At 41.6% G+C, this 144,179-nt stretch overlaps 11 protein-coding genes and 1 non-coding gene across 12 annotated transcripts in view; 6 read left to right on the forward strand and 6 right to left on the reverse strand.

Moving 5' to 3' along the window:
* Nucleotides 1-2,066: 2,066 nt before the first annotated feature.
* LOC145418731 (uncharacterized) lies at nt 2,067-6,400 on the reverse strand. Its single transcript, XM_080287067.1, has 4 exons — nt 6,330-6,400; nt 4,463-4,664; nt 3,991-4,078; nt 2,067-3,335 (listed from the first exon to the last, which is right to left on the reverse strand). Exons 2-4 carry the CDS (start codon nt 4,648-4,650, stop codon nt 2,214-2,216), a joined length of 1,398 nt encoding a protein of 465 aa, XP_080143193.1. The 5' UTR covers nt 4,651-4,664; nt 6,330-6,400; the 3' UTR covers nt 2,067-2,213.
* Nucleotides 6,401-10,936: 4,536 nt separating this feature from the next.
* LOC145418020 (uncharacterized) lies at nt 10,937-11,203 on the forward strand. Its single transcript, XM_080286558.1, has one exon. The coding sequence runs from the start codon at nt 10,937-10,939 to the stop codon at nt 11,201-11,203; it is 267 nt and encodes an 88-aa protein (XP_080142684.1).
* Nucleotides 11,204-25,246: 14,043 nt separating this feature from the next.
* LOC145418031 (uncharacterized) lies at nt 25,247-26,980 on the forward strand. The gene is made up of 3 exons (XM_080286568.1): nt 25,247-25,393; nt 25,910-26,094; nt 26,890-26,980. The coding sequence occupies exons 1-3, from the start codon at nt 25,247-25,249 to the stop codon at nt 26,978-26,980; spliced, it is 423 nt and encodes a 140-aa protein (XP_080142694.1).
* Nucleotides 26,981-41,605: 14,625 nt separating this feature from the next.
* Nucleotides 41,606-43,546, forward strand: LOC145418042 (uncharacterized). The gene is made up of 3 exons (XM_080286579.1): nt 41,606-41,657; nt 42,130-42,447; nt 43,429-43,546. The coding sequence occupies exons 2-3, from the start codon at nt 42,134-42,136 to the stop codon at nt 43,544-43,546; spliced, it is 432 nt and encodes a 143-aa protein (XP_080142705.1). The 5' UTR covers nt 41,606-41,657; nt 42,130-42,133.
* Nucleotides 43,547-55,019: 11,473 nt separating this feature from the next.
* On the reverse strand, nt 55,020-55,091 carry TRNAP-AGG (transfer RNA proline (anticodon AGG)). The gene has a single exon. It is a non-coding gene; the product is annotated as a tRNA-Pro (tRNA).
* A 7,965-nt stretch (nt 55,092-63,056) lies between these two features.
* Nucleotides 63,057-83,709, reverse strand: LOC145418738 (alanyl-tRNA editing protein Aarsd1). The gene is made up of 10 exons (XM_080287075.1): nt 83,579-83,709; nt 81,651-81,779; nt 80,521-80,698; nt 79,872-80,068; nt 78,029-78,225; nt 76,896-77,002; nt 76,391-76,493; nt 71,876-71,930; nt 67,558-67,652; nt 63,057-63,194 (listed from the first exon to the last, which is right to left on the reverse strand). Exons 1-10 carry the CDS (start codon nt 83,615-83,617, stop codon nt 63,062-63,064), a joined length of 1,233 nt encoding a protein of 410 aa, XP_080143201.1. The 5' UTR covers nt 83,618-83,709; the 3' UTR covers nt 63,057-63,061.
* A 1,234-nt stretch (nt 83,710-84,943) lies between these two features.
* On the forward strand, nt 84,944-89,797 carry Pex11ab (peroxisomal biogenesis factor 11ab). The gene is made up of 3 exons (XM_080287086.1): nt 84,944-85,037; nt 85,663-85,778; nt 89,244-89,797. Exons 1-3 carry the CDS (start codon nt 84,982-84,984, stop codon nt 89,795-89,797), a joined length of 726 nt encoding a protein of 241 aa, XP_080143212.1. The 5' UTR covers nt 84,944-84,981.
* Nucleotides 89,798-90,105: 308 nt separating this feature from the next.
* LOC145418053 (magnesium-dependent phosphatase 1-like) lies at nt 90,106-98,067 on the reverse strand. The gene is made up of 5 exons (XM_080286590.1): nt 98,019-98,067; nt 97,519-97,579; nt 95,264-95,482; nt 94,059-94,204; nt 90,106-90,194 (listed from the first exon to the last, which is right to left on the reverse strand). The coding sequence occupies exons 1-5, from the start codon at nt 98,065-98,067 to the stop codon at nt 90,106-90,108; spliced, it is 564 nt and encodes a 187-aa protein (XP_080142716.1).
* Nucleotides 98,068-101,211: 3,144 nt separating this feature from the next.
* LOC145418064 (uncharacterized) lies at nt 101,212-107,237 on the reverse strand. Its single transcript, XM_080286599.1, has 5 exons — nt 106,914-107,237; nt 105,848-106,051; nt 105,224-105,467; nt 103,689-103,862; nt 101,212-101,537 (listed from the first exon to the last, which is right to left on the reverse strand). The coding sequence occupies exons 1-5, from the start codon at nt 107,235-107,237 to the stop codon at nt 101,212-101,214; spliced, it is 1,272 nt and encodes a 423-aa protein (XP_080142725.1).
* A 14,946-nt stretch (nt 107,238-122,183) lies between these two features.
* On the forward strand, nt 122,184-125,155 carry LOC145418073 (fatty acid-binding protein-like). The gene is made up of 2 exons (XM_080286606.1): nt 122,184-122,253; nt 124,965-125,155. The coding sequence occupies exons 1-2, from the start codon at nt 122,184-122,186 to the stop codon at nt 125,153-125,155; spliced, it is 261 nt and encodes an 86-aa protein (XP_080142732.1).
* Nucleotides 125,156-129,658: 4,503 nt separating this feature from the next.
* Nucleotides 129,659-132,742, reverse strand: LOC145418082 (uncharacterized). The gene is made up of 4 exons (XM_080286612.1): nt 132,590-132,742; nt 131,828-132,001; nt 131,132-131,219; nt 129,659-130,819 (listed from the first exon to the last, which is right to left on the reverse strand). Exons 1-4 carry the CDS (start codon nt 132,706-132,708, stop codon nt 129,659-129,661), a joined length of 1,542 nt encoding a protein of 513 aa, XP_080142738.1. The 5' UTR covers nt 132,709-132,742.
* A 3,130-nt stretch (nt 132,743-135,872) lies between these two features.
* LOC145418092 (glutamate receptor ionotropic, delta-2-like) overlaps nt 135,873-144,179 on the forward strand; it is a 12,569-nt gene continuing 4,262 nt past the window's right edge. Inside the window, exons 1-6 of the mRNA XM_080286619.1 lie at nt 135,873-136,072; nt 139,793-139,959; nt 140,407-140,526; nt 140,802-140,967; nt 142,598-142,839; nt 143,277-143,461. Coding sequence (XP_080142745.1) covers nt 135,873-136,072; nt 139,793-139,959; nt 140,407-140,526; nt 140,802-140,967; nt 142,598-142,839; nt 143,277-143,461 — 1,080 coding nt within the window. The remainder of the gene's footprint in view (nt 136,073-139,792; nt 139,960-140,406; nt 140,527-140,801; nt 140,968-142,597; nt 142,840-143,276; nt 143,462-144,179) is intronic.

A 144,179-nucleotide genomic window follows, 5' to 3' on the forward strand; every position in this document is an offset into this window, starting at 1 on the left:
AGACGCTGAGAATGAGAGATGGTGGAGGATTTGGGAATGAGGACCACAGATGCTATGGTTTGCGCGTTCCATGATCACTCTGGACAATAAAGAAAGCAAGAGCAGGGACGAGAGCAGATCCCCGTTGGAAGACATTTATAACCTGAACTAATAGAATAGCAAACGACACAGGCAACCCCAGCTCAACAGATAGCAAGGACGAGCAGGGGTATTCAACTTGGGAGGAAGCTTTCAAACTGGGAGTCTTATATATATATCCTTCACTAAAATCTTCTCTATTATGAGTTTTTTGTATGAACTGCGTAAAATCATCTACAGACAGCGAAGATAAAACAGAAAACTACGTCCTTGTTTGAAGGAGTTAAGAGCAGAAAAGTGAGTATGTACGAGAAGATGGACAAAGTGGGTCCGCGACAATAGACAAAGTGAGTACGAGATAACAGACAAAGTGAGTACGAGATAACAGACAAAGAGTACGAGATAACAGACAAAGTGAATACGAGAAGATGGACAGCCAATGCAGCACCGTATATACTCTGACGGGTGCAGTTCAGATGTAGGAATCTCGAACTGAAACCCTCAAAACGCCATTTTTCTAACAATACCAGCATAAGAGAAAATACTATAGAAAGGATGGGGAAAAAGAATCACGACACATTCCTATTACTGCATTTTCATTCAGCTCATGAAGGACGTCTAGGAGCGAGGTAATTTAGATTTTCAATGAGATCTACGGGCTAAAACTGTTATAGTAGATTCATCTAAACTTGGCCCTGATTTTCGTCTTTTTGCAGCTAATTTCAGGTAGCTCAGTGGCCGAAAAAGACAGTGCTATGGCTCTAACTTACATCCTTGCCATAGCGCTTCTTCCTGACTACTGTAGCATCATATTCAATTGTTAATCTCGATACAACTCACTATTCAAAACAGAGAGACAGTAGTTTTAGGTAAAGTTAGAGAAAAAGGTATATAGTACAATCATCTATCCCGTGTATGTCAGTTCACCATTTTCCACGAGCTCTACCACAGACCGTAATTTATTTGAATGAGAAGGGAGCAAGAACGGAGAATCTGCATCTTCTGCAAAGTCTCAGTGCAAGTAATATGCAAGGAATATCTGTAAGCTAGATAACATGGCTAAGAAACCACATAAAAACTGCTGGATCATATATTTTATTGGAGGTATGACTGAGAAACAAAATACAGATACTGAAGTCTAACTTGGTATATTAATGGCATCAGAAGACAATTACACTCATATTTATTATTGTGCTATAAGAGTGTAACACCATCCTTTAACATTTTCCCCCAACTGAGTACACGTCATTTAGGGTTAGTAATTAGTAACAATGTAATTTATAAGAGGGTCCGTCCATAACAAAGCCAGGATACGGAAACATCTGTCGCTAATAAACAATCTTCATCCCAGTACTATTCTCAGTATTAACCTCTTTCGTACAATAACAGCCATTTTACTTTATTCTCGACAGAAAATGCTTGACACAACTACGAGGATGCCTCTTGTAATGACAGAGTTAATCAAAGCTATGAAAAAAAAAATATTGTTCGAAAATCTCTCGAGCTGAATAAGTAAATCAGGTAGTGGCAAAAACAGAACATAAAGACGTCATTAAAAGAATTAGAAACAGAGTGGGTAGGATCCACATACAGGAAACGGAAATTCAAAGAAGCAAAGAACTATCAGGAGAGTTCCCAGACAATTTGGACCACGCCTCCAATTGGTAAGTCATAATAAAAAGACTATACACGGCTAATTATTTATACGATAGCACCTTAATTCCTTGCAAACAATGACTTTTTGTTATCTCCAATTACGCTTTGTTTCAGGGTAACCTCTATGTGGTGATGAGGTAATGACACCTCCGAAATTTTAGTTTGAAAAGGTTCTCCTATGCTGAATGAAATCAAGAATACATACAAAAAAACGTTGCCTTACTGAAAGGCGTAATAAAAATAAAAAAAACAAAAGCATTCATCTGCGATTTACCAACTGAAGTACACTAAGCTATTATACTGTAGATCACAGATAGCATTAATGCTGCTGCTGTTGCTGTTGTTAACCCGGGTCCACTTGATCTGGCAGACTCGAGACCGCAGGTCAACTAATGAAGCTGGAGGCATAGGCCAGACTGAACATATAACGGTCCTGTAGATAAGGATGTAGATGCACACGATGGTATTACACTAAAGAATTATATATCACAGACATCAGACACAGTGCTCTTCATAAGTGCCAGGAGTTTCTGAACATTTTCCTTGCTAATGAAGCGGGAAGAGTAGGCCAGGCTAATCTTGAAGCGGCTCCTGTAAGTCAGGATGAAGAAGCACATGATGGTGGCATTGGCGCGGAGTGCCGAGAACCTGTCGATGTCTTGCACCTGCACACATTCACCTTTTCCAGGCACCAGGCGAGTCACGTCACCCAAGTTGGAGATAGCATAGTAGTACTCGGGAAGGTCACCAGAGCTTCTGAAGTAATCCTTAAAAATGTCTGACTTGGACTTCTCGATCAGCCTTAGCGCCACCGACTGCAAAGGTGCTCTATCTCGCAGCTCACCGTGGAACTCCTCGTGAAACCTCTTGACCACAGACCAGAATGTGGCTGAAATGTCTTTCGAGACTATGAAAGGGTACTTGAACGAAAATAATGGTAAATGAGCACCCAAAACCTGTGAAGTGTCCCCATCGTAGTAGCGTCGTAAGCTGAGATCATGACTGCACGAAAAATTGTACTGGTCTAGTCCCCGTCCAGTCTCTTCCATCAGACTCACCAGGGCGGCATTGATGACACCCGTAATACCACTGTGGAGCGTTACTCCTTCACTTTTACATTTTGCTTGGAATGCTTGGGTTGTTTTCTCATCCAGTTCAATCTTAGCAGACAAGGACCGCGCGTTGTCTTGTTCGGGGAGAGGGAAAACGTCAAACAGATGAGGGCGGGTTACAGTGGCATTCAGCAGCTGTTCCCGGCGCCTTCTTAGTAAGTCAGGGTCCTTCTGCAACTTTTCCCTCTCCTGCTGGCACAATTGTTCAGCCATCTGACCATCTACGTGTTGCCCAAGCTGCACCTCGTCGTCCACAGTTCGGCCAGCGACCAAATCATCCAGGATGGTGTGCAGGAGGTGGCAGATTCTGACGTTGGTGATGCCATCAGCGACAGAGTGGTGGATGCCCAAAAGGAGTATGTATTGGTGGCCCGACCCCTGGCCTGTCCCCGGTATCACCCTCACACAAAACAGAGGACCCTCGGCAATGTTGAAAGTGTGGTCTATCAGCTTTTCGTGTTCCTCCTCAAACACTCCATTATCCAACACCTGCACAACAGATAATATCGCGGTCATATATATCGCAGTCATGTATATATATATATATATATATATATATGTGTGTGTGTGTGTGTGTTTACATACTGTACATCAGCAAAACTGGTCATTCAGGTCGCATATTGCCCCAAAATTCTCTCTTTCTCTCTCTCTCTCTCTCCCAAGGTGTTTACATGTCATATTTGAGCACAAACTAATATCTAGTTTGGGTGACTAGAGTAGGATGGCTCTGACCCCTCACCGTGCATACATAAGCGCGCTGTTTAGAGATGTAATCTGCATCATGTGTCTTTCTGGGCACAAAGGAATGTACAGTACAGCATATCACTTCGATTAGCTCCCAGTGCTCACCAGTAGGCTAAGATAAATACACTGATAGCATTATAATGCAATTATTTTTGTGGTACATTACCAATCTCTTTCACTGAGTCAACACATCTAGGGGAAGTGGTGTTTACCACCTGGTCCTAAAGACCTATGGACACATGCTGAGTACCTCTAATATTCACCTTTAAGAAGTCATCCTTCCATTCTGATTTAAGCATCATTTTAGTATTATGGACAAATACATCACCAGGATGTGAATTACAATAAGCTACAATTGCAATAATAGTTTTTTCACTACTGGCAATAACAGAAAGTATACCTTAAGGTCCAAAATGCACTGACGCATCTTCTTGAACCAGAGCTGCCCCTCCTTCTGGCCCATACATACTCGCAACACCGGCACCTTTCTGAGTGTAACAACAACAGGGAATCAGGAGCTACTGTATAATACTTCTAGACAGATATATCGAAAAACAGACAGAGATAGACAAGTGGACAGACAGAAAGATAGGCAGACAGATAGATATACAGATACATATAGAAGAGACAGACATATTAATACATGGACAGAGGGAGTATGGATAGACATAGATACAGATATAGTTATAAGTATACAGTAAATATAGACAGATACACATATAGACTGCAAAATATAAAAATTTAAGCATCAATCCTAGCCATGCTGATTAAGAAAAAAAAAAAAGTAGCAGCATTATCCACAACTACTTTTAACAAATATACACAGCTGCAAAAACGCACTCAGTTAGGTTCTAAATGTCAGACACACCAACCTGTATAGATGGGTGAGTGCGTCGGTGAGCAGGTCTTGGTGGAGTGGCCTGCAGGAGGTGAGGTAGAGGATGTAGTGTGTCTGGGAGCAGTTAAGCTGGTGCCCCACTTCGAAGTACTCCTCCTTGTCCGACAGCGGCCGTATCCACACGTCCTCCTCATCACTGGTCTTGCTTACAGCCTCTTGCATTTCGCCCGGTGCACCTTCAGGACAATAACCTTTTCATTATATTCCTCCTACAACCAGTAAAGGGGTTATATACACTCAGAGACAAAATTTTCACCTACTGTCTCATAGCATCTACATCTCACTTATATCGGCCACTTCCTCTCTGATGCATCATACCGAAGACAGATGGGCAGAGAAGTAAACAGGCTTTCACAGCTGACAAATAATTAGCCAGCAGAACAAAGACAGTGAGAAGCAGCAGTGAAATATTATGCAAACTTTTGTCTCTGACAGTACAGTGTATGGATTTTCCACAAACACCCTCATTACGATTACCATTATTATTATCATTATTAATCCTGCGAAGCAAGATGGTATCATTTTCGGCAACGCATCCTATACTGTTGCTGAGTGTGTGTGTGTGTGTGTGTGTGTGTGTGTGTGTGTGTGTGTGTGTGTGCTTTAACTCCTCCAAGGCTATTTGATGGATTTGAATAAAGCTTCCCATGTGAGTTCCTCGGGTTCCTGGAATAGGTCTTCCACTATGTACAATTTTCCAAGCATTTTTTCTTTGGGGGGGGGAAGGGGGCGGGGGAGGAGTCACTTCCCCCAGCTAAATAAAAATTTCTCAAAAATAATCAAAGAAAGGCACATATGGCACTGATATCGGAATATGTTGTACAACAGACTCTTATCCGTCATACGATTGCGGAGCGTGACTCCCCCCCCCCATGATTCTTGGCGGGTCAATCCCCAACCCCAAAATTAAAATGATCAGAAATAAGGGATAACGAGCACAAGGATTTCTACGAAACTTCTCAGGTCTGCTCGTCTCGGTATGGGAGAAATGGAGTTCCCCCGAGCTAAGCCCTGTATTGGACTATATAGCCCCGCTAGGGTTACAGGAGGGAGCTACCCCTCCCGGCACGGCAGCCCGGGCGAGGCTCGAACTTGCAATCCCCCGATCCCAAGTCCAGCGCGCTACCACTGTGCTACCGCGCCCCCCCTGCTCGTCTCGGTATTTGATAACGTCCTCCACTACATAAACTTTCCACCATTATTTTAGTAAGGTCAGCCCCTCCAAAAATGATAAAGAGTATAACAGAGGAGAAGAACAGATATGACTTTGATATCTTAGTACATGTTGTACATTGGACTCTCATCCGTAATGCGATGATTGGGGGTGTGGCCCTCCCAGTGATTACTGAAGGTGTCAGCGCTCCTTCCAGAAATAAAAACGATCATAAATAGGGGAAAGTGAACACATGAATTTACACGAAATCAGCATACGTATCGCACGGTTGCGTATGCAGTTCCATGTTTTCTCTGAAACCACAGAAACTGTAGATCTACCTTATTGTATGTATACAGTACCTAATGTACAGTATAGCTCTTATTAGCTGAAGGAGCTGTGTGGGAACGACCCATAATCTTCGTCTGTTGTACATATTGAGACAACAATATAATCATGGTAATGCAATCCTGGATATGGGCAATCTGGGCAGCATGTGACAAAATTTTTCGTGTTGGCCATGAAAATGAACTGCTACGTTTTCTTTCGTTCTCATTTGTGAAGGTCAGGCTCAACTCCGCCAATACTGCAACTAACAACAACAAGCTTGAGAAGATTTAACATATCGACAGTCGCTTTTCTGACATTTAGCCCTTTTACATCCTTCTTTGTGATGTTAAGCTCTTACCTGTTCGACTGTGTGCGTAATCACGAATGAGGTTAGAAGCTCCACCGGGCACTGAAGAAGGCAACTGGAGCAGTAAATACTCTTCCTTGACGGACGCGTCCCCATTGACCAGTCACGTTAATGCAGTCAGCTGATGCCACAAGCAGTGCGGGAATTCTGAAGAAAGGGTATTCGCATATCAAATTCGTATATCTAATGTTTAAAAATAACATTTAACATATCTTCAATGTTTTTCTTGAGGCTTATTTTAATGTCAAAACAAACTGACAAAATGGAATGTTTGTGCAGTTACCAGTTAGTTTTTTTTTCGTTTACGAGCGTGTTGAGCATATATTATACTTGACGTATCAAGCACCAAAACAACGGAGTTATCATTATCTTCATCATTATCATAGTTAATACTATTTTATCATTATTATTATTATATTATTTTGACCTGTAATATTTACTGTTGTAAAAGGTATACAAAGCACTTATACAACAAAAGAAAGTGGTGTCTTCCCACAAACCTTCCGACTTCCACCAAGATAGGTATATGCAGTTTGTAGTTATAAAATCGTGGGTGTAGCCACACGTCCTTTGGTAAATGTTAGCTATAGTACATATTATAAAAAGTAGAGGAACTTGTATATTACATACAGGAGTGAGAAGCTTAGTATCGGGGTAGTATAGAAATGTATAACAGCATGAGCCCCAGCGTGATATATATATATATATATATATATATATATATATATATATATATATATATATATATATATATATATATTCGACCACACACCTTAACCCATTTGAGCTCAATATAGGACGGAACTGGGAATTTTCAAAAGTTAATAAGGTAGGGAACCCCCGGGTAGGGACCTATGAGCTTCGCGACTATGTGCCGATAGGCGGAGGGCGGTAAGGTTAGTACCTTGCCAGCACAATCCCTCGCCCAGGATCTCTGGAAGCCAATGGGTTAATCCCAGCAGCAATGGCCACATACATAATTATTGCCTTCGTGAAATCCGCTATCAGGTTGCTCTTCCTCCAGCTCACACCACCCGCATTCATATACCTCACAAAATTACATCACTTCCCATCCCACATCAAAGATAATCCATTCACAGCAGCTTTATATCCTTCAACATCTACCCTTCTCTCCTCCTTTCGGTTTCTCCTCTCCCCTCCCTACATCTCACAACTTCACTCTCCCCTCTTCCTCCCCTCCTACCTACACGATTCTGATCCAATTTAGGTTATTAGCACGACTATTTTCACATTAACACACACACACACACACACACACACACACACACACACACACACACACACACACAGGAGACCTAAATGAAAAAACAGCCAAGAAGGGTGCATAATAGTCTCTGCAACGAGAGGGGCCGTCTCCGATGCTCTGACGGTGCATGCTGATAAAGAATAGTCACCCTTCAGAAGGACAATTTGCTATAGGGGCCATATTATTGGACAAGGTGACCATCATTATTATCATCATCATCATCATCATCATCACCCTGCGTTATACCACTGCAAGTCAACCGGGTCCCTCACTACGATGCAGCTTATATAAACGAGTTTACTTGTTTGCTTCTTTGTTTACTTAATTGCTTGTTTTATATGACTTAATGAATATCACTTCATTACTTATATACTCTCACTTGTTTTGGCTACTTATCAAATTTTGCTAACGGTAGATCATTAACCCTTTCAATTGAATGACGTGTTTTTTCTACATTTATTCTTTTACAATGTTATGCAGGTCAGTGAGAACTTCGAGAGAGAGAGAGAGAGAGAGAGAGAGAGAGGGGGGGAAATCACTCAAGGTTACATCTAATCCCTCCATTTAGAAGTTGAATTAAATCGTCTGAAGGTAATTAGAACAAAATATAAATTACGCCATTGGACTGAAGGGATTAGTACATCGTTATAGCTCACGTAAAAAAATGGGAAAAATGGGATGGGGCAAGTTTAAGACAGGCTGAAGTGAATGGAGCATAGAATTTTGACACAATTTCCCGAGTGTAAAGGAACTACTGAGTGTACCGCCCTTCTCTCTCTCTCTCTCTCTCACACACACATAAACAGGCAACAGGCAACATTAACTCGCGATTTCACCCTCATTATTTCGCTTACCATAGCGAGGCCGTCATGGTCCACGCACCCCGAGTGACAACAGCAGAAAGGGGAGACGATGGGTACTCAGGCAGGATATGCCAAAGCGGGGGTTGGAGAGAGTTTGGTGTGAGGGGCGGTAGAAAGAGAGACAGACAAAGGGGCGGCAGAAACAGAGACAAATAAACGTTCAGGCTGTTGGACAGGCATTTAAACTGGCAGACAGACAAACAAACAAACACTGATGAAAAGATACACAAACAGACAGACAATTATATACAGACAGACATTATAAGCAATAACCCTGTTTATTCATGACTGTGATGATTCAGTAAGAATTGCTTCTACTGGATATCAACCATAGAGAAAATAAAAACTGTCATTATCATCATCATCATCACCATCATCATCATCATTATTATTAGCTAAACTTAACTTTATAAATACGATTATGTTTATTCTGTTTATTTCTAGCCACCGCCTGGCAATTTATATCTGCTTAGGCTAAAATTACCGCAGTGAAAAAGTATTGAACAATCTCATTTATTCCCCTCAGTACGATGGAGTACCTTTTATTACTTCTACCGCCAGACGATTTCATTCAGCTTGGGAAAGAGCCCCCGTGGTGAGTAAAAGAGAGCTGCTAACCCCGCTAACAACGGCATCAACAAGTCAAACAGTGATAGTGAGAAAGTAAGAAATTATAATAGTACACTCGTATCTATACCATTAGAAATAATATAAATTTATTCTCAAAACCTGAATAGCATAACTTTATCTTCAGATACACGGTTCCATTATTTATCCTCAAAATAAAACAGCATACCTTCAGCCTGAAGAAAAGTAGATTTTCTCAACAATACAGTATCATAATTTCATACACAAAATTTCACAGATAAAATCGCTAAATTTATCCTGAAATGCAAAGAGATAGTATAATTGATATTTCAGCAGATTTTTTAAACTGTGTAACTTCTTCATTACTGTCCCATTTCATATTACACATTTATATGGCATTAAAAGTCTGGACTATCAACATACTGCAGTTCACATATACAGCATACACAAGAATATCAAGAGATTATCAACACTTCATGTGCAGAAATATGCTTTAAGAAACAAAAAATACTACACAGACTCTTAAACCCACGTGTATACAGCTTTCGATCACATCCATCACTAACCTCTTTCCTAGCCATAGTCCTAACTACCTTGTCCAACCCACCGCTGGTTACTCTCAGTTCCAGAGGTCGCCAGGCGGGTAGGAGTCAGCCAACAGACCGTAGGCGAAATTTCACCCCCGCTAGTGTGTGTGTGTGTGTGTGTGTGTGTGTGTGTTAGGGCCAGATCCTCCTCAGCAGCCCAGTCTCATCCCGGTGTGTTAGTGAGGAAGTGGAGTTGGCGGTGAAAGACGCAGTGGTGTTGGTGTGGTGTAGCGGTGTGTGTGGCGTGGTGCGGCGGTGTTCTTGGACTCTAGTTACAACGGTGAGTCTACGAACCCTGTTACTTAGGAGATGCACTGCTTGTTTCATTTTCATGCCTGCTTGTAAAGGACGCGGTGTAGCAGTGTAGTGTAATGTGAAGAGGTGGCCAGGCTCTTTAGCAACTTATAACGGTGAGTGTATTAATAATCTTTTTTTCTAAATAACTGACACGCCAAGGCCAGCCCCGGTATCAGACAGTCATCTTGTTAAACTCAAGATAAAATTAAAGCGTGACCGACTTCCCTACCTTACTACTGCATGCGCTCTTTACAATGGTCTGCAGGCTCACCTCGATTAAGGTTTACAGTTGCCCCAGTGCTCCATAAATGAGTCAGACACTGGAGATTTGCTTACACCTCTTCCCACTCTGTCTCAAGTATACGACGAATACACCAACGATCGATAACTATTTTTACATTCATATGGCAGGGAGATAATGAATACTTGATAAGGAACAGGATAGTCAGAATGACCTTGAGTACGTATCTTCTAATGCTTTACTTGAACCCGTTTCAACGTCTACTTATTTATATGTGTATATTATGTATCTATCTATATACCTATCTATCTATCTACCTGTTTATCTATCCGTCTATCTATCTATATTGCTTGAGACACATGCATTTCAAGTACCTGCAACACAGCCACTGCAGGCGTATCTCAAAATCAGAAGGGGTGAAGTATAGAACCAGCTGAGCGACAATAGAGGCAATCAGAAAATACTTAACCATGTACTGTATGCTAGACAATATTATACAGTAACGATAGAGGCAGCCATCTTGGTATTATTTAATGACAGACGTAGTGTACTCCCTCAGCAACGATGACACTAATTATAATCTATTACGGGCCGAAACTCGTGTAACACTGATGGTGGACACAAAACTATGTGGGCATAATTCCTTTCTGTGAATATTACACGGTATTATAAGCCTACTTATCATTATCTTTTTATTTTTATGTATTATACTATTTATTTGTGGACCCATTTCTCTTCCCAAGACTCACGCAATAATGGACATGCTCAACTCAGCCAACTCCGTCATCCTCTCCTACAAGAACCGCATGGACAACTTCAGCAACGGATTGGACGACCTAGCGGACTCTGTAGGACTGGGACCCTTCCTGGCTCTCATGGCGGGGGTCCTGGTACTAGGGGCTGGACTGGGCGGACTCTCCGTCACCGGGATTGCCAGGATGGACGAGTACTTTGGATGGCCCCTGTGGTCCAGTATCTTTGCGGACTCGGGCGGACCGGCATATGTGCTGCGGAAGAGGTGATGGTATCGTTTTCTTTTCCCCTTTTCTTTTTCTCTTTTTTTTTCTTCTTTTCTCGTTTTTCTCCTCCTTCTTCTTTTCTCTTTTTTCCCTTATTGTTCATGTAGGAAAAGGAACTAAGCACACAAACCTGCAAAACGGGTCTCTCGGAAAACAAACAAAGTCTGAGGAGTGATTGGGTCTAGTGCTCCAATCCTACTCAGGGTCGGGCGAGGCTGGTCACCCTTGCCTTAAATATCGAAACCGAGTAACCTATCCCTGAGCCCCTACACTCTTAATGGGACAAAGAAAAAAAGTGATATATAAAAGCCGTGTTCCATTCTACACTTCAGCCTGCAGTCTACCGGGTTCAAGTGTTATCAGAGCTTATACGACACTCTTATCACCAGTACATCGCGTATCACAACCCACTGTTATCGTCACCTTGAGATAAGCAACAGTCACGCAGTACAAAACGCTTAAATTACTGTTATCATCATCGTTATTATTTTCGGCATCGTCATTTCATCATCATTAGTATCGTTATTGTCATTTCATCATCGTCGCCATCTACATAATCATCATAACATTCATCATCATCATCATCATCATCATGTTATTTTACACAATTTTAAATGGGGATGGGTATAGACAGAAACAGGAGACGGAATACACAAAAGCAGGAAACCTAACAAAAGGCTCAGTAAAATAGGCCATAAATCCATTCACTAAAATACACAAGCCTTCAAAACTCACAGCATCTCTAATCTGATGTGTACTCAGAACTCCAAAATAGTAGGCAATTATTACACTCCAAACACAGCTCATGATATTCACATTTCCTCGGTATTATCCCCTACACTGTGACTTTAAGCACCAAAATGGGTGAAATGGATGTGGCTGTCCCCGGAAATAAAACTCACAAACATTTAGACACACAAGTATGAACAGCTTTTTAATCACTATAAAACACACACACACACACACACACACACACACACACACACACACACACACACACACACACACCTCCTGCCTGAGTCTGTGTGGAGGTGGCAGGTAAAATACAGTAATCCGCCACACCACCCCGTCTCCCTGGCCGACTGACTGTATAAACACTGCCAGGTAACAGGGTCAGGGAAGGTGTCAGGGGAGGGAAGGAGGGAGTTGGGTAGGTGAGAGGAACAGTACGCGGCATCCTCTATAGCTATATGGCATCAGTAAATTATAATCGTTCACTTTAACTTGGCTGAAATTTTTCTTCCCGTAACTAGGTGTGACAATAAGACAATAATACCGCTCTACATCCTTTCCACAGCACTTCTCCGTGACTAGTACCATATTCTAGCGTTATTTTCTTTTTCTAGCTTAGCATTCAGGTTGGAAAGATGACAACCGTACGTCTAGTCAAAGCGAACTGAGGGTAGTCTGTGCATATGAAGTCAGTGTCTGAATTACGACAAAAGGAGATGCAATGGACAAAAAGAGGCATTACCATCAATATCATTAGCAGTTATCACCATGCACAGTCATCATCATCACCATCATTACATACGGGGATCTGGTGAGCGAAGTGACAGTAACATGGCACTGTACAGCCTCCATCACGCTTTACCCTAGGAAAGTAGGTAATGCCATCACCCCTAGGACGAGGGCGGAGATTCAGAGCTGGGCTGTTAATTAAACTGTTGGGTTGCAGGTAAGTTATCACCATGAGTCGCAGAAAAGTTATCACCGTTAGAGTCGCAGAAAAGTTATCACTGTATTATGTGTGTGTATAACTGTCAAAAGCTACAATACCTGACCCAAACAACGCACTCTTCTTTAATATGTTCTTAGTCCATTTAATGATGAATATACAAGAGCTAAAAGCTGGAAGACCTGACCAAAGCCTGTTTACCGCACTCTATTATATTCATGATCCGTTTACTCATGGTTTGCATACATTACATCGGGTTAAAATCTATATACCGGGGTCTGAAAATAAGCAATGCATTCGTTTTAACAGAAGCATGATAAAAATGAAGGAACTGGTATTACGAGACTGATAAAGTGGTTAACTGATTTCGTATTACACACAACACACGTACATACAAACACACATACACACACATACATACACCTAACTTTGCAAACATTATCAACTACACAGTTACACACAACCGCATAGCTTACATATACTTTCACACTCACATGAACAGGTCAATGTGCTTTCCATCTGGCTCATTTTTCCAGACCGCCACAGACTTGGCGTAACATAACGGGTCCACCGCGAGTTACCCCTTTAGTACCACGACGTCTTTTGTGTTTAATTATACCGAACATCCAAGAGGTTTACTGAAGCTTCGGAAAGCCCACCTTACTGTCGCGACAATCTCAGGTAGACACAATCCCAGTTTACCACTTCTGCCCGATGGTGTTTTTATTTATATTCTCTGCTACCGGCCGTTGATGTCATTCGGCTTAAATCACCCTCACATACAGTTCTTTCAGCCCGAGGATATTTTTTATTTACGCTATCTCCAGATTATTTATTCAGCTTAAAGGGAGTCTGTTCTAACTCCATCACTAAAAGAGGCTCTTCAGAAGTTTGAATAAAGTAGTCTGATGGCAACCTTGCTAAGACGGTTTAAAAATGGCATCTCAGTGAAGTGATAAATGGGGTCAGATATCCACGCTACACCTATTATCAAGACAATTCCATACCAGGATCCAACAGAGCAAGAAATAACAGTGGACTCGCCTCATTCCACTCTGCAGTCACGGTACAGTTAGCAAAATATTCAGTAAACAGATCTCACAGTACGGCCACTTTCTCCCCCACGTAATTGCCTTTTAAAGTAGAGCAGGGTATTCTAAGTCTGCTTCATCATGTTGTTGTTGATACTGTTGTGGAACATGGCTCGTCCGGACGTGAATCAAGGGCACTGTAGGAAATTGGCCACTTCAGACGGATGCTCCCAGAGACCTTTTGTTGAGGTTATGCTGAAGGAATATTTGTGTTGCGAGAGTGGGGTGCATGGGATGAGGTTAAAAGCTACTGAGAAATATTTAGGCACATACCAAACGATTTTTTTCTTACCCTGAGAGAAATACTGGAGGTGGGACGGTTAGGGAATAGTAAAGTAACTAGTTGGTCCCCCGTTATTACATCTGTTTGTCATCATCATAACATTTACACCCAGCACAACCACACCATATGCATACACGGTACACATTTATACCCACAGTTATATGCATACCCACCAATCTATGTATATCCACCACCATGTATACCCACCACACATGCATACCCACCCCATGCATACCCACCACACATGTATACCCACCCCATGCATAACCACTGCACATGTATACAAACAATCATGTAAACCTACCACCCCCGCCCCGCCGGTCTTAAAAAGTGGCTTCAGGTTCGTACTTTCTTGACCTCCGGGTGAATCTGCCCTGTGCCCTACATATTTCCAGTCTCATGCCCTCTCTCTCCTTCCTGTCCTCTTTCTTTCGCCACTCTTTTTTTCCCCCCTTTAGCTCTGGATCTCTCTTTCTTCGCTCTCTCTTTCTGTGTCTAATTTACTTACGTTTCTTCACTCTTTCTATCGTATTATTGTTATTTTACATCCATTATTATTTACATCATATCCTTCTGTCTCTGAATCTCAATTATCCAGCACATGTAGGTCGTTCTCTACTCTCTCTTTCTTTCACCCATTTTTTCTTTTCTCAACCTCCCTCCTCTTCCTAGCTCTCTCTCTAACTCTTCCTCTTTCTCACACTCCCTCTCTTTCTCTATATCATCTTTACTCACAGTCACTCTCCCTTCCCATCTCTCCTCCACTAAATCTCTAAACCTCTCTTTTGCACCAAACTTTTATCCAGGTCACTCTCTACTCTCTCCTTCACTCACCTTATTCTCTCTTCCTCACTCCCTCCCCGTCAACCCCCTCCCCCACACGGCTCCCCGCGGGCTCGTTAGCTTAACCTCGTCCCTAACGATGATTATATGCACAGGGTCCTTATTTGAATGTTTTATCTGGGACTCATGTTCTTGTACAGTTTACATTGTTATAAAGAAAGGCTAGTTTTCAGTCAGACTTCTCAGTAATAATCCTCTGTTGCTTCCCTACTCTTCCCTCCTGTTCTCCTTTTAACCAAACTTATAACTGGGTCACTCTCTCGTCTCCCTCTCCCTCTCACTTACCTGTTCTCCCTCTCACATCTCACACGCTTTCTCTTTCCTCTTCACCCCCTCTCCCCCGTCACTCTCCTCTCTTCCAGTCACTCTCACACTCTTTCTCCTGCTCTCCCTCTCTCCTCTCACACGCATTTTCTTTCCTCTTTACTCCCCATCCCTCAGTCACATCCTCTCTTCCGGCCACTCCTCAGCTCACTCTCCCCTCTCCCCTCTTCACTCAGCTAACGGGTCATCCGAATCAAAAGTGTGTTACTCTCTCTTAACCCCGGAGGACCACACCGCTTTGATACCCAGGCGTTGACAAGTATCTAATTCACTGAACACTGACGACTGTTTTCCTGTTTGGGGCTTTCCTCTTTGTAATTCTGAATCTCGGTCACCCCATTTAATTGTGGATAATAGTGATGTGATGATGATGATGATGATGATGATGATTTGTTTGCGGTAGTGGTCGTGGTGATGAAGCTGGCAAGTATACGAGATGTGCAAATATCTTAACCCCAATTTACTGGGAAATAGGTTCAGGCTGCTACTGATGACGACGACGATGATGATGATGATGATGATGATGATGACGATGATGATGATGATGAAAATTATGTGGGGGTGAACTAATATAAGACCAGCTCAGGGGAAGTAAAGTAACGACAACGACTGTAATAATAATGATGATGATGATGATGATGATGATAGTGGTGTTGATATATCCCCGTGCTGTGCCAACATCCCGATAGCAGAGGTAATCGACGTCGTGCCGTTCAACGCGTTAATGGATGACGCTGCTGTTTGCTTTGTCTCCACCTGGACAAAGCCGGGCGTGGCAAGTGTAATCAGTGGCGTTTGTGTGTGTCTTGGGGTCGCCTTCTCGCTGACACAGGGTCCGTATTTTGAGGCTTCGTAGCTCCTCTTCTTTAGCCATTCTTTTTGCGTTATTTTTTAATCCTATTGTACGTTACTGTGCAGACTACGTCGATATTAAAACTAGTATTCTCGTAAAAATAAGGTCCGTATTCTTGGTAGCACAGAAGGCTACGTAGCGCCCCTTCCTTAGTTGTTTATTTTGCAAATTACACCATTTTATTCTCTTGTACGTTACTTAAGCAAACTATGCCCATGTTAAAACAATACACGTAACATACAAGGCATTTTTGATGTGAAATATGAAAATAATTAACTAAGAAAAAGATGCTACGAATCCAAGTACTCCTCACCCTTACTTACTCCACCCATATATGAAATTTGTGTTATTTCAATATCGACAGATTGTATTAAGACATAAAGGGATATTAACGTGTCACACACACACAAAAATCAAATGGTCAGCAGGAGGTTCTGGAGAGTTGTCTTAAATGACGGGAATAAGCTATACGTTCCTGCATTCATCTCGGTCAAGGTTCATTAGCAGTCCATACTGACAATGATCGCATTTTACCATTTTTCTTGTAACGTTTTCAGTGCCTTGACGTCTACTTTTTCATCATAGCTACACGGGTAATTATATTCAGGTAAGACCCCTATCAATAAAGAGTTATCGTCATTGCAACTACGTGTGTGAGGGACGAGCTATGTCACGTGCTTCTGTTAGCTCTGTAAACACGCGCATAGATTTACCGTACTTTGCTTCTGTTTAACAAAGAATGTAATCATACTAATAAATATTTCTTTTCCAATAATCTACATACATTTAGTTTTGAAAAGCATTCTAGTATATTCAGACATTTTACGTCTGACGGAACGCCTGCATATTTTATCAATTTTGTCTTCATCTGTCACACCTTTGAGCGGCGTGGATGCTGGGATAGGGAAGACGTGAAATGGCTGGAGTCACGCACGCTCTCACGCTCATCCGGGACACTGACACACTTCGCCGTGCTCAGGACCCTTCCTTGCTCACTGCACGGAACCCATACACACGTACTCTCACTTCCAACACACGCCATAGGGAAAACAAAAACACATGGGCGCGCATAATTAATCAGGAGAAATTGGTGCGGAGGAGAAACATCCGTGTGTGTGTGTGGGGGGGGGGGAGGGGGCTCACTACGTAAAACACGTCTAAACAGGGCGGAGTCAAATGCTTTTTTCGCCTGCTCTCCTCTCACTGACTCACTTCAGTCCCTTTCTCTACGTCAAAGTGCTTTATCACTCCCTACACTATCGCTACAACACCTGACAAAGCTCTTATGAACTCTCTACCTGTGTACTACTCCCATTATGACATCTGCAGCACCCGTCCAACTACACATTCCTACCCTTTTTCTGTCCATATCTCAGTCTTCCACGTACTGTACTGGTCATCTCCATGTTTCCCTTTGTTTCCGATCAACAATCCTTCAGAATCAATGTGCAAATACCTTGTAATCGACGGATCTTTTTTTTTTCTTTTCCATTCTTTCTTTTTTTTTCAGTTTCATTCATCTACTGTGAGGGACTTTCGTAAACTTTGGTTCTATAGTTGCAGTAACCGCTTTACGACGATGATACCTGTATATTTAGCTTTTGCCGTCTTTGGACTAGTTTTTTTCTTTTCCAGCTTAAGAGCGACTTAGAACTGAAGGGGTTAGATGTCTTTCATTAACGCCGTCACTACCGAGGGCTCTTCTTTGTGATCGTCTGGCGGTGGCAAGACTAAAGTGCACATGTGTCGTCATACTGAAATGGTTAAAAAGAAAAACGAAAATGCAATACTATGGTACCTAATCAAACCCCACCAACGGCTGTACAGTCAGACATTACGCTGTACGGCCAGTGTGCATAAAAGTGGCTGGTGCTGTGGTTGTACGATCGGCAACCCCCTCCCCCCTTTCCACCAGCAGCTGTGCCAAACCCTGCCCGCATGAGTGATGATGTTCAGGGATGCAATACCAAGTGCTGCACCTGCTTCTCATCACTATTAACCCCTTCAGTACGATAACTCATATTCTATTACTGTTACCCCTAGGCGACTATATTCGGCTTCAGACAGACTTTTTGAAATGGAGAGATTAAATACAGCCTTCATTCATCCTTTCATTGTGACACGTCTCCTCGAAGATGATAAAAATTATCTGATACGAAGAAAAATACAAATAACATCCTCGGTCTGAAGGGTTAATATCAGTGGCCAGGCTACAAAACCCTCATAGAAAACGGTTGGGGGGACAAAGAGAAAGCGTTTCTCTAAAGGGAAAACTAATATAATTTACTGTGACCTGTGAAATCATCAGTTTTCTTTGTTTTCGCATTGGAATGAAACCATGTCTGAGAGTTCACAGTTGGGTGGCCAATAATGTAAGTAATAAGGCCTGAAAAAAAAAGAAAGAAAAAAAAAAGAAAGTCCCAGCCTGCGCCAGAAACACACGCGATATACACTGGTGACTGACATGGTGACTCTACTACCGATAATGAACTAACTCTCACTTGCAGGTAAATCACTAAACTCAGACATATTAAGAACTGAAAAACACTACGAACATGATCTCAGTCCTGTAATACACATATGCTCGTACAATTACAGACTGCCAACATTACTGATACATGGCAAGATGGCCTCCATACAGCTGCAGTTCACTAACATACTCATGCGCAAATTGTCATAATAATTATTTAAAAATACAAAAACATAAGATCCAAAAATTTGTGTCTATACGGTTTGACTTTCGATCCCATAAAACCCTTTAAAAGGCTTAAATAACAAAAATTAAAAGGCTGTCCGGGGGTATTTGCCCAAGAAACAACTGTACAAAAAACGAAATGAAGCAATGAAGGAACGGCACTGAACTAAAAAGTGTTTGAAAGTAAGAAAGAAAGAAAGAATAAAACAGTATGTCGGCTATTGATCACTGTGTGGAAGATGAAAGACACAACGCTAAAGAAGCAGCTGTGAGAATTTACAATATACCTGGCATGTTATTAAGAAATCTGGCGTGACGACATAATGGCATATTGATCCTTGCAATAATGGTTGTCTCTGTACCACTTACTCAACTACCTGCCACTGTAACAATGCAGTGACAACAAATGGTAAATCCTTTCTAATTCGACCTCCGTATCAAGTATATATCTGAACCAATGTTAGAATGGAAACTGGTGGTTTTGACAACCCTCTGCTGCTGCTTTCAAATAATGTACATAAAACTGACACACGGATCAGATTACAAATAATACAAAATGAAGAGATGCTCTAAAAAAAAAGAAATAAAAAGAAGGGGGGAGGGGGGAGGGAGGCCTGAGTTTCGCTTTACGTGTAAGGAATCTCAGGAGAAATTACGACTAAACAAAATATATTGACTTTTTAATTACTATGCAGAAATTATGTTGTCTTGTTGTTGTTTTTTTAAGATACCTCGCATTAATTTTACACCTTCCTCCGTAATTTTCTTGACTTTTCTACGTTTTCCAAAATCTCTTCATTCTAATTAGGAAGAATATATTGGCTATCCTGACATTATGCATATTATATTTACTTCTTTACAATAACTACAACAACCTTACCTATATCTGACTGCATATGTACTGACAATTTAACATCCAGCATGAGTTCCGAGATTCGCTCAAAGTTTTAAGTCAAGCTGAAAGTTAAAATGCGTCTAGGTATCATAGAAATTTGTGAACGTACAGCATCGTATTCTCGCTGTCTTATTTGGTTCCCTACCAAATACTCTTTACAAATTTATCTCCGCGCATGGTAGGTTAATATTCATCATAATAATTATGCAAAATGTGTCCATAAAAAAATATAAGACAATATTAATGCGTGTTAAACAATATAAATCGCAAAGGATGGCAGGTTAATATTTAGAAAGTTAATTAGGCAGACTATATTCATGTTTTTAAAAATATACAACGAACCTATAAGACAATGCTATGGGCCACAAAACAATATAAATTACTAGAGAAGATGTGTAAGAACGTGTTTAATGCTAGCGAATGTGTGGTCTATTTCGAAACTATACTGTCATTTACCTGGTCTAAAATTCCCTCTCTCCATCATGAATCCTGATTGTTACAGAGGATTTACAACACAATACTGTGCTAGTCATGAGGATGTGCCATTGAAAGGATGTGGAGTCGTAGTATTGTATTTTTCTCATCCTTCCCTCATCAATGCCAAGCTGTAGTAGGATTTACATTAGAATATGGTGCTAATCTTGAACGATGCAGTGCCACGGAAAGGATGCAAAGTCATGGTACTTGTTCTGTCAATAAGCTGCGAGAAACATGCTGCAGAAAGGACGAAAATCTGGACTAAGTTGAGAGAGAGAATAATCTATGTGTTTATTTCTCCCCTACAGGAGCCACGAGACGGGGGCCCATGTCCTAAGGCTACTGAAGGACGCCGTGGCCAAGTACTACACGCCGGCTGCATCCAGGGGCGCCATGCGATAAGAGAGAGAGAGAGAGAGAGAGAGAGAGAGAGAGAGAGTGTGTGTGTGTGTGTGTGTGTGTGTGTGTGTGTGTGTGTGTGTGTGTGTGTGTGTGTGATGGATACAGTTAACTAGGTAAATATACACAAAGAAATAAATGAACAGAGACAAAGTTTGTGTATGTATGTATGAGATGGTCAAAAAGAAAAAGCGTGCAGGGTAAATCTATATGTGTGTGTGTGTGTGTGTGTGTGTGTGTGTGTGTGTGTGTGTGTGTGTGTGTGTGTGTGTGTGTGTGTGTGTGTGTGTGTGTGTGTGTGTGTGTGCAGTGAAAGTAACCACACGAGTAATTGTTCCAGGAGAATAGTGACTGAAGGGGTGACTGAACTGGAAGGACCAAGTGATCGAGTGATAGAAAACGGATGGAGTGAGCAATGAGTCCTTAATCAAACAAAAGCATTAAAATTATCATGACCTATTTATGAACCCTATTTATTTATTAACCCCTATTTATTCATTAACCCTTTTTATTTATTAATGTGAATAATCATTTTACACTGAACTTTACGTCACTTATCTTGACCCTTTCAGTACGATGACAATTTATTCTATGTCTCTAGACGAATGTATTCAACTTCGGAAAGACTGCAAGTTGTGAAGGGGTTAATGAAGGCTTTATGTAACCCCCTCCAGCTCAAAACGTCTCTTGTAAGCTGAATAAAATCGTCTGATGTACCATAAATAGAGGAAATGAAGCCGTACTGAAGTGATTAAAGCTCTAATTAATGTTTTGTTGGGTTCTGAGCTGTTTTTGTTGAGCTGCTTCTGTTCTTTTCCGTAAGTATTTATATTGCTCTTTGTCTACTGTTACTATTCTTGATAATGTGTATTTTCCGTTATCGTTGTTTTTGTTATTATTATTATTATTATTATCATTATGATGATGATGATGATGATGTTCATTATCATATAAATAAAGTTATCATAATTACTGTTATCACCATAATTCGCATTAATCACATCACTAGCATACTCACTGTCAGTATCATTCTTAAGATTATCATACTGTTAGTAGTGTAATGCTGTTGCTCTTATTGCTGCTGTTTTTGCTGTTAAAATGATCTGTATTATGATTATTCAATTATTTATTATTTATTATTCACCTTTATTATATCATCCTTAATAGCACTGTCATCATAATCATCTTCAGCACATAATAATAAATAAAGTTGTACCTGTTTCCAGAAGATTTATTACCCTTTCTACATTTACCTGTACACTCGTCTCGTGGACCTGAGAGGCTCCCTAACAAATAAAAGCATAAGTACGGTCAGATACAAAAGCTTCATTCGTCTCTCATGCCTCTCCCATCATTGGTGACACAGGTGCTTAGAGGAGATGTACTGGACTGAGTTGCTTATAATAATTCGTTTGTGGATAATTAAAAGCACACCTGTCTCTTATGTCACATTTAGGGGTTTGAGAATTCAGCGACGAAACAGGAAACGGGAACGGACTTTTGTAGCTGACTGTACACTTGTTTTTACCGCTGCTTGTCTTGTTTTCTGATTTATTTATTTATCTATTTATTCATTTATTTTTGACGATGTGTTGTCTTACTTCCCACCTTCACAAGCGAAAGAGTTAATTATTTCAGCACGATGATTAAACACGCATTACGTTGTTTGTTATTACTGTACTACCGCCAAACAAACCTGATCAACCTATAATAAAAAATATATAAATAAAACTTATGTGGAAGGGTTAATAAAAGGTATATCTAAATCCCATAAGTCTGAAGGCTCACAAACTGAATAAAAGTCTGAATAAACCAAGGAAAATAAAGACGTCATCAGTGTGAAATGTTTAAATGCCCCTGTAGCTTCGAACTGTTAACTAATTCAGATCAGTGATGACTACATCTGACCTCTGTAGGTCAAAAAAAAAAAAAAGGAGATTCTAAGTTAAATAATAAGATTAAAAAAAAAAAAGAAATACGAAAGAGAAAACGAAAAGGAGAAGGAAAGAAGGAAGCTGAATCTAAGGCTTGAAAAGCATAAATAAAATGAACAGATAAATAACTGTAGCGAAGTTGTTAAGAAAAGCAAATGGAAGCTGAATATAAGTCTTGAAATGTCATGAATAAACCGAAGCGGTAAAGAAAATGAAAGAAAAATAAAAAGCAAAATATGCGTCTTGAAAGAAAAACTAAAATTAATATATATATATGTACTGAAGTAGCTAACTATATACTGTATATGTAATTGTATTGAAGCAGCTAAGCATAATATTGAGTCATGTACAGTGCCACGCGAATTCACTGAGTGTGAAGGTTATGGGTGGGGGTGTCATCGAGGCAGGCAGGTGAGGCAAGAGTAATTACCTGGGTCTATAACCTTGACTCTTAATACACACACCCTCTCGTTGCGAAAATTGGCCTCTTCTTTTCGAGATGGGAATTCCTGGGTCATATATAAAATGATGTTACAGACTCTTACTGGGAAAACTAACCCTCTTTCTATTTTTTACTGTGCTGAATAAAACCGCCTGGTGATGTCATGCATAAAATACGAACATATATTATCTTACTGTTAATGGACAGATTCCAAAAATTGTGTTATTATGGGCGGTTCCAGGTCTCACGAGGTTTTTGGAATACAGTATATTGTGGTTCCGTGATGTGTTGCAGGGCCGTGTTGCATTACCCTCTTCAGTTAGTGAACGTCTCTTTAATTTTGTTCTAGCTGGCGTCACACTGTTTTATTCGGATTATAAATCTTCCCTTCCCCTCCCCCCTCCGCAGTGAATAGGCCAATGAAGGTTATATATCACTCTTCCAGCAGGAGAGATCTCACCAAAGTTGGATACGATCGTCTGGATATTGCATGAATAAACTAAATATACCGTAGATATTGATGAAGAGGTTAACACAGGAGAGGATGGCATTGCGACTCCTGTCCCACTAGACAATAAAGGTCTATAAAATACATGTAGGAATAAATTAAGGATTTCCTCTACCAAAAACTGACTCATTGAAATGTGCATCCACAGCGATATAAATAATATCACTGTAATCTGATTTTTTTTGGAAAAATGTCGCCACTAACCTGATATATATTTGCAAGTAAATGAACTCACAATTTAAACAAAGTACTGTATATGGTGCGCAATACACTATGCTATACATTAGTACCATTAACGTGGTATAACCCAAATGTACATGACATTGGGTACACCATTCTTTCATTAACTTATTAACTTAATTATCTGCCATCAAAATGGCAATTATATGCCTATCCAAAAAGTCGTTAGTCGAATTTCAACCTCTTCACACCGACGATGTTTTTTATATTGTTGCTGCGTACCAGGCGATTTTATTTAGCTTTAAACAGACTTTTCGAATTGGAGGAGTTAGACACAGTATAGCTTTCATCATACCATTAAATACTAGAGATCTGCCCCAAGTTTAACAAAATAATCTGGTGGCAGCAAAGATAACACTGACAAATACGTCATCGGACCTCTGGGTTATGGGTCAATGCTCCCTCACATATCTGGCGACGGCACTGAACTGTTGATGTGGTGCCATCCCTCATCATCCCTCCCCTGGACCACTACTTTCCTCCAGTCTCCTCCCCTTCCCTTCCTTTCCCTTCCCTTCCCTTCCCTCCCCTCCCTCCTCTCCGCCTCCAATCCGCAAGACAGTTCGACAACCCTACTCAGAAATCCATGAAACCCTAAGCATTACCTCACACGGCATGACCTTGAGAACGGCACTAAATCACCACCATTCAATCCTAAACCATCCCTAAGTTCTCCAAAATCCACAACCTCTAAACTACCAAATAGTAGCATCTACATTGCCAAAACCCAGATTAAATTCCTGATCCTGGTGTTACGTGAAAGGAAACAAGAGGGAAGCCCCGGATTACTCAGCGCCACACACACAACATCCGGCGACTGGAGAATACTTTCACTTTCACTCTTGCGGGTGACGTCGGGTTGTGTGTGTGCTCCCCCCTCCACTCCCCTCCCAGTCAGTCTTTTTGTCTCTCCCTCCCCAGACAGACAGGCCGTGTGTGTGCCCGCGTCTGGTATAACACGTCTATAGGGGAAAGATTCTGTCAGTCTCTTAGATCTGAGGGAAGCGAAGGATGGTCACTGCAGTCTTCATTTGATCCTCTGATGAAGTGTATACGTTAGAAGCAATTACAGTGACATTTCCTGGACATGCAAATTAACTGGGGAATTAATGCCACATAACAGCTTCCAAATCAATCCTGGAACTAATCAAGGAACTTTTAGCTACGTGACAACATTTACGTTAATATATCAAGGAAATCAACATCACTCGGTAGGCACCTAAGTTAATCGCGTAAATTGAGAATATTTTATCTACGTGACAACATTTTCCGCACATGCAAATTAATTGGCTGGTGCGTGACTAAAGATATGAACAACACTGAATAAGAATCCAAGTTAATCGCAAAAGAAGAAGAAGAAAGAAAGAGAAAGGAACTTGTGATCATGCCAGCCAGTAACATCAGGCCAGTGTTAAGTAATCACGTAACATCTGACTCGGCCGAAGATGCTGCCGCTGCTACAACCTACGAACCGTCAGCCAGAGGAAGAAGCCTGGACGTCATCACCAAGCAGCTCACCCACGTAATTCAGGTAGATAAGATCCACGGAGACCGGTAAGCTTGCTCGGAAAAGGTGTTAGAGAATCGCTAACAAAAACACAGTTACACACACACACACACACACACACACACACACACACACACACACACACACACACACAAACTCTAGAAAATCGCACAGATAATATAAAACTGATAAAACTTGTTAGAGACCCGTAAAAGACTGCAAGAAATAAATATCTCTAAGTCTAGCTTTAGTAGTAGTAGCTGCAACCCCAGCCTCATTTGAACGTGAACCTGGTGGACTGCTGGTCAAAGCTACCCTTTTTCCGCAGGCCATGCACCATCTTTCTTCATGGTTATAGGGCATTAGCTGTGAGACGTTTGTATCATCAGGCAGTTGAGCCGACCAGTTATATCAGTGCCACCACATGTAGGCGGTCCACTTCTGCACCTATAGTGACCCGTGGAAGACTTGCTAAATGGAAATAAATATCGCTGGTTCTAAGTACAAAACCGCTATACTGACAACTCCAATAATTTCCAGGGTTTCGATGTGGCCACCGTGGGAAAGATGGTGGTGGTGGCGGTGGCTGCACTCCTGATCTACGACCTGCTGGTGTACATGCTGGCCTCCACCTCCAGCAGGAAGAGGCTGCTGGTGACCCCCTGGCTGGTGCAGGTCCTGGCTGACGCATGGGACAATCTCAGCGACAGAGGGTCATTAGCAAGGTGAGACATGGGACTGTGTTTTCGTCATTTACGCTCCCTAGAACCATTGGCATACTAGTTTCTTTTTGTTTAAGGGAAGAATGAAGCTATCTAAGTCTTGTTGAATGTAAAATACGGCCCATCAGAAGAAACAGCTGAATATCCTGGAGCACAGGATAAAAAAGGGAAAGGAGCAGAGAAGAAACTGGGAGAGGAATGAGGAAAAACAGGAGAAGGAGTATTTGTTACTCTGTTAGTGTCTTTTCTACTTCACCTACGGCACCTTAGACTTATAGCACATGCCAAGAGTCACAAAACATCTTCAACTTTCGCTTTCAGTCAGTCAGCTTCAAAGACAATGGGACCTTGGGTGAAGTGGAACGTTAGAGTGAACTGTACTGAGAACTGGAAATTTCATTGTGCTGCCGGAAACTACCACGCCTCACATTGACACACATTCTGACATATCACACATACCTCACATTACCGCACCACACTCTGCCATTCCTCACACTGAAGCACCTCTTACACACCTCACACTGTCACACTATACATTGCCACACCACACACTGCTTCACCTCACACAACCACGCCACGCATTTGTCAAATCACACACTGCTATGCCTCAGACAACCACACCTCACACACTTACACACATCTTTATTTTCGTTTTCGTGATTATTAAACTTGCAAGCACATTAAATACCACAGACATGAAGAGCATTAATATGCTATTTTTGTGTAATTATTATATTTTCCATCATTACTTTTTCCCAGGCCCGCACCTTGCTCTAACTCTCTTTCTCTCTCCTGCAGGTCGGACGATGCGGTGGGTCCTATACTGAAATCCCTTGCCTCTGCCGCTGCACAGTACGGATCCAAGTGGGAAAAGAGTCGCCTGCTTTAGAACTGCCATACACTACCTTCGCTTACAGTACCTACACCCTTTTCCAGTACCATAAAGCGCTAGTTTCCAGTGCTACATAATCTCCAGTACCGTTTCCAGCATCAATCCGTCTCCCGTCTCTAGTACTACACCACTTCCAGCACAGTAAAGCTTTCCCGTGCAGTAACATAAAGTTCCCGTTCCCAGTACCATCGAGCTCTATTTTCCAGTACTATTCCAGTCCCGTTATCTGAACCACACCACTTCCAGTTCTGTAAAGCTTTTGCCTGCAGCGGAAGACGACTTGCCTGCTTTAAGGCTACACTACCTTCACTTCTAGTACTACAGAGCTCCCGTTGCCAGTACCGCATAATTTCCAGCCCCGTTTTCAGTGACACCACCTCCCGCCAAGTTCCGGTCTAGCAAAACTCCAGGTTTCACTTCATATTTGGTCCCGCCTACATTACTACACCTAATTTTAAAGTAACACGAAGCTCAGGTCTACGGCAACACAACACTTCCACTACTACACATCTTCCAGTACCACACGTCTCCAGGACCAAAAAAAAGTTCGAGCATCAACCTACACCTCCTTGTCATCAGTCCCTCACTTCTCCCGCTTCCACTTGAGATCATATACTGCATATCGTTATTATAAGCGCAAGCAAGAAATGAACCAAAGATTGAAAGCCATTTGTAGTTGTTACTTTCAAAGCATGATAAACAAACGAAAATAAAAATTATTTCAATTCGAGATGCCTGGACACATTACTATATACTCGCAGTCACTCAATCCTTAAGATCTGTATGGCTGACTGATTTAATATTACTCGGCCATTCACGTACTTCACTCTAATATTCACGATAGTTCTGTGGGAGTTAAGCATAGCAGAATGGTGGAATTTGTCTAGTCTCTGTTTACTAATGGGTCTTTTGCTTACATGACATGTTCTTCGGTAACCCATCACACAGCAGATGTATATAGTCTATAGATGATTTTCTTTAATAAATATTCTTTTTTCTCTACCCACCCCCTCATCATTTCCGTACTGTAGTTTTAGCTGTTAGATATCCTTGGTATTTTATAATCTAACGTTTACAGTAACCCTTTTACTAAGATTATTTCCTTTTTTCTCGCTACCCACAGAAAAATTTAAACAACTTAGGCAACACCTCTCGTAGCGAAAGGGTTAGAAATAGTACCACTGAACTCCATTACTGCAACACATCCTTTCAAAAATACATACAATCACCTGGTGGTATCAGAATTCAAAACGCTTGAAGGGGTTACGGTTATATCTTCCACACTGTGTAATGACAATAAGGAGTTTATATCAATCACCATCCTAAAAATATTCTTAAAAACTAGGTAACAGGAATACACAGGAAAATAAACAAGTAAATATATAATACAATAAAAATTATCCGTGGTACCCTTACTGAACATTCAATCTCCTCATTAACATCATGTACAAGCAACTCAGGCCGGACAGAGAGGGGACCGGGGAAAGAGCACGGCAAGGTAAGAAAAAACAGAATGTGGAAATTACAAGGGGGAAAAAATGAGGGAAAAATGGGAGGACAAATAATAATAGCCAAAAAAGAGATACGATTTACACTGGAAGGATGGATGCCGACGGGGAAAAAATAAAAGAGGACAACAGATAATGGTGTGAGGGAGAAATACAGCACATATCCCACAGAGCCTATTGTTCAGTCATAGCTTTTAACTCCTTCGCCAGGCTGTTTTTTTCATTTCAATCCCACTACCACCAAACGCATTTAATGAACGAAGTTTACTTGACACTACTACTGAAGGGGCTGACGAAGCATGTAATTAACCCCGACAGTTCGATAAGACTCTCCTAATGCAAAACACACACACACACACACACACACACACACACACACACACACACACACACACACACAAAGTAACTGAATTTGAGGGGTTAACTTTAACTAGCTTTACAATTTATTTACTTGCAAGATAACTCGCAAGTCTCAATAACTTATAACCTAGCTCGGTATATATTATGGTACCGTATAACTTAAGGGAAAAATAACCGCTTCCCCTCTCTCACTTCTATTATTCTCATCTTCTCCATCACTCACCTCCATCTTCCCCCCCTTCCCCACCCTCCAGGATGACAACAACCCCTACCCCTCCTCTCTCCTCCTCCTCCTCATGTCCCCCAAGACCCCAGTTCCACCATGGGCCATCCCAGAGAGACGCGTGCACAGGTTCTCCTCCTCCTCCTCCCCTCCCCTCCCATTTCGTTCCCAATCTCTCCTCTCCCCTCTCCAACTCCTCCCCTCCCCCCCTTCCCTCCCCAGTTCCTCCCTCCCCTCCCCTATACCCCCGACCCCAGACACAATGGGAGGGGTTAGGAGATGTGAAATGCAGACAGCGGGACCTGGCGACAAGAGCACACCTATGACGTGACGTGATGCAACACACACAGGGTAGGCACAGGTCGGAGCCGTTCCCGGAACACACGAGAACTGAGATGCGCTATATATGGACTATCCTGTATATATAGTTATGCTTAAAGCGTTACCAGAGGAAACTGGTTACCAGGGAAGAAACTTAAGGCGATGGGCTCTATTCACCACAACGGTCGTATTCATAAAGGATCTTACCCAGTTCCTACGATGAAAAAAAAATCCATAGCAGTTATTCATTATCAAGAACCGTGTGTGTGTGTGTGTGTGTGTGTGTGTGTGTGTGTGTGTGATATTCTTCATCTTAGTATTTACTGTGCTTTGGCTGTGAAGTGTTTGGTATTGTACCTGTTTGAGTAAGTTTAAGATAAATACACAAACAATCTGATACACAGGGCAAGCTCAGGGGGGTTTAAGAATAGGTACCAGGATCCAGCAGCTTAGGCCTATACCAGCTAGTCCTAAGATCTTATTATCCTGGGCTTAGATGGCTCCCTGACACCTGTTGCCTGGTGATTTATATTGCCTACTGCTCTTTCGCCTCGCAGTGATGTGGGTTAAAAATATATATATACGAGATGGCTTTATGTTTACAATTTAGACAGCTGTATTACCACTAACCCTTCACTACCTTGATTTTTTTTTTTACTTTATTCTTGCAACCATCAGACGATTTTATTCAACTTCAGATCTGACTGAATGTTTACGATATTTGATCGTGACAGCGTAACAACAAAGATAACTGCCACAGTATAGCGTAAATAAAATAACAACAAAGGTAAAAATACAAGACTCACACATTAATCTTCACACACATACGTCGAAGATATACCGTAATACTACCACATGTAAATAAAACCACAGCTGACCGAGGATACCTTATTACGCCTTCCCTCTCAACGAAGGAGAAGGTGACCCACGAAAGGATCCTTAGAACTGAAGATGTTAAGGAACGCTATTTTTAACCCTTCCAGTATGTAAAGTCGCACCTTCGCTGAATAAAATCATCTGGTAATGTCAAAAGTAAAAATAAAATAAGAAGTCAGCCATCGTGTGAAAGGAGTTCAATATTAAATACAAAACAGTCTCCATTCACAAAAAATATCGATCATACGCCGAGCACAATCTGTACATGATCGGTATTCTGTATCTGTGGCAATCCGTACGAGATTCACTACAAGACCGGGCCTTCTTGTCGGAGGAGAGTGACAGCCAGAATTAAGCTTTCCCAATGCTGACCAAGTACAAATCACATTAAACTATTTGCAGTAAAAGCCCTGTATATGAAAGTCTGCGAGATGTTTTTGCTGCTTGTGTCCGAGTCTGTACTTGTCGTTGGATCATTATAAGCCGACATGGTGCCAATGTACCCTAGTGCGCCATTCAACCAGTACCCACCTGAACCCATTCAATTAGATAAGGTATTTTTTTCTAATTCCTGCTACTTCCAGACGATGTTATTCAATTGGTAGAGGCCTCCCATAAATGAAAATGAATTAATGAAGGCTGTATTTGCCCTCTCCAGTTCGAAATGTCTCTCCTATGCTGAAGAAAATCGTCTGGTGAGGGCAAGAACAAAATACTACAAAACCTCACCGTTCTGATAGGGTTAAATGTCGATCAAGCCCTGTATTTCCAACCCCAGACTCAAAGGAGATCAGGAGGCGTGCGCTGTACCCACTAACCCACTGATAAGCCAATGACGTCTTCTTGGAGCTGGACTACTGGATAGGACTAACGTATGGACATGTTAAAGGGATTCCCAACTCTATCTTCCCCACCTGACTCGATGCTCCGTGTTCTAGTAGCATTAGGAGCCTTAACGCTTCTTCCTTTGCTATTTATTTGTTTATTCATTTATTTATTTATTTGTATAGTATTTCTTCATATGTTAATTTCTTTTTACTGAATAATGTTCTTTCATTTACTAAAATATTCTCGTTCAACTATCGAAATCATGTGAATTAATAACATGTATGACAATATTACCTCCAGTGGGATGTCTTTCAAAATCTGTTCTTGCTAACTTCAGACGACTACATTTTCTTCTTGCTAACTTCACACAATTACATTCTACTTTTGCTAACTTCAGACGATTACATTCTATTTTTGCTAACTAGAGACTATTACATTCTACTCTTGCTAACTTCAGACGATTACATTCTACTCCCGCTAACTTCAGACGATTTAATTCATCTTCAGGAAAACCTCTCGCTGTAAATGGATAAACGTGTCACCTGTAAAATGATATACACGTAAATACGAGTCGCAAGGGAGCCTCCTAAAACCTACGAGAGAATAGGGGCCAAGGTCTCAATGGGTTTTACGATGTTTGTTCCTGCCGCTGTACGTGTTCTTCTAAGGGAAGGAATTTCTCTCACGCACCCTCTCACATCCTGCGGGAAATGGGGGGGGGGGGATAAATATTGGGGAGAAACGAAATTTGACCTTTAACCATTTCAGTGCCATGTAGTCAAATTGGGTCTATTGTTCATGACTTTTCCATAAATACCCGTCACTTTCACAGTCTTTTTTTAACAGAAGATGAAATGAGGAAGGAAAAACAAAAAAATTCGTAAACCAGATTACAAGTGTCCTCTGTTCAGTAAAAGAAAAAAAAAATGTTAACATTTGGACTTGAACTGCTGTAGGTTGACATTTACCAATACGGCTGTTCATCTCTCTCCATTCCACAGTCACCCCTCAAGAAAAATAATAAAAAACGCTTCATAATCAAAGGCCTCTATGAAACTAGTGTACCTTACGCACGTAATTTTAAGTCTCACGTACGTCAAATTCCTTTCTTTACTCTACTTATCTTCAGCTCACCGAATCAGTTTATGTCACAGTATTCTCTATTATTGTCAGCATCGAAACGAGCATTAGGTTAATTGCTGTTTGTTTCTTGCCTTCTATTTTTGTCCTCTGTATTTTTGTCGAACTTACGTATACCCTCTGACTTCATACGCATTCCTGTTTTTCTTAATAATATTTCGTACGTTATCTTACTTATGTCTTATGTATTGTGGTACTACATGTCAGTATATCTTATAAATGGCATAACTGAGTCACTGTCATGCTGTACTATAGTGTACCCCCTCCACAATATGTCTACCCCCGATGTATATATGTCGGGGGTAGACATATTGTGGAGGGGGTACAATGCTACATTAATACCACTGGTCCTGTATTATCTTCACTATTTTCTTCATTAGACGGTTTTTTATTGCTTTATTTTTCTAACACTTATCAAAAGTTCCGGCATGAATTGCGTCACGGGATTGCTTTCCTCCATGCGTGTGCTTGTACGTGTATGTCACTCCACTTTCACTCTTGCATCAAGTCCACTCTTTCTTATCCCCTCTCCTCCTCCTCCTCCTCCTCCACTCTCCCTTTCTCTCTCCTCCCTCTTTTACTTTCACTTCTCCCCCACCCCAGCTTTTTCTTTCTTCAGTTCCCCCCCTCCTCTCTCTCTTTCTGCTTCCACTTTCACTTCTCTCCCTCCATTTCTTTCTCTCCTTCCACTTTCACTTCTCTCTCTCTCTCTCTCAGTCTATTTTTTCCTCTTCCACTTTATCCTCTCCTTTCTCCTATTCCAGCTTCCCTCCCTCTCTTTCACCCTATCTCTTCCATCTTCCACTCTCCCTCCCCCCCTCCCCCCGCCTCTTCCAGTCCATCTTTATCTTTCTCACGCAACTACTTTTCCAACTTCTTATTTTTCTTGTTTTTCTTTTTTTGCTTTTTTTTCATCTTCCTTCGTGCTTTCACTTCATGTATTACCCGTTTTTTTTTTTTTTGTTTCACCTCCTTATTCGATGTCATCTTCTCACTGTTGTTTTTTTTTTTTTTGGGGGGCCATATTATCTCTATCGCCAATCCAGTTTTACTTTCTCTCTCTCTCTCTCTCTCTCTCTCTCTCTCTCTCTCTCTCTCTCTCTCTCTCTCTCTCTCATAGTCTTGCTTCTTTCAGTTTCATTTATTTACAACAGCCTCCTCCACTTCCCCATCACATAAACTTCTTCAATTATCCATCTATATCTCACATCCCTCTCTGTCATACGCCTTACCCTTCCTCAACTTCCACCTATCGCAACCTCATTTTCCACTCCATCATCCACTCTCTCCACCTAACGCCCTTCTCTTCTTCCACCCCTTACGTCTCATCCTTTTTTTCTCTCCTCCATCTGTCAAATCTCTCTCTCTCTCTCTCTCTCTCTCTCTTTCTCTCTCTCTCTCTCTGCCGTGCTTCATTCCTTTACTGGGTTTCCATCACTCGCAGGCCATCTTCAGCCTCATCTTCCACACGCTCCGCATTACGCCATTCCTCTCTTCCACTCACTAGGTCATCACCCTTCTTATCTTTTCTCCTTCAATTATCACCTCCCTCTGCAAACGCAATTCCCTAAAATTACAGTTTCTATAAGTCACACCCCTTCTTCTTGTGGTTCTCCTTCCATCCATTTCACCTTACACCACTCCCTTCTTTCACCCCTACGCCACACCATTCCTACTCCTCACACCATCAAATCCACCTCCACAGCTTATCTCATCCACAAATTAACCCACATACAGGCTCTTCTCTTACTTTATTTTTACCCTCTCCACCTTAACACCATTTTCTCCTTCCATTCCCTGTGTCGCATCTTTCCGTCCTGCCTTCCATTCCCTGTGTAGTATCTTTCCATCCTGCCTTCCATTCCCTGTGTCGTATCTTTCCATCCTGCCTTCCATTCCCTGTGTCGCATCTTTCCATCCTGCCTTCCATTCCCTGTGTCGTATCTTTCCATCCTGCCTTCCATTCCCTGTGTCGTATCTTTCCATCCTGCCTTCCATTCCCTGTGTCGTATCTTTCCATTCTGCCTTCCATTCCCTGTGTCGCATCTTTCCGTCCTGCCTTCCACTCTTCCCATCTCGTCTTCCACTTCCTTCACTACATACCTTCCCCTTCTCCTCTTAATATACTCACTATTCTTTGCACACACTCTTTTTCGTCACACACACACACACACACACACACACACACACACACACACACACACACACACACACACACACACCTCTTCTCTAGGGCACTTCCTTCTCTCTAGCTCCCCCCACGACGCCCCTTTCCTCCATCCATCATTATTCCTTTCTCTCCACCACCTTCCTCCTCTCCCCCATCATCAGCCCCCAGCCCACTTGCCGCCAGCAGAAGTGAGGTAAGGGTCAGTGAACACCCACATCCTCCTTTCAGATCCGTGAGTCTCTGTGCGTCCCTCTCTCCCTCTCACCCCCCTTCTCACTTCCTCCCTCTCCCATTCACTCCGTCCCCACCACTCACAACTTCCTCCTTTCACAGAATTCTCAACACAGTGGCGTAATTTTTGTATTTTTTTATTCTCATGGCTCATAATTTTACTTTCCACTTATCTTTCACATGCTCTCTCTCTCTCTCTCTCTCTCTCTCTCTATTTATCTGTCTACCTATTTCTTTATCTATCTCTAAAAATCAGATGTGCAGTGTTATTTATCCCGACCAAATTTAACCAAACATGAAAAACACAGTACAATACATTTTTATCTCTCAGTGGTCAAGTTCCACCGAAAACTTTACATTATCTCACTCCTGATGTCAAAAGAGACTGATAAAACCTGTAACACCACGACCATCCAAAGACAACAGACAATAAGGGGATCTGTTGCAAATGACACTTACGATATGGACGCTATTTTCATCACCATTATCTCGCAACGGCCCTGCAATCACACACCTAACAGTCTGCAATGTCTCTACAGTCACATAACTAATTGTCCGCTATAACTGTGGTATTATCAGGTCTCCCCATACACCCAACACAATACAATGGCTTTTAAGGAGGGCGTATTGTAAGCACTCTTTGACTAATGTAGGTAACCGTACGTGAGGAAGAGGAGGTAAGAGAAGGTCATTTGGGAATGGTGTACAGTACGTGCGCGAGTGTAGCAAAATGGAGGTCGAGTAGGGTGTATGTGCTTTAACATGGGTAGGAGGGAGAAGGGTAGGTGGGTAGGGCGCCTGTAATGAGTGTAGGTAGGTGAAAGAAGGTCAGGTGGGAAGGGTGTATGAGCTTCAGTGTGGGTACGAATGAACGGAAGTGTAGGTGTGTACAGGATGTTTGAAAATGATGCATGGAGTTCAATTATTTGGGCTGTGTATCGTTAAAAGCCATATTCTTAAAACAGACCACGAAGAAGATGACAAAACTCCAATTCTGTAAGTTAGTCATGGGATACAGGAATATAATGTATAGAGACCAGGCCCATACCTCGCTGCGGATTACTTTATGGTATGAGGCTTCGTTTTAGACTTTTACATAAATCCATCACTGCTACTGTGGTTAGTGGGTATTTAATTATGGCTAACACTAGACAACTTTATTAAAAAATGAAAAATGTATTCACCTTCACCTCAAATGTCGGGCCTGATTAGCCTTGTCTCTAGCCCCTACACTCCCGATGGGGCAAAAAAGGAACTGGAATATGAATGGATTAATGAATGGAAAAACTATGCTAATCAATGTGTTAAAAACTGAATCGTTATTTGTTGCACTTTAGGTATTCTGTTCTGGGTAATGCCACGCGATTTTTTCTTTTCTTTTTTCAAGCTATGGGAAATCCCTGTCGCTTGAGAGGGTAGGCCTAAGTGTGGACTTCTGACTGATGTAGGACGCAGGTGGATGTGGGTGCGCCTGTGTAGTCCAGGTGTGAGATTTTTTGTGTTTGGAATAAATAAGTGAATCTAGAGAAAAAAAAATAAATGAACAGGGCTTAGTACCAAACAATCACACACCATCAATTCCACATATGTTTTGCCAGGATAAATGAAGGCAGGAGAGTACAGAATCATTCCATGCCTGTTGTACATTATGCAAATGCACATGCAACTTACTAAGTATTTTGAGACATTCAGGGCAGGAATGTGATGGAGAGGAGTGATAATCAGATACAAGGGTCCCATGGTGACCTACGTGTGACCTTCCCCTACGCCACCTTAAAAGAGTGTCTGGTGACGGGGAAGCCGGAACTAGGGTTACGACAGTACCGGGTCACCTCCCACTCAGGCACTGCATATGTCACCAGATCTGCGTAACTTGACGAGAAGGTATAATGCGACCCAGAAACAGGAAGAAAAAATGAATAATATAATTTGAGGACGCATTCATTTTATGTGTGTGTGTGTGTGTGTGTGTGTGTGTGTGTGTGTGTGTGTGTGTGTGTGTGTGTGTGTGTGTGTGTGTGTGTGTGTGTGTGTGTGTGTGTGTGTGTGTGTGTGTGTGTGTGTGTGTGTGTGTGTGTGTGTGTGTGTGTGTGTGTGTGTGTGTGTGTGTGTGTGTGTGTGTGTGTGTGTGAGAGAGAGAGAGAGAGAGCTGTGTATAGCGGGAAGCCCCAACCCTTGGCACAGTCACCACCCCTCCCGCCCTCTCCACTTTTACTTTCTCTCACACACCTCCCGTCTTCCCCTACCCTCTAATACCCTCTCCTCCCCATGTCTTGCCTCTTTCTCCCCTACCACGACCCCCCATCCCCTCCTCCCTAACCTTAACTTGAGCTCACCCACCCGTCTTTTTTCAGTCCTCCATACCCCACCTTCTCCACTTTTACTTTCTCTTACGCACCTCCCGACTTACCCTCTCCTTCCATACCCTCTTCTTGCTCCTCAATCTTAGCTTATTCCTACACCCTCCTCTTCTCTATCCTCCCTTTCTTTTCTCTCCTCTCTCTCCTCCCTTCTCTTTTCCTCCCCTCCCCTCTCTTTCTTTGTCCTCTTTCTCTTTTCCCTACCCTACTCTCACTGACCCTTCTTATTGAATTTTATCTCCCATCTTTCTCCTCTACCTTACCCTACACAACCTCTCCTCCCATCTCCATACTTCTCCCGTCCACTCCTTTCCCCTGCCCTGTCCTCCTCTCCCCTCTTCTTTCCTTTCTTTCATCCTTTCTCCTCTCTCTTCTACCGCCACACAATTTCATTATGGCTAAAAGGATAAGAACCGTATCAATCTGTACCGAAAACAATGAGCAATGATGAGAATGTGAGTTGTTCAGATCACTACAGGTCTGTGACGTGACACGCACAACTACTGTGGAAACACCAAGTAATTAAAGATTATAAAAGACGTATCGCACAGATGTAATACTATTTTCATCATGCAATACCGATACGTCATTGGATTATGTGTTGTATGGGCTGCATGCATCTGAAGTGGGGGCTCCTGAGTACAAATAGGTACACTACTGTCTATGAACACTGCAGAACGATACTCGACCAGCTGCTTCTGGACTACATTATATATATATATATATATATATATACATACAAACGGAAGAAGTTAGGGTATGAAATTAATACATTTAGTATATTTATGCCATTATGTAATGACAAGATCAAGATGTTAAGTTTCCCTTGAAGTCAAACTCAAGTAACGTGAAAAGAGAACAGATACAATTGATCAATATAGTACCAGGTGACTATGATTTAGGCAAACATCTCGACAAAGGCAGTTAGTTGGTCTGTTTTAACCCACTCGTGAGGGGAGCTCAGCTAGCTGCAGGAAGAAAAAAAAAAAATGACTAACGGAGACTTTCCAACCCTTTCACTACGAAAGGTTTCAGCAAGGATTAATAAAACCGTCTGAATGTGGCAAGATAAAATGAAAATGACGTTTTTATGCTGAAGGGATACATGGGGACAGTGAGAAGCTCGGGTGTCTTGCTTAACACCTGTTGTAGGTCAGGACGCAGGACATGCCGTTTCTCGTGTATATATTACTCAAGGTGACAGGGATGCCACAAACTTGAAAACAAAGGTGCTCCAAATCACACAACACAATCCATAGGTAATCTAGGTCAAATTCTTGTCAACCATACAGATACTGTCTCATAAATCCTTCGGCTTTCGAGGTAATATTTACGATAAACGCAAGCAGAAACTCTTCCCACAAGCATGACTCCTTCACTCCCAGTTAACAACAGAGGTTTACCCATCTTTGTAAATATGAGACATGACAAAGCAGATGAAATTATGTACAGAAAGCGATGGTCGTGCGCTGTGCGACGGGTGCAATGGCTATGGCACAAATGCCATCAAACTTAAAAACTGCAACAAAAAATACCGACAATATCCCCCCTTTTTCCCCCATCCACAACTAATTCTCCAGAGGCTACTAGAGCTCCACCAACAACCAGCACTCATGCACTGATTTGCCTTTCGAAAAGTTACATTCTGATTTCAGGATCTTATTCATCATCCACGGTAACTCAACAGGACAGCGCAGAAATTATGATAAAATGTTGATATAGTTCAAATTATTATTCTGACGTCAAAAATAGTCCCACGATACCTAATTTTGCTCATCTTGAACAAAAGAGAAATGCTGACTAAAATATCTGCGAGTTCACCGGAGCGTCATGCGGAAGGACTGCAGAAGAAAATAAAAATGATCTGACTGTGTCATCAGGTAGCCGACAGTGATGAAAGTACGGTTAAAAAATATTATTGGAAATCTGCGGGGCTGTGTATTAAAGAAAGCGTGATAGTTATGGGGAAGGAAGTTACTGTGTACTCGTATGTAAAATAGTACAGAAATATTTTAAATCAGCTTATAAATGGTTAGATATCTTGCTGAACAACCAAGAGACAGACAAATCGAGATCAACATGTGTACAATTTTCTTTCACTCTCAGCAGCGATGGTAATTTTACTCTTTTCACCTTAACCTGACTAAGATTTTCGTCTTGCTGCTGCTTATTTCACATAGCTTAATTGTATATCTTGATAATACCACGACTCTAAATCGTTTCTATAGTACTGCATTGTGATTACATTTATGCCCTTGTGTTAATCTATTATTACAATTGAGAATTCAAGATGGGGATGTCAATTTTTGGCCAAGGTAGAGTTATGAGAACAGAGTCACGGGAGTAATTAGTCACTGTTCCGGACACTTACTTTCACTGGCCGACCTGTATTATGGAGCACAGATATGATGGAGTCGCCGAGGGCAAGGATGACACCAAGAGGGCGTCGGTAGGACATGATTCACCAAACAGGGGGGCGGTGGGTGTCTCTTGCGCCACGGCGAAAGTGCAACCCCTTCCTCCGACCCTCCCTCAGCGCCAGGCTCCAGAAGAGTGCGGGCGAGAGGTGCGTTGCGTCATCATCTACGCACTCACACACGCAACTAATCCATTGAGCACAGGCGGTCAGACACAGGACGCACAGTCGGGGGTCTTTATGGCAGCGAGGACTGTCTGCTGCAGAGGAAGAGGAAGGGAGAACCAATGAAGGAGGGTTAGATTGCGACTGCATCATCTAAAATATAGTGGCTGTACATATTCGTACGCTGACTGAATATAATAGAGTAAAAAAATATTAGTCTTTTCATATCACGTCACGTAAAAATGATTCATCTTCATAACCAGCCCCGACCTATTTTCAAAATATTATAATTATGTTTTGTTCTGCTGCGATCAGACATTACTTTTTCGTTAATTGTGTGTTTTGGTCCACAGAAAGTGAGTTTCCAATCTTCGTCATCAAAACCACCATGGCAGGACACTGACCGAACACTGGTATATTAACCCTGGCACTTCCTCTCTTACCCTGTTGGGCGGGAAGGAGGGTGAAATTAACTTTCTGATTTCCTCATAGCCATCCCGCTACAAAGGAACTGATGAGCACCCCTTCAATGCGAGGACCAGTTCACGACAGAAATCCTGAGAACCTAAATCTTATATTTGCTTTCATAATTATCCTTATGTACAACGATATTCCTAAGGGTTATGGTCTGATTTTCGTCGGATTTAGCCTGAAAACCTCGAACTGAGACTTTCCCTTCGAAGTGACATGAGAATTGCTGTCACAGGAACTGCTGACAAACAGAACTCAGTGCTCTCGCTTCCCTCACGTCACACTGCGTCAGAAAGTAGTAACAAAAAATCTGCTACAATTATGCGACCCACTGATTTTCCTTCTCTCTCTCTCTCTCTCTCTCTCTCTCTCTGTATGTGTGTGTGTTTGTGTGTGTGTGTGTATCAGTCTGACTATGTACGAGTATCTATCACTTTATTTACCTGTCCAGTTATCTATCTTCATATATTTAATTCCTCTTTTTTTCCTCTCAATAATCTTCTCTGAGTGAAATATCCCTCTGCCATTCACGAACTTGCCCACAAACCATTTTCTGTGTTCGGGTGGCAGTGGGACGGTTCGTAAACTTCCACATCGGTTCCGGGAGAATTTCAACCCAGCGTGACATTAACTGGATCGACGTAGGTTAGTTTAGGTTACGTAACAGCAGATGGGGACAAGCCAATTGGAACTTTTAAAAGGGGGTTCACATTTCCCAGCAAGTTTAATCGTCTGTGCTTAACTCCTACTCTTCTATCAAGTCTTTCAATATATTACTCCTACCACAAGCAGATTTTTTTCAGCATATTAAAATCCCCCACAATGAAGGTATTAAATTACTGTTTCTAATCCATTTATTGCGAAAAGTTCTTCCCAAGTTCAATAAAATCATCTGAAAGTAACAAAATATAAAACCTTAATTCGTTTAAAAGAAGCTTTATAAGGTCGCTCGACCATAGTAAGAATAAAACAGTTTGGAGGTATGAATAAAATCACCTGACAGTAGCAAGAATGAAGCTGTCTAATAACAGCACGAACACAGCTATTTGGGAGCCGGCAGCATGAATAATGAAATTTCTTAGCGACAGGAAGAAATTAAGTTAAAGACATTCTGTTGGAAGGTTTACTGGAAAATCTTTAACTCCATCAGTCCACTGCTAGAGGAATCCCCATGAACCAAATAATTATCGCCGGGCGTTGAAAAGATTAACTGAACAAGGTAAGAAGAAGATAAAGAACACTCCATCCCACGTAAGTCCATCAACAAAGACAGTAACACAAGAACAAAAGCGACAAACAAGAAAATTAATGCACAGCAACAAAATAAAATATCAGGAAAAAAGGTCAGAAAAACAACATTAATACTGACCCTCCAGCAGACGAACTTCGACCGGAAAATCCAACGAAGCCCAAAACAGGATCAAGGCAGTTTATATTTTCTTCCCCTTCGCGTCCTTGAGCTGGTGGTGTTCCCAAGGAGTGCTTTCATCGGGCCGCGGGTACATATATAAGACCGCGGCAGCTCGGGTCAACCAACACTCTCCTCCCGGCTTCAGTCCAGCACGGTCCTGTTCTTAGCCTCCTCCTTCACAGTCCACAAAACAGGTTGGGGCTGTTTTCTCATCAGCAGAGGTAGACAATAGTATATCAGTGAGACAAAGATGGTGTAGCTAAAGACAAACTTGTATGCATAAATGAGAGACGAAGATAATATAGCTACCCTTTCAGACAAAAATATGAATTAATTAAATTCTGTGGTATGTCGGTTGCTATTATAGAAAAACTCTCCAGCTATTTTCAAAAGTTATTATAAAAAAGATTCATTACTTTCATAAATCTATCGATTTACTGCCTAACACCGTTTCATGTGAGGTGTGGTCTCAAAAAAGGGACCTGCAGACGTTTCCAAAAATGCAAAATAGGCCTTAAGTACATCTCATCTTTATCGTCTTGTCCCTGTTCAGCCAACTGTACAAATGGGGACCTGAATGTAACATCAAATACTGTGGGGCTTATTTTGGGAGAAGACTGGGACCCTCGTGCAGTCGATAGAATTTAATTTTAAATCTTCTTCCAGCACAATGCCGGCCACCACAACCGTCACTGCCTTGCCCGCCGTCGCAGAAAGTGTCCTAAACACCGTCGACACCAGCCTGCGCACCTTTGGCTATGACCTCAAGAGCCTGGTCAAGTACTTCGACCTGCAGACGGTGGGGCTCCTGACGCTGGTGGTGGTCGTGGGGGTGTTCCTCTTCGATCTCTTCAGCTACGGCTACACCGCCTACGCCGGCAACACGTCGACCTACAGTTCCTACGGCCGCAGCCTCATTACCAACGCTGCCAAGATCTGGGACCAGAGGGATCAGCTGGGACTTGAGACCAACTTCCGTGGAGGGTGAGTTGTAATGAGTTGTATAAAAGCCTGCGCAGCCTAATAACCCATTATTAGTTTTTTTGTTATAGCCCGGTCGTGCTACCTTCGGACGATTTAACCATTCTTAATCAAAGGGCTTTCCAAAGTTTACTGAAATCGTCTGGAGGTGGCAAAAACAATACTTAAAAAAAAAAAAAAAGTTACTGCAAGTGATTACACTTTTCTTGGCTCGGTTGGTAGGTGGTGGACTGAGATCCTTCAGGACCGTTATTCGATTCATCCCTGTGACCAGTTAAAGTGTCAACTTTCGATTCAGTCACTTCAGTCAAAGGTTTCCCTCTCCTTGTTATCCACTACCCACCAAACGTCTCCAGTCTAAGTAGTGCGCCACTTTTATAGTGGATACAATTTTATTGTTTATTTGTTTTACTGAACAAAAACTAAACAACTTTCATCTCAGTGGTATTTCTGTCAACCAAGGCACTGTAAACACTGCCATTTCCTGCAGTCTGTCCGTCTGAACGAGCCGTCACATGACTTGGGTGCCCAAGTACTTTAAGCCAGCCATAAACATGAGACTTCAGTGTTTACAATGTCTCGACGGAAGTAGTCCCCAGTTTGCCGTCGTACCTCCATCTGTTCAGATCTATTCTTCCACTTACTCTCTCCAGTCCTCTCGCTTAACAACCTTTTTTTTTTTTTTTCAAAACCCTCTCCTTCACTTGCCCTAACCCCTCCCTTTACCCTAACGTTTTCCTTCATTTACTCCAACCCTCTCTTCCACCTGTATTGACTTTTTTTCTACCTGTTCTAACCTTTCCTCCATCCCTCTCACAAATCAACCATTACCACTATACTTCCCCCCTGATCCTTTCCACCACCTACTCTAAACCCTTTCCATTACACTGACCTCCCCCTCCACGCATTCTAACCTCTTGCTTAACCTACTCTAGTGTTTCTTCCATTACCTTCAGCAATTAACCCCTCCTCTTCCTCCCTCAGCCGCAACCTGGACTCCGTGACGCAGATCCTGGACTCCCTGGCCGACGCTGTGCTCAAGTACGAGAAGCTGGAGCACAACGAGGTGGGACAGACTCGCCAGGCCAAGGTGCTCCTCTGAACACCGTCACCGACAAGGATAGCACCCAAACATCCCCCTAAACTACAATATGCAACCAGAGATTTATATTTTAGGTTCCTATTGTAGTTCCCACCACGTGACTAACAAGGAAAACACCCAAATATTCCCCCAGATTACGACATGAACCCGTCAATGTACATTCCAGGTCCTTATTTTAGCTCAAGGTGTGAACAGACTGCCCACAGGGAACCTTATGTCTTTCTAGTTACCTATTCGCCCCGTCACATCCTACAGAAATGTGGCGAACGGAGCCTTCACAGATACAAAATCAAATTCACGTTTGTCGACAAGGCTGCTCTCAGATAGTATTAGAACGTCGGTAAGCAAAAAAAAAAAAAAAATACATATACTGAAATAACTTTTAAAACAGTTACGACAGAGCACTGGTCGTACTTTTGTTTGTGAATCTCAACTCAGGATGAACTGTGGCCGGTGAATCACTACAAGAAGAAAGTGATAGAAGGAGAGGGAGAATTTACTCACTTTCGTTGTCCTCCTTCTCTCACTTTCAAAGAATTGGTTCCTTTTTCTGCTGTAAAAAGAAACTAATCCATGAATTCCTCTTCTGACTTGCTGGAAATCAGTCTACTTTTGCTCTGAGATGAAGACTCTCCCAGTGTGTGATGGGATTTTTTCATGATAGATTAGATGGCACTAGCTTTTTATAGTTCATGCAAAGTCAGCTGCCATCAAACCATAATCTTACACCAGCACCCATGCAAATAACTGTGCGTCCTATATCCTCACATTACTGGCTACTCATTTCTAGAAAGGATACGTGTAGACTATGTTCGCAAGATCTCATTTCCATTGTTCGTAGATGCTCATTATACCTTAACAGACACTCGTACTCATCGTGTCAGGGGAATAGAGAGCCAGAATGTACACAGACAGGCTGGACCCTCTGTTACGTACTCATGGCTTCTCTGTTCTGTTGATACACTTCTGAATCTCCCTCAACAGAGTCTCATTTCAACTGTATTTATTATTATTACTGTGTGTGTGTGTGTGTGTGTGTGTGTGTGTGTGTGGTATTTGTTGGCTTAAAAATGTATCGTTTAAAAATAAAAGCTAACTACTGTATACACATTTTGCTTTTAATAACCCCTTGACTTTTGATGTGTGTGTTTATTTTCATCCAGTTCTCAGGCCCGTAATTTTCAACAGAATTCTGAGGGGGCCAGACCAAATGTATATACCTGCGTACTACAAACTTAAAATTAAATTGAAGCGCTTAAGTCTGCAGACCATCCGATATTGTTCAGTTTGATTCTACTAAAAAATTGATGTTTAATGAGGCACGTATGTTTAGTGATGGTGGTGGGTGTTTAAATAAAAGGCTTCACTTTCTGCAAATCTAAATTTTCAGCTCAAACTGTGAATTAGTTTAATAATTTGGCCGTTTTACATTCTTGCTGCACGATGCTGCACTTCTACCAAAATTATTCTCTCATGCCTGCGGTAGAATTCAGGTTGAAATATACCGCCCTGCCTTTATTCTTACGGAAATGATAAAATAATCAGTATCTAAGTACTATTACGATTTATTTCATGATCAACTTAGATCAAATTTAGAAATATTTAATAAAACACACTTAGATTTGTTTGAATTTTCAACAAACTACTCGAAGTTTTTCCTCCATTTTATATTCAAGTTCAGCCTTATAAGCCCCCAGTCATAGTTGAAGCTTTGGCAAAATACAGAAAACACTGGGGGGGGGGGCTATAGCCCCCTAGCCCCCCCAGAAACTACGGCCCTAATTCTTGAGGACAGACTACTGTACATCTTTTTTTTTTTTTTCCTAACCTGACCAAGATCCCTAACACCTATCAGCTCAGTTGATGGCCAATGATATAAAAGACTAGAAGGCCGATCTGACTAGTAACCGTGGAGGAAGCCGTCTTATCTCACAACGAAAGTTCATCGGATTTCATACAACCACGACTTGGTAAATGGACCAGTTCCGTCAGGTAAAAACAAACCAGCTACATGTAGGATACGAACCAGCAACATCACCTTCTAATCCACTGATGACAAGTTAAAAATGTGTTTGGCTTTTAATAATTTCTTTGTTATGAAGTATGCAATGAAAGAAATAGGCAATAGCGTTTTCTTTCCAAAGTTATACGTCTTTGATAGCCTTCATGCAGTAAGACGACCAGAGGACAAAGCCACCCTATGAGAGAAAATACTAATGTCAATGATTACCATTTTCAGGCGTTTATATACACTGCTAAGTACTTCGATGACCACAGAGCGACTGCCTGACTGGCTGCTGACACAGATACTATCAGGGTACAAAGGTTATTGCCGCCAAATAGCAATACACAGGTTAAAAACAGACAAAGGTGTATACGCAAGCACCGTAGACACACTGCATCCATACACACTCAAAAAACAAAAGCGGAGACAAGAAACCTGCTTCCTTAACAAGTGTCTCTTCCGATTACACATGCTGCTTCACTAAACACCAAGTCGAGAATTATACGATTCATCTCACGCCCAAAACCTGGAGAGATAAGGCAACCAACCATCTCCAGAAATGGAGGTCAAAGTACGGAAGAATGCAGAAAAGGGGAAATTTACTCCGAGTTCATTGGCTGTGTACAGTCACATCGTCAGTACAGGTTATCAGGTTATATCACAGGTTAACCGTTGGATCAAACGGCAAAAGAGTGTACTACATACGCGTAGAGTGGTTTGATTATGGATGTTCTCAAAGTTTTTACTGATATAGATAAATCAGCAGCATAATTTCCCCTTTCAGGGAAACAGAAAAGAGGACACTGAGGTACACAATTCCATTAACGGCGAGAGATATCAAGGAATATCAATCCTTATATATATATATATATATATATATATATATATATATATATATATATATATATATATATATATGACACAGAATACATTAGCTTGTATACAAAAATAACCTACGCCTGTTGTGTACTCTCCAGTGCATTAATGAGAAGTACTGAATACAGGCATGCACAAAGCTACTATATGCACCCAGAAAATAATATCTGCATGTACAAGTTTCAGGAAACTAAACCACTACTTGCTACCATAAATATTGCACTTAAGAAACAGATACAAGCTATCCTTGCTTTTCATTCGGAAAATTAAACTTGCATGGGACGCACTAAAATCCAGTACTCTTATACCTGACTAACGCAAATAAGGAATATTGGTGGCCTCTAGATCTATATTCAACAGTGTTCTTTAAGTTCTCATAAAACCAAGCTTGTAATATAACTGTGCATAAAACATTGCCCAAGAATATTTTTGTACTGTGTCGAATTTAATTCCTATTCCCGCAAGTTTATACTAGGGCAAGGTCAGATTTGTTCTCACTTTTGAAAATATTTGACGTGTGGTGACACATATACTGAATCCCATTTGCATTTTACAAATAATGCAGAGGAATTTGTGATTATAAACACCGAGAAATTATATTGTCACCAGGAATACTACAGACCCTAAGACGGAAGTATAATGATGCAGTTAAAGCACCCTAGACTGTTTTAATCTTCCAAACCAATTGCCTGTACTTATAAATAAATTTGGACACTTTTAGGTTATATGTGAATTGTAAATGCCCAACAGCCTCCCATTACCACCATATATTCGTAAAGCAAATTCAGATTCAACTCCGCTGCAAACATTTTACTTTAAGTCGGTGATAGAGGAGCGTACTGTCCATAAAAGATAATATACAAAGAGTTCTGACAACGCCCACTATCCCGCATCCCCCTCCACTTTCACTCTCACCCTCACCCCACACCGCCCTCCGACACCCCGCCAAGGACCCGACGGGGGTAAGTCCATGAAGGAAGAGGTGGCAGTGAACTCTTGTCAGATGGGAGGACAAACTGATGGTGCAATTGTCGGAGGGAGAGAAAAGAATGCAAGATGAGAGGACTGGAAACGAAAAACGCAAATTAATATTGGAACTTCTTTTTGGCTGAGAGAGAGAGAGAGAGAGAGAGAGAGAGAGAGAGAGAGAGAGAGAGAGAGAGAGAGAGAGAGAGAGAGAGAGAGAGAGAGAGAGAGAGAATACACACTTAAACTAATGGAGGCAAAAAATGATGCAGTGAAGAATTTGGTGGTTTCGTTCGCACAAAAAGAAATTACCAAAGTAACGCCCAGATTAATAGCCTGATCAGGAAACCTCGTACAGTAATAATAATAACAAGAATAAGAAGAATAAGAATATGAATATAACAACATTACTACCACTGCAGCCATCACCACCGCCACCAATAATATTAAAATATCAATAATAAAAGTAATAATAATAATAATAATAATTTCCGGCCATAAGACTAGTTTCAACCACGAGATTAATTCCGATCGTGAGATTAGTTCCAACCATGAAATATGTTCCGACCTTGAGATTAGTTTCCAACCGTGAGATTATCTCCGGCGATGAGATTAGTTCCAACCGTGAAATTAGTTCCGACCGCGAGATTAGTTCCGGCCATGACATTAGCTCGGGCCTTGGGATTAGTTCCGAGAGTGAATTAGTTTCAGCCGTAGGAGTAGATCCGAACGTGAGATTTGTTCCGGCCGTGAGATAAGTTCCGACCGTGAGATTAGTTCCTACCATGAGATTTGTTCCGGTCGTGAGATTAGTTCCTAGCATGCGATTAGTTCCGACAGTGTGATTAATTCCTAGCGAGCAATTAGTTCTGACCGTGAGATTAGTCTCGACCGTGAGATCAGTTCCGGTCCTTAAGTCACATAGCTCCATGATGCTCAGGCGTGCCCCCTTCCCCTCCCCCCTTCCCGTCAATCCCCTCTCCTTTTCCATAATCCCAAGTCTTCCCCCATCGCCCCCCTCCCCTACTCTCCCCCATACGGCCCCCCCTCTCCCCTCCCAACCCCTCTACCCCCTCCTGATCCTCAAACTCCTTCCCCCTCCCTCCCCCACATGCCAGTTCCGCCCCACTCTTACTTTCTTCGGCCAAGGTTAAGGAAGGGGGAGGGGGAGCTGAGAAGGGGGTCGGGGGAGAAGGGTAGGGGGCGCTGACTGCAGGGAATCAGGGCGAGAGAAAAGAATGGGAGGGAGAATGAAGAGTGGGACAATAGACAGACAGATAGATAGATAGATACATAGATATATAGATAGACTGACAGACTGATAAACAGATTGAGGTTAACGATATTAGCTGAGCAAAGACAAAGATATGACACTTCGTTGAGAGAGAGAGAGAGAGAGAGAGAGAGAGAGAGAGAGAGAGAGAGTAAACAAACCAAGGAAAAATGAAGAGAAAAATCCAGCCACGCAACTCCCAGCCTTTCTCCTCAACCCCTTCAGTACGATTATTTATTTTATTTTATTCTTGCTACCGGCTCACGAACGACGACAGGATAGGAAATACCTGTCCGTGACCAGTAACATGGGGGTCTACTGTTACGCCTTTCACTGCTTAAACCCCCAACCGGATCTAACCCCCCCTCCCTTCTCTCTCTCTCTCTCTCTCTCTCTCTCTCTCTCTCTCTCTCTCTCTCTCTCAGCCCTAAAGGTGGGTCTGTCAAAATCAAATGTGTAATAAAGATATACTTCTCTCTCTTTCCCCTCACGTTCTCTCTCTCTCTCTCTCTCTCTCTCTCTCTCTCTCCTACAAACAAGGGTAGACAAAGCACCTTCTCTCCCATAAAACACATACACCTTACCAAGAATGGCGATCACTTTTACTTTCCTTGGACTCTCTCTCACCAAGCTCGGACCCAAGCCTGTAGGAGGAGAGGGGGGGAGTGGCATTTTCTTACCCTCTCTTTACTTTCACTCTTTCTTACTTGCACAACATCTAAATTTTCTCTTTATTTCTAACGTCAAGTAATCAATTATGTCTTTATCAACCACTTCCAGTATTATCCCTCTCTAAAAAAATAATTTACCTTCAGGATATACATTACATATTTAGATACGTACTACTTTATATACAAATAAGAGTAAGAAAACATGTATGCCGTTTGTCACCTCTTAAACACGACTAGGGCATTATTATTATTATTATTATTATTATTATTATTATTATCGGAGAAGCATCCAGCCCTTAAGTCTTTTTATATACTATTACGGTTTCTATATATATTTGTTTAAGACAGCCAGCCCTTTTACTGAAGAAGTACAATCTTCAATAACTGATTAATATTTATGGTGTCTATCACTAAAGAAGGGCTATGGAAAGGATGTTGAACCATAGCAATGCCTTCTTCTGCCACTTAGCAATGGGTAACAAGAGACGGTGTTCAGAAAGATAGCGATGCCGTGCCCGAAATTTGACCTTAATCTTTGACCTTGACCTTTGTTCATGTACCAAAATCGAAATACTTCTTCCCATTCTCACATATATTGTATGCACCAGTCTTGACGCAAATCGAATCACGTACTGACGACATACCTACATACATGCATATATACCTACATATACTTACTGTACATCATATATACATACAAACGTACACACACTAAAATGGATTCGAGCACAATAACTAAGCCTGCAGTATCGCCAAGAGCTACAAAACCACGAAATTCTTCATCAAGTTAACATCTTCACTTCAGTATTCTTTCCAGTTACTTTATTCTTGTTACCACCAGACAATTTTATTCTGACCAGGAGACACATAGATGGTGAAGGGATTTGAAACGATCCCCATTAACCTCTTATGCCGTATGAAGTCTCCCACGAGCTACAAAAAATCTCGGGTGATATAATGAATAAAAGTCATCGGATTGAAATGGTTTGGATGAATGAAGTATTGTGACAAGTGACGATCCATGGTTCTTTTGGGGATGGTATAGGAGGTAGATAGATAGATAGATAGACAGATAGATGAACACAGATACTATAAATCTTAGCATCTGCAAGCCACAACGTATTTAAACATCTTAGTTTTGCTATTTCCGGACGATTTTATTTAGCTTGGTTGACAGCTTTCGAATTGCAAGGGTTTGATATCCTGCTTTAATCCCTTCACTATGATCACGTATTTCTTATTCATTCTTGCTATCTCTAGTTTTCTTTTTTTTCCACATTTAGAATGACTTTTCGATCTGGGGAGGTTAAACATAGTTCTTTTGTTTCACCAGGTCTCCCCAAAGCTGAATAAAGTGTCTGGAGGGTAGGGAAATTATATCAGTAAAACGGGAGTCACAAAGGCTGGCTTGATATGAAAATTGCATCCTCTAACTGAAAGGCCGATGCTGAAAGAAAGCCGTGAGCCAGTTGTTATAGCCCTAATTAATTTGAATCCCTCATTAACATAAAGCTGTAATAATTAGCTTTTGCATCAAGTAACTCGTGATACTCTCTGTCACTCGGCCATAATAATTTCCGGCAAAGAACGTACTTATATATACTGTGTGTGTGTGTGTGTGTGTGTGTGTGTGTGTGTGTGTGTGTTTCCGGAACCAGGCGTTCCTTGTGGGTCGGAAGACATATAAGTGAGAGCTCCGTGGCCATCGCTGCCTAACACATCACTGCCTCACGTCACCCCGCTTCCCGTTCCCTGCCTCCGTTCACACCTACAGAGGATTAGGTGAGGTGCTTTCGTTCTCTGAGGCTTTTGAGATCAGAGAAGTCATAAAACAGGACCAATCATATCGGTACGCACATGGCTGGTCTCTTCTAAAAAACATGCAAACTCCACTGATTTATCATTTCCTCTATATACCTGAAGAGGATAAAATGCAGGGCTCTTTGGTATCTTGCAGACTGAATGAGAGGGAGAATAATTTGAAATAATCTCCCATTTTGTTTCAGCATCAACAAGGCGATTTGCAGCAAAAATGTCGTGCAGCTGGGACACATCCCTATGCTATATAGTACAGTCCTCTTTTGGTCCCATCATACGACGCCAAAGGAATACGTGGATACACCCTTTTCACTTTAACTTGTCCCGCATTTTCATCTTTTTGCAGCCTGTTTCCCGTAGTTCAAAGGCAGAATGAGACAATACTGCGGCTCTAAAGCCTTTTCATAAAACTTTTCGTGACTAGCATTATAGTGTTAATTTCTTGCAACAGCTCACCATTCAAGACGGAAATGTAAATTTTCAGGCCAATGTAAAGTGGAAAAACTATACTGTAGTATCCTTTCTCCCCAACACCAAACGGTACATGATACGAGTTTTCCCACATACATCTTTAAAATCAAGACCATTATACAGCTTCACAGTTAAAGCATTTCTCCACCTGAACGATCCAAGGCACTGTGCTATCAAGACGCATGCTGTTCCGTCTCTGTATGCTGAATAGTATATCAAGGACACGTTTAATCCTTGTTTACGTGGTCATTATCAATACTGTGACTGATTTACGATTCCTCTACAGAATGTCCGGGTACGATCTGGCCCCGCACATGTACTACCACCCGCAGGAGGATCTGGGTATTAGCGACCTGGGCTACTGGGTGGACTGGGCCGAGCGGGTGGACCTGAAACACTGGCTGAGTCACGTGGACCTGAAGACGGCCAGTGTGGTGACGGCTGCAGTGGTGGCGGTGGTAGTGTTACTTCTGGACCTGTTCACCAAGTCCTATGCTGTCACCCCTTCGCTCGCCACACCTCAAGCAGCCCGCACCACACCAGCCACACCTGTCACAACCACCTCGCCCTACACACAACACTACCATCCCGTCCCCGGCAGGTCAGATACTCATTCATAATTATAGTCATTTATATATGTATAAGTTTATAAAGTCAGCTAAGGATTACGATGCAGTGAGATGGCTGACATAAATATGCCCTAGTATACTGACAAACTTATTTCGCTAAAACTGTCTAAATTGTGACTATATTTTTTGCCGAGATGCAAAATTTAAACTGAATACTTCAAAAATGGAAACCTTTCATTTGCATAGTACTAATCTCATGTTACTTTAAGCAGCCGGTCCCTGGAGTCCCTGACGAAGGTGCTGAGCGCCCTGGCCGCTGCGGTGGCCAAGTGGGAGGACTCCGGGGCAGCCACGGCCACGCATCCACCGCTTTAACCACCTATATTCATTGACAAGTCTGATCTGTAGCGGATTTGGACACTTTTTGCTATTATTATTATTATTATTAGTTTTTTTTTTTTTTTTTTGGGGGGGAAGGTCTGTTAGGGTCAGGTTAACTTTGATTAGTATCCTGAAGTTATGTCAGGCTGACTTGCAGGACATGTTACAAGCTGTAAACAGTATGTGCCATATTCAACTAAAGACTTTCCTAAACTATCAGGGAAAAAAATAATTCACGTATTAGTCTAGGCACTAAGGGTTTTAACAGGTGTGCTGCAGCTATTGTGTCCTTATGATCATGATCACTTAAAAAAAATAAATAAATAAATAACGCGTGCTGAAAAACGATTGACTCCTCCAGTGTCAATATACTGTGTTACTTCACTGATTACGAGCAAGGGCGAAGCCCTCGCGAGTCTCTAGTCAAGTAGTGGCATTATTCTCACATACGAGCGGCGCAACCCGCCCAGACCGTAACGCTTTGAGAAGCTTATATCTCAGCAACTACAGGGCCGATCACTGAGTGGTTTGCACCATATGATAGCTCTGTTCTTAAGATTTGTTTTTGACAGGTTTCATCACTCCCCCGCGGTGCACGTGACGCGCCAAGTGCAGCATGTCGAAAATCTTGAAAAGAGGGCCACAGATCAGACAGTTTGTCGTAAAGGCATGAAATTTGAAAGGTAGACAGCCATCAATATACTCTAGGCATCCTTAGGGTGTAAGGCGACATTTCAACGCTTTCGATTTAAATGGCCTCGCTCGTACCACGACGAAAAAGGTCTTTTACTGGTAAAAATAAAACACTGATCAACACTATACAATGACCGACGTTGTGAGTATTTTGCTAACCTGAAAGACCGGTTAATGCACTCCACCTTCCTTTGCAGGATAATTTATTAGCACTACCCGGATATGGCGACTTAAGTATGACAGCATACAAGCAAAACTGGCAAACAGCAAAAGGAAGGAAACCCCTAGATTCTAAAGCTTGCATAATTAGCTTATTACGAGTACCGGAGCCATTGCAATTAGTGACCATGGATGCTTCGCGCTAATTACGGGAACCCCACACCGTCCCGCACATAATGTATACATCTACCTTTACAGTATATGCATATACACAACATACCCACTTGCAGAGGTTAAGCACGCTGTTGCAGCCGGACTGTAACTATTTATATACATGTTGCTAATGTTATCACCACACCTGTTTCATTCTGCCTCATGATATATAATTACCAATGGAAAAAGGCTTCTCTAGAAGCATTTTTTTTTTTTTTTAATGCGAGGAAGAAGGAACCAAAGGCCATGAGCCCGCAATAACAGTTCCCTCCAAGAGAAAAACAAAATACAAGAGAGAGCCAAATTCAAGATCCATTCATTTAGAGATGCCTGGACACACTGCGTTTGAAGGACTGGAGATCATAGGCAGCAGGAAATACAGAGGGAGACAGTTCCAGAGTTGACCTGTTGCATAAATGAAGGACTGGGAGTAACGGTTAACTCTTGCATTAGAGATCTGGACAGAAAAGGGATGAGAGTTTGCTGCTAGACGGGTGCTACGCACCCGTCGTAGAGGTGGAGGAATGCATGTAGACAGTTCAGAGGAGCAGTGACCATTAAAGTAGCGACAGAAAAGAGATAAAGATGCAACAGTGCGGCGAAGAGACAGAGGTTGAAGGGGGTCAGTAAGAGGAGAGTTAATGAGACGAAAAGCCTTTGACTCTGTACTGCTATACCTGAAAAAGATGTAAGCATGTGGACAAACTTAAAATCTGCAATTCACAACCCAACTTAAAACGATACTTTACTGAACAAAGGGTATTCGCTAACGTGTTTCTTGTCACTTGATTATAGTCATCACCTCATCTTACAAGTCTCTCTCTCTCTCTCTCTCTCAGTTTACATCCATGCTTCTTTTCCTCCCTTCACGCTCCCTACCTCTCATTTCTTTCACCCGCGCTTCGCTGAAAACATGGAGATGTTCCCACCACGGTCCAGTGGTTCCCACTCTCAATACCTTTAATGGGCCCAAGTCGGGCCGAAACTGTTATTATCTTAATACATACAGTATAACATTTCCATACGTACTTGCCATTCTTCCATCTGAATAATGCACACCACTAAGAAATTAAGACACCATCCATCTAGCTATCCACAGTATCTATAGCCAGACATTCCCGTACGGAGTGGTCAAAATCAAATCGCTTCCATGTCGCCCTGTCCTCTACCATTTGGCTGTCCTTTCTCCAACCACACACCCCATTCATACATCTCTCTACCTTCTCTTATGTAAGTACTCTGCATACCTTTTACAACAATAAATATTTCAAAGCTAATCCATCATCTGATCTTCGGTCTCCCTTCCCCCTCTAAAGCATATCCATTACGTATACTAAAATCGATCACTTTCCTCTAGCATTCATAAAAAATTACCACTGGGCCTGACCGGGATTTGAACCCGGGACCTCTCGCACCCTAAGCGAGAATCATACCCCTAGACCATCAGGCCTGTGCTTATAAAAGTGATGACACATGGAAAACTTTCACCACAACACTTGTTATCGGCAAGTATTCGTTTTCTGTCACACGTAGAAGAAAACGTGGTGGTACATGTACTTAATGCCAGACTATGTCAAGAAATAATTATTTTATTCCCGTTTAGGTCACATGTACTGAATTATAATAAACAATATGAGAAGATGGAAGGCACTTTTGTTTCACAATTTTATCCATTTACGCCTCCCATTACAAATCACCAACTCATACACCGACCATGGGTGGTAAGCTTCACATTAACTTATTGGCCATTTTTCATACGAAAACATTTTTCTTGTATATTCTGATGTGTTTTGTCCAATCTGATCTCCATTTCCTGTTCAATTTGGTATTCATTTCCTCGGGAAAATCTTTTAAAATTAATTACGACCAGACTCCAAAAAAGGAGAGATTCGGTGAGGGCTGAAAGGCAAATAGTGAAATAAAGCACGCAAGTATAACTATCAACAGCATGCCCTGCAATTTGGGCAAATATTATAATTCCATTGAGAAAATAAATAAATAAACAAATCGCAACACTCAAGCCCACCACGTGGTCTAAGGGTCGATCTTTGACTCTGACCTGTGACCCTTACCTTTGACTCATTACGCTTAAAACCGAATACTTCACTCTTATCTTAACCTTAGAGGCTTAGACCTTCCGTAAAGTGTGGTTTATATCAGATCAAAATTGGGTTGACTGTCCAGTGCCCTTCACCTTTGACCTTTCCGCGACTTTAACCTCTAACTGTCCTCAAAATCGAATATCTTTACCCTTGAAGAAAGTTGAGTCTACATCGGATAAAAACTGCTAAAACTAATCTTGCCATGTGACCTTGACCTTTGATCTGTTCTAAAAAAAATTGTCAACCCCTTGGGTGGTTCTCATCACACTCAAGATTGATCCAAATCAGATCAAAACTGTTTTATAATTTTGTCACACACTGCCACACACTTCGAACTTTCGCTACCGCCCCATGACCTTGAACTTTACTCTCAAAATGTAATATCTTCGTTCCTGTTTGACTCTTAACCCCTCCACCAAGTTTGGTTCAAATCATATCAAAACTGTGAGAGCTGACCTTGCCCTGTGATCAAGGTCTTGGACATTTCCTGTGACCTTAACCTTTCATTGATTATTCTCAAAACTGAATCTTTTCATAGTTACCATATCCTCAACCCCTCCATAGGATGATACTGTTTAAGTTGACCCTGCCCTTGACGTATTGTTCTCAAATAAATTGTCTTTTTTTTTTTTTTTACGTAAGATAGAAGGAACTAGAGGCCAGGAGCCCACAAAACTGTTCCTTCTATGAAAAAAATGAAAACATGATAACAGAGAACCAAATTCAAGACCCATTCATTTCAAGATGCCTGGACACACTGTGTCTGAAAGACTGGAGATCACAAGCAGTAGGAAATACAGACGAAGGGAAACAGTTCCAGAGCTGACCTGTTGCATACATGAAGGACTGGAAGTAATGGTTAACTCTTGCATTTGAAGGCCGAACACAAAAGGGATGAGAGTTTGTTGCTAGACAGGGTGCTACGTGCTCACTGTAGTCATGGAGGGATGCAAGCAGGCAGTTCAGAGCAGCAGTGGCCATTGAAGGAGAGATGGAAGAAAGATAAAGATGCAACAATGCAGCGAAGAGACAGAGTGAAGGAAGCCAGTACGAGGAGGAGAGTTAATGAGACAAAAAGCCTTTGACTCCACCTTGTTGAGAAGAGCTGTATGTGGAGAGCCTCCCCACACATAAGAACTGTACTCTAAACAGTGGCAAATAAAACCCATGTATAAAGTCAAAAACTGCACAGGGGTAAAGAAGGCACAGAGTTGGCTTACCAACACTTCCAATAAGTTTGGTTGAAATCAGATCAAAATTGTGTATTTTCATAACATGCACACACATGGGTCAAAATTTAACCTTGCTCCATGACTGACATTTCTCAAAACTGAATCACTTCATTCTTGCCCTTCCCTCATCTGTTCCCCCTTGTTTGATCTAAACTGGATAAAAGTTGATGAAGCTGATTTTGCTGGGTCAACAACTGACCTAGCAGTGACTCTGACCTTTGACGTTTTGTTCTAAAAAAAAAAAAAAAAAAAAAAAAAAATGGCACAGTATATTCATTGGCTGACCTCAGCCTTTCCACCACATTTGATTGAAATCAATAGAAACAAATTATTTTGTTCACACACACACACACACACACACACACACACACACACAAAAGACACAGACATGCCAATCAAAACCTAACACATGCTTTCACTTTGCCAGTGTGGGTGTTAATATATCTAGCAAAGTCCTGGGGAACTAATGAAAACATAAGTTCTGCTTATGGCTGTTTGTCATTTCAAAGTCTGCTTACCCTACAGCTAATAAAGGCACAATAAATTTTCTGAATGACATGTATATTTAACCACGGCTGCAAGTCAAAAGAAGGGATAACCTACAGTATGCCCCCCTCCCCTCAGAATTTTTAAAAATTCCCCACAGAATCATAATTACTCAAATAGAGTAGTCAACTCTCCTCCATAAATTGGGGAATATCACAAACTACAGTAGTGTGTGTGTGTGTGTGTGTGTGTGTGTGTGTGTGTGTGTGTGTGTGTGTGTGTGTGTGTACATATATATGTATATACAGTATATATGAATCTCCTAAATCATGCAATTCTAAATAATGGATTTGTAATATGTGGCAACATCACGCAAGATTGCAACATCAGTAAAGCACAAAAATGATGCAAAATTCACGGATGTAGCCATCAAAAGTGACGCTCTTCCAATGCCTCATGTAATACGTGCCACCATTACCTAAAGTCCGCACATCTAGCTGGGCATAAATCAATCTTAGTCACGCATGACAATTATTAAACAAATCATATTCAATCATAGCACTTACTATAAGCCAATCACAGCACTTCCTTCCCAGGCCAAGCACGAAGCTTGTTAGTGTTTGCTGGTGACCAGTTTGATGTAGGTTTGGGGAAAAGAAGGGGCAACTTTTCCAAGATGACAGACCCATCAGTAATTTTCTGCATATGATTAGCTATTTCTAAATCGTGGAATTCTCAAACCGGGGTATGTGCCCAGTCTCATAATAGCGCAATTTAGGAGATACTATCTATCTATCTATCTATTGCCAGACGCCTCAATCCCGTTTGGGGTGGCCACAAACAAATCGCCTCCAAGTCGCCCTGTCCCCCGCCATTTCACCACCCTGCTCCCAACTCACACCCCCCTCTCTCATATAGCAATAAGCTATATATATACCAAAAATAAATAGAAACATACACACACACACACATCTGCAATTCGAAGTAAATGTCACGGACTATTGTCAAAAGGCACTTTTCTGATGGCACAAGAAAGCTTGGGCCATGATGGACCAAGTGCACTGAAAAGCAAGGGGACTATGTTGAAAATGATGTCCTTGTAAGATCTGTGATTTGTTGACATGTTATAAATACTCTGTGAATAATTACTGACTCACACTCATTTATAATTATGCTATAATGTGTGTATGTATAATATATACATGTATGTCATCATTCTGACCCTCTTTCTCACCTAAGGATGAAGTGAAGGTAGTTCCAAAAGTAAAGGAAGAGAAACTACCAAAGTGGGAGAGCAATAAGCTATTTACCCAGTGAAATGGGCCACACAACCATCCACACATCATTCAAGCTCCCAGAATCCAGGTTTCATCTCATAGGCCTAATTATCTGCACATACAGTAAAACTTCACTATAACAGACTAACTGATGCCCAAGCCATTCCAAAAAAAAAAAAAAAAATTCCAATAAAAGCGATATCCTGATTTCCCCCTGCTAACACAGACTTTTTCTGATATATCAGAAATTATTCCAGATTGCACCAATGGTTTTTAAACTGTTTTCACTACCACTGCAGTACTGTACTGTATTATACATTCACTACAATAATTAAATGGTATAATGTTACTTCATTCTTTCCTTGTCCTTCTGCTTACGGGTGACTTTACACTCCCTCTTCTGTCTGTCTTTCCTTCATTCTTTCCTCTTCCTCCTGCCTGTGGGTGCCTCTACACTGAGTGACAAACCAAATGGTTTCCTGTGCACCAGGAAACCATTTACTAAGTAGGGTGATAACCTTATAACCAAATTATGGCGCCTGGTGGTTTAGTGGGTAATTACGGCACTCCAATTGGATTGAGCCGAAGGTTTATATCCAAGGGGTGGTTGGGGTGTACTGCTCACGTAATGCCACTCAGGGATGAGTGAGGCTGATCACTCTCATCTTAAATATCAGGACCAACTTGCCTAGCCCCGGGCTCCTACGCTCCTCATGGGGCAATGTAGGATTGGATGATGGATGGATGAAGGGATGGATAATGTATATACCTGTAATAATAATGTACTGTACACTGATAAACATGTCTTTTACTGCATTTATCTTACTGTGGTGAACATAGCAGAAGTGGTCAGGCAGTCCGGACTGCTTCTAGCTTTATTGGACTTTTTTTTTTTTATATAAGAATTTGTTCTGGTAGCTCCTCGGTTCCGATAAAAGCGAATTCTGGTCTACTGAAGTCCATTATATCGAGGTTTTACTGTATTGTTTTTGTATTTTTCTTTACAGATTCTTCATGCACACCTGTCAGACAGCCATTCCATATTTTAGAGATGAACACGTGTCACTGTCATGTGCTTTTCCTTCTATAATCTCATCCAGCCAACTTAATCCCCTGTCGGTCCTCTAGCCTCCTCAATTTCCATATCTCTATAAAGTACAAGAGAGGTTCTATAACCTTGTCATGTATTTCTCCTTTCAAAATCTCATCCAACCAAATCTGACTTGTTAATTCCCTAACCTCAACTTCCATCTCTCTCTTTCTCATACATTTATTTACCATAACCATCCACTCTCCCAACATGCCTTCTTCCAACTTCAGCTACACTCGCAAATACAGACCTGTCTCATCATATTTTCAACCATCTTGAACTACCAAGCTTTCCCCTACCTTCAATCTCACATATTACCTCTTTCACAACCTCTTCTTTCATCATCCATCCTCTCCACAGCTCATTAGCAGCTAGCAGTTAACAGCAAAATTTCCTGCACTTTAATCAAGACTTATTTACTTCAAATATCCTATCAATCCTCAGCATTCCACACACACATCCTTCAGTAGTTCCTGACTTATAACACTCTCACCATACCAATCTCTCACACTCATTTAACATGGGAACTAACACACCCTAATGCAATAATCTCACACCTTGATTTCACTTAAAAGCCTTCATAGCACCAACCACTGTTCTTCACAGAGCTACTCTACACTCCATTTCCTTTGTACATTTACCTCTCTTTCAGTGTACATAACTGCAATGACCTACTTTAATGCATTCGGCAGTATGTCAATCTCCATTTACCAGCATCTTATACTGAAGGAAGCCACCAACCAAGTTCATTTCATGTTCTCAATGCACACCTCTTTACCTCTTACAATAGCATACCTACACAATGACCTTACCTCCAAATCACTTGCATCATATTTTAACCCCATCACACTATTCATACTTACCAACAGTCCTATTTTTCAAAGCCAACAACATTACCATGCTGTCAGCTGATACCAAATACACCAGAACACATCTTACTAACCTGTGACACTGTCACCGCCGCACACCATCTGGTCATACTATCGCATCCTAGTGAATCAATTTACCACTCCAGGATTTTACCAACCTGGAAGAAGAGTAGCAGCATATTTACCTGGTTAGTAAAAGGAAAGCATAACTGAAGTACTGTACACATAACCCAATAAGGTAGCAAAGGATGATCTTACAAACATACAGGAAAGGGTGGATACTGGGGGTGCAGTGTTCAAGACAGCTATGCAAATGTTCAGAAGTAACAATGAAATACAGTAGCTGATATGTGGTGAGTTTTAAGAATAATTTAAGTAACGTGGGCATCGAAAGTGCAATAATCAGGAGCACATTGTGGGAACATTATAAATGACTTCTGCATGCAGAGGTTGACTGGGGCAGGAATAACCCCAGTACCAGTGTAGGGCCTACATCCTTTCACCAAGTGCAGCAATGTGAAGAAACTGACAGACATGATAATTGATAAATTGGCTATTTGCTCCAGGGTGGTTGTGAAACCGAAAACTTCATATGACGTAACTATAAGAATAGGCAATAACAAGACCAATACCAGTGTTGAAAAAAAAATCAGGAATATATAACTAGCTACAATAATGAAGACTATAAATGATGCAGGAATGAGTATGGTAACCAAACAACCACTACTGGAAAGAAGAACAAAATGACAGTCTGGCTGGATTTTGTGACACTGAATATCTAGAAAGGGAAGAGAAATCAACTTAAGTATGGTAATCACAGACATGGGTCTGAAGGTGTTTGATGTGATGATAAACACTGTGAAGACTGAGATTATGCAGCATGCTAAAAACTGGTGATATGCATTCATTTTTTCTAGATCCATAAATGCCACCATACATACCTTAGCTACTTCCTTTTTACATGATTTCTGCACTATCTTCTTTATACAATTAACAGACACATCCCCTGCCACTCCTAAAGTCAATTTGTTCATCAATGACCAGACAGTCTGATAGCCCTCGCTTGCCTTCTCTATTATTAACCTGCTACATACCTTTCCCATAACATTCAACTATTTTAACCTACAGCAGTGTTTGCACTCACTTGTCACATTTGTTTTTGCATTAAGGCAATCACAAACTTCTTCGTATCCACTGAGTACAACTTCACTTATCCAGTCTTTCTGGTCTATTTTTCACTAATTTTCATCTCACTCTCTCCACATCACTATCATTTCTGCATATACTGGGCTTCATCAATGTCTGCTGGCGTGCCATTACTCAACCTCTTCACAACATGCATCATATCTGCCACTTTCACACTTGCAGGCACCACATTCCTTCTTTGTGCACTACCAAATTCAGTCATATTTACCATCATTTTACTCTCATTCCCATTTATCATGTCTTCTTGATATTCTTTCCATCTACACTTTACTCCTATTCATTTCCTAACCATCCTGCATGAGTACAGATCCATCTGCTGCTCATACAGTATGTTTTTTTACTACCACAGCCTAGCCCTGGACCCCAAATCCCTAAGAGGGGTAACTTGTGACTAGTTGTTACACCACTCCTATAATGTGCAACACTTTACAAAAGTTTCTATTTTAAGATTTTACAGTAACAGTCCTAACATGTACAGTGCACTACAGATTTAGAATTACCAACAATTGTCAAAATAATAATGTGACAACAATATACAACAAGTAAACAAATGAAAAACAACACTGAGCCATAATTTAAGTATTAAAATGACAAAATGGATTTATGGTCTATCCATTTACCTATTCTTCAGAATCTGCTACAGTACCAGAGAAATGGTTAAGTTTGTACAAAGTACAGTTGCTAAGATATATTCTATTTCACCTTTATCACTTTTTCTGCATCTGCCCTCCGCTCTTCTTATTTCTACATCTTTCCTGTCACTTTTTATTAATCTCCTTTCCTATTCAGGTGGCTTTACACTGAGTGACATGCCTACCATTTCCTGTAAGCCAGGAAACCATTTACAATGCTGGGTGGTAACCATATAATCAACACATATGTGTTCCCTATGTGTCAACAAGTGAGTTGGCAGAGGGTTAGTGCTCCTCCCCGTAAAACAACTAACTCGAAGTCAAACAGCCACCCATTATGGGATCATGGCAACTGGCTATAGACAGATACATGGAGAAAGAATGACAAAAACAGTAGACTTTTTGAAAATGCTATGTAGAATACACTAAATACTACAGTATAATTAAAAAGTTGGAGCTACATGAGGGCATGAGATAAGTTCAACTGAGTAACATTTTTATTATAACATCACAGGCTCCCTTACATTCATCCCTCTGCTTCTCTGTTTTCCAAGAAACTTCTAACATACTTCTCCGCCTCTCCTCGCTTCCCTAACCTGGTCACTTTGCCTGTGAAGCGAGTCTTGCCACCACCACGACCTTCTAGGATCTCACATACCCTGCATACAAAATAGTACAATTAGGCTTTGAATCCAGGGTTTAATATATATTAGTACTGTGCAATACAGTATTAATGTATATACAAGGTCTGTCCAAAAAGAAACAACTTCTACATGGCTCACAAACTAGCTGGCATAACATACTCTCAAAGAGAGCATTGTGTAGTAGCGACTTTGAAGTACACACTAACCGCATCACACTACGTCACTTAGCCATCGAGGTACATGTGCTTGAGTGGACGTTAGTTTTGTGCACTTGGCAATTTGCTGGGAGTTGAACAATGAAGAATCTTGAAGAGCAACGCGTTTGCATTAAATGCTGCTTCAAACTGGGAAAGACTTTTAGAGACTTTTCAAATGTTGCAATAGGCTTATGGGGAGGACTGTTTGAACTGCATGCAATGTCACAAATGGTTCCAGCAGTTCAAATCGGGAAGAACATCCACTGAAAACGATCCCAAATCTGGATGGCCTTCCATGTCAACAGATGACGATCAATCACACTGAGAAAGTGCATGCTGTGACCCATAAATATCACTGCCTGACTGTCCATGAAGTATCTGAAGAAGTAGGCATCTGTAAAAGTTCATGCCACATGATGTTAACCAAAAAACTGAAGATGCATTGTGTTGCCGCATAATTTGTGCCATGTCTGCTGACAGATAAGCAAACAAGAGAATCTTGTCACGGAATCTTGTCACTGCCAGTCAGGAACTGTTTGACAATTTGAATGATGATGAAAACTTTCAGAAAAATGTCATAGCAGGTGATGAAACATGGGTGTAAGGCTACGATGTTAAAACAAAAAGGCAGTAATCACAGTGGGTTGAAACATTGTCACCATGACCAAAAAAGGGATGTCAGAGTTGCTAAAATGTGACGGTGATGTTGATCGTATTTTTTTATTGGGAGGGCGACACTCATCATGAGTTTGTTCCATATGGTCAGACAGTCAATAAAGAGTTTTACTTGGACATCTTGAAGCATTTGAGGGAGGCAGTATGATGGAAGAGGCCTGAGGTGTAGATAAACAAAACCTGGATGCTGCACCATGACAATGCACCTGCTCAGATGTCACTCCTTATCCTTCACTTTCTGGTACAGCATGAGACAACTGTTGTCACTTCAGCTGCTCTACTCTCCAGGTCTGGCCCCTGTGGACTATCTTTTTTTCTGTTTTTTTTTTTTTTCCCCCCAAAGTTGAATCCACACCGAAAGGTTGCTGATTTCAGATGATAAAAGATATAAAAGAAAATTCACTACAAGAACTGCACATTATCCACGAAAACCTGTTCCAGGACACATTCCAGAGCTGGAAAAAACATTTGGAACATTGCAAGAACAGTGGAGGGGAGTATTTTGAAGGAGACAGGTGTGATTAAACTGTAAGTAAAGCAATAAATATGTTTTTTGAAAAGTTTGTCTTCTGGACAGGCCTTATATGAAAACAGATTATGGTCTAGATACAGGGTGTTCATAAAGTCTTTGTGCACTTTGTATCATCATCATCATCATCCAGACCTTTCACACCTCTTGCTGGGGTGTGGCAAGGTCTACAGAGCTGAAAAAATTGAAAGAATGAGATACTAACCAAAGCTTCCCCAAATGAATGAGCCACACTCCCATTCACTAACCATTTTTCAGTAACTGTGAAGTCAGTGAAATATGTAACATCAGCATCATCATCCAGACCTCCTTTCCCACCCTAGGGCAGGGTGAGGAGTACCAATGTCCAGACAGCCCAAACAGAAAGTTATCAAAGATTTATTACCATGTCAACATAATGCCATCAATCACTATGCAAAATTTACTTTAAATCTCAAATTTCTTTCAAACATTCTTCAATTGTCCAAGTTCATATTACTGGTATCATCATGTTAATGCTTTCCAGTTTCACTACTGTGGGAGTACTGATCAACAACATGCCCAGTGAAATGGGCCACACATACATTCACTTCCCATTCAAGCCCCTAGAATCCTGGCTCCACACCTGACATGAACACTTTTCCAAACACAACTTCATAATCACCTATCCAATAAAGTCAATCCAATGACTGTCAAGTTAAAAAGGAGTGCCGAACCCCAGTCAAACACTCCTCCACACAAAATTCATCCAGTTAGCTCAATCCTTTGTCAGTACTCTTGTTCTTTTACTTACTGCCAGACAGTTATATTCTGTTAGGTGACGGGAAACATCCCATCCCTAAAGGGCTGAACTTTGCTTTCCCAAACCTGATGGGAAGGGAAATTATGGTATTAACTAGAAAACCATGCTCATATGCTATTACAAATACAGTCATTTTATCATTAACAGTGTGGCATCCACTCCAAATACTGAAAGCATTTCTCTTACTTATTCCATGTACGATGAATAAATCAGTATTTTTCACCATTTTTAATATACCGGTATATGTGAAGCTACAGAATGTGGTGAATTTTGGGAGGGCCTATCTGATGGAGCCAAGATTCCGTGGGCTTGAATGATGAGTGAAAGGAAGTGTGGCCCACTGAACTGGGCAAACTTAGGCTGTCTGGACGTTGCTACTCTTCACCTTGCCTCAGGGTGGGCAAGGAGGTTCAGATGATGATGATGATGATGAAAACATTAAGAGTGGTGTGGTCACCAATATCAGGAACCCCCAGTCCAGCTTGTTCGCCATTAAATTGCAAAACAAATATCTACTGACTTTACACTCCCTCTTTTGTCTTTCTTTCCTTCATTCTTTCCTCTTCCTTCTGCCTATGGGTGACTCTACACAGTGTGACAAGCCTAATGGTTTCCTGTACACCAGGAAACCATTTACTACGCTGGGTGGTAACCATATAACCAAATTATGGTGCCTGGTGGTTTAGTGGGTAATTAACCCCTTCTTTACCGAAAATGTGTTTTGATGTACCCCCGTACATCGTCAGTAAACACCCATGAGACACCAGAACCGCTACCGTTGTACGCTGGTACACCCTCTAATGAATGGCAGCTTATGGGCCTCAGGGTACCTTGGTAAGGCTGTTTCTGAGGACCTCGTGTTAGCAACAGCTTTGTGTTTTGACGACAAAGACTGTGACGAAGTTCTGACGAATTCTGACATCATAAGATACGGCATGACTGAGTTGAGGTGGCACCAATGGCTTGCTCACTCATCTGTGATGTAACCTCTTTTAGACCAATCATTATTTTATTTATAATTTCTACTACAGATATTGTACTATATTTTCTGCTGACATACGGCAAAATTTACACCCCTTGGCCTGCCTGAGAGAGTCAGTTACCACGCACTTGACCACGAGAGAGGGTGTACAGGATATTTTTCTCTCATGGCGTCTCTGGCAGATTCCGATAGTGACGAGTTTATTTCTCATGAGGATACTTATTTAGATGTATCAGATGATGATGCAGCAGTGTCTGATGTGTCAGTAGATGACTGTGATCCTGAAAATGATAGCGAAGTTGATGTGAGTGAGGAGGAGGAGGAAATTAGTAGCGAGCTTAGTGACGCTGCACTCTCGGCAACAAGTGGGTCAAGGACGCCATCACCATCACGTGTGTCCACACACTTCATGCTCAGCTTACAAGGTAAATAAATAAGCCATCCATCTGTGCAGGACATTTTTTTCAAGCCAGTTCGTACAGTAGTTACCTGGGTAAAAGTACTTTAGCATAAGATATGTAAACTTATATACCATTATGATTTATTTTATAATATTTTTTTTTATTACCAACATCATGCTGGGTTTATGTGATCATCAGTATACAAACAAATAAAAAAAAAGTGAATAGTTTCGACGTGGCAAAAAATATACACTACCCCTCACACTATGGGAGGGGGAGCTATCAGGTCGGTATAGGGGGTCAACGTAATGTTTACATTGGGGGGAGGGGTCGGTAAAGAAGGGGTTAAGACACTCCAAGCGGATTGAACCGGTGAAGGTTTATATCCAAGAGGTGGATGGGGTTATTGCTCACGTAATGCCATTCAGGGATGAGTGAGGCTGGTCACTCTCATCTTAAACGTCAGGACCAAATTGCCTAGCCCCGGGCTTCTACGCTTCTCATGGGGCAACGTAGAATTGGATGACAGATGGATGTATGGACATCTACTGCTGCATGTCTTCCTCACATCAACCAATTGTGGGAAGTTTATGGCTCTGTGGACACCCACCTAAAGATAAATACTTTTCTGATAGACAGGAAACCATTTGGTTTGTCACTCATACCTGCAAGTAGCACTACATCAAATGAGTGGATGAGAAGAAAAATTATGGATAACCTGAACAATACAATGCTAATGTTATTTATCAGCAATAATAAAAACTACGAACTGCATTAAATAAAAGGAAAAAATTAACTCTGTAAGTGACTTGCCTAGGAGCCAGCTGAGCCACAAGAGGAGGTGGGCCATGAATGAGCAAGGAGCCAGGTCCTTTATCCTCCCCAGCTGTCAGCACCTTCACCACACTCTGCAGAGAATACCACACTCTGGTATCAGCCTGGTGTGTTGTTCATTTAACATCAGAGAGACTATATTTGACAGGTCAAATCAAATGCTGTTTTTAAAAAGATAATTATGGTGATACTGACCATCACTTACTAGCATAATACTTTGGTAGCAGCACCTTCCAATAAGAAGCAGCCAACTTTATCGTTTTGTCTCGCTTTGCTTATAAAGGGTCCATAAGCTTGCATGCATCTACCTTGGTCGCCTAATGGCAGCTCTCTACACAGCTCAATCTCTAGCAACCTCTTTATTCAGTGTCTTATCCCTGAGGTCACATTGTATGATCTCATTCCAAGTCTTTTCAGTTTGCCTTTCGCAACTCTATCCTAAATGTTTATACCTCTCACCCTTCACACCCAGCTGCCATCCTCTATTCTCGCCACATGCACAAACCGTCTCAATGTATCCCTTCTCATCGCATCATTGATACATAATATACATACGAGAGATTCATTAATTCATTATCTAATCTCTTATTACTATACAGCCAACTAGTCTGTTTATATAGGAACACATCCATTTTTCAATATGGGAAAACAAAACAATCTAAGAAATCATTTTCAACACCATTATCACCATCATTGTCAGCCATCACTTCTTTGCATTAAGAAATTTCTCTTATCTCATCTACTCCAGTCTACTGAATGTCAACCCATTCAATCCACATCCAGTAAATGTCAGATTTCTTTCAGTACGGTCTCTGCCCAAATATGAACCAAGAAAAATATTGTGCATTGCTATGTATGAGTGGTTAATACAAAAATCCAAGAATTATTAATGATGTCTGATGACAAATTTTTCCCAAATGGCTCCCATGGAGAGTGAGGACTATGAGATGCAATGTGAAAGTCCCCTACAAGAAAAATTTTAAGTTCATCTCCAAACAAGAGGTGTAAGATTTATGATCCCCCCCCCCCCCAAAAGTCAACACTTAAAAGGAACTGTAAAACAAAAATGATGATACCTAGGGCAGGTGGCATTCCTGTTAAAGCACAGGAAGTGTGGTCATGTGAATTTAGGGCAGGTGGAGGTACTGTTAAAGCAGAGGGCGTGTGGTCATGTGCAGCTTGCCAAAACGGTATGGGAAATAACTCTATTTTGTGCAGTGTTTGCGATAAGTGGGTGCATATAAGATGTGTGGTATTAGAGGTGGGCTGGAAAGCAATCCTGATTTTGTGTGTGCAGTACATAAAGGAGAGCATACAGAAAGAGAGAGGTGGGAAAGGAATAATTTTGCTGGAATGGCACTTGGCTGAGTGGAGGAGTTTTGTTATCTGGGGGACACAATATGAGCTAGAAGTAGGGATGCAGCTTGATAACAAGGGTTAAGAGTGGTTGGGAAAACTTCAGGGAGTTGTTGCCCATCCTGACACTGACAGAGCTCTGAGTCCTCATATGCAGTATGTTTTAGAAGTGTAATGCTGTCTGGTTGTGAGACTTGAGTACTGAGGGAGGTGGATATCTGTAGGCTCAAATGTAAGAGATGAATGCTGTATGATAATATGGATGTGTAGGGCATCCTTGAAGGCCAAGCCTGGAGGGGGTTGGATTGTGAATGTGGAGTTCACAAAAAGAACGGGACTTGAATGTGTGTGTTGTAATGAGAAGGGGTAGACTACGGTTTGGGCATGTGGAGAGGATGGAGGATGGCAATTCGATGCAGTGGGTGTGAGGTATGAATGCTTAGGGTAGTGTTGTATGAGGCAGACCAAAAGAGACTTGGAATGAGGTAATACAATGTGACCTTAGGGATAAAGGACTGAACAGAGAGACTGCTAAAGTCTGAGCAGCATGGAAAGCCACTGTTAGGCGATAAAGGCTAATACTGTACAAACAAGTACATGTATACTGGTGCCTAAATAAACAAATGAATGAAAACAAACAAACGTAAGGCAATGCACACAGATGTTGGAATAAAATAAATATAACAGAAACTGAGATGCTGTACAGTATTAAGAAAAAGATACTCATGTTCATCCAATGAAAGACATAAGAAACCAATAAAGACCATCACCTCATGGTCACCAATTCTTTACAAAATTATATTAAAATTATAATCAAGCACTGTACAGAGAAAATTTTGAGAAAAAGATATTCATAACCTAACACACTTAACCTAGCACAACCAATGGATATTTATATGTGGCATTCTTCAGTCCTAGCTGATTATGATTCTAACTTTCCCATGAGCACTGTACCATGCTGTGATTTGTTTCAACTAAACCTGACCACTGTGAGTCCAACATGATCTGAACTCACATTGTTGTTATTCATTTATTACACAATAATACAGAAAACAAGTTACTCTGATAAGATTAATTTTACTGACGGCATATCCTAAATTCCAAATATGCTACTGCTGCACAATATTGGAAAAAAAAAAAAAAAAAAAAAAAATCTACCGCTTGCTTCATACCCTCGGGTTGCTAATGGATTCAGGTTGATATTCTTCTCAAACAATCCCACCGTCAATCTGTACTTTCACACAACCACCAAATATGGGGACTTTCCTTTGCAGAGCAATATATCTGACATTCAGCTGCCCTGGTGAGAGAGGATAGTGTTTGGAAACTCCCTGTACTGTTGTTTGCAGATGATACTGTGTTGTTGAGTGAAGACGAAGGGGAGCTGCAAGGCTTGGTGGATGAGTTTGAGAGAGTGTGTAAGAAACGGAACCTAAAGGTGAATGTAGGGAAGAGTAAAGTGATGGTCTTTGAGAGAGGTGAAGTTAGTGAATATACAGCGAGGTTGGATGGTGAGGAATTGGAAAATGTGAGTACGTTTAAGTATTTGGGTAGTGTGATGAGTAAGGATGGAGGTTTGGAGGGTGAAGTGCTTGAAAGGGTACAGCAGGGAAGAAAGGTTGCTGGTTCCTTGAAAGCAGTGATAAGAAACAGGGAAGTGAGCATGGAAGTGAAAAAGTTACTACATGACAGTATTGTGATACCAACTCTAACGTACGGAAGTGAAGCTTGGACACTGTTGGAAGGACACAAGTCAAGAGTGAGAGCAGTGGAAATGAGTTATTTAAGAGGAGCCTGTGGAGTCACGTGGAGAGACAGGCTGACGAATGAGGATATAAAGGAGCGTTGTGGTGTGGATGTGGATGTGATAGGAAGCGTTATGAGGAACACACTGAGGTGGTTTGGCCATGTGGAGAGGATGGAGGGTGAAAGACTGACGAAGAGAGTGTATGTGAGTGAGGTGGAGGGGGAAGAGGGAGGGGAGGCTGAGGTTGAGATGGAGGGATGGGGTGGAGAGGTATATGAGAGAGGGGGGTGTGAGTTGGGAGCAGGGCAGTGAAATGGCGGGGGACAGGGCGACTTGGAGGCGATTTGTTTGTGGCCACCCCAAACGGGATTGAGGCGTCTGGCAATAGCTTTTTTTTTTTTTTTTTTCTCAGTGAATTATGCATGCAGATGAATATTAATACAGTAATACTGAAGAAAACTTTCCTTTGAAATATATATGAGGATATATTGGCATGCCACCATGATGATACACTTGGCTGAGTAATTCGATCTATACTGCTAGGTTTACAACAGATTTAGTTTAATCTGCTTAACACATAAATGACCCTTATGTAACATACCCCATGGATATTAAAATGTAATTCTTCACTACATAATTACATTACTTCATCATGTAAACTACCCTAATGTAACATAACCAACAGAAAATAAAAAGCAATATTGCAATATTGCATTACTTCATCATGCAGAAGAAAGTGTCTTTGCCCTTAACCAAAATCTATCTATCTATCTATCTACTGCCAGAAGCCATAATCCCATAAGGGGTGGCCATTTGACTTTGAGGTATTTATTTTACGGGGAGGGGCACTAACCCTCCACCAACCCACTTGTTGACACGTAGGGAGCATGTATGGTTTGGTTATATGGTTCTGGTTTGATTATATGGTTACCACCCAGCACTGTAAATGGTTTCTTGGCTTACAGGAAACCATTTGGCTTGTCACTTAATGTAAAGCCACCTGTAAAGGAAAAAAAAGGCAATAAGAAGTGACATGAAAGATGGGAGAAGCAGGAAGAGAGGAGGGCAGGCACAGAAAAAGAATGATAAAGGCTAAAGAAGAAGTAGGCAGCACTAACATCAAGTGAGTGGATGATGGTCACCACCACCTACCACATATAATTCCATATTTTACAATTACAGTGTTAACCTCACCTCATCATTAATTTCGTTGATAATAACCCCAAGATAATCCAAGTCTCCATCTCTCCTGTTTAGGTAAACAAAGTGGACAATTAACCAAATGTTATTTAGTATATCAACTGATACAGCAGCTACAGCTAGAGGCAATTCTGTATGCTTATATCTTATATATACTGACCGATGGAAACAGAAATGCAGAAAAAGTGTAAGTATAATAAAATCTATCTATCTATCTATCTATAGCCCGACGCCCTAATCCCGCAAAGGGTGGCCGCAGACAAAACGCCTCCAAGTCACTCTGTCACCCACCATTTGACTCCCCTCCCCCCAACTCACCCCCCCCTCCCTCATATACCTCTCAACTCCATCCCTCCACCTCACCCTCGGTCTACCCCTCCCTCTCCCTCCCTCCACCTCACCTACATACACCCTCTTAGTCAGTCTTTCATTCTCCATCCTCTCCACATGTCCAAACCACCTCAGTGTATTTCTCCTAATCTTTTCAACCACATCCACATCTACCCCACAACGTTCCTTCACTTCTTCATTCGTCAACCTGTCCCTCCATGTCACTCCACATGCTCCTCTCAAGTAACTCATTTCCACTGCTCTCACTCTTGACTTGTTCCCCCCCCCCCAGGTCCACGCCTCGCTTCCATACGTCAGGGTAGGGATCACAATACCATCATGCAGTGACTTCTTAACTTCCATACTCACCTCCCTATTTCTCATCACTGCTTTCAGTGTGCCAACAACCTTCCTTCCCTGCTGTACCCTTTCACGTACTTCATCCCCCAAAGTTCCATCCTTACTCATCACACTACCCAAGTACTTGAATGCACTCACATTCTCCATATCCTCACCATCCAACCTCACTGCACACTCTGTGACTTCATTCCTCTCAAACACCATAACTTTACTTTTGTTTACATTAACTTTCAGCTTCCTCCTCCTACACACTGTCCCAAATTCATTCACCAAACCTTGCAACTCCCATTCATCTTCACTCAACAATACTGTATCATCAGCAAACAGCAACACCGGAAGCTTCCAAATCTCACCCTCATTCATTAGGGCCACCCCCACATCCACTGCCCTACCTTGTACCTCCTTTACGACCCCATCCATATATATATTAAACAGCCATGGAGACATTACACACCCCTGTTTCAGTCCCACATTGAGATCAAAGAACTCACTCAACTCACCATCCACTCGCACCGTAGCCCTAGCTCCCTCGTACATACTCTTCACAGCACTCAACAATTTCCCCTCCACTCCATATATTCTTAATACCTTCCACATACCTTTCCTATCTATTCTGTCATAAGCTTTCTCCAAGTCCATGAAGGCAGCGTACACTTTCCTTCCCTTCTCTAGATACTTCTCCACTAAACATCTTAGAACAAATATCTGATCTACACACCCTTTTCCCTTCCTAAATCCCCCTTGTTCTTCTCCAACTAGCTCCTCTGTCATATGCCTAACCCTATCAATGAGTATTCTACCATATATTTTACCAGTCACACTAAGAAGGCAAATACCCCTATGGTTACCACATACTTCTCTCTCCCTTTTCCTTTGTACAGAGGAACAATTATACCTGATTTCCAGTCCTCTGGAACCCTTCCCTCTTCCCAAGCCAATCTACACAACTTCCATATCCACTCCACAACAATCTCACCCCCATACCTAAGCATTTCACCACACACTCCATCAATTCCTGGGGCCTTTCCCAGCTTAATCTTCTTCATCGCTTCCACTACTTCCGACCTACTGATCTCTTCCTCCCTCCTCTCATCTCTTCTTCTCCCAGCCATTCCCCAACCACTTATACTCACACTGCTCTCACTCTCTACATTCAACAAATCCTCAAAGTGCTCCTTCCATCTCCTCAATTTCTCTCTTCTCCACCAACAATCTGTTATTCCTATCTTTCACTCCCCTACTATTTCCCCTTTCACACTGCCTTACTTTCTTTACCTCCTTCCAAAACAATTTCTTACTCTCCCTCCATTTCACACTCAGATTCCTCCCAAACTCTTCATCCACTTTCTTCTTACTCTCCTTCACCAGTCTCTTAACGTCCCTTCTCCTGCTCACATATACCTCTCTTCTCTCTCATCTTCTCCCCTACCTCTACTCGCCAACCATTCACCATATGCCTTCTTCTTTTGTTCCACAGCTCTGCTTCACCTCATCATTCCACCATGCTGTCCCTTGCACACCCTTGCATCTCCTCCTCACTCCACAAACCGCCTCACACGCTGCGCTTATCTCTTCCGTGAATATCTTACATACGTTCTTCCACCCCTTCCATCTGCTCTAGCTCATACCTTCCCAATCTTTCTTCCACTATGCTCTTATACTCTGTCCTCTTTCTCACTATCTTGCAATTTCTCCACTCTTCTCACAGGAGCTGCTTCCTCCTGTCTTCCCCTTCGCCTCCTCAACCACTTTCTTTGCAGTTTCTCTACCTTGGCCATCACTAAGTGATGGTCCGAGACTCCATTCCCCCACCCTCTCCACACCCTTGCATCCAACACTCTGTCTTCTCATTCGCTCATCCACACACGTAGTCTATCATTGCCTTTCGTTCAACAAGTTCACCATCCATCCTCCTCATTACTCTCCATGTATACCGGTGGATCATCTTATGACGAAAGTAGGTGTTGGCTATTGCCAACCCCTTACCAGCACAGATGTCCACCAAAGCACTACCATTCCCATCTACTTCCGCTGGCACACCCCACTGACCAACCACTCCATCCACTCGTACATTCCCGACTTTGCCATTCATGTCTCCAATCAACAGCACTCTCTCGCTCCTCTCAAACTTGTCCATACATGCTTCTACTCTCGCCCAAAACTCTGCTGGTAAATAAGAAGAAAATAACTAAACAACAATACATTTTTGTAACAAATAAAAATCATCATCATCTAAATTCCTTTTCTAACCTAAGGATGGGGTGAGGTTGGGTCCAGTAAGCATGATAACTCCAGATAGTAGAACAAGCAACACCCTGCCTGTTAAACTGAATCATTAAAAAGAAGTAATATCAGGATAAATATACTGTACTATTAAAGCATTACTAAATATTCAACCATTATTTAGTAGCAGAACACTAAAATAATATAATGAATACTGAGAATAATAATACACACAAAATACAACCCTCTGTTGACAAACTTGGATTACAAGTACAGTGGGCTCGCACAGTGCGCGAGTGGATGGATGGTCCATGATCTCACGCACTGTGATTTTGCGTACTGTGAATACATAATCTTATGAGAAAGATAACATATGGGCAGGACCCCATCAAACCTTGATAATTCCTTAACCGCAGAGATACAATAAAGGGAAAATTTTTAAGACATACACTACAGATACAGCTAAAATGACAAAAATATTGTCAGTCACCTTAAAAACAGTAGATGACAGGCCTGATGGACTTAAATAGCAGGGGGTTCCGAGGGGTGGTAACACACATACTTAGAGTGCCCCCGCCGTCCCAGCCGCACCACGCATGATTAACGGTTGCCAATGTTGTATTATTCCAGGCTTTGACGAAGAAATTTATGACCTGTCGAATGTTATATTTCTTCCAGAAGGCAGCAACTGTCATTACGGTGTGGGTTGCGAGTATGCCAGGTGAAGCAGGTGAGTCAGGTGGGGCTGTGGAGGTGGAGGGGGAAGTGGCTGGTGAGTCAGGTGGGGCAGTGGAGGTGGGGGGGATGGCAGTGAGCAAGTCAGGGGAGGTGGTGAGGAGAGGATCCTCCATCTCCTCATCGCTATTGCTCACATTTTCAGCAATTTCCTTCATCTCGTCTTGTTTGTCTATTTTGTTCCTCGTCTTGTTATGGACGTATTTGCAGTATAACAACTTGGCATTCACGAAATAACCATTATTCAATTGAATCCAAACGATATTATATAAACTGGGTATCTATTCTAACTTACCATTACTGCCGAAAACGTCACTGTCGAAGTCGTTATTGGCGAGATCTTACTGTACACTCCTCTTAAGCACCTTCCCATGAGCCTCTAAGTCACGATGGGTGTGTCATGCAGGAAGGGGGGTTGCACAGTCCGGGAAAATAGTGGTTTTGGGCCACTCTTTGCCTCTGCCTCACGTATTGTGGGCTAACTCGCGCATTCAAAGCTTTATGGTTATGATTTCTGGTCACTTGTGTACTATGCGATTCAAGCACTGTGATCACGCATACTGTGCAAGCCCACTGTACAATGGCTCAACACATGGACAACAAATGTACTGGCCACTAACTGTACAGGTTATTTTGAGTAAAATATGCATGCATGCAAGAGACAACTTGAATATTTTACCACTAAGCAATATAAAAAGTCTTCTTTGATGAAAACACACATAAGACACATACTGCAAGAACACTGGGGGGGAAAAAAAAAAAAAAAAAAAAAAAAAAAAAAAAGTGACTGCAGTCCATGGAAAGCACCCACTTCATGAATATCATGACTGAGATGCAATTAATGCTGGATGTTGAAATTACCTGTGGTGGAAGAATAGATTTGGCTTGGGATCTTGAGAAAGAAATTTATATGCCTCAAAAGTAGCTAGATCTTTCAGGGCATCTCTCAGGGATTTCTGAGCACCTGAAATATGGGATGGCGGCAACAATTAAATATTTTCTACATCTATGTCACTTCACTGTTCCAAATCTAATGATGATTCATACTTTATAAAGTATATATTAGCTTAAGTAACAACTGTTGGTGGAATGTACAATAAATTTCTTTAGTTTTCATCATCATCCTCATAGCCTCTTTACTCATGTAGATACTGGGTGTAGTAGAGTCCAGATTGGAAATAAAAACTTGTTTAAAATCACATATACCTTTGCAATAATAACACTCACAAGCTTACTATTATCTACAACACAGTAAACTTACACTATAATGCAACACATCAGCCACACTACAAATGCAGAAAACATGCACACCTTAATCCTGGAAATATAGACTATGTGATCCACAAAAGCAAGTACAGTAACATACTTTTGAGACTGTTTTGATTCTTCTCAACCAAACGAATGTGGTCGGCAGGGTTGGAATGCAAAAGGGTGTTGAATCGTCGCTCACGCTCGACACACGACCCAAAGTACCTGTGGAAAGTATAAGTGTTATGACGGTAATCTGTGTTATGGAGGCAGTTTGAGCTGTTGTAAAAGTTCACTGACAAGCTCTGTACATAAGAATTAAGGTTAAAATCATTTGCCTATACAGTGAGTCCTTGAAATACGAAAACTCGAAGTATGAATTTCCGATAGTACAAAAGCGATGAATGTAGGACAAATTCCACAATACGAAAGTATCTGCCTTGACGGTACGAAGTGATACGAGACGAAATCCGAAAAATTGAAAATGGGTGCGCTGCACAGCGCCATGCTTGCTTGCGGCGAGAAAACGAACTAACCCCTCTCTGGTAAACACATTTTCGCGCACTTCCCAGTCGAGTCACGTCCGTCGTCTCCTCTCAGCTTCGCTGTACATTATGCAGTTTTTCACTGTTCTTCCTGTTTTTGTACTTTCGCCATGCCTCCCAAGCAGCTTGCATCATCTTCAGCATCTGGGGAACCAGCTGCCAAGAACAACAACACTGTACTCTGACTCTGGAGAGAAAATTGGAAATTATTAGGGTCCCACAATGTGACTTAGCACCATATCAACGACACGAATCTCCAGCTGCAGCACAGGTCTATATTGAACTGTACAGTGTACTAATACTACAGTAATTTGCATGTTTTATTTTTTAATGTCTGTACAATAGTATAGTACTGTATACGTGTATTGCATACTTCTAAATAGGAGGGGTAAAGTTTAAGAGGGGGGTCCAATGGGATCCTGGAATGCATCCCCCCCGTTATATGTATATTTCAATGGGGAAAATCATTCCGATATACAAAATTTCGGATTACGAAAGTTTTTTTTGTCCCTATCCCTTTCGTATTTCGAAGACTCACTGTATTATGTTGTATTATAATGGCAAAGGATACTGATTGCCCAATGTATTTTAATCACCAGATACAAAAAAAAAAAAATTAAAATGCATGTCATAAAACTATACATATCATACAGAAAGTACCAGCTAAAATCTATTAAATTCAGTAGAGCTACAGCAGTACAGCTACCTGAGAAGCCTATCACCAGCCACAAAGAACAGAAGCGTTTTCTTGGCCTTGCCCCGCTCAGTGTGTAAGAGTTTGATGGCCTGGAGGTGAGCCAGGCTGGATACATGAGTGCCACAGCAGAGGTTAGTATCCACCCCTTCAATGCTCACCACACGCACAGGCCCACACACATCATCAGGAAGGCCACGTGTCCGGATCTGTAGTAACATATCAATTCTATTTATCAAGAAAAAACAGGCCGCTTTCTTTTAACTTCCACAGGTAACAGAGGGCATTAATTCAAGAAAAAACAGGCTGCTTTCTTTTAATTTCCAAGGATAACAGTGGGCATTAATTTTAAAAGTTCAGATTCAAAAATTTTACTAAACATCTGATGGGATATTTATTACAACACAATCTTACTCCACAACACATGGTTATTTGTTAAAATGTATTCTGAATATTCTTCAGAATGCTCTCTTTATGCTATGGACATGTTTATGAGAAACTGGCATAAAGATAATATCATCATCATAATTATCAACATCTAGCCCAGTGTTGCCCCATGAGAAGCAAAGAAGCCCAGGGCTAGGCAGGTTGGTCCTGACATTCAAGATGAGAGTAACCAGCCTCATTTATCCATGAGTGGCATTACAAGACCAATAAACCCCAACCACTCCTTGGATATAAACCTGAACAGGCTCAATCCAGCTGGAGCACCTTAATAGCCCACTAAACCACCAGGCGCCATAATCTGGTTATATGGTTACCACCCAGCATAGTACAGTCAGTGCAATGGAAGTCTGGACCCTCTATTTCGCACCATATAGTTGGTAGGGTCCAAGAAATATTGTAGGAAAATTCCTGTAGTCGGTGGATTATTTTTCTGGTGGCTTCTAGCAACTTTACAGGCTTAACACCACATGCTGTGAGTTTATGAGCTCAGTGCCTCCCTGACTTTTGATGGAAAAGCACGTCAGATTTTCTTGTCCTGCCGGGCCCTTGTTAATTTCAAAGCTCTCGTTTCCACACCCTCCTCTGCCTTAGTGAATCATTGGAGATGGGTCCCAAGCCACTAACTGATGTAGAAAAAGCCCGAATTTTAACTGATGATGATGATGATGATGATGAAAGACAGTACAGTTGAGAAATATTTCAAACAGGCACATCTGCAACGAGGTTTTGATTAGAAAAGTTTTAGCATGACTTCAAAATCTTTCAAAGATGTTACACTGTACTGGTATTTCACGGTATGCTGGGCTTTAATTTATTTTATGCAATTTGCTAAGTCAGAAGCAGTACTGTGCATCAAATGTGCAGTATTCTTAAAAGTGGAAGATATAGAAGGCCCATTCCCATGAAAGATAATGGATTAGATTACTTGTAAATAGTTAACTACAGGGTAGTCCATCAGTCTGGTTCAAGAAAGAGGTGAAACTGGACAGAGAAAAAAATACTGTACTGGTACAAGCACAGTACTGTACAGTAAAAAGTAGAAGGCAATTTGGTGTAGAATTGTGAATAACTCTTCATTAGTAAACAGTCTATTATGGTAGTTTATAACAATTCAATCAGGAAAATAATTTAATAACATAACTGGCCAGCATAACACAGACTATATCAACTGGAGGGTATATGCTCCCTGTATTTTCAGTCATTCAAAAGTACAATTACCAATAATTATGCTCAATAATGTTCTACACATACTTTTGGTTGTGTGTAAAATCAGTAGTACCCTTAATGTAGCTACAGCATATACCGGTACTGTATGAAGCATTTAGTTTAAAACTTCAGTGCAATGAAAAATACAATATCAAGAATAACAGTAATTTCAAATAAACTTAAGGCTAACATATCTACTGACCTCTTTCAGCTCTGGGTCTGAAGCCTCATATTCCACAATGGACACAGGAAGTGCTTCACGGATATGATGGTTTACTGTCTCTTCAATTTTTAACATTTCTTCTTGAGTTACTTTTTCAGTGTTTAGTTCAATATGAGAAACCATCTCTGCTAGGTACCATGATGTGGTGGCATACCCAAATAATGTCTCAGTAACAGCTGCAAAGTATTAGACAAGTACCATAAATGTAAGCATTGTCTACACTGGGAACTATGTAAATACATCAGTTCACCACAGACACTTTACTGCACTATAATATTGTAGAGAGAAAACAGTTTAAGTAAACCAGTCTGTCCTCATTATACATTTGGGATGTCTTTCTAAACACTGTAGCTTTTACCATTCAATTGACACAGTACTGTAAATTTTGAGAAAATGACATATTAGCTCAGCAGGTACCAATGCAACTTTAACAGGCACATCTGTTTAATCATTGTGGATTTCAGTGGAGAGGATAAAAAAGGGTGAATTACAAGGAATAACTATCAAGAATATGAAAGAACATAACATGGAGAAACAACTGTGTAGGAAGGGCAAGGGCATGCATAAAATAAAATCTAAAATCTGCAATAACTATGCAAAGTCAGAGCACAGGAAATTGATTAGTGACCTGTGATGAGGTGCTGAGCAGAGTGTTGCTGCATATGGTCATGGCGGCGCGTCCAGTCCAGGTATTGTGTAACAGTGGCCCTCTCCTTCACTGGCCCTTCCAAGTAATGTACCGCCTCACTTCCCCGTCTCAGCACTCGCAACACGTTCACTCCATCCACTGTACCCCGGTCATCTGGCTGGGTGAAATCGGCGAGAACATCAGCATGATGGCTCTACCAATATCAATGGGTCTGATCCCCACAAAGGTGACTGAATTTTTAAATCACGTCACGCTATCAAGGGAAGTATGTTGGTCTTCTGGTCTTAAATGAACTAGACTAAGGTAACTTACCCTTTGAACCCCTACACCACCAATCAGGTAATAGGAGATTCTATCTATCTACAGCCAGATGCCATAATCGCGTAAGGGATGGCCGTCTGACTTTGAGTTAGTTATTTATGAGGAAGGGAACTAACCCTCCACCAACCCACTTGTTGACACTACAAATAATAAAATAGCTTCCATGCTTCACTCCCTTATCCAGACTTTCAAAGGAAAAATGGGGCGAAACATATTATCCAATTTCTGCTACAGCATCTAATGACCAGGTCAAAAAATCTGATCTAAATGCAGGGAAAAAAATACTATTTTGGGAAAAAACATACTGTTCAAACTACTGCTTGTTTACAGCACTTTCTATTTCACTGCAAAAGATGTTCGCCTCCATCTACTAGCTGGTGGTAGAAAAAGAAAAATATATTTTATGGTGCCACTGATTATCATGTTCAGGCATTACTATCTGTAATAGCTAAAGTATTTTAGCCCCTATGTGCCAGTTGATGTGTATAGCCATCACAATTTTGGACGAGGAGCAACGCCGGTTGACGTGTATAGCCACATGCGTCTTCCCGCTACCCTTTGAATTTTAACTTATCCTTACTCAATGACATGACCACCTGGAGATTTGAAAGGGGAAGAGTTGGTGAGTCATATGTATCTTTAATTTTTTCCCTAGCTGTTTAGTTTGGCAGATATTAGGGTTTGAAGTAAGGTTATTTTTTCCAAAATCATGGAAATCCCCTGTAGGGAGGAGCGTGCAACATCGGAAAACCCCCAGCATATAGGGGTTAATATAAAAATGCTCTCACCTGGCCACCTCCTTCAGGAAAGAGGACTGTATCTTCAAATATGGTCTCATAACAGTCATGTTTCTTCTTCTTGCCATCCACCAAAACCTCTAATTTTGCAAGCTTACAAGACACCACTCTTGTTGTATACTGAAAAGAAATAATGAGGGAAATGTATGACCAGTATATAATTGTAATGATGTAAGCTTTACCATTAATTAGGAACACCTGACAGCTTAGAACTAAAACAGTAATTTTCAAAAATAAAATTTTGAATATACCGGTACTCATATACGGTAGAGAAATGTAGTTCATAAACGGAAAGTTTCAAAACTCACTTGCTGCAAGGAATGGTTTTACAATTATTGTTACAATAAAACCAGCATCAGGCAACTTGTCTCTTAAGCCCTGTCCCCTCACCCACATCAGAGTGGGAAACCATAGACTTGTTGTACTGCAGCAAGGAGCAGGACTTCACAGAAAAAAATGCCCTGATGGAAGGTATACCAGGTAGTACTGTATCTAGCTGTATAGTAGGTGGGGATTTACACTATCCACTAACTCAATGTAGTGAAACAAGGTGACTACACTGACACCCAAATGGTTTGTTGTTGTTGATCAACCCCCGCCCATGTGGCTGAGCAGACCTATTAACTGCAAACCACCCCTGGAGGACCATCCCAAGCAGTGAACTGACACTCCCTCACAGCTGACTGTGCCTTGTCACAGCAAAATGCAGGGAAAACTGGGGAGGTCTGGCTCCTGGGTGGATGCTGCTATTGTTTCTCCAATCACATAACAGGAGCAAAATAGTGGGCTCCACTTCATCCCATAATTTGGTTATATGGTTACCACGCATCACTGAAATAAAGGAAACCATTTACTACATTTGATGGTAACTGTATGACCAGACTGATACCTCAAATAAGTTAAAGCACTCCACCTGGATGGGGCCTGCAAACATGAAGGTTTACTTCCGAGGGGTAGGGTAGGGCTTAAATGCTTACAGCACATATGCTGCCATTCAGGAGCGAGTGAGGCCGATCACCCTTGCCTTAAACGTTGAGACTTAATAGCCAAATTCCAAGCCCCTATGCTACTGATGGGAAAACAAGGTCTGGTTGATTGATAGCTATAAAAATAGTTACTGGTATACTAATTTTAATTGCAATTCCATAAGATCCTACAAACAAATCATAAGTACTGCATTTTGATACAGTTATGGTAGCAATCACAACACTATCCTTGGACATGCTAGACATGGCAGTATTATTTTGGAATTACACTCAACTAACAGAGAATGAAATTATTGTGTCGTCATTTAGTTTATGCAATTTGTATAAATTTTTCTTCTATATGCATGTCGCAAATGCACTTTTTTAGTACTAGCAAATGCACTTTTTTATTCCTAAGTAGATACAGAGCGGTAGAGGGGGTTGTTCGGTTTGTGGCTCCATCCATTATCGAATCTACGTCCAGACTAAACTAAATAACATTCCTTGTCCGTTATCGACTCTACGTCCAGACTAAATTAAATTAGGTTGTCAGATGCAATGAGAGACCAAGATAGAAGTTAGAGACTCACCCTCCCAATCTCCTTTTCTTAAGTACGAAGAAAAGCATTTGCAATGAATGGTTATATACGAGAAAGTGCTTAGAACTGCTTAAATTCAGTAATGAGCATATTAATTTCAATGTCAGTTCATCATTAGTTGGGTGTAATTCCGAAAATTAACCATGGCTTCCTAGTTAAAAATTGTCCTTGTCATCAAATTGGGTCACAAAAGCTTCTCTAATGCTTATTACACTAAACATATCTTAACCTACCAGTACTTCACATGTTCCTATCGTAGCAAGCCCGCTTATCTTTTGACATGGTGTGCGAATATGCAATGTTATAGAAGTGCATAAGGACTGCATACCAGTAGGCTACTCTGCGGTGATCTTACCTGTTTCTTGTAACAGTGGCGCTGGCAGTAAAAAACCATCGTTCAGATTACAGGAAGCTAAAAGTAAAGTACCGGTATCGCCTGATATTTAACTCAATCTTTGACGTAACTCCCGCGGTCTTATCCACTCCACGGCATTTAACACCGTCTTATTCTTCTTCGTTGGCAGGAGGGTAACGTACTTTACAGTTCCAAAGGTCATATGTAATCTTATCTTCAACCAGTTAGATGCAAACCATCTCCAAGGTCCTGACTGGCTGAAAGAAACTATGCCAGGAAGAAAGGGTTATAATCATAAATGATCTTAGACTTTTTTTTTTTAAGATCTTATAGAATAAAATTGTTTTCTGGGATTAATTTAATTGGTCGCAATCTTTTATCCTCAATATTCATTTTAGATTGGTTGTTAGGTGTTCCTTAGCTGTAATAGGCAAAGTAAAAAAGCAATATTTATGAATGGATTTAGTGACCATCAGCTGATCACACAACAACAAGAGTAGCTATTGTCAAGAGCGATACGATAGCTTCATGTGTAGTGGTGTCTGGTGAGAAGTATGCATATTTCATCTGTTTTATTTGTTAGAAACGTTGCAGAGTATGATTGATTGCCTTGGTAGGTCTGTTATTATTAGTGACAGTTAGTTTTATATCGAGTTTTACAAATCATTAGTCATTATGATCAAGCGGCTTGTACTTTACTTGTGGAGAAGCATTTGAAGGGCATTTAATTGGATGTTCAGGGCTCCAAGTTGTACGGTGAGTACATTTTACAGACCCTTTTGTATTTTGAACATAGTGAATGCTGTTGCTGTCTGCATTTTTTTTTTTTTTAAGCTAATATAAACACTGATTTATTAGTGCTCATGTTATGTTGCTTTAATGGAATTTACAGGGACACACGGTAAAACAGCCTTTGTAGAACATTTGTCTGTCACTCATAAGGCTTTCAGAATGTAAACAAAAACAAAAGAAACCGTACCAGGTACCATACTTTTTGGAGTTAATGTAAGTTTCTGATGAATACAGCATATTTCAATCTGTCTATAGCCACGCCATATTCTGTATGTTTTTCATTCATTCATTGCCAGATGCCATGTATCCCAGACAGGGTGGCCAAGGGCTTAGAGTTAATTGTTTTACAGGGAGGGGCACTGATCCTCCACCAACCCCACTTGACGCAGGGATGCCAACAGCATCTGGTGTTCCCCGGCGGTCACCCATCCAAGTACTAACCAGACCCAACGTTGCTTACCATGCAGTATTTTTCTGCTGACTGATGTCTTTACCACTTGCAGAAAGTTCACATGCTGACCCTTGACACATAGTCTATGGTTTACACTCATTCGATTCTCACAAGATACTGAATTCGTAACACCCTCGTCAGACACAGAGTTTTAAGAACCATGGACACGTGGATAAAACTCAATGCATCTACTGCAGGGAAGGACAAGCTCTCCAGGTCAGTTCCAGCTGTGTTTTTAATTTCAACCCATTTACTACAATGATAGTGTAGTACTTTGTTCTCATTATTGCAGGATGATTTTATGCAGCTCAGTATAAATCCCAGTAGTGAAGAGATTATGGGAGAATTTTGAAGAAATGTAGTTTGTGTTGCATTAGAGCTTTGCCCAGGGAGTCTTCTACTATACCGGTAGTGTTTCTCTCAAAATAATATTAGGGACTCATTTTACCAAAATTATTTATGATATAGATGCTGGTGAGGTATGCCTTCACTTAGTGGCATCAATAACTAGGCACGTCTAAAACCTGATTGATGTATAAAAATCTCCTTCAGCTCTCTCCTTGCCTTCCAAAAATGAGGATTGTGGACTGGAGGAGAATGGCAGCATCAGCCTGCAGTCCACTGGGTTTAAGCCTGGGACTGCTATAGCAACAACAGTTTACAATACCTGTTTACTGTAGATTCAGCAGTTGTATATAAAAAAATCAGCACAAGTGCCTATTGAGTCAAGGGAATAATCAGGTAGAATATTTAAGAACGTGATTGACTTTCTGGCATATGCTATATTCATCACCTAACTACAGTCTTCCTATCTCTCTAATTCCACATCTCACGCCCCCAGACTTGTACAGTACTTAAGTCGTCTGGTGTGGCACAACCTTGAAAGTCGCAAGCATCTCAGAGACACTGTGGACAGGATCAAAGTTCTCGAGTCTTCACTCTCTACCTTCAGGAAACGTGAGTCAGGAAGGTGTTTTGAGTGTTGTAGATGTGTGTGAGATACAGGAATCAGCAGTATCAGCCTTCCTGTCTTGAGGTGTGAAAAGTGGGATGGCACTGGAGTTGTAATATGAAGTAAGAGAGAGAGCGAGTCCATCTGCGTTACATTTTTGGGTTTGGCATTTGGTTATAGATGATATAAGGAGAGTTTTTATGGAACAAGTTTTGTTAACACAGTATTATTAGATAATTGTTCAATTCTGTAACCTGGTAAAATATATACTGGGTGTCAGTACAGGAGATAAAATCTATCTATCTATCTATCTATTGCCAGACGCCTCAATCCCGTTTGGGGTGGCCACAAACAAATCGCCTCCAAGTCGCCCTGTCCCCCGCCATTTCACTGCCCTGCTCCCAACTCACACCCCCCTCTCTCATATACCTCTCCACCCCATCCCTCCATCTCATCCTCGGCCTCCCCCTCCCTCTTCCCCCCTCCACCTCACTCACATACACTCTCTTCGTCAGTCTTTCACCCTCCATCCTCTCCACATGGCCAAACCACCTCAGTGTGTTCCTCATAACGCTTCCTATCACATCCACATCCACACCACAACGTTCCTTTATATCCTCATTCGTCAGCCTGTCTCTCCACGTGACTCCACAGGCTCCTCTTAAATAACTCATTTCCACTGCTCTCACTCTTGACTTGTGTCCTTCCAACAATGTCCAAGCTTCACTTCCGTACGTTAGAGTTGGTATCACAATACTGTCATGTAGTAACTTTTTCACTTCCATGCTCACTTCCCTATTTCTTATCACTGCTTTCAAGGAACCAGCAACCTTTCTTCCCTGCTGTACCCTTTCAAGCACTTCACCCTCCAAACCTCCATCCTTACTCATCACACTACCCAAATACTTAAACGTACTCACATTTTCCAATTCCTCACCATCTAACCTCGCTGTACATTCACTAACTTCACCTCTCTCAAAGACCATCACTTTACTCTTCCCTACATTCACCTTTAGGTTCCGTTTCTTACACACTCTCTCAAACTCATCCACCAAGCCTTGCAGCTCCCCTTCGTCTTCACTCAACAACACAGTATCATCTGCAAACAACAGTACAGGGAGTTTCCAAACACTATCCTCTCTCACCAGGGCCACTCCAACATCCACTACCCTACCTTGTACCTCTTTTATTACCCCATCCATGTACAGATTGAACAACCATGGAGACATGACACATCCCTGTTTCAAACCAACTTTTAAAGAGAAAAATTCACTTAGTTCACCATCCACACGCACTGCAGCCTTCGCACCATTGTACATACTCTTCACAGCATTCAACAACTTCCCATCTACTCCATATATTCTTAACACTTTCCACAATCCTTGTCTATCCACCCTGTCATATGCTTTCTCCAAATCCATGAAAGCCGCATACAACTTCTTTCCCTTCTCTAGAAACTTTTCCACTAAAGATCTAAGAATGAATATCTGATCTACACAACCTCTTCCCTTCCTAAAGCCTCCCTGTTCTTCTCCAACTAATTTCTCTGTTCTTTCTCTAACTCTGTCTATAAGTATCCTACCATACACTTTTCCTGTTATACTAAGAAGACAAATGCCCCTATGATTACCACACACTTCTTTTTCCCCGTTTCCTTTGTACAAGGGAATAATTATACCTGACTTCCAATCCTCCAAATTGGGAGAGATATTTTTCAGTTAGAAAAAGTAACTACAGTAATCCCCCATTTATCCAATGTAATAGAGCCAAAGGCATGTCCTGAAAGTAGATCCGTCAGGATAATGAAGTTCTTTCCTGGCCCCCCCATGTATATAGCGTTCTTTAAAAGCCGTCATAAAAGGCCACTACAGTACGTCATACAGCACTTGTTCTTGTTGTTTTACGCTATCTGATCAATCAAACGTTTAAACGACAGCCAAGCAATTACCATGGTCAAGCAGACTCATCAACCACAGACAAGCAGTCACCACAGCAGGGCCATACCCTGCAGTGACATGAAAAAAATGGCTGCACAAGAAAAATGCAGTCAGCACACAAGACATAATGGTAAAATGGTATAAAATCGTGGTAAAATAGAATAAAATCATGGTACAGTACAGTAAGCTAGAATAAAATCAAGCTGAACACTCACAATTCCTCACAGGGCATCATGCTGAATAACCTGCTAGCTCCTGGACTCTGACCATTGCGCTGCAGCCGGCAAAGCTGTTGCACTGCACTACATCCCTTGTGGCATACTCTGATGAGCTTAGTTGCTGTCAGAGTCAAGGAGGAACTCCAGCAGTCGGCCCATTAGACCAGCTGTGGGACGTGGTGATGGACTGCCTACTTCAGGTGACTCAGATGACAGCCGCAAACACTCATCCAGGGGAGATACCATACAATGGCTGATGACGTACCGTACTAGGTTGTGGTTGTGTCATTGAAGATCTGGTTTGACGCTGTGATGGTGGGAGTGAAGAGGTAGACTGGGTGGGGGTAAGAGAAGAGATGGGCTGGGCGGAGGTCAGAGGTCTGAAAAAGGAGTCGATCTTGGACTAGTGAAAGGAGCGATGATTCAGGTGTCAGTTGACACTCTGCTGCATGGAATGCAGATCCACCACAAGGTGAAGAGGCACCATCTCTTTGTCACAGTCCAGGTGCTCGGCATACTCAGGCAAATGCCCGAGGTTTGCCTGGAATGTGCTCAGTCGGGGGATGGCTAGATTCCTGCAGCTCTCTGTGTCGTGCGTTGCCATAACAGCTATACAGGAGGAGCTGCTCACTACACGATTGACATGTGGGAACTGGGAATGGCCAAGGGGGTCTTTAGCGGATGCTGGGTGAACTACTGAGCCAGGCAGCACAGTGCCACTGGACTATTCCCGCCAAGGCGGGCGAAAATGTTTGTGCAGCCATAATTTCCACCCAGACGCAAGCATTTTATCTGGATAAAATGTAAAAATGTATGTATTATTGTTCAATACAGCCAGATCACAGTGTCCAGGTTATGGATCGTACATATAATGGATGTCCAGATAAATGGGGGATTACTCTGTATATTGTAAACATATTTTGTTTCACCTGGAAAGCTGAAGTCTTGAGCCTAGATAATGAATTAAGTATTATAGAACATTTATGCCTTGTCCCTGGTTTTCTTGATATTTCATATATTCAGTAAATCAAAGCAGCAGGTCGTAGATCCCAGTATCATTGAAGTTATAACAAAGCATACCGGTATGAACTGTAGATAGAATAACTAGCAGGTACTGGGTACAGTTACAATTTTCGTCATAACATAGAGTTGAGTTGCCATATAACTTTGCAGTGTTGCAGGAGATTTTCCATCTTCTTTGTAATACTATACTGTAATAAATTGGTACCCTACTGCAACAAAATATGAATCTTAAATAAGGAAAAAGTACAGTACTGTTCTATGGGATGCTGTAACTTGTTTAAATCTCTTACAGTTTTACGACTGGGGAAGAGTTTAGAGGTGCTATATGGAGCACTTCGAACCCTACATTTGCCAGACCTCATGCTGCGTGTCACCCTGACCTTGTCCCGCATCTACCAGTTCTTCTTCCTTGTTGCTGATCATATCATATGGCTGGGCCGGGCTGGGTTGTATGAGATCAATCGGGACCGCTGGGCAAATCTGTCAAATCGCTTCTGGCTGGGTTCTATCATATTCAACCTCATCCGTGATGCTTATGAAATCCTTCAACTTTGTAGGAAGAAGTTGAAATGTCCAGACCTGGGGCCATGTGTCTACAGGGGTTTACCTGTTGTAAGGCATGTTTACAATCATGTCCCAGCTGCACGACCTCTTGTTCTGTTTGCTGAAGATCACCGTGATGTGTTCTGGGACAGTGTTAAAAATCTGTTTGATGTTTGGATCCCGTTGGCCAACTTGGGCCATGTCCGCCTATCCCCTGGAATGGTTGGGCTGTGTGGCACAATATCTTCCTGTGCTGGACTTATTGCTGTCTTAGACCCTCTGGCAAAGATAGCACCCACATAATGGAAATAAGCTCACACAGTGTACCGTACTGTCTTTCTTGTGTTTCTGCATGTACCGTACGTTATGTGGTATCATGAAATAATGTCCCGGTGTATTTAACAACAGTACTGTAGATTTCTCATTAAGAACCCCTACACGCCAGGGGTTTTTCCAATGTCGCACACTCCTCCCTATGGGGGATTTCTGTGATTTTGGAAAGAATACCCTTTCTTCAAACCCTAATATCTGCCAAACTATAACAGCTCTTCCTCTTTCAAATGAAAGTATCCCCACGTCTCCAGGTCGTCCTGTCGATGAGATAGGATAAGTTAAAGTTCAAAGGGTGGCGTGAAGATGCGGCTATACATGTCAACCAGCGTTGCTCCACGCTCAAAATCGTGACAGTTATACACATCAGCTGGTGTGTAGGGGTTAACTGAAAAACTGAAGATGCACCATGTTGCAGCAAAAAGAGAATCATGTCACAGTCAGTCGGGAGGTGTTTGATTGTTCGAATGCTGATGAAAACTTTCTGAAACTGTCATAACAGGTGATGAAATGTGGGTGTCCAGGTATGATGTTGAAACAAAAAGGCAGTTATTGCAGTGGGTTGAAACATCATCACTGTGACCAGAAAAAGCATGCCAGAGTTGCTTAAATGTGAAGGTGATGTTGATCGTCCTTTTTTATTGGAAGGGCATCATTCATCTTGAGTTTGTTCCACATGGTCAGACAGTCAATAAGAGTTTCACATGGACATCCTGGTGCATTTGAGGGAGGCCATGCAAATGAAGAGGCCTGAGGCATGGACAAATAAAACCCGGATGCTCCACCATGACAGTGCACCTGCTCATGTGTTGCTCCTTATCTGTAACTTTTTGGCAAAGCACAAGATGACTGTTGTCCCCCAGCCGCCCAACTCTCTGGATTTGGCCCCTGTATATTCCCCCCCTCCCCCCCAAGTTGAAATACAGTACATCTTGAAAGAGTGCTGATTTTATATGATAGAGGAGATAAAAGGAAAATTTGCTATGAAAACTGCACACCATCCCTGAAAATGCGTTCAGGAACTGGAAAAAAAAATGTTGAGAATGTTGTACGAACACTGGAGTGGAGTATTTTGAAGAAGACCACTCTGATTAAGTTGTAAGTCCATCCATCCATCATCCAATCCTGTGTCACTCCATAAGGAGCATAAGGAGCCGGGGCTAGGCAACTTGGTCCTGACATTTAAGATGAGAGTAAAACAATAAATCTGTTTCTTGAGAAGTTCATATTCTTTCTGGACAGACCTTGTTGGGTTGATGCAGAAGTATAAATAAGAGAAAATATTTAATAGAGTGTGATTATGGTCTAAGCTGTACAGTAAATTACCATAATTATATCTTCTTTTTACTTAAAAAAATTCTAACATTTACTTCAGTAATTGAGCTTGGAGAATGTCAGGCAAGTTATAGATGCTTGTAAAATACTGGTCACTAGAGAATGAGGTCACACAAATAATTCCTTATTACACATATGTGCAATAAAGTGTAGATAATGTTGAATTAGAAACTAAACAATGCTGCTGTGTACAGAGCTCTGTACAGTACTGTTCTTCCCAAGTCAGAACATTATTGATGCAGTGAAATAAGTATGAGATGAAAAATACAAGACAGATTCAGTGTAAATTAGGGAGAGGTGGGTTTTGTCATGTCTCTGTGTGATACTTAGTTTGTCATGTAAATAGGTTGTGTGTTTTTAGACTGAATTAAATGGTTTGAAAACCTTAAGAAAGATGCTGTGTGATGTCTTATTATTGGTGCAGGGTCTCAAAGTGTTTAACATATTGTATTGCCAAACTTTCTTGTAGGCATCTGCTCATGGTGTCTGACATTTTTGGTAGATGTTGCTACCTGGACAGTTTTTAACCACTTCAACATCAGAACATCTGTTCTGATGTTATTCTGGCCTATATCAGAATTTTTTCCCTCTTGGAGAAGACATCCCTAGAGTGATGAAGTTAAAATGGATTGAGCTTTGTTAACTGTACAGTAGGTGGAAAATAATCAGACTAACCATATTGTGCACATTATTGAAAACCTTAAGGAATAAGTGTCTGTATTGTTTCTTAATTAAGATATTGAAGAGATCCAGATTTGTGATGCACAATTTGTAGCTGAGATGCCTGAACAGTCAGTACAGTGTGAGTCATAGGTAATAGTAGCTGTACATTTTTATAATACATTTTATATGTTTAAGGGATAAACAGTAACCAATTTCTGTGGGTTCATATATACTGTGCTGAACTTGGTGATTTCAGTATTCTTCATAATATTTACTAGGGATTGTATCATAAGTGCCCCAGTTTTACAGACTCAGAAATTTGTACTTCACATAGGTGCTGTTTCCATGTACTGTCTTGAAAGCTATATTGCATTCATAAACAGTTCCACATATTGTGAGTGTCTGTCTATCCTTTGGATAAACATACATTCCATTAGGATTAAGCCTTTCAGTCCCTTCAGTTTTATTGTCGTTGCTTAACCCTGGTGCGTCTGGCTGAGCAAACCGATCAACCACGGGCAGGGCTGGATTAACCATGAGGCACTTGAGGCACTGGCCTCAGGCCCCCAGACTCTAAGGGGCACCCAGATTCTAACAATAAAAATAATTAGCTATATATGCCATCAAATTTTGATGATATCATTGAAGAATGTTCTAGAAAGAAAGCTAGAAAAGTGTTTAAGTTACCAATAGTTCTGGACTTTGAATTTTGAATAAACAATAGTAACAAGCTATTTATTTATTTTTTGTTCTTGTTATTTACATATACATTTAGGGCTGGTTGAATTTTGATGATATCATTGAAGAATTTTCTAGAAAGAAAAGCGTTTAAGTTACCAAAAGTTGTGGACTTTGATTTTTGAATAAACAACAGTAACAAGCAATTTATTTATTTTTTGTTCTTGTTACCTATTGTACATATACATTTTGAGGTGGGGGGGCCCCCAAGCTGATGTGTACCTCAAGCCCCTATTGAGCTTAATCCAGCCCTGACCATGGGTACTTAATTGCTTTTGTGGGCCATTCCACGGGCAAAATACAGTAAACATAACCTGTAGGGATCTGGCGCCTCTTTGTGGTAGTCAATATCTCACCAGGGTTGGACCACAATCCCTCCCACAGCAAGGTGCAAGGAAATGTGAGGAGGTTTGGCTCCCCAATGGATGGCACAGCTGCTCCACCCAGGGTGTACAGCATCACCATGTCTAGGCTCCTTGTCAGTGCCAAGTCCTTCAGTAAGATGACATTACTTGTTCTTTACTGTAGCTACTACTAGATGATATTATTTATCTTCTTGGAAGACGATTCATGAAGAAGCTATGGATTCCTATAACTCATCCAGTATGAGCATCTCTTTTTAAGTTTATTCTTGCCACTCCCAGATGACATCATGCTGGTCACGTGGGATATGTCATAATGAAAGGATCAAGAAAATGAACCTTTTTAGGGTAAGAAGCCACTTCTAAATTGAATAAAGTCATCTACTGGCAGTCAGAAAAAAATAGGAGAGGTGCATTAAGGTAGCAATTTACCCTCTGAATCCTTGTGATGTCCTATTCTAAGTAGCCACTTCTAAAATGAATAAAGTCATCTACTGGCAGTCAGAATAAAATATAAGAGGTGCATTAAGGTAGCAATTTACCCTCTGAATCCATGTGACGTCCTATTCGGTTAATTCTTGTTATTGACAAACAATTTTCCTCATCTTAGTAAAGGCCTTTCATACTGAAGGAGTTCATTAAGGATATTTCTAACATTTCTTGTTCAGAAAGTGTATCCTTAGCTGAATAAAAATTGTCAGATGGCATGAGTAATGTGAAAAAGACGTCGCCGGGCTCAATGGTATATGGTATAGTAATAGGTAATGAAGACATTAGTGACTTTATGGAGTAAGATGCATGTAAGTGCCTGTTTATGCAGTAAGATGAGGACAGTACAGGTATTACAATGATAGTTGTGATGGTAGAGGCATTTATTCAATAACTTCCTCTACTGACACATAAGAATACAATTAGCATTTTGTCATGTTGTAGGAATGAAAGTATTATGTATCTGTGAACAGCTACACTGCTATCTACTCAAATGTATATATGATGTAATTAAATATCAGATTATGTAATTTCTGCTTTCTTTGTAGTCTTGACTTTCAACATACAGTAATTTAAACCATTCCTGAAAGTCATTTAATATAAAACAAACAGCTGAGACTGTACATGTCATTGATTAGAGAACTCACATAAGCCCTTCTGAACTTTTTCCACCGTCAGTCCCCCCTCTACCGTGACCTGGAAGACGCCAATGGTAACCAGTTCCCTCTTGTTCCTGAGCTCATCATCAAAGAGCATCATCTCACTGAAGTCTATCCCAGTCGTCTGTTTAAGTCTGAAAATATTTTGGAAGAGTTAAGTAATAAGATATTACTCAGATCAGAACAGTGTATCCATCATGATTATCATCATCATCAATCTGACCTCACTTTTCTCACCCACAGATGGGGTAAGGCACTGTCCAGAGAGCAAGAAAAAAACTAATAGTTGGAGAACTAATCAATAGCATACCAAGTTAAATGAGCCACACTGTCATTTGACACCATTTAAGTCCTAGGAATCCTGATGCCAATTCACAGGCATGTTTCCACACTTATGCACTGCACATTACCAGTCATGAATGGATAAGGTATAAAAGGACGTCCTTAATCTCATTTACACTCTAAGCTAGAAATGTCTTGTTATAACCATTTCAACACAACATTCAAGTAATTTGATTTAAATCCACAAGTTCTCAGATAATGAGCTTTATAATTCACTATTTACTATTTAGCATATACCATTCATATGGCAATTTACTATGGAAAGATTCAATACACCCTTTACCTAGTCTTTTCTCTCTCTCTCTCTCTCTCTCTCTCTCTCTCTCTCTCTCTCTCTCACACACACATTAAAAAATAAGAAAAAATGTACATCTAGGCCACATCTAAGTGCGATCTTGGAACCATGAAAAATTTCTTTGTAGGTGAAGTAACACTTAAGATGATAAGAATGTCTGTCTATCTATCTATCTATTGCCAGACGCCATAATCCCAAGGATGTACTTTGCAAAACAAATGGCTGAGGAAGAGTTGTTCAAATAGTCTCCATAACCACCGAGAACACATTATTACCTCTTTTGAGCTGGGATAAAATTCCTTACAAAGGAAGTATAAGAGGATCATAAAGGCATACTATGCAAAATAAACAGTTAATGATGAGCCATCATGAAGTCTCCCATCTCCTTCGCCGACTACAAGGGGGAAAAAAATACAGTATCTGCCAACTTACAGTGTTCAGCTGGTGCTGGGATAAATTTCTTTGCAGATAAAATAAAGAGGATATAAGGGTGTAATATGCAACATATGCAGTTAATGAAAAGGCATTATGAAATTTATCAACAGAATGGCAATACCTCTTAAAGTGTTCGATCTTGGTGCCAGGGTAAATTTCCTTGCATGTGAAATACTTGTCCCAGTCCAGGAGCTGCAGTAAGTGATTTGCATCGTCGACCAAAAAGGTGCGAGAGACAGCTGCCACCACATAGCCCTGGTGCTGTAAGTGCCTCAGGACTGCACAGGCCTCAGGAAACGGCTTCACACGTCTGTTTTTTGCATCAAGCACCTCTCCTGTCCTGGGGAATGGACACAAGGGTTGTATTCTAAGCAGCTTTGGGGGTTTCTGAGCACCTCTTCCTTAGCAATATATTCTCCACATTATACTTTTTTACCATCCTATATATTACTGAAGCACACTATATCAATACTAAAAATGTATAAATAACATGAAAGAAAATATCAAGCCATAAACTGAATCGGTAGACATGCGGCCTGCAGTCCTGATGGACCCAGGTTCGAATCCCGGCTGGGACAGGGAACAGTTTAAGTATTTGAATTTCATAACAGCAGACTTTCCTGATTTTCCAGATGATCCGCCGACATGTCATAAAAGTACCCCCGCTAATACCAATACACCAGTCCTGTATGAGACAGCCTTAGCATGTATTCAATATGGACTGTGGGTGTTAGCGCCGAAGTGGTGACATGTGGAGGTGTAGGAGGACTACTGGGCCTTGGGATAGGCTACTGCCCCCGAGATAGAGATATAGGCCCTGAAGCCTTTGCCCAGAGTCGGACACATAAAAAAAAAAAATACCGTAACAGATAACTAAGGTAATGTGTTATGAATCCTTCCATGCCACATACAAAATGGCCCATTATGACACGATATGTGTGTTAATGCAATTTACGGTAATCCCTTTAGTCAAGTAATGTGTTATTTATTTCATTACTTATTACCAGATAATTTTAGTCAGCACAAAAGAGACTTTTCATACTGGAAGTCAGATTAGTTAGTCAACCGCTTTACTATGAGAGAATCTGCCCCAGTTGTTAAAATTGTATGGTGGTAGCAACAGCTGTCTATATAATATATCCATCTAGTCAGATACCTTAATCCCAAAAGGGTTGGCCATGCACATAAACCTCTCCATGTCTCTGTCCTCTGCCATCAGGATGCCCTTTCTCCAGTACACATTCCCCCTCCTTCATATACCATTCCACCCATCCCTCTATCTCATCCTCAGTAGCAATAACATATAATAATATAAATAACAAAATCAATGTTTTTTTTTAAGCCTCGGGTGATGACATCAGTTACTTTAGTTAATTCCACATGGTTCTGCGTAGCCTAGCCACCAGGAAAGCTAGGAAGTTCTATAGGTTAAAGGAGGCCTCTTGTGAGCTACAAACAATCCCCATTAACTCCAGTACATTCTTTCAACCGTCATACAAATTTATTAGTCTTAAGAGAGACCTCTCGTACTGAAAGGGCAGAAACTGAGCACTAAATACGTGGAGAGTAAGTTATCACCCTTGTTTGTAAGTTTGTTAGCGGGATTACTCAAAAACAAAAAAAGATATTTGGAACAAATTTGGTGGGTTGATAGCCCATGTTATTACCCCTGTTTGTTTGTTTGTCTGTTAGCAGGATTACTCAATAACTAAAAGAGAGATTTGGAACAAATTTGGTGGGTAGATAGCCCATGTCCCAGGGAACAATCGATTAACTTTTGGGATCGATCCGGATCGTATTACAGATTCTGGATCCGGAAAACATTATTTGAAAAACCCAAATCACTGATAAGAAAACCTAACCCATTATGGAGAGTGGTATGGAAATTATGTTGCCCTCGTCGGAGAGATGGGCTCCACTGCCTGCCCCTCTAGTTATTAATGGGCCTGACACTATACTAAATCTCACACAGTATTATAACCAAAAATCATGGCACTTCAAGTCAGTAACTTAACATCATAAAATGTACAGCCATAAGCAAAGTTCGCTGACAATCCTCTGTTAGCACTGTGTCGGCCTCTCATATTTGTCACTTCTCCCCAAACGGCAGAGAGTATCTTCTCATAGTCTTATTCCGTGCTGTTGATTTCCGTAACGTAAAAATAGTTATGAACACCTTCTGTTACGACAGTTGGCAGAAAAATGTCGGCGAACTCTTTGGTCATGGCTGATACCCGTACCATACCGCAGACAGTTCAAAGACTCCAGTCATTATCTCATTTAAATGTTGCTCATACTTGCAGTGATTCTGCCTTGCATTAATCAACATCCAACAAAGTGACGTATGCATGGAGAGTTAAAAAAAAAAATACTTACTCATTTTTAAAAAACGGAGGCTTGACTTCATTATTAAGCCAAAATGGCCACAGGGTTTGCTCTGAGAGAGAGAGAGAGAGAGAGAGAGAGAGAGAGAGAGAGAGATCATAATATACTGTAGCTTGGGCATTCCATCTATTTCATGTTTGCAGGGATTACAATGTGCCCACAATATGCACATACATATAAACTATGTTCATATTCAAGTATACCAATTTATTAGTCAGAATTAAGTACAGCATACATCAAACTATACTCTTTCTACACTTTAACTTGGCCCAAATTTAAAAGCTCTCCATCTTGAATGCAAAGCTGCAACAAGATATTAACATTCGAACATGATCCCAGTCACGAAATTGGACTATGGAAAGAATGCACTGCCGTAGTTAATTCTACATTATCATTTTCTGCCACTGAGCTACGTGAAATAAGCTGCACGGACGAAAAATCTATGGACCAAGCTAAGGTGAAAAAACTATACGTTAACGTATTCGGTTTACCTAAATCTATACCAATGAGCTTCGGCTTTTTCGTAATACACTGGCACATCTTGAAAATAATTTTGATGCCAACTGTCAGTCCAAGTCGAATAGCGAGTAAGTTAGCAACCTTTGGCCGATACTTTTTTTTTTTTTCTTTTAAGAACTGTGTGTGTGTGTGTGTGTGTGTGTGTGTGTGTGTGTGTGTGTGTGTAACAACGAGGTAACCTTTCTAACTTTCCCAGTGGGCATGAAATTTCTCGGAAACCGAGAATCTCTTCCTAAGCGATTTGTATTATTGCACGTATATTCTCTCATAAGTTTCACATATCTTCTCAACGTCTAAGTTACACAGTTTGCATCAGAAACATTTACCTGCCAGATACCGTAATCCCGGAAAGGGTAGCTAATTACGAATCGTTTCCATTGCACCCTGTCCTCCGCCATAAGGCTGCCATCTCTTGAACTCATATATACTTCTCTCATATAGGCTACCTCTCCATTCCATCCCTTCATCTTATTTTCGGCCTCCCGTTCCCTCTCTCCCCGTCTCCACCTAGCTCACATACACTCCTATGTCAGTCTCATAGTCAGTCTCATTCTCTACATGGTCATATCATATCAAGGTCCATCTAATGTCCTCTAACTCATCCACAGCAACACCACAAGGCTCTTCTTCATTTATTAGTCTCTCCGCATAACTCCACAAGCTCCCCAGATTACTCATTTCCACTTCTCTCACTCCTGACATGTCTTTCTGTCACGGTCCAAGCTTCACTTCCATACGTCAGACTAGGGTTCCTAATACCGTCAAATAGCAACTTTTCTACTTTCATGTCCATGCTTGGGTATATTTTTCTGAAATGAACATAAAAAATAATCGGGGAAAAGATTTTCCGTGATTGGTCACGCAAGCAGTTGACTCGGTCTGACGAGACATGAGACCGTTTTCTCGTAACACCTCTTCCTCAGCTATTTACTCTTAGTATTTATCTTACTTTGATACTGAAAATATTCATATAGTATGAAAGAATATCAGGGTATAATATGCATAATAAATTTATAAGAAAACTGTGCCTCCAAGACTCCTCTGTCACCTATAGCGAGGTTCACAACATTTTGGATGTTGAGCAAATTTTGAGAACTAAAATGCGCGGAATGAGGCGGCCGGCGAAATTGTAGTCTTGAATTCGTTCGTTTAACCCTCTGACTGTTAAACAGAAGACGGAAACAGAGAATGGAAGACCATAAAACTCGGGACGAAACAATATGATAAATGCATGGCGAAAGAAGCAGGGGATTAAGGGACAGAACGAATGCAACACAAGACGGAAGAATAAGGGGATGAATGAAATATAGGCTAAAAGAATACAGGGGGGGGGGGAATCACAGGACGAAAGAAGAATGTATAAAACACAGGACGAAGGAAGCACAGGATAAAACACAAGGTGAAAGAATAAGAGGGCAGAAGATAAAGAACAAAAGAAGTACAGGGAGAAAGAGGTGTATCAGATAACCGTACATTTTTTTCGTTGCCTCTGAAGGTTTCTCAACACCCTTTCTTTGGCGATTTATTTCGTTTATATACACTTTAACCACTTGAATCCCGTGACATATTCTGTTGATGTATTACTGTTATTTACTGACGATTTTATTAATCTGTAGAGAGACCTTTAGTAACAGTGTCAATGAAAGCTACATTTTAACCCTCCTAGTTCGGTAAGTAGTCTCTAAATTTGAATAAAATCGTCTGAAATAGCACGGATTAAAAAAAAAAAAATCACCATATGAATGGGGGTTGAAATCCTCCTCCATGTTATTGATGCAAACTGTAAGTACTGTGTAAAGCAAGAGTACACGAAGGTATTAAATGCAAAGTAAATCGTTAAACAAGAAGTAATACGAAAGCTCCTACGCCTACGAGAATACCTGCAGCTCAGAGAAGACACATATGCAAAATAAATTGCTAAAGAAAAAGACCTACCAAGTCCCTACCAACGGGAATAAGACCCAGAGAAAAGACGTGTAAACATTAAATCACTAAGGAAAAAGTGCCACGAATTCTCCTACATCAACGGGAATAAGACCCAGAGAAAAGATGTGTGCACAGTAAATCGCAAGGGCTACGGAATCTCCAAATCCGAGGAAGCAGACGTTCAACCGACACGACGACTGCCGTTGAACTCACCTCCATGTTGTAACAGCACACCATGACAACTCTTATCTTGAAATACACACAACTACTTTATTTATTTAATGAGCTATCTGATCCAAATATCATCTCGTGCATAATTCATTTCTGTATACATTACTAGTCTGGAGTGGGGCCTCCTATGTAGAGGTTTGGAATATTTTGATAAAGTAACAGCTCATACTGTTTCTAGAGAAACAAAGATATTATCCAATTGTCCGTAGTTTTTCCTAAGACTGGCTGTTTTATGCTTCTGGCAGTTTAGATTTCACTTATTAATTTATTTACAGATAGGGCTAATGGGTAACTGACAGAGGCTTACCTTGAGCATTTATTTGTCTCCCAGTAGATCTCACTGTGGCTTCATTCAGGATTAGTGTTAACTTGAGGATAAAAACTGCAGTGTAAGGCAAGTGTATGCTTTGATTATTTTATTACAACTATTTAGCATACAATTATACCGTGAGAAGGCATCCTACGAGGGACGGATAATGACTACTGTGCAAAACAACCTATGTAATGATTATTTTATTACTGCCATAAACAGTTTTACCGCAGGTGGTAGTTGGCTGCAACCAGCAACCACTCAGGTGTTGTAGTGCTACCTACCTTTTCCTTAAGTGACTCTAGACCGAATGACAAGCCTAATGGTTTTCTGTGATCCAGGAAACCATTTACTACGCTGGGTGGAAAACTTATGACCGACGAAAGGATGATGTGGAGTCTGTTATGATGCACTGATGCCCCTGTTAACTGCGTGGAGAGATGTAAATGCGGCGTCTATGCACCAACCAATCTTTCATAATTTTCCCCGCGCCTCGCTGTGGTGAAGAGCTGTCTACCGCATGGGAATATCTGTTCACTACACGGGAGAGCCCTGAAAAGGCGATTTCTTGTCTTCGGCTGATGGGTCTCCTCGGCCAAACAAAGCGGGGTTGCTTTACTACTACTGCTACTGCTACTACTACTACTACTACTACTGCTACTACTACTACTACTATAATACTGCAGCAGTCAGGCATCCTACGAGCTACAGCAATAGTCGCCATCCATGTAGGGGTTGCAGATGTGGTTGAGCGTCATCTGCACGGCCAAACTGAGCGCCTCCATACCGATGTGCATCCGCTCAGTGCAGTGCCAAGCCATGATGGAGGGGAAGGAGTTGAAGGCGGGCAGGAGGTCGAGGCTCACATTCCCCACATACAAGTCAACGCAGTCAGACACGGCGGCATGAGCTACAGGCAGAAAGGAGTCCCATTTGATGATACCGAGGGGCGGGAGGGAGACCTGAGCGTTGAGCACCCACTCTAGGATCGTGTTCGTCTGGTGCGAGAAGTAACTCATGCGACCTGTGCAAGAACAAGAACGCTTTGAAACTCACTTAACCTGTGCAGTATCAAGAACACTTAGTAACTCATGCGACCTGTGCAATAACATGAACACTTGATAGCTCATGCAACCCTAGCAACAACAAGAACATTTAGTAACTCATGCAACTGTGCAATACCAGATCACTTAAAAACTCATGCTACCTGTGCAAGAACAAGAACACTTAATAACTTATGCCACCTGTTAAATAACCAGAACACTTATCAACTAATGTGACCTGTGCGGTAAAAAGAACACATAATAACTCATGAGAACTGTGTAGGAACATTTTTTGTTAACTAAACTCCAAGTAAAGTGAAACAAGAGGGACGAAAAATGAGATAGATCATTGTGTGTAATTCACCGTGTCGGTCAGGATCACTCGATGGTCGTGATCGTCAGCTTTTACCCTCCCGGAAGGGAGCTGAGAGCTCATATAGTCCGATTTAAGGGCAAGGCTGTGACCTTCACACACGCACACACCCGTCCCCTTGCTCAAGGGGGACAGTAACCACCCACTTCGTCAGTGAAACTTTTCGCAACCTGAGCGAGGCGCGAACTCCCGTCCACCAGTTGGCAAGCGAGAACATTACCACTGCACCAGCGAGCGGTGTGTGTGTGTGTGTGTGTGTGTGTGTGTGTGTGTGTGTGTGTGTGTGTGTGTGTGTGTGTGTGTGTGTGTGTGTGTGTGTGTGTGTGTGTGTGTGTGTGTGTGTGTGTGTGTGTGACCATCCTCGTAGATCACTTCTCTACACTGCATAATGGTATGAGTCTAAAGTTTCAGGGGTCAGTATCTATAGGCCAGCCCTTAAAACAGAAACTCTCCACTGTGTCTATTTCTCTCCTCCCATCAACCAATTAAGATAAGGAGAGTGGTTTAGATATGGGGAGGTCACATCTTGGTCACTTCCTTGATATGGACAGGCAGACCGCTACACCGTTTTCACTCTGACTTGGCCATTTTTTTTTTTTCGTCATTTTGCAGCTCACTTCACAAAGCTCAGTGACAAAGATTGTGCTACAGGCCTACATCCTTTGCACAGCACTTAGCATCAAATTCTAGTATTAATGTATCGTTACTATTCAATATTCAGGGTGGAGAGATGGCAATTTTAGGCCAAGTTAGAGTAAAGTGGGTATAGTAGTAGATCCATTAATCCATTCACTGCGATGATGTCTTCTTCAGCTTTCTTTTTGTCACCAGAGGAAGATCTTATCCAGCTTAAGATTGATCTCTTGTAGTGAAGGAGTTAATAAAGGTTCGGTCTAATCCTTTCAGTTCTAAAAATCTCGCCGAAGTTGAATAAAATCGCTTGGGAACAGCAAAGTGTAAAATTATAAATACATCTTCAGCTTGAATGAGTTTGGCCAGTCGTATTTATAAGTAGGTGGACCATACAGAGTGACATATTCTGTAAGTTAATTTTTTCTTGTCGGTAAAGCCAGACGATTTTATTTAGCTTTGGCGAACCTCTGACCATCAATGAGTTATGGGGTGAATTTTAGATTGCAAGGTTATGAGTTCAAATCCCGGCTGTTTCGCGAAAGTTTTTAGCCCTCTCAGCTGAATTAAAAGGAATATGAATTTTGTTAAAATAGTTTGCACCATTCAATCCATTAAATTTACAAACATGTTATAAAAGCACTGTTGCAATACCCTTTTCACCTATCCTGAGCTATTTACCCGTAACATATATTATAACAGACATTTCGGTATTAGTGCTTAAGTCTGACACCATCTGTGGGCAGGTGGACCGATGATTGGTCCTTAATTTAGGGAACGGTCTTAGCTTACATCAACAGTATACACAACAAAATGCCTAAAACAGTATTACCTCCATCTTGATATTCCATGTCATCCTAATCCAGGTTGTCTCCTAAGAGTCAAGTAGTAGCAGTCACTCTTACGATCTCTGGACAAAGAGCTTTAAAAAATCTGAGCAGTAAAAAAATTCACCCATTAGTAGAGTAAAAATAAGAAAATACGTCATCGTACTAAAGGAGCATTATTTTTTTTTCCTATCTTAATATAACTCTAGCCATATACATTAGATACCAACATTCCGTTCCCTGAAGCCAAGCAGTCCCATTATGCACAACAGATGGCGTCGCAAACCTCAAGTCACACTCACTGTACTCGTGCGAGATGTAATCTTTGAACGGGTCCGGCAGAGTCCAGACCACGGTGGTACGCTGTGCAAGACGAGCCAGCAGCGGTCTCAGTTTGGTCATGACGTACACAGAGGCATCATCAATCTGATCCAGTACTGTCTCGAGCCTTTGGTGTAGCTGCCACGCCCCGGTGTCTGTATGGGCCATTGTTATTGTCCTTATTATTATGATCGTCACTGTTATCATTAGCAATTTTTTATTCCCATTTCTCTTTAATAAATTCTTCTTCTTCATCATCATCATCACCAGCAGCAGCACTATCGCCTCAGATTCCTTGCTCCTTCCTGGAACTCCCATACAGGAGATGGCCATGATTTCATTTACCCCTCATTCTGTCAGACACTCCTCTATCTCCTTCCTCTTTCTTACCAATATATAAATAAGTGGAATGGTAAAAACAAGAGGAAGAAGATGAAAGAAAACTCAAAACTCAAGAGATTAACACTGGGGCAACAGTTCAAACGTCCGCAGTTCATACACAAAATATAGGAAAGTCTTATTAAAATGTATCAAATAATTATTCTTAAAAATGAGCCCAATCCGTATTAGAAGCCAAAAAATTACAGATATTTCTCAAAAGCACAAGAAATAAAAAAAAATGTTTACTTGGTCACGATAGTGTTCATATGCTACCTTCTAAGTTCATATAGTGCCAGAGATATAGCAGGGTACAAATCCTTTAGTGCATTCCTTTCCCCCTGTGAGGATTCTGTCATACATATGGTAAATTTACTTTGTTACCGAAAGTGTGTGAACGAATACATACGTCCTTGTAAACATAACCAGGAGCAAACAAACTAAGCAAAGCCAGTGTATGTCTTTTTGTCTGTCCACCCTTATCTGTCTGTCTGTATATCTAGTCATCGTCATTTATTTATTTATTTATTTTGGGGAAGAAGGGAAACTGGATTATACACAATACCGTATCTATGTGAAAGTAGGAGCACAATCCATATAATCGGAGGGTATTTGAGAAAAAAATCACATACTTTCAAACTTATTTTTTAATGCTTATCCATGTAACACTGTACTGCAGAAGTGGCGAGAGCGGGTGTGGTTAGGTTGCTGGCAAAAAATTGAGGTCAGTATTGTGTTTATCTTACATTATCACAATCACGACAACACTCACTTATGCAAACTTTGACAAATAATACGTTATCATGCGAACGACAATGAACTCAGCTCGATGTAGGGGAGTGTGTGATAAGATAAACATATCACTGTGTACCTCCATCATCATCATGAACCTGTTCGCAATTTGCTGAAGTTACATGAAAAAAGAAATTATATAAATGCAGAAGTATCAGACTGCCCAGCGAAAATGAACCATACCTCCATTACCTCTTACTTTTAATGTACTAATACTGAAATGCATTAGTATAGATAGGTAGACACATAGATAGATAGATGGATGAATAGATAGATAGATAGACAGACAGACAGACAGGCAGAAACACAGATAGATAGATAGATAAAGTGTACATCTTTATCTCACCCAACACTAAGAGATCCGGCATCTTATCCTCCTCAGCCTCCGCCAGTGCCTGGAGGAAGTCCCATCCTCCCACCTTGAACTCCGGCTGCACTCCGCCCTTCTCCGAGGTCCTTAGGTGCAGGAGTGGAGCCCAGCGGAACTCCACGTACAGGCCGGGGCACTCCACCGTGAAGTTGTGTTTGTATTTCTTCCACTGCCTCATCCCCTTGTCGCCCAGGAAGTCCCCCACAGTGATCGTTTGCCCCTGGGTGCAAAAATAAATGAATAAATAAATAAATGTGAACAGAATGGTGTGCTGGGATCTGCGTTGTTTATTGTCGTTACTAGCGTTATCATTTTTATCCTAATTTTTATCACCTTCACCGTTATCATCATCTTGAGTATCATCATTACTGAAATCTCTTTTCCTAAGCTGAATACAAATTCGTCTGGGGACTGGGGGACTCAACTTCGGAAGGATATCTAGCACGTAAAGGAATTTAAGAAGAAAAACATGTCACCATAGGCTAATAGACAAACTTGCTCCTACTTGCTCTGATTTACTCTAACTTGTCCTAGCTCTAAGTTGTCTACCTTACTTTGATTTACACTGACTTACAGTAACTTGCTCTAAATTGCTCTAACCTTGTGAGTAGTGAGGACTGGGTTGAGGGGCCTTATAAGGTCGAGCATCACCTCCACGTGCTGCCTGATGCGGGAGTCGCCAACGTAAATCAGACGGGTGCGAGGGCGCCGGTGTAAGCAGTCCCGTACCTCCTCAGCACCGTACTCCCTCAGCCGACACGACAGGTGCGTCAGCTGACCCTTCACCTGATCCAGCCGACTTTCCTACACAATAAAGCTCACTATTATTTTCCTCTAGTAGTTAAAATTTTTATTAATTTCTTTTAGTTATTTATTTGCAGGAATGGCAAGAGAGTGTGCTGAACTTCACACACATAGGCATACACTTTTTTTGTTCTGCGTCTTTGGAAGAAATAGTGTGTGTGTGTGTGTGTGTGTGTGTGTGTGTGTGTGTGTGTGTGTGTGTGTGTGTGTGTGTGTGTGTGTGTGTGTGTGTGTGTGTGTGTGTGTGTGTGTGTGTGTGTGTGTGTGTGTGTGTGTGTGTGTGTGTGTGTGTGTGTGTGTGTGTGTGTGTGTGTGTGTGTGTGTGTGTGTGTGTGTGTGTGTGTGTGTGTGTGTGTGTGTGTGTGTGTGTGTGTGTGTGTGTGTGTGTGTGTGTGTGTGTGTGTGTGTGTGTGTGTGTGTGTGTGTGTGTGTGTGTGTGTGTGTGTGTGTGTGTGTGTGTGTGTGTGTGTGTGTGTGTGTGTGTGTGTGTGTGTGTGTGTGTGTGTGTGTGTGTGTGTGTGTGTGTGTGTGTGTGTGTGTGTGTGTGTGTGTGTGTGTGTGTGTGTGTGTGTGTGTGTGTGTGTGTGTGTGTGTGTGTGTGTGTGTGTGTGTGTGTGTGTGTGTGTGTGTGTGTGTGTGTGTGTGTGTGTGTGTGTGTGTGTGTGTGTGTGTGTGTGTGTGTGTGTGTGTGTGTGTGTGTGTGTGTGTGTGTGTGTGTGTGTGTGTTCACAGTGCGCTGCGCCCAAAGATAGAAACTATTTGTGTGTCTGTGTTGTTGAGGTGTTGATTCTCAGGACTGAAAGGAAACTGGGGACAGTGTGGGAGTGTATGCTTCTGATATGATGCGTCCCTAACCACTTACTTGAGACAGGGTGTAGTTTGACCCACCAAGCCCAGTCCCATTGGCCACCCTATGGATCATGTGGGGGGCGTGGTAGCCGGCCACCTCGTAGAAGACATTGGGGATGAACAGCTTCCTCGTCTTCTTCCTCTTGATCACCTCCACCACCAGCTGCTGAAACTCTGACATGTGACTCGATACCTTGCCAATCTCGAACACATCTTTGCACACTTCGCCTGCTCCATACCCGAATGATCTTGAAATGGGATGAAGGCCCCCATAAACTGAACTGGTCTCCTTGAGGGGGTGAAGGCTGTGCAGACTTTTTCCAGGGTCGTAGACCATCCAGTAGTTAGCTAGTACCAAGGTGATGAGGACAAAAATTGGTAGGCCGTAACTTTTGACAACAGGCATTGGATTAATAGGTGTACGGATAAATATTTCGATTCAACGAGAGCGGAACCTTCCTGACTGCACGTTCTCCACTACGATTATACTTTATTCTTGCTACTACTAGACGATCTTGTTAAGCTCAGGTAGGACGTATCGTAGTGAACTGTAAATACTTATACACAGTGAGGTATCATTACCCATTATTTTGCTCATGTACAATATAAGGATGAATATCATATGCCTGGTGGGCTAGTGGTAAAAGGCTCCTGTTGAGGTGTAACTCGTGTGCCACGTGCAGGTTCGAATACTCAAGAGGCGGGTGAATGTTTTTTGATCATGTAATACCACAATGCAGGGACGCAGGGTGGTCACCATATCCTTAATATTCCAGAGTACGTGGCAGCCTATCCTCTGGCCCTTACACTTCGCAGGGAGTAACACGGTACTGGATGTAGGCTGTTACATAATACGAATTAATTAGCTGTACCGCAGCACACAGTCACACACACAGTCACTTCCGTACAACTTCTAGCACTGGCAGCTCCATCTATATTTAAACAGACTGCAAAAACTTCCTGAGCATTGGAACAGTTAGAAGTTCCTTTTATAGTCTTGGAAAACATTTCCTGGGAATATGAAGTCGTTGCACACTCGTATACGCATCACAACCTCCTCTTTTCGTACGTGGAATTAAGTAAAAAGTATGGCACATCTTCGCTTTTGATATTACAGAAATCGGGTTAAATATCTTAAATATTTCAAAGCATACCGGCGCCACTGCACGTCACCAAATCCATAACCTCAGGGTGGCTGGAAGTTCACCGCACCGTTATCTCCAACTCATCTCACCCTTCCACCCTCATTTCTCATCCTTCACCTCTCATCACCCTACCACGCTAGCCGAGCCATGCCTCTCCCTGTCTTTCTCTCGCCTTAGAGCTACTGCACAAGCTCTGGACACGTGTAATTCTCCACTATTTTTCCACAAAAAATGCCTCCAACCAGAACAAGGCAAGCGTTAATGGATTTGCTACACTTTTTCCTGGTCAATGGATGGATGTTTTGGATCGCGTTTTCCTCCTCCTCGACTGTGTCTGTGTCGGTAAGAGAGGATGGTTTTCAGCCGTTTAACGCCTTCAGCCAGAATCTATCACCTATACTTTAATCTTGCCGCCACCAGGCGATATTTTTTAAGTTATATTTCCCCTCCCCTCACACTCCCTCTCCTTCATTTTCATCTACCCCCTACAACATGTACAGTGCATTTTTTTCTTTTTATTGCAACAAACTCTGAGCATATGCTAAAGAGCCCGTTCCCAAGATTCAACAGTTCACCTGCGGCACCTTAACAGAATGCTGATCCCCTGAAATAATACCACCTCAGTGATTGTGACTCACTATAGAAACAGCATTTAGATCTGGTGTTATGATATTAACGGGGAGGTAGTTACGTTTTACTGAGGTCATTTGGAGGAGCAGTGAACATGATGATAACGAAATAAAACCCACAAACGGTTCCCTACAACATCTGGGACCGAATCTCTGACCATACAGTCCCCAGCCCATCGCTCTAAGCACTCAGCCACCACCAACACCCACCTGCAATTCATCAGCATCCACCTATACCCACATCCATCTATACACTCCCACCTACACTCTGGGCTGGAATCTAGATTGTATGGGAGGCACATGAGCACCTCTTCCATAGCGATATTTATTCACAATATTGTATCATCATATTCTCTTGTATGTTCTTTGTATTTATTTAATATCAACGCAGTTTGGATCAGTAACATAAAAAGAGGATACTGAGGTCTATGTGCAGTATAAGTTGCTATGGAGGAGGTGTTACGAAATTTCCTATACGGCCCTACACCCGCATCATCACCCTACTATACACCTACTACAACCCATTGGCGTCCACCTCTACCTCTACCTACACCTATAGACCGACATCGACCTTTACTTATCAGTGTGTCTACCCACCCTCTCATTAACCACCTTTATCATCAACTAGGCTTATCTCTCTACATCGCCCCTCACCACCTCCTCCCTCATCCCCATTCCTCCCTCACACCTACCCTCAGTCTCAGTCCCTCCCTCACCCTCAGTCACTCCCTGACCCCTCATCTCACCTTCCCTCGCCCCTGCTCACTCTCCATTACCCTATCTTATCTTCTTCCTGACCCCTACCACAACTCTCACCCTTATCCCCTCACCGCTAGGCTCTCATTCTTACCCCTCTCTCACTTCTCCCTCCCTCCTTCACTCCTCCTTCACCCCTCCTTCTCCCTCTCACTGTTCCCTCTCTCTTCTTGTGATATAATATTTAATCATAACATCATTCATCATCTCAGCCAGACAGTAACAACAATATCGCAAAAGACTTCTGGCCTTCTATTACTTTAGCGTTTTCATTACCAGACGATATCTTTCAGCATAAGGCAGACTTCTCGTGATGAAGAGTCTATTACTAGTCTCCCTAAATCCTTGCTGTAGACTAACATTTAACCCTCAAAACACACACACACACACACACACACACACACACACACACACACACACACAATCATCACAGCCTGGTAGCACTGTGATGGGGACTTTTATAAATCCGAATAGAGCACTGTTCAGAAATCATCAGTGCACGCTATTTTCCCACAAACCTAATGAAGAGAGATAATACTTTAACACAGAGAGGATCAGAGAGCATCTAAATTGGTGTTGAATCCTACCCTACCCTCGACTGCCTTCTCTCTCTCCCTCACCCCACGCTCACCACCTCCCTTTCTGGTTCACATTTTTGCTTGGTGAGAAGGATGGCGTGATCCATTAGCCCCTCTGTGTTTAATGACGTCTGCTTTTGTCAGTCTTGGTACCACTTTACGTTCATGTCCTACCGTACCAGCCGCCCTACCTCCATCATCCACTCTCTCCTCTTGGTCTCCCTTTGCTAGATAGTAGCAGTAGTAGTAGTAGTAGGAGTAGTAGTAGGAGTAGTAGTAGTAGTAGTGGTAGTAGTAGTAGTAGTAGTAAACAGTACACATACAGTCCCCTCCCTCACAGCACCATCACAGCATAACTGTATTGATCGAAGTCTTTCTCAGTAACCAATCACGATGCCCGTTATCTCTCCCACAAGGTCCAAAAGGGAGAGATAAGCCCTTTCTATGGTGGGGTCAGAGAGACAGTATCTATATCAGTGTTCTTCCTCTCTCCCTCTCCGTCACACACACCTCCTCCCCACTAGTTCACACTTTGGTAAGCATAATCGTATATACTCTCTCCACTTCAGCTTGGTCTAAAATCACCTCCTCACTTTAACTTGGTCTAAAACTGCCAACTCTCTCCATCTTGAATGCTAAGCTGTAACAAAAGATTTTTACACTAGAATGATGCTAGTCACGAAGAAAATGCTAGGAAAGGATGTAGAGCCTGGTTATCGTTTTACTCTGTCAATGAGCTGCGGGAAACAACCAGCAAAAAGACGAAATTCACCATCAAATTAAGGTGGAGGAACTTTAGTCAGGAGGTACACCGGCGGACAGTAATATCGCCCAACATTTTAGCCAAAGTTATGAAAATCTTGCCTAATAGTCCGAAAAATCCGTTGGTCTCTTATAACCGCATTACTGGGTTTCTAAAGTTATTAATCACTGTCTCCTGTTATCTGCTGTATTTAGGTGTATCAAGATTTATGTCCGCAACTGTGCACACCATCCACTATCACACCACCATACACAATCGCGGCTTTGTTCCAGTTCGAAAGGTTTTCCTATAGCACGAATGAAATAAACCTTGATTGAGGAGATAGACCAATGCCATGAAATGACAGAGAAAACCCTTGATCAAACCCCTTTTACTCGAACTTGGCCTAAATTGCCATCTTTCTGCCTCGAATACTGAACTGTGAGAGTAGATGAACATCAGCATACGATGCTAATCACGAAGAAGCGCTATGGAAAGGATGCAGGTCCATACAGTTGTCTTATTCTGCCACGGAGCTGCGTGAGATAAGCTGGAAAAGGGCGAAGATCTGGGCCATGTTAAGGTGAAGGAGTATAGTTTCAACGTGAGTGAGGAGAAGGTTCCAAGACCATGAAATGACAGAATACCTTTGATTATTTATGTTTCAGCCTGAGTGATCAGACAGCAAAGACCATTTACCGACAGAATATCCTTGATTATTTATGTTTCAGCGCGAGTTAGCAGCCAGCAGAGACCATTTACCGACAGCATACTCTACAGTAGATTATTTATGTTTCAGCTTGAGTAAGCAGCGACAGAATACTCTTCATTATTTGTTTGAGCGTGAATGAACTCAGAAACCAAGACCATGGCACACTTCAACGGCACCTTCAAGCACGACAGGGATGAGAACCTGGAGGAGCTGTTCACGAAAATAGGTGAGTTTTGGTTGTGGAAAAAGATACCCTACACTAAAAATCCTTCCAGTCTGCTTTCTTCATTTTCCCTTTGCTATATGCAGGCTTTTTGTAAGCACCTTAAGAAATATTTCGAACTAAAGCAATTTAATCCCCGAGCTAGGCAACTATGACCATATAAGTCCTGCTAGGTTACAGGAGCGCGCTAGCACTCCCGGCACGGCAGTCCCGGGCGAAGCTCGAACTCGTATTCCCCCGATCACGACTCGGATGCTCTACCACTGAGCCACCGTGCTCCCTTTCGAACTAAAGGAGTTGGATGTAGTGTTCAGTTAAAGTTCTCATTCAAAGAGATCTTCCGAAAGGTTAATGAAATTGGCTGGAAGCAATAAAAAAATAATCCACTAAAACACCACCGGAATGCATGGGTTAATGTATTTATTTCAGCACCAAGATTACAGTAAGAAGATTAAAGAATGACCCCAAGCTGTCAAGAAAACAATAAAGCACTGATATGTATTAAAAACAAGATACTGTGTGTCACAAAGCCCTCCAATACGAAAGGGTCTCAAGCTGCCTAAAATAATCTGGAGCTATCAAAAACAGAGTCGGTCATCATACAGAAAAGACAAATTGATGTTTCAAACCCATTCGGTACAAGGACAACTGGAACCGAATCAATAACCAATAATGTGCAGCTTAAACGACACACGTCTTTAGTGTTCCTAATTTCTCTAGGACCCAGTAGAACTATTTATTAACTCTCTCATAGTTAGAACAACTCTAGTGTTTATTCCATTTGATGTCAGAAGATTCTATTTAGTTTCTAGGTAAATCAAAAAGTTTCTGAGTGGTAATACGATCAATATATATCTTCTCGTGGTCTGGGCAACTCTAGGATTCTGTTTTAGCTTATATCATGATTTTTTTCAGCCGGGAGTGAGCATAGGAGCCTGAGAGTGTAAATATCTAGTGAATTACAGCATACCAGAATAATGCAAGCAGCAGGGCGGACTGCTGGCCAACAACTGAGCTCTTAGGCAAAGATTAAGTTAGTTCGAGTAGACTGAGATAGTGTGAACCAGTGAAGTTCTTTGATCGAAATACTGACACATGCGCACTCACTTACCTAATCAGCAAGGGCATAAGAGCATAAAAGAAATTGAAAACAGGAAGATAAAATTGTGTATGGCTGGTATCATGAAAAAACAAGACAAAAAAATAAATAAAAATAAAACGTGAAACAGGAGAATTTCAAAACATTTGTGAGTGGACGGATGCCTTATTATACTTGGTACTCTGATGATGATGATGATGATGATGATGATGACTACTACTGTCTTCAGGTATGGGACTGATGATGAGGAAGGTGGCGCTGCGCAGCAAGCCCACTCTCGAGGTGAAGGTGGAGGGAGACGTGTGGACCCTCGTCACCAAGGTCACCCTCAAGACCGCCACCTGGACCTTCAAGCTGAACGAGGAGACCGAGACCGATGAACTTGACGGAAAGATGAAGGTGCAGGAGCGTGATATTTGAAGCAGCGTTTTATTTTCGGTTTGGTTTAATCTGACGGAACTTGGTCACTCCCGCAGTTTGAATACTAAGTCGTGGTTCAGGAAGGAGGACACTTGCATGATGAAAGTGACGCAGCGGAGAGTTTTACAGATAACAAAGAAAGGTGCTGTAGGACGTGATGGTAAAGTGCCAGTACTGTACACACACACACACACACACACACACACACACACACACACACACAAAGAAAAAAGCACCATGCATTTTGACAAATATGACCGGAGAGTCTGAAAACAGCTCTCCTTGAGTGTACCTTTATCAGTAATGGCTACTACATCACACGGTGCTGAAGAGAGACGCATTACGTGGTGGCACCGATATAGCTGGGCGGTTCCGCTGCCTGGTTATATAAACGCCCCTCAACTCCCTCTTCCCCGAAATGGAGAACGGCGGACTACATGACTGAGGGCAACTTCAGCCTGCAGTTCACCGTGTTCGTGTTTCAGGTTACCCTGGGGCTACAAAAGCAACAATAACAACAAATTACTAACAAATAATCAACAATATAACAACAAAACAACAGTAACAACAACTGCTACTACTACTACTACTACTACTACTACACCACAGACCAGTGCACCAAAGAAAAGTGTATAGGCTTGAAACTGCGTAACGCCACATATCAGGCATACCAACCATTTCGAAATAACAATGTTCTATTCACATCCAAGGCCCCCTGATGCTCGGATATTATTATCATTAGTAGTAGTAGTAGTAGTAGCAGTAGTAGTAGTAATAGTAGTAGTAATAATAATAATAATAATAGTAGTAGTGTACCTCCGTAAAACTGTTAATAAAACAGAAACTGAAAATGTCTTTATAATAAACTGTTTCATAGTGATAGTTTAATTTATTATTCATTTTCAGTCCATTTTCACTGTGGAAGGGAACGACCTTATCCAGAAGAATCTGAGCAAGGAAGGCAAGGGGGTGAAGAACGTGAGGAGCTTCAGTGCAGACGGGATCAAGCAGGTGAGGCCCTTAAATCATCATCATCATCATCAACAACAACTTTCTCAGTCTCAGTTTCCTATGACTCACACTTAGCTAAATAATAACGCCTGGTGTCGGCTTGAACGGAACACTAGAGTTGTTCCGACCATGAGACACAATGGTGATAATATCTGTCTCAACATCATTATCATCATCATCATCATCATCATCATATAATTTACTCTCGGCTGAATAAAATCGTCTAGTGTAGGTTGCAATATAATATCAAATTTGTTTTAGCCATGAGAGAGGTAACGATGGTGGTGTTAACACTCAGCTCCTATGACTCAGTCGGTCGGTCCACACACACACCTGACCATCTCACACACCTGTCTCTTTTCCCACAGACGCTGATTCATCTAGAATCCGGAACGACCGCAGTGAGACACTACAAGCGAGTGTGAGGAGGAGGAGGACTGCGTTAAATGGAGCGATAGCAGTGTGAGGCTCTGAGAATGATTTGTTGTGAGGCTCTGAGAATTGTATAGACGAATCAACCATCTAGACTACTGATTTTTTTTTTTTTTCGCGTGACAACAGGTTGGGGAAATTAATATGTACTGCTATTTCCGACTGAATAAACTTTGAAGACTAAATGCAGTATACAGAAAACAAAAAAAATGTAGTCGGTACTGAATTGTGGGTTTCATATAGCAATAGGCTGGGCAAACGCTTCACTACAATTTTTCCTTAGACTAACTTCATAGCTTTGAAGACTAATAAATTCCTAAGAAGAACTGTACCAGTATTGAATTTTGGGTTTTCACATGGTAGAAAGGTGGGAAAAAATATACTGCTTCTTTTCTGTAGACTAATTCCTAGCTTTGAAGACTTACTGCAACGTGCACCAAAAAATAGTCATACCAACTACAAAATTCTGGGTTTCAAATGGTAATTGCATGAACAAACGACACACTGGTTATTTCTGTGGACTAAACTTTCCTGTTATGAAGACCGCTATAGGCTACACAAATGCTCGTGGGCCCCTCAGGCCCCTCGCACTTGCTCCTGCATAGGGCTCTCGCGCTGCTATATTTTAATTATAGCTATGGAAAAAAATTCTACGAAGATCCTATGCCGGGCGCCGGGAGCAGCTTTTTTTGGTCAAAATGTGATCGCTCATTAAATATAGTAAAAGTTTTTCAATCGTGATGGGACCAAGTTTTTTCACATCAGAGAATTTTTTTGCGAATTTTGTGCCAATTTTGGTGCGATTTGAATGTGTAGTTTCGGCTGCCCAAAATACACAGACACAGACACACGGCTACTGCTATAGTATATTAGATTTGGGGTGGGGAACGTCCGGCCTCCGGGCCGTATAAGGCCCGCAAGACCATTTGATCAGGCCCGCGAGGCAATTCATAAATGCAATTTCATAAACTCATATATATATATATATATATATATATATATATATATATATATATATATATATATCTACCTATCTATCTATCTATCTATCTATCTATATATATATATATAATGTACTGGGCTAAAGTTGAGTTTAAGCTGATAATTTTGTATGGCCCGCGAATGATGTTAAAAATATCCCAACAGAAGAAAGGTTCCCCACCCCTGGGCTACATAATGAACTACTGAATAGTTAATTGCTGACAGCACGAGAAGAGAAAAATTGAGCAAAGACCTTAACCTCTGTAGACTCACTTTTGGGTTCTTTTTGTCCTTATGATTCTTAGAGCTTCATACAGTTAACAGAGACAGAACAACTTTGGTTCTTGTGGTGCTACTGTCACTTGGTGAACCACTGAGGTCACTTTTATGTTGTGATCTGTATGGCTAGCTGATCTCAAGCACTACGACAATATACATGTACTTTAAACCACCCATGTAGATTTTTAAAAATTAGATGCTTATAGTAGTTTGCCGCCTAATAGATGCATAACAGAAGCCATAATTGTCTTAGTTCCGTTTACTATAGAGTCATCAGGCAGGAGCTATTAGATCGTACTTCTGGCTGTGTCTGCGCATAACTCCTGTGGATGCAAAACTTGGAAACTCGTTCTCATAAATGTAACATCAGTCACTTAATAAACTATTATGTCCGACAGTGTTTTTTTCTATTGTAACTGAGTCCCTGGGAATGTGTAATTAAGAAAGGAGTTTGTTTCTGGTACTCTATTTCCTGGTTGCCATCTTGTCAGAGGAAGCTCTTCATATTTCATTCGTAACTTGCTTCTTGTTAAAAAGAAGCTTGGCAGCGCCAATCCTTGCAGTTATCATTAAAGTGATCTGATCTCTTGTTTGTGATGATGTTTTAGATCCTTCTGAAGTGGGAAATTTCTCAGATTAATTCTATGAACACCTGAATTATTTCCTCTTGTAACTGAACTTTAGGAAGGACTGTGATGAAACTATCACTACCTCATTCTTTGCAGCATATACTGTTGTCAGAATGATACTAGACAAATTTTTCCAGCGTCTTCTACCACGGTCTTTTATCGACCTAAGCTTCCCGGGTACACTGAAGGACGCATGTGTAAATAGCCTGACCACCATTCTTTCCTAAGAGATAAATTGTTTCTAAAGGCTTTTCACTAACCGGTTGAGCCTCTGGTCACTTGTAGTATAACGTTATCAGCAGTATAGTAAGGAAACATTATATACATTAAAAATAATAATAATAATAATAATGAACTAACATATAACTTGTCTGGATACACTGTGTGCCTTGTTGTGGCCCCAGGTTCATATGAACGTGAAGCGAGTGAAATACAGGCTGAAGTTGCCCTCACTCTGCAGGATTATGGATCTTACTCATTACTCACACACAGGAACTAAGCATCATTTCATACACTGTGTTTGTTCTTTGTAATGAAGTTAGCCTTTACTAAAACTATAGTAGCCCAATGGGTGAATTAAACTTTTAACTGATATGTAGCCTACAGTACGTAGGTCCAGTTCATTTATCTGTGTAAGTACAGCACTGAAACAACACACACACACACACACACACACACACACACACACACACACACACACACACACACGTCACAGCCTGATAACATAATAATGGGGACTTCAAAAAATCCGAATAGAACATTGTTCAGAATTATCAGCGTACGCTATCTTCCCACAAGCCTAATGAAAAGAGATAATACAGACAGGATCAGAGAACACCTAAATCTGTGCTGTATCCTACCCTACCACTTTACATTAACGTCCTACCATAACAGCAGCCCGCCTTCCTCACCCATTCTTTCCTCTTGGGTCTCATTTTGTTAGATAGTAGTAGAAGTGGAAGTGGTGGTGGTGGTGGTGGTGGTGGTGGTGGTGGTGGTGGTGGTGGTGGTGGTGGTGGTGGTGGTGGTGGTGGTAGTAGTAGTAGTAGTAGTAGTAGTAGTAGTAGTAGTAGTAGTAGTAATAATAATAATAATAATAATAATAATAATAATCCATCTATCCATCATCCAGTCCTATGGCGCCCCATGAGGAGCGAAGGAACCCGGGGCTAGGGAAGTTGTAATAATACTAACAAACAGTACACACACAGCACCCACTCTCACAGCACCATGACAGCGTGACCGTATTGATCGAAGTCATTTTTATTACCCAATCAGCTCGCTATCACTCCCGCAAGGCCCAAAAGAAAGAGATAATGATTAAGCCCATTCGATGGTGGGGTCAGAGAGATAGTATCTATATCAGTGTTTTTCCTCTCTCCCTCACCGTCACACACACCTCCTCCCCACTAGTTCTCACTTTGGTAAGCATAATCCTACATACTGTACTCTCCATTTCAGCTTGGTCTAAAATCGTTACCTCCTCATTTTAACTTGGTCTAAAACTGTCATCTCTCTCCATTTTCAATTGTGGGCAAAAGATTTTTACACTAGAATGATGCTAGTCACAAAGAAAATGCTATCTATCTATCTATCTATATACCTAGGCTGCTTCCCCCAAGGAAAGGGAGGTAGCCGAGACAGGACGACTCACTCTCCATTTACTCATCCATTCAAACACATTTATTCGCATCTTAGCCCCAAAGGGGAGAACGGACAGATCCTCACTGCATCACAACGCACAAGGGTCAACTGCGCAATGCAATCAGTGACATCCACAGCAGGGCCCGACAGCAGAACTGGTTTACCCCTGCCACATCATAACAGACCCATCCCCTTACCCGCACCTGACCTGACTAGCTGATCAGACCAAAAGCGGGAGAATATCCCCTCAGGGCTGCGTCATCACTTATTCATTCACAATTTCTCTCCATTTATTTCTGTCACGCACAGCCACTCTTCCTTGCTCAACAGACATCCCTCTCGCATCCAGCGCTCTCTTCACACTGTCCATCCATCCTATTCGTGGTCTTCCTCTCAGTCTTACACCTCTCACATCAGATCTAGTTATCTTTTTCACCAATCGCTCATTATCCATTCTCTCCATATGCCCAAACCATTGCAACACCCTCTGCTCAACTCTACCAGCCATCTCCCGAACAACTCCAGTTCTCCTTCGCACTTCATCATTTCGCACTCGATCCATACGCGTCACTCCACACATACTCCTCAGACATCTCATCTCCATTACATTCAAACTTTTCCTCTCTGCTACACCCATATTCCATGTTTCAGCCCCATATAATGCAGTCGGTACCACAACACCCTCATACAGCCTTCTCTTTACATCCATTCTAAGCGAACGACATTTAAACACTTTTTTCATTCCTCCCAGCACCTTTCCTACTTCATTTATTCTAAACTTCACTTCTGCATCTATTCTTCCATCCACAGCAACATGTGACCCTAGATATTTAAAACAATCTACCTCCTCAAGCAACTCACCATTCAAAACTATATTCATCCCCCTACCATCTATCAACCTCGTACACTTCATCACTTTACTCTTATTCTCATTTACTTTCAATTTCCTCCTTTCACACACCCTTCCAAACTCCTCTACCAACTGTCTCAATCTCTCCTCTGAATCAGTCACCAGTGCAGTATCATCTGCAAACAGCAGCTGCTTCAGATTCCACTCTCCTCCATCAACATTTACCAGACTCAGACCACCTAAAACTCTTGCATTCACCTCCCTTACAACACCATCCATGTAAATATTAAACAACCAAGGCGACATCACACATCCCTGTCGCAGCCCCACTCTCACGGGAAACCAATCACTCACAGCATTTCCCACTCTTACACACGCTCTACTATTTACATATAAACTTTTCACCCCTTTTAGTAACCTACCATCAAGTCCATACAATCTTAAAACAGTCCACAAAGCCTCCCTATCAATTCTATCATACGCTTTCTCTAAATCCATAAATGCTAGGAAAGGATATAGAGGCTAAGTATTGTTTTACTCTGTCAATGAGCTACGGGAAATAACCTAAAAAAAAAAACAAACGAAATTCACCACCATTTTAAGGTGGAGGAACTGTAGTCAGGAGCTACACCAGCAGACAGTAATACCACCCAACATTTTAGCCGAAGTTATGAAAATCTGGCATAATGCTCCGAAAAATCCGTTGGGCTCTTATAACCGCAATACTGGGTTTTTATTCATTACTCACTGTCTCCCGCTATCTACTGTAATTAGTTGTATCAAGATTTATGTCCGCAGCTGTGCACACAATCCACTATCACACCACCATACACGATCGCAGCTATGTTCCAGTTCGAAAGGTTTTCCTATAGCCAGTGGCGTCACCAGGGGTCAGATTTTTGGGGGGCTGTAGCCCTGGTGTAGGTAGAAGGGGGAGGGGGAGCGAAGCGAGCCTATGCAGCTGGGGGGTACGGGGGGGCGCTGTAAGCCCCCCCAGAAAATTTTTCGGAAATTGAGCAGTTTTAGAGGCATTTTTGAGGCCTATAGATGAAGAAAAAGTAAAATAAGGTCTCACAGGCTATTAATAAGAAACTTATAGGACACATGAATATTGATGGGCCTAATACCAGGTATCAGTAAGCCTTATGATATAATGTGTACAAGGTAACTGTATAAAGCTTTTTTGCAGATAATAGTTTTTCTTCAATTGCTAGTATTATGTGGTACCATAACGGTTTCTTAGTCTTACCACATTAAATTTGATAATTCAAAGAAGCTCTTTATTCAATGTATATAGATATAATTGCCAAGATTTATCTTCCATTACCGGTACTGTGATAGGAAAACAAAGCCATTCACAAAAAAACAAAAATTATAAAATAGATCTCGTGCCGGTTCTTCAGCAGGTATATCAAGGTTATCACTTGTGCTGGGCGGTGGCTAAAAAAATAATGAGAAAATATAATATATATTAGAGAGAGAGAGAGAGAGAGAGAGAGAGAGAGAGAGAGAGAGAGAGAGAGAGTTTTAGCCTAATTTCCCACTCTGTACGTTTAGGACAATATATTTGCAACAATGAGAAATAGCCTGGGCCTAGTCAATTTAAAAATAAATCAATAAAAAAAATCCTGGCCTAAGCTTCATAAAATGACTACTGAAATAGTTTGATATAGGGCTACTTACACATGTCTGAATGGGTTCAGCTTTGGGGTTATCTGGGGTTGCTTCTGGCACCTCATTCCCAATAACAGCCACTTTTTCTTGGCATTCATCCGAGTCATCTTTGGAGGTGCGGGTGAGAATTTCCTTATGTCACCCTGTCCCTGAGGATTTTTAAATGACCTTTTCATCACTTGAGTGGCTGCTGGCTGATATCCGCAAATGTATTAATGTAGAATAGCCTATAAAATGGAAATGACATTCAGTTCTGACAGTCAAGTGTCGCCTGAACCAAGTACTGCTGACTCTTTGTATAGAGTATAGGCTAGATCTCATATCCGTAAAAACAAAAATGAACAGATAAAGTGAGGTGGCTAGCAATATACCGGAACGTAGTAACGTCTAAACAGCCACTGAAACCAATACATTCAAATAAAACCGAAAACAACACAGGATTTAGCCACAGTTCACAGACACTTCTCAATGTAAACAAACATTCCGAGTTCCGATACTCTGAACATTCGAATTTGTGAAAAATTGCATAGATCAGATATTTTAGACTGCATAATCCAATTTTAAAGCTCCGTGATTAATATATACCATATTATATATTGTAAATATATAATAAGTCTGATAAATGTAATACAATCTTGCATTCTTTGTGCAATAAATATATTTCAAAGAAAACCAAGCTTGGAAAAAGTATATGGGAAACTAACTATTATGATTTGAGTCATAGGTTTACGTAAATTGTGAATAACTAATCACATTATATAGCTATAAATAATATTGTATTAAACTAATATGGATGCACGAATAAAAGTGGATTGGCGGTAGGGGGTTGGGGGAAAGCTAGGTGGGTTAGTGCCGAGCTGCAAGCATACTATGTAAGCTGGTGATTTTTTATTATTATTATTTTGGGGGGCTGCAATTATGGGGAGGCTGAGTCCTTGATTTGGGGGGCTAAGCCCCCCTAGCCCCCCCCCTGGTGACGCCACTGCCTATAGCACGTGTGAAATAAACCTTGATTGAGATAGACCAAAGACTATGAAATGACAGAGAAAACCCTTGATCATACCCTTTTTACTCTAACTTGGCCTCAGTTGCGATCTTTCTGCCTTGAATACTGAGCTGTGAGAATAGATAAACACCAGATTATGATGCTAATCGCGATGAAGCGCTATGGAAAGGATGCAGGGCCATAGTATTGTCTTATTCTTCCACGGAGCTGCGTGAAATAAGCTGGAAAAGGGGGAGTATCGGGGCCATGTTAAGGTGAAGGAGTATAGTTTCAACGTGAGTGAGAAGGTTTCAAGACCATGTAACGACGGAATACCTTTGATTATTCATTTTATGTTTCAGAGTGAGTGAGCAGACAGCAGAGACCATTTACCGACAGCATACTCACTTTTATTTATGTTTCAGTTTGAATAAGCAGAGACAGAATACCCTTCATTATTTGTTTCAGCGTGAGTGAAGACAGAGACCAAGACCATGGCACACTTCAATGGCACCTTCAAGCACGACAGGGATGAGAACCTGGAGGAGCTGTTCACGAAAATGGGTGAGTTTTTGTTGTGGAAGAAGATGCCCTGAACTGATAATCCTTCCAGTCTGATTTGTTCATTTTCTGTTTGCTACATGCCGATTGTTTTTAGAACCTTAAAGAAAGCTATTTCGAACTATAGGAGTTGGATGCAGTGTTCAGTTAACGTTCTCATTCAAAGGGATCTTCCGAAAGCCAAATGAAATTGCCTGGAAGCAATAAAAAATTAATTCACTAAAACACACAACGGGAATGTATGGGGTCATATATTTATTTCAGCACCAAGATTACAGTAAGAAGATTAAAGAATGACCCAAGCTGTGAAGAAAACAACAAAACAATGGTATATACTGAAAACAAGATACTGTGTGTCGCTAACATCTTCCTTGGCGATTTGGTTTGCGTATTTCACTTAGCATTCTCTTGTGTCCCATAGCAGTTGTTTTATTATCGGTGTGGTTTTATGTGGTGTGGTTTTATGTGGTTTACATGGTTTTATGTGGTTTACATGGTTTTATGTGGTGTATGTGGTTTTATGTGCAGAATAAATCGTTAAGGGAGGGGTGTTACGGAATCTCAAAAGCCAGTTAGAATACCACCCTTATTCCTTGAAACGTGGGTCTTAAAACAATTTTTCCGGCTAATAAGAGAGACGATTCTGACTGAAGAGGTAATTAGATCTCCTTTATTTGCTTCAGTGCAATTATATTTCTTTTAGTTAACCACAAATTACGGTACCAATATCTGAGGATTTTATTAATCGTGGAGGGAAAAAAATCCTCTGGCTGAAGTGGTAGAAAAGTAGCCATTACCCTATTCAGAAATCTTATTTATTTATTTATTTATCTACTAACTTTTTTTCACAGGAAAGATCCCCCTGACTGCAAATGTAAAATCCCGCGCCTCACAAGTTCGAGACATGTATACGCTTTGTGTAAACTAGGTGACAGGAAGCTTCGTGGCACCTCAGCCTAAACGAATTATTTTACAGATTATACCTTAACATTCTTTTTAATGCTGTTCATATAGTTTCAGTATCGGTAAAATTTATATTAATAACATACAAGAAGAGAATGAGGTGTAATATGAACAATAAATCGCTACGTGATTCGTGTTACGAAATCTCTAGAGCGACTTAAATACGTTCAGTCCTATACCGTGCTCAAATGTTGGCCTTGGAGCTGACCTGAATAAGTTAGGGAAAATTTGCGTTAGGTGTATGACTTTTTTGGTTCCATTATATTTCAAATGGACAATGTTATCACCTACTAATTCTATCCGTTTTATCTCATTTACAACAGGTCCTCCCCTCTCAAACAGCCTACATAGAGATTACTGTTACACACACACACACACACACACACACACACACACACACAGGACCAGGGGACAATCAGCAGAATTACCTTTCATGGTAGTGCAGCCAGGGACGAGTTCGCTTAATATTGCATCTCTTCAACTTCTCACTTCCGCCTTCTGGCTCATATTCCTAAGCAGAGAGAGACTTAAAATGTTCTTCTGCTCACAGATGATTCTCGTTGGCATGATGCACAGGAAGGAAAATGGCAGACTTGCCCTACGTGTGATAGACGCAGTGAAACATTTGGTGAAGTTTTGGCATAATTATACACATCTCATGAACAACGGCTTACAGTAAATCTACAACGCAGTTACTGTTCTCTTTGCTTTATATTATTTCAATAGACAAAAGAATAATGAATTCAACAGTAAAGCTGCAGTTGATAAAGTATTTCTTTTTTACCTTTTCACGGTTAAGAAATTATATAAAAGGCCACTGCCACCTCCACATAACATTAAGCCCTCCAGTACGAAAGGGTCTCAAGCTGCCTAAAATAATCTGCAGCTATCAAAAACAAAATAGAGTCGGTCATCATACAGAAAGGACAAATGGATGTTTCAAACATACGGTACAAGGACAACTGAAACCGAATCAACAACCAATTATATGCTGGTAATTTCTCTAGGACCCATTAGAACCCTTTATTAACCCTCTCATAGTTAAACCAGCTCTAGTGTTTATTCAGTTTGATGTCAGAAGATTTTCTTTAGTTTTTAGGTATGTCAAAAAGATTCTGAGTGGTAAAAAAAATGGGAGAAATGGAGTTCCCCCGAGCTAAGCCCTGTATTGGACTATATAGCCCCGCTAGAGTTACAGGAGCGAGCTACCACTCCCAGCACGGCAGCCCGGGCGAGGCTCGAACTCGCAATCCCACTTTGCTACCGCGCCCCCCTTCTGAGTGGTAATACGATAAATATTAATCCTCTCGTGGTCTGGGCAACTCTAGGATTCTGTTTTAGCTAATATCATGATTTTATTCACCTGAGAGTGAGCACGGGATCCTGAGAGTGTATCTAGTGAAATACAGTCTAACAGAGTAATGCAAGCAATAGGGCGGACTGCTGGCCAACAACCGAGCTCTATGGCAAAGATTCAGTTCAGTTCGAGTAGACTGAGATAGTGTGAACCAGTGAAATTCTTTGATCGAAATACTGACACATGCGCACTTGGTTACCTAATAAGCAAGGGCACATGAGCATTGCAAAAATAATAATAATAATAATAATATTAATAAAACAAGAAGATAAAACTGCGTATGGTATCATGAAAAAAAAAAGTGTAACAAGTTCAAAATATTGTGAGTAGATTGATGTCTTATTATACTTGGCACTCTGATGATGATGATGATGATGACTGCTACTGTCTTCAGGTGTGGGGCTGATGACGAGGAAAGTGGCGGTGCGCAGCAAGCCCACTCTCGAGGTGAAGGTGGAGGGAGACGTGTGGACCATCGTCACCAAGGTCACCCTCAAGACCGTCACCTGGACCTTCAAGCTGAACGAGGAGACCGAGACCGATGGACTTGGCGGAAAGACGAAGGTGAAGAAGCGTGATCTTTAGAGAAGCGTTTTATATTCGGCTTGCTTTTATATGACAACTTAGTCACTCCCGCAATTTGAATACTAAGTCGTGGTTCAGGAAGGGACACTTGCATGATAAAGAGACGCAGCAGAGGTTTTACAAAGAACAAAGAAAGAGGTTTTACAAAGAACAAAGAAAGGTGCTGAAGGACGTGATGTAAAAGTGCAAGTGCTGTTCACACACACACACACACACACACACACACACACACACAAAGAAAAAAGCACCACGCATTTTGACAAATATGACCAGAGTATGTGAAAACAGCACTCCTTGTGTGTACTTCTATCAGTAATGGCTGCTGTTTCATACGGTGCTGAAGAGAGACGCATTAAGTGGTGGCACCGATATACCTGTAGCTGGGCGGTTCCGTTACCTGGTTATACAAACGCCCCTCAACTCCCTCCCTCTCCCCCCAAATGGAAGATGGTGGACTACATGACTGAGGGCAACTTCAGCCTGCAATTCACCTGGTTCATGTTTCAGATTAACCTGGGACTACAACAACAACAATAACAAGAAATTAATAACAAAATCAACAATAACAACAACTGCCACTACTGATACTACTATTGCTACATCTAACACCAGTGCACCACTTCACAATCAGGCATACCAACCATTCCGAGATGGCAATGTTCTATTCACATCCATGGGACCCTGCTGTCCGGGTATCAGTTGTAGTAGTAGTAGTAGTAGTAGCAGTAATAATAATAGTAGTAATAGTAGTAGTTTGGGTAAGAGTGCATCGCTGTTAAATTCTAAAACAGAAATTGAAAATGCCTTTTGAATAAACCGTTTCATAGTGACAATTTATTTATTTTCAGTCCATTTTCACCGTGGAAGGGAACGACCTTATCCAGAAGAGTCTGAACCATGAGGAAGGCAAGGGGATGAAGAACGTGAGGAGCTTCAGTGCAGACGGGATCAAGCAGGTGAGGCCCTTAATCATCATCATCATATCAACTTTCTCAGTCTCAGCTACCTATGACACACTTAGCTAAATAATAACGCCTGGTGTCGGCTTGAACGGAACACTAGAGTTGCTTCCACCATGAGACACAATGATGATAGTGTTATCTCTCATCATCATCATCACCACCATCATATAACTTACTCTCAGGTGAGTAAAATCGTCTGGTGTAGGTTGCAATATGATATCAGAGTTGTTTTAGCCATGAGAGAGGTAACGTTGGCGGTACTGACATCAGGCTTCTATGACTCAGTCCACACACACACACACACCTGACCATCTCACACACCTGCCTCTCCTCCCACAGACGCTGACTCATCTAGAATCTGGAACAACCGCGGTGAGACACTACAAGCGAGTGTGAGGAGGGGGGAGGACTGCGTTAAATGGTGCGATCGCAGTGTGAGGCTCTGAGAGTTGTAAAGACGGGTCAACCATCTACTGATTTGATTTTGTATTTTTTCGCGTGACAGTAGGGTAGGGAAATGACATGCTGCTGCCTCCGACAGAATAAACTTTGAAGACTAAAGGCAGCATACACAGAAAAAAAGTTGGTATTCAGGGTTTCACATACCAACAGGTCGGGCAAACGCTAGACTACAATTTTTCCGTAGACTAAATTTCATTGCTTTCAAGACTAATATATGCCTAATGCAGAAGGGTTGACAAAAAATAAACTGCTTATTTTGTGTGGTGACTACTTCCTAGCCTCAAAGACTTACTGCAATGTGCACCAAAAGAAGTCGTATCAACTACAAAATTCTGGGATTAAAGGTGGTAATAACATGAACAAACCACACACTGGTTATTTCTGTGGACGAAACTTTCTTGCTATAAAGACCGCTGTACATAATGAACTACTGAATAGTTAATTACTGACACCACGAAAAGGGAAAAATTGAGCAAAGACCTTAACCTCTGTAGACTCACTTTTTTGTTCTTTTTGTCCTTGTGACTCTTAGGGCTTCATATAGTAAACGGAGACAGAACAACTTTGGTTCTTGTGGTGCTACTGTCATTTGGTGAACCACTGAGGTTACTTTTATCTTGTGATCTATATGACTACCTGATCTCAAGCACTACGAGGATATACACGTACTTTAAACCACCCATGAAGATTTTTAAAAATTAGGTGTTTACAGTAGTTTGCCGCATGACACATGCATAACAGAAGCCATAATTGTCTTAGCTCCGTTTACTGTAGAGCCATCAGGCAGGTGCTATTAGATCGCACTCCTGGCTACGTCTGCGCAGGGGGTAGACGATGGTGTAACCAAGGTAAAGAGAGACACCAGCCAAAACTGGTAGGGGGTGCGCAGTACATCATCAGCGTCCAAGGACCCAGATTCAGTGGTTCACCCGCGCTCATTCTCTCCCTGGCTGCCTACCTGTGCCAAGCTTCATTTTCTATGAACAGTGACGGGTGTGAAGCATGTGAGACATATATTTTACAGTAGAAAATGACGCGTGCATGCGCGGTGAAAGGATGTGAAGTGAAATATTGTTTTGTTAAACGTAGGGTGTATTTTAGGATAAGAATACTAAACAAAGAAATTGCCAACAGCTCCAAAAGTACAAAGAAAAAGATGGAAAAACTTGTAATATAAATATACAAAAATCCCATCGCTTTGTTCTATTCATCAATCCATTATACTCTAGTGAAGAAATAATTTATTGCTTTCATTTTCAGCAAATAGGAGGGAACGTAACAGAGAAAGGGGCGAGGTAAGGTGTGGGAGTGTCCAGGCTGGTCTCCCGTTCTCCTGATCCCAACACCTCTCTCTCTCTCTCTCTCTCTCTTTCTCTCTCTCTCTCTCTCCCCACAACCCTCCCCGCCACACATACAGCTGACGTCACTTAACCCATGACCCCCCAGAAAAGCTGCGCGTGTCTATACTTGGTGACTCTCTTTACCTTGGGTGTAACGGTAGCACAGTCGCCTCGCAGGCGAGTGTTCCCGGGTTCGATTCCCGGGTCGACCACGAGACCTTTAGGCACGGTCCCCTTTGCCCTAGCCTGTTCGTACCTAGAACTGAAAACAAGTACCCGGATGTAAAATCGACGGTTGAGTGTCGTGTTCCGGGGGAACGTTTGGGAACTTACTTTCCTTGTCTGTTCACCATTCTTGTATGTTTGTGTTGTCCCCTGCCCAGTGCAACTGCCCAAAATAACTGTCCACGCATGTTGGGTTAAGCCCTGACACCTATTCCTTCAACTTACATTCACTTCCTCACCAGCTGATTCTTCCCGTCCCCCTCCTTCATTCTGACTTGGTGGTAGTAACCCCAACATTTGGAGCTTACTTTCCTTGTCTGTTCACCACCATGTCTGTGCGTAACTTCAGTAGATGGTAAAACTTGGAAAGTCACTTTGATAAATGTAAAATCAGTCTTAGTCTCTAAATAAACTATTATGTCCACCAGTGTTTTTTCTACTGTAACTGAGTCCCTGGGAATGTGGAATTATGAAAGGAATTCGTTTCTGGTACTGTTTCCTGGGTGCCATCTTGTCAGAGGCTCTTAATTCATATTTCATTCATAACTTGCTTCTTGTTAATAAGAAATTTGTCAGGGCGCTAATCCTTGCAGTTATCTTTCCAGTGATCTGATCTCTTGTCTGTGATGATGTTTTAGATCCTCTTGAACTGGAAAATTTTTCAGATTAATTTCTGGAACACAACAGCATTATTTCCTCTTGTATCCGAATTTTAGGAAGGATTGTGATGAAACTATCACTACCTCATTCTTTGCAGCATATACTGTTGTCAGAATGATACTAGACAAATTTTTCCAGTGTCTTCTACCACGGTCTTTTATTGACCTAAGCTTCCCGGGTACACTGAAGGACGCATGTGTAAATAACATGACCAACATTCTTTCCTAAGAGATAAATTGTTTCTAAAGGCTTTTCACTAACCGGTTGAGCCTCTGGTCACTTGTAGTATAACGTTATCAGCTGTATAGTAAGGAAACATTATATACATCAAAAAAATTAAATGTAACATATAACTTGCCTGGATACACTGTGTGCCTTGTTGTGGCCCCAGGTTCATATGAACGTGAAACGAGTTCAATACAGGCTGAAATTGTTCTTACTCTGCAGGATTATGGATCTTACTCATTACTCACACACAGGAACTAACAATCATTTCATACACTGTGTTTGTTCTTTGTAATGAAGTTAGCGTTTGCTGATGCTACAGTTGCCTAATGGATGAATTACACTTTCAAAATGAACTGTATTTTATGTAGCCTACAGTACGTAGGTTCAGTTCATTCATTTGTGTAAGTACAGCACTGAAACAACACACACACACACACACACACACACACAAATATGTCTTAACTGTTGATGAGGAACGGTGGCTCAGTGGTAGAGCATTGGATTCGTGATCAGGGGATCGCGAGTTCGAGCCTCGCCCGGGACTGCCGTGCCGGGAGTGGTAGCGCGCTCCTGTAACCTAGCGGGGCTATATGGCCATAGTAGACTAGCTCGGGGATTAAATCCCTTTAATTGTTGATGGCCATAACATCCAGCACTGCATCCAGCAGGCGGTTTACTGTCTCCTCACTTAAATATCCTGTGTCGTAACTGACGGTGTAGCAGTAGTTATCGTTAAATCTGCACATCTGATGCATGTTGCTCAAATAATTTTGCACGCGTATGAACGGAATGATCCCCGCGACATGGAGGTGGTCGTGATGAATTTCGTGATCGTCCGCCAAGTCAGTCAAGTTGGTGAGAGTGTAATCGTGTAGACTCGGACGGAAACTGGTCACCAAGTCTTCTGGTGACAACTCTGGCTGGTCCATGGCGTCCACAGCTTCTTGTTCTAGAGATACACCTGTTTTAATGGCTGACTTGAGCTCCTCGTTCAGTAGTCTTGAGTAGTACCAGAACCCTTGCTTTGCGTTCACTTCAGAGGAATGTGTGAGACGAGTAGCATGCAAGCCCGTTCTGTGCTTTGACTGTTTCTCTACGTAAAGACGCTTCGTGATCAAATGAGCGACAATGACCTTATGAGAGTCTTGTGAGATTCCCGCCTCTACTGCCAGCTTACTGATGGCCGTGTTGATCGCAGCAGTCAAAGAAGAGTTGAAGCTGACTCCATTCTCTCTAGCTCTCTGCTGAAAGTTCTGAACTAGTTTCGGATCTAAGAAGCGTGTCACATGTCTAGAGGCTTGCGAAGAGACTCCAAACCAGGCTCCAACTTGCAGTAATAATGGCTTTGTGTGTACTGAAGGCAGGGTGCTTCTTACTGACTGTAGTTTCTCAGGGTCTTCCAGGAGCTTTTGCCTTACCTTCTCCATCACTGCTAGAAAATCGTCATTATTCCTGAAGATTCCCACCGGTTCATCGTCCACTGCCCTCCCACCCAATGTGTCGTCCAGAATATTCATCAACTTCTTAACTGCGAAGACGAAATCCAGGCCGTCAGCCAGGGCGTGGTGGGAGTCGAGGCAGAAAATGTACCGATGAGGGAAGATGCCATTGTTTTGGTGGGGGAAGGCGTCTTTGTTTGCGTGGGAAATGTCTTTGTTTGGGTGAAGGAAGGGTCCTGGGTGTGGAGATACTCTTTTATCTGGGTGGTGGCCTTGATACACCAGCCTAGCCCGCCACTGAACTGGATCGGTGTAGCTGAAGGGAGCCAACAGCAACTGGTCACGCAGCTGATTGATGTCAGTGCAGTCATCCAGAACCCGTGACAATGATACAACACCGTTAAAGGATTACTGTATAATCTTGCTGCAACGCATATATGTTTGGCAGAATACATTATTACCCTTTTGGCACAGCCTTCAAATACCCCAGGACTGAGAGGTCCTCGAAAGTTGAAAAAAAAGAAAAAAGAAAAAAGTGGGAGTACTAAGAATGAACTGAAAGTGTGATCGTATTGATGGGGACAGAACTGTGGAATGAGGAATATATATGTTAAGTCTAAGAAATGTATGATTTAATAAACAATGTATAATGAAACTAACTTGGAAGTCGATGGCGGGGCAGGGGTGCTGATAGAACCACAGGGCGTCACCCCGGGGCCTCAGACACGCCTGAAGGTTCGGGAACTTCCTGAATGCGAGACAGGTCGGTATGAAGCCACGAAATTGCCCACCATTAATATCATAGGGCGCTTCAAAAATATCAACAACGGTATGGGAAATATGACAGCATATACCAGTGATACAAAACGGTGCTTCAAAAAAATATTAACACTGAAATGGGAAATATATTAATGCCTTATTTTTCTTTGCAGCTGACGGAGATGGCAATGGGTTCAAATCTGATGTAATTAAAGAAGAAAAGTGGAGACAATTTGGTAAACTGTCAACTCCGTCCCATTGCAAACTTAGTTCCCGTATAAGTGTTTAAATTTTTTGAAGTACCATACAAACAGATATTGACCATACAAACATGTTTGAGAAGAGCAGTGACCACTGACATAGCGACACAGACATTTTTACACTAGGAGCCATTAAACTGGGTCAAATGAAAAAGATCATATGCGAGCTACTAAGAATTATGTACACCTATGGCTTATCACTAAAACCGCGCAAGTGGTTGCACGAGATGGTGAGAGCACAGGGGCTGAAACACACTGAGGAACACACACACACACGAAAAAGATCCTACAACAGCAAAGACATTTTTGCATGAGAATCTCTCAGACTACCACCTACCTCTGAAGATGCGTTAGTGACTGTACTAGGTGGTGAGAGTGCACGGGTTGTGAGGCACCGAACAACACGCATATGGCAACCTTCCTGATGCATTGTCGGTCACAAGCATCATACATGGCGGCCGTCCTGTCAGCCGGCCACAGCCATCGCCCTTTACTCTCCTCACACATCAACCTGGTTCAGGGTGACGTATTAGATAGTTCTTTCGCCATAACTTAGAAGAGATTATCGTCCTTTGAAACTTATCTCCCGTTGCTAAATGACAAAATAAGATAATGGTATGGTTCTATGTACATTCCAACGCACCATCTTGTGACTACAGTCTGGTCACTTTATTCTGGTCTAAAATTGCCATCTCTCCATCTTGAATGCCAAGTTGTGAGATAAAACACTGACACAGGAACATAGAGCTAGTCAAGAATAAGTGCTATGAAAATGATACAGGGCAGTAGCATTGTCTTTGTCACTAAGCTACATGAAGAGTAATGTGCAAAAGGATGAAAACCTGGGCCAGGTTAATGTGAACGAGCTATAGTACAACTGTACTTCGGGTGAAAAAGGTTACCTGGTGTAGGTGTGAATAAGTTACTTTGTGTAGGTGTGGATAAAGTGACTGGTGTGGGTATGAATAAATTCACCTGATGTGGGTGTGGAAGCTACCTGGTGTGGGTATAGGTATGGGAACATGATGTGGTTGTGAACAGGGTTACCTGGTGTTGGTGTAGGTAAGATTACCTGGTGTGGGTGTATATAAATGTTTACCTGACGTGTGAGGGTGCCGCTGGGTGTTCGGGGTGGCGACACCGCAGAAGAAAACGACAGTGAGGCTGTAGGAGACGACGACCCCTCGTTGATACGATTCTCGACCACGCCATCGCCATAGTGCGTTTCCTCTAACCTGACGAATATGCCTGACCCCTTTTTCAGTCCAGGTGATGGCCAGGTGCAGTCGAGCTAAAAATGGGATTTGACTAGTAACCAGGGAGACAGCTCAGTTGATGGCCAGGTGTAGTCGAGCTAAATGTGGGATTTGGCTAGTAATCAGGGAGACTCAGTTCAATTGATGGCCACGTGTAGTCGAGCTGGAAGTTAGATATGACTAGTAATCAAACAGGCTCTGTTCCACCATATAGTTAAGGCTATTCGAATTTTATGCAACTACAACGTAATACTAAAGTCCCTGCAGTGACACAGTTCCGTCAAATGAAAACAAATAGGCTATAACACTTCACCACCTCCTGTAAGACCAGTCTGAGCCTTGGTCTGAGGGTTGTATTCTAAGTACACGGTTTGGAGACTCCGTGACACTTCGTCCTCAGTGACTTATTCTACACACTGCACCTCACTTCCATCTTACTTATTTTTGATGAAAACTATGTCAGTATTAGAGAAATAACATAAATATCATAAATGACATTGTTAAAGGGTAACATGTGAAATAAATCGCTATGGACGAGGTGCAGAGAAGTCTCCTACGCCACCTAAACTACAAGCCAATTAGTCAACACAAAAGCGAGCGGACAAACAGAAACTGCACCGTCAAGAGGAACAGTAAGCATGCAGTCATGATCTTGAATTATTATGTTAGGCCACATCTTCTCTATTTCTTACTTATTAACTACCAACTCCAATATTCGCACACAAAAATTATATGACTTACATAAGATGATGATAGGATATCCAATAAAATGGTCTGATTCACGGAAGTAAGTAAATAACCAACACTGTAAACTAGAGAGCGCACTGCAGCAAGGACGCCAAATACCTAAGACACAGTGTGGGCTGCGGTTTGTTATTGTTGGTTGTTTCTGAAAGGCAAGAATGTCAGGAAATGCACTATCTACTGAAAAGATAATCACACACACACACTCAATACATATCTATCTATCTACAAATCTATCTATCTATCAATCTATATCTACATATGTCGATCTACATATCAATCTATCTATCTATTAATCTATATACATCCTAGATTGCGATACAAAAATATTGTATATGCATACTTGGGAATGGCCGTCCAAGGAAGTACAAAAATTGAAATGGTATGAACAAGGAACTGTCTTACCGAGAAATTGTCACAGTCTTCCAACCATTTCAGTCCTGTGACCTGTTTTCTGGGTTATTCTTCTTACCTCTAGAGGAAGACAGGCGAAGGAGCCCCTGTATTAAAAGATGAATATTTTAATCTGTGTATATGTAACCTTTCACGGATATGAGAGAGAGAGAGAGAGAGAGAGAGAGAGAGAGAGAGAGAGAGAGAGAGAGAGAGAGAGAGAGAGAGAGAAGGGGAGGGGACAATGAATAAAGCTAGGTCAGTGAGGAAGGGGCCACCACAGAAGGAACATCCCTCACACACTACCCTCCATTAACCACGGTAGGGTGCACAATAGATTTTATGGTAGGACTTATGTAAGAAATTATGATTCGAGTAATAGCAGAAATCATTGGTAGGAGATATGGTAGGAGTTATAGCAGAAGTCATGGTAGGAATTAGTAGTTATGGTGGGAGTTACGGTAGAAGTTATTGGAGAAAATATAACAGGGATGCGGAATGAGTTCTGGTTTATATGATGGAAATTTTGAAAGGTTTATGATAGAGGTTGTATGACTTATGGTAGGAACTGCGTTAGAGATTACGGCAGAAGTTACGATACAAATAATCTTAGAAGTTATGGTAGGAGTTACAAGTTATGGTAAAAGTTATAGCAGGAGTTATGGGAGAAAGTATAGTTCACTATTTCACTACGATGATTCTCTCTCATTCGTGCTATTTCCAGATGATTATATTCAACTTAATGGAGACACATACCGAAAGGTTTTGTGGAGACTATTTCTAACTCCATTACTAAGCCTGCGTCCCCACCAAGTGCTTGCTGGTGCGGGCGGGTGTGGGCGGGAGTTTAAGGGACTGTGTCCCATAAAGTGGGCCTACTGGATGCGGGCTGTTGCAGGGAGGAACTTCAATCGGTTAAAGTGAAGCAAAATTCCTGCAGTCACCAACAAACATCTGGTATGGACGCGGTCTAAGAGAGGTCTTCCCTCCTAAGCTGAATAAAATCATCTAGCGATAGCAAGAATAAAAAGTCCAAGCTGTCTTTTTCCTGGGGGGGCTTAATGGAGACTGCCTCTACGAGCAAATCCTTCACAAATAAATAAAACTGTCTGACGATAGTACCACACGTCACTGCAGTGAAGCGGTTGTGTGCTCCACTAGTGTCAGTCTTCGTGCCAAGTGTCCATTAATATTGATAAGCAGTGTTTTTGTTGTATTCTAGTGCTGTCGCGTTCTCCTAATGGCTCGGGTAGGTATGCGGGTTTGGTTTGGTTAGTAAATGTTTTATTTGGTTTGGCTTGGTTAGGTCAGGTTATGTTTGGCCTTTGGCTAGATTTGACTTAGCTTGGTTTGGTTAGGTTAGGGTGAGATAGGATAGATTTAGTTTGAGTTCGCTTGGCTTGATTTGGTTACAGCTGGTTTGGGTTGAGTTGGTTTGCTTTGATTTGGCTAGGTTAGGTCAGGTTAAGTTTTGTTTGACTTAATTTGGTTTAGTTTGGTTTGGTTTAGTTTGGTTAGATTGGTACTGAAGGTATTTTTGTTTATATGTAGGTTACCCAATATTAGGCGGTTATGAGCTTCGTTGTAACGGACTAAATATTGTTTAGGTACAGTACAGTGTTTGTTGTGGTAGCCAGGGTGAGAGTAATTTTCAGTTGATAATGGTTGCGGTAGTTGCTGTGGTGGTAGATGAGTTGATGTGTTTGGTTATGAGAGGGTAGATAGTGTGTAAGTGGTTAGTATGTATTAAAGGTTATGGTAGTGATGGTAGTTTCTCTAATTGTAATGACTGTGATAGTTAGGTGGTTGATGAGACGATGGATATCAGTGTGAATGGGTAGATGCTCTTTGTAAGTCCTGCCTCACCCTAGTTTCAGAAGGAAATCGTGGTAGAAGTGATGATAATGATGATGGTGGTGGTGGCTGCCTGTATCGAATGGGTTAGACGGTAAGAGCAATAACTGTACGATATTGCCTCCCTTACAGACGATGAAACTACCCTATATCCTCTCTATACTGAACGTGGTGTTGGCGACGGCTGCTATTGATGTCGGTGGAGATGGTGGTGATGGAGATGAAGCGGTGTTGGTAAAGGTGGTGACCCAAGTAGTGGAGAGACATCTGTTTGGGTGCCACCTCGTTCTAGCTTCAACTTCCAGCCATTCCTCTGTCTTCACAAAGATAATCAGGTGAACAGGCAATCCCATTTTACGCACAGCTCAAACCCTCAGCCTCTGTCAGTATTCTTGGTGTCACATTTTCTCCTGATCTATCCAAGTGAGAGCCCATTCTTGTTCTTGCAAAAACAGTTTTGTAGAGGTTACGTCTGATGAACATAATCCGTGCGGTCTTTAATCCTGGTCAGGTACTGGCGTTATACAGAGACTCTATTCGCCTCCATGTGCATAGTTCTCAGGTGTGGTAAACCACAATATTCACATATCCAGGAAAGAACAAAGTGTGTGCGAATTAGTGAGAAATCATAATTTGGTGGATTATACTTAATGCCTATGGCTATACTTGTTTAGAATAGTTGATTACCATTGGTTTGGATACTCATCGGAATTCAGCATGTGCCGTAAAAAATCTTGAATGCTGGAAGGGTTAAAGAAAATAGAAAAAAAAGACAGTGGCACAGAATTTACGTACAATATTAAATAACATAGCGTGCAGGGAGATGTTTGAGAAGGTACATACATAATATATTCAGGTAGCAGATACTGTGACGATATTAAACCATTTCCGCCCAGTGTCCTCAGTATAGGACGGAACTGGGCATTTTCCACAATTAATAAAAAAGGGAACCCCGGGGAAGGGACCTATGAGCTTCGCAACTATGAGCCGATAGGCGAAACGCTGTACGCTTAGTACCCTTCCAGCAAAATCCCTCACACAGGAACATTGGGAGCTAATGGGTTAACCAAATGAGCTACCAGGAGAGCTAAAAGCTATGGTAAATAACCAAGCCCAATATCCAACCACCACGTCAGGCATACACTAAAATCATAAATAATACCTGTTTATATAACCCACGTATGAATTATGTGAGTCAATACCTCAAGAAATACTATGATTATTTTGAGAGTATTAAACTTGGCAGCCAAAAGCCTTTATGTTTTGGAAACTTGTGAATTATGTGCTCCTTCAGTAAATATCTTCTAAAGTTCATGTTATTGTATGGTGGTGATGCAGGACTACCTGTTCATTATTAACTGTTTTTATCCATAAAAATTCAATTTAAAAAATAGATATGCTGTTTCAGTCCCAGTGATCGTTTTGAACAATGAACCTAGGTTTTTCTGAAGGTATCTGATGAGGGTCATTCAAATTTGATATTCATTTTTGTCACAAATGGTTTATTTTTGAGGCATGACCTCCTCAACAGTGACAATGTTAACCCAATATAAAGTGGAGAAAGCTCTGAAGAGCAAAGGAAACACTGCATGCAATAAGTAAATAATTACTTAAGATATAGAGTTCACGAGAACTCAAGATCCCAACCAGACTTTGACAAAACCGAACTTCTGATTTTCAAGATGCTGAAACATAACGAATTCCAGAAATCCACGTGTACTCCCTTCCTAGCCTTAGTAGCGGACCGAGAATGCCACGGCCTTTTGTTCTAACATTAACATAGGTACAAAAGCTATAATTTCATTTGCATCTTTAATTTCAGTTTTGAGATATCGTTTGGATTTCCAAATTCTCAAGTGTCCTTTATAATAATTATCTCACAGCGAATCTGAGATGGAAGTGTGACAAAGAAAAGATGATATACAAAATAATTGATAGCTGCAGCATACGTCACAAATACAGAGACCTGATTGGGGTTGAAAAGGTACTGATAGAAGAAGATATGTATTCTATTATTTCAATTAAAACTGCTGTGCAAGGTGGTGACAAGGACGGGGGGGGGAGGGGGAGGGACGGAGCAGCAGGGATGGTGGTGGAGGAGTCAACGTTCCCTTTGCCCCCAGCCGATAATGAAAGATACTGTTTGTTCATCATTTGCAGGACGGCGAGAGGGATACAGGGGTAATAGTGGTAGAGAAGTAAGACCTACTGTGTTATTTACTGCACTGGAGTGACAAGGTAGTTGGCAGGGGTGGTGGTGGAGGGGCAAAAACTGCCATCTCTTGCAGGAGAATGACAGGGGAAGACACAGGGGTTGTGGTGGAAGGGTACAACTTGTTTTGTTGATCTGCTGTTTTATCCACTACTAGGTACTGACAGGGGTAGGAAAGACGATAGTGCAGAGATCAAAATTACTGTGTTGTCTTTTGCAGGGTGGTGACAGGGGGAGAGGAGGGTGGTGCAGGGGTGGTGGTTGAGGGGTCGAAGCTCCCCCGGCCCCCCGTGTCCGCCACCATCCCCACCTACAAGCAGCAGAAGTGGGAGGCGGGGCTGTGGCGGGAAGGAGGGGCGACATGTAGAGTTTTATTAATTGATTTCACTAGCGAAGACATTCAGGTGGCAGCCAGGTGAGAGAGAGAGAGAGAGAGAGAGAGAGAGAGAGAGAGAGAGAGAGAGAGAGCAGTCGTAAGTTTGGAATCAGTCTCCATTAATTTCCTCCAAGCAATGATTTCGTTTTTCTTTAATCAATAATCCTAACTGCACGAACCATTATTCCAACTGCACAACCCAATAATCTTCCTGCACAACCCATATCCTTGTTGCCCGACCCATATCCTTACTGCACGACCCATATCCTTACTGCACGACCCGAAATCCTTACTGCACGGCCCATTATTATTCTTACTGCACGACGCACATTACCGCGGGGACTGGGGTCTCTTGGCTTCTCCGTACTTGGCAATAGAATTTCCATATTTCAAGAGAATTTCCACCTACACTAAGAGGCAGACGGCTCCTTCTCTCTCTCATTGGGATTCATGGACATTGATTCCAGCCGCCTCACTACAAGAGATCGCTTATAATTTTGTTACCTTTTGACGCTGACGGTAGCAATAAATAAATAAATATATAAAAAAATAATTAAATATAGACTGATAAACCTCTAGATAGATAGCCTGGTAGCTTGATATATACGAGTAGATAGCTAGATAGATACAAGAGAGATAGATTTAAATAAACACAGGAGAGGTTATGGGGATTTAGAGTCTTGAATGCTGCCATAATTATAGAAAAAATATGTAATGATTAGTTTCTTTCTCATCATTTTAGAAGAAGCTCATGAGAAACAAGTGACACTGTTCGTAGCAATCTGTATAACGAGTCATCTGGATTTAAATTTCGCCCCAGTAAAGAGTCTCATTTTTGGGACACAATGGATGGATTTTTTTTTTTTTTTTTTTTTAAATCAGTGGATGGACTTTTTTTTTTTTTTTTTTTTTTACTATCAGGAAAATCTCGCGTTTCTCTGGTTCAAAACGCTAAAAATATTGATTACAGTTAGTATTTTTTCCACGTCCGTTGAATCCACCGGCAAGATATCAATGACGTATCCAATAGTACCAGTAAATAAATACTGTACCGTAAATAAATAAACAAACTTCATTTCGACAAGTATTAGAGAACATGGTGGACAAGATCCGTCTGCAGTTTGCCTCTTTATCCACTAAAACTTTCATCTTTTTGTGTTGAAAAATGTGGCTGTGTGTAAGAACGGGCAAACATTAGACAGACAAATAGAAAAATAAGTTATATAAATGTCAGATTGTGTGGTGTTATATGGTGTCAGATAAGGAAACATGTAATAGAATGTCAAATGGTAAGGTGTCAGATGGTGTCAGTTAAAACCAGTCACTCGTTTAATATGAAACCGTAAAGTACAGTGTTACTAAGGTGTCATACGGTGCCACACTCATGTCATTGGAAGACGTGAAATAGAATGTTAGATGGTAAGGTGTCAGAAGGAGTCATATCAAATCAATCACTCATGGCATCAGGGTGGCAGAGTGGGCGAGTCTGTGGGCGTGGCCAGAGGCGCGTGTGGTGGGCGTGGGGCGGCATGAGGGTGTGGATGCCCTGCTGCTTCACCACGCCCTCCGCAACACGCGACATGCCCTCTATCTGGTACTACACACTCACGCAACACAGGGCAGCACGGCTAAAGGTAAGGTAATGTTGGACACACACACACACACACACACACACACACACACACACACACACACACACACTTACCGGGCTGGAGAGGAGAAAACCAGCAGACCTCTCAAATACCAACTAACAACTTCATCCTGGATTAACTCAGAGCTCACAGGAGCACTGCCTCTCTAAAGAAGAGCTTCCCGCTTATACACTCTCGTCTCAGTGTTGTGATTCACTTGAGAATTTCACAGAGAACCAAAAGAACCAAAATATACTGTAGTCAGCATCAAGCAGTTTTCAATCATTACTTCCATCTCTTCCATGCTCTCATGCCAATGGAAGTGTGACTACTTATTCACTCTCACGTCATTGCTGTGATTCTCTTGAGAAATACACAGAAAACAAAAATATACTGTAGTCATCAAATGGTTTAGAACCTTGAATTCCCTCAAACCACCCTCTCATGCAGGTGTGGTTGAGGTGTGGCGGAGGTGTAGCTACTGCTGGGCCGGTGAGCCAGGTGTGGAAGCGCTGGGCAGGTGGGACGCAGTGGAGGGGGAGCTGCCTGGCCACACCTCGCTCTTCAGGGGTAAGACAGCCTGTGGAAGGGGTAGCAGGGTGGGGAACAACGGGTAGGGGGTAAATGGAGGGGGTGGTAGGAGGTGGGATGTACAGCGTGAGTCAGAGTGTTCGTGTGGGGTAAGTGCTTGAGCGAGTGCAGCAAGCAACCATCATTAACACCATTATCTCTCCACTTCTTTCCACGCAAACCTTCTAGCTTTTACCCTGTTCCACTCAATCCAACAAGCAAATGTGTGTGCGTTTCTTCCATTTATCATGTTTCGTTTAATTCACCTCCCCCAGAGCGACCAGAGGACTACAACGGGCACCTGTTCCGTATCGTGGAGAAGAACTATTTCCCGTACAGCAGTTGGGTGAAGGTGACCCAGGAGCCAGGCACAGTGGTCATCCTCAAAGACGCACTCGGCACTAGGATGGTCAACGCGCTGGCATCTAATCTCAACTTTACGTAAGTGTCTTTTATCTACATTGCAAAGACATTGGATATTGGACAACGGTACATATGACACTTAAATTACTATTGTTCGTATTCTTCTTAAGCGAAAACCTTGATATAAACCTTCACTATGTCTATACTGTCCAATCCACAATGTTTGTCTCCCCTTGCTCTGGCCCAGCATCCAGCACTGTCTGAGTTCATCCTGTTCACTCCTCTCCGCTTATTCCATCCTTGCTTTGCTATCCCTCCCCGACCCCCATTCTATCCCGTTATTAAGAGACACGTTACTGGCCGAGTATATAGTGTCCAGCTTCAAAGAGTATACTGCCATCATCATGAACTAACACTCATCACCTTTCTAAACCGATGTGCCAACTCGCTTCCAACCACGCAGCCCATTTCTGCTTCTTTCTGACAACTAACCACTGTACTGAACTTGTCAATAACTTTACTGGATTGTGTTCTCTTTGCTCAGTAAACTGGTTTGGAGTTAGGGTAGAAAAATCAAACACGATCATCGCAGTGAACGTTAATTCTTTCAGCACAATGACACTTTTTTCTGTTTTGTTTCACTCTTGCCAACATAAGACGATTTTTCTCTGTTCAAGAGAGGGCTTTCTAACTGGAGGAGTTGGATATAGCTTTCATTAATCCCCCACTACTAGCAGGGGAATATCTGAAGCTGAAAAAAAAAAAAAAAAATCGCCCAGTGGTAGCAAGAACAGTGTAAAAAATACGTCCTCAGGTTGAATAGGTTATTATTAGTCTATCCCCTTCTTCACCTAAAATATTCGCCAGTCTACCGTGAGAGGACGAAATGTAAAAAGTCAAGATATTTGCGTGTTACCAGTTCAAATTAATTACTTGTCTCAGCTGATATAATATGTTAATAAGAGTTTCGACATATCATGAATACCTGGTTTGATATATTCTTAATTTGATTGGTGATTCATGGCAAGGTAATGCATAATATACACTTTCTGTTTGACATCTGTGGAAATTCTCCCTCCCTCTCTCTCTCTCTCTCTCTCTCTCGTCCAGCCATGTATCTGTCTATCTATCTATCTATTCATCCATCTATCTAGTGATCAACATTTTTACCCACAAAATATGAGAACGGTCACAAGAGATGAGGCAAACTAAAAATCTAGAAACAGAGAAAAAGGCAGCCCAAAAGTAGGAGAGCCATCACAACTCTTCCACATGATTATCCTACATTAGTACCCTCAGTAAGTGCTACCCTATTCACGAACCAATACATCATATACCATACACTTAGCCTACCCTATAGAAATGGGACTGGAGAGGGGTTATAATTTTCTTGTTTGCTATCCTTTCTACTTCTCTGTACTCTCTAGACACTTCTCTTCGACTTTTATCCGTGTACTGCTGTGTAGACTATTCCTCTACTTCTGTGTACTCTTCTACTACCGTGTGCTCTTCTGCGTCTGTGTACAGTGATGCTCTACTTCTCTGTACCCTTCTACTTTTAATTTGTGTGTTGTACTCTTCTGCCCCTGCCCACGTTTCCTTTTTCTCGTACTCTTATACTTCTCCTCTTTTTTTCTCTCATAAAACTTCTTTCTCTCTCTCTCTCTCTCTCTCTCTCTCTCTTTTTTAATCCTTTCCTCTTCTGCAGGTACATCGCCCGAGAACCCGTGGATAATCAGTGGGGTCTGGAGGACGAGGACGGCAACTGGACAGGCATAGTGGGCACCCTGCAACGCGAGGAAGCAGACTTTTCCCTTGACCTCACTGTCACACCTAAACGCATCGACGTCATCCAGTTCACGCGGACCTACATTGATGAGTCTGTGGTGCTCCTGTCCTCCAAGCCGCGTCCTTTGCCGGAGTACCTCTCACTCATTAGGCCCTTCGAGTGTTAGTGCCTGGAGCGTGACGTTCATCTTCCCCCGGTGTTTAGCCCATTCAGTTCATTGGCCTCTTTCTTCTTGCTCTTGTTTCCTCCAGATCTTTTTATCCAGCTTAGGGGATAATTTTCGAATGGACTCGTTAGATATGGCGCTGTTTACCCCTTCACTACATGAGAATTCCCTCAAGCAGAGAAAATCGTTTGACAGTCGCCGGATTTAAACTAAAAAAAAAAAAAAAAATCCTCGACTCCAAGTGGATAGCAAAAGTAGCCTTACCTGGATTCTATCAAGCCTAAGCAGGGATGACAGGAATTGATTTTTCTTTTTATATTTTGAGAGGACACGCCGTGGCGAAGGACTTAACTTTTTCATGACTAAGCTAAATAATAGTGTTCGCAGTAGCAAGCATAAAATAAGTGATTAATTGCTGGTGGCTCATTTCAGGGGAGGTGTGGATGGGTGTGGGTGCGAGTGTGGTGGTGTGGGGCGTGGCGGTGTGGCTGCTGCAGAGGCTGTGGCCGATGGCGCTGGGGGGCCGCACCTTCACACTAGACTCTGCTATTTTCTATGGCTGGGGCATCATGGTGGAGGACCCCCCGGAGACGCCACCTGCCAATCTGACGGGGCAGGTGAGGGAAAGTGGTCGGGTCTGCCGATATAAGTGGTAACATGTGAAGGTTTGTGTGTGTGTGTGTGTGTGTGTGTGTGTGTGTGTGTGTTTGCCATCGGTGTAAGTTACTAGTGTTTTTCACCAGGTTTTTATCACCCCTTCAATCAATGAATCAATCCGCTCCCCCCCACTGTGGAGGGGATGGCGTGACTGATGGCTGTCTCGTCATCCTGTTATACCCTCAACCCCTTCACCACGAGAAATCCCTGTTATGATGACAAATGACGACGAGGACGACGACGGCGGCGATGATAATAATATCAACAACAACAACAATATCAACAATAATAATAAGAATTAATAATAATGCTGATGATAATGATAATAATAATAATAATAATAATAATAATAATAATAATAATAATAATAATAAGATGAAGAACGATGATGATAATGATAATAACAAAAACAATAATAATATTTTGGGGGAAGTTAGAAGCAAAAGTTGGCGTCGAAGCAAGCGCATCATAAATTCTAGCTAAGAGAAAATTCGAAACTATAAGACATGACTTTAAAAAAATTCAGATTATATATATATAGCCTATGGAACACTGATTAGGACCCCATTTCAACTAGAAGGCACTCACAGAGCGCATGCCTCCGCAGGTGCATCCGGATCTGGATCCGCCCCCAAATTTAATCAATTCTTTCTTGGCACATGGCCCACCGTTCCACAA

Source organism: Coenobita brevimanus, chromosome 14 (assembly GCF_032717465.1).
Source record: "Coenobita brevimanus isolate Jiangsu-jjx chromosome 14, ASM3271746v2, whole genome shotgun sequence".
Lineage (NCBI taxonomy): Eukaryota > Metazoa > Arthropoda > Malacostraca > Decapoda > Coenobitidae > Coenobita > Coenobita brevimanus.

Excerpts from the sequence above, each read along its gene's own strand:
- LOC145418731 (XM_080287067.1), bottom strand. The coding sequence starts at position 4,650 with ATGCAAGAGGCTGTAAGCAAGACCAGTGATGAGGAGGACGTGTGGATA. Across the intron at positions 4,079-4,462 it reads GCACTCACCCATCTATACAG|AAAGGTGCCGGTGTTGCGAG; the intron begins GTTGGTGTGTCT and ends TGTTACACTCAG. Across the intron at positions 3,336-3,990 it reads AGTGCATTTTGGACCTTAAG|GTGTTGGATAATGGAGTGTT; the intron begins GTATACTTTCTG and ends TCTGTTGTGCAG.
- LOC145418020 (XM_080286558.1), top strand. The coding sequence starts at position 10,937 with ATGGACATGCTCAACTCAGCCAACTCCGTCATCCTCTCCTACAAGAAC.
- LOC145418031 (XM_080286568.1), top strand. The coding sequence starts at position 25,247 with ATGCCAGCCAGTAACATCAGGCCAGTGTTAAGTAATCACGTAACATCT. Across the intron at positions 25,394-25,909 it reads AGCTCACCCACGTAATTCAG|GGTTTCGATGTGGCCACCGT; the intron begins GTAGATAAGATC and ends AATAATTTCCAG. Across the intron at positions 26,095-26,889 it reads GACAGAGGGTCATTAGCAAG|GTCGGACGATGCGGTGGGTC; the intron begins GTGAGACATGGG and ends TCTCTCCTGCAG.
- LOC145418042 (XM_080286579.1), top strand. The coding sequence starts at position 42,134 with ATGCCGGCCACCACAACCGTCACTGCCTTGCCCGCCGTCGCAGAAAGT. Across the intron at positions 42,448-43,428 it reads GAGACCAACTTCCGTGGAGG|CCGCAACCTGGACTCCGTGA; the intron begins GTGAGTTGTAAT and ends TTCCTCCCTCAG.
- LOC145418738 (XM_080287075.1), bottom strand. The coding sequence starts at position 83,617 with ATGGTTTTTTACTGCCAGCGCCACTGTTACAAGAAACAG. Across the intron at positions 80,069-80,520 it reads TGCTCAGCACCTCATCACAG|CTGTTACTGAGACATTATTT; the intron begins GTCACTAATCAA and ends AATACTTTGCAG. Across the intron at positions 71,931-76,390 it reads AATCTATTCTTCCACCACAG|GAGAGATGGAGACTTGGATT; the intron begins GTAATTTCAACA and ends TTACCTAAACAG.
- Pex11ab (XM_080287086.1), top strand. The coding sequence starts at position 84,982 with ATGGACACGTGGATAAAACTCAATGCATCTACTGCAGGGAAGGACAAG. Across the intron at positions 85,038-85,662 it reads GGGAAGGACAAGCTCTCCAG|ACTTGTACAGTACTTAAGTC; the intron begins GTCAGTTCCAGC and ends TCACGCCCCCAG. Across the intron at positions 85,779-89,243 it reads ACTCTCTACCTTCAGGAAAC|TTTTACGACTGGGGAAGAGT; the intron begins GTGAGTCAGGAA and ends AATCTCTTACAG.
- LOC145418053 (XM_080286590.1), bottom strand. The coding sequence starts at position 98,067 with ATGTGCCAGTGTATTACGAAAAAGCCGAAGCTCATTGGTATAGATTTA. Across the intron at positions 97,580-98,018 it reads GCTCATTGGTATAGATTTAG|AGCAAACCCTGTGGCCATTT; the intron begins GTAAACCGAATA and ends TCTCTCTCTCAG. Across the intron at positions 94,205-95,263 it reads AAGATCGAACACTTTAAGAG|ACTTAAACAGACGACTGGGA; the intron begins GTATTGCCATTC and ends AAATATTTTCAG.
- LOC145418064 (XM_080286599.1), bottom strand. The coding sequence starts at position 107,237 with ATGGTCTACGACCCTGGAAAAAGTCTGCACAGCCTTCACCCCCTCAAG. Across the intron at positions 105,468-105,847 it reads CAGTCCTCACTACTCACAAG|GGGCAAACGATCACTGTGGG; the intron begins GTTAGAGCAATT and ends TTTTGCACCCAG. Across the intron at positions 103,863-105,223 it reads GCCGGATCTCTTAGTGTTGG|ACACCGGGGCGTGGCAGCTA; the intron begins GTGAGATAAAGA and ends TGGCCCATACAG.
- LOC145418073 (XM_080286606.1), top strand. The coding sequence starts at position 122,184 with ATGGCACACTTCAATGGCACCTTCAAGCACGACAGGGATGAGAACCTG. Across the intron at positions 122,254-124,964 it reads GGAGCTGTTCACGAAAATGG|GTGTGGGGCTGATGACGAGG; the intron begins GTGAGTTTTTGT and ends TACTGTCTTCAG.
- LOC145418082 (XM_080286612.1), bottom strand. The coding sequence starts at position 132,708 with ATGGCGATGGCGTGGTCGAGAATCGTATCAACGAGGGGTCGTCGTCTC. Across the intron at positions 132,002-132,589 it reads GCGGCACCCTCACACGTCAG|GTTGATGTGTGAGGAGAGTA; the intron begins GTAAACATTTAT and ends ACCCTGAACCAG. Across the intron at positions 130,820-131,131 it reads GCCCCGCCATCGACTTCCAA|CTGCGTGACCAGTTGCTGTT; the intron begins GTTAGTTTCATT and ends GACATCAATCAG.